This window comes from Scomber scombrus, chromosome 1, assembly GCF_963691925.1.
Source record: "Scomber scombrus chromosome 1, fScoSco1.1, whole genome shotgun sequence".
Taxonomy (NCBI): domain Eukaryota; kingdom Metazoa; phylum Chordata; class Actinopteri; order Scombriformes; family Scombridae; genus Scomber; species Scomber scombrus.
In genome coordinates, this window is record NC_084970.1 from 23,052,832 (window position 1) to 23,197,010 (window position 144,179).

At 38.8% G+C, this 144,179-nt stretch overlaps 9 protein-coding genes across 11 annotated transcripts; 7 read left to right on the forward strand and 2 right to left on the reverse strand.

The window, feature by feature from the left end:
• The first annotated feature begins 28,507 nt into the window (after positions 1–28,507).
• On the forward strand, positions 28,508–29,332 carry bdnf (brain-derived neurotrophic factor). 2 transcript variants are annotated; one of them, XM_062417260.1, is made up of 2 exons: positions 28,508–28,753; positions 28,796–29,332. In XM_062417260.1, the coding sequence occupies exons 1-2, from the start codon at positions 28,523–28,525 to the stop codon at positions 29,330–29,332; spliced, it is 768 nt and encodes a 255-aa protein (XP_062273244.1). In that variant the 5' UTR covers positions 28,508–28,522. The 2 variants fall into 2 exon arrangements, with proteins under 2 accessions (XP_062273244.1, XP_062273236.1); XM_062417252.1 differs by having other exon boundaries at positions 28,508–29,332.
• Positions 29,333–33,314: 3,982 nt separating this feature from the next.
• lin7c (lin-7 homolog C (C. elegans)) lies at positions 33,315–40,699 on the forward strand. Its single transcript, XM_062423579.1, has 5 exons — positions 33,315–33,472; positions 35,159–35,277; positions 35,426–35,497; positions 35,674–35,883; positions 36,380–40,699. Exons 1-5 carry the CDS (start codon positions 33,436–33,438, stop codon positions 36,545–36,547), a joined length of 606 nt encoding a protein of 201 aa, XP_062279563.1. The 5' UTR covers positions 33,315–33,435; the 3' UTR covers positions 36,548–40,699.
• Positions 40,700–44,093: 3,394 nt separating this feature from the next.
• Positions 44,094–46,874, forward strand: rplp2l (ribosomal protein, large P2, like). Its single transcript, XM_062415749.1, has 5 exons — positions 44,094–44,158; positions 45,232–45,355; positions 45,463–45,511; positions 46,216–46,311; positions 46,765–46,874. The coding sequence occupies exons 2-5, from the start codon at positions 45,233–45,235 to the stop codon at positions 46,839–46,841; spliced, it is 345 nt and encodes a 114-aa protein (XP_062271733.1). The 5' UTR covers positions 44,094–44,158; position 45,232; the 3' UTR covers positions 46,842–46,874.
• A 4,856-nt stretch (positions 46,875–51,730) lies between these two features.
• On the forward strand, positions 51,731–56,032 carry LOC133984340 (ferritin, heavy subunit). Of its 2 annotated transcripts, XM_062423605.1 has the most exons (5): positions 51,731–52,024; positions 52,903–53,008; positions 54,004–54,150; positions 54,454–54,579; positions 55,638–56,032. In XM_062423605.1, the coding sequence occupies exons 2-5, from the start codon at positions 52,907–52,909 to the stop codon at positions 55,794–55,796; spliced, it is 534 nt and encodes a 177-aa protein (XP_062279589.1). In that variant the 5' UTR covers positions 51,731–52,024; positions 52,903–52,906; the 3' UTR covers positions 55,797–56,032. The 2 variants fall into 2 exon arrangements, with proteins under 2 accessions (XP_062279589.1, XP_062279579.1); XM_062423595.1 differs by lacking the exon at positions 51,731–52,024 and having other exon boundaries at positions 52,881–53,008.
• A 1,316-nt stretch (positions 56,033–57,348) lies between these two features.
• On the reverse strand, positions 57,349–61,798 carry mcee (methylmalonyl CoA epimerase). The gene is made up of 3 exons (XM_062416087.1): positions 61,760–61,798; positions 59,941–60,281; positions 57,349–57,760 (listed from the first exon to the last, which is right to left on the reverse strand). Exons 1-3 carry the CDS (start codon positions 61,785–61,787, stop codon positions 57,608–57,610), a joined length of 522 nt encoding a protein of 173 aa, XP_062272071.1. The 5' UTR covers positions 61,788–61,798; the 3' UTR covers positions 57,349–57,607.
• A 76-nt stretch (positions 61,799–61,874) lies between these two features.
• mphosph10 (M-phase phosphoprotein 10 (U3 small nucleolar ribonucleoprotein)) lies at positions 61,875–68,072 on the forward strand. The gene is made up of 11 exons (XM_062415760.1): positions 61,875–61,969; positions 63,793–64,456; positions 64,574–64,752; positions 64,896–65,055; positions 65,467–65,608; positions 65,751–65,818; positions 65,928–66,065; positions 66,163–66,270; positions 66,717–66,824; positions 66,919–67,149; positions 67,409–68,072. The coding sequence occupies exons 1-11, from the start codon at positions 61,881–61,883 to the stop codon at positions 67,556–67,558; spliced, it is 2,037 nt and encodes a 678-aa protein (XP_062271744.1). The 5' UTR covers positions 61,875–61,880; the 3' UTR covers positions 67,559–68,072.
• Positions 68,073–68,927: 855 nt separating this feature from the next.
• Positions 68,928–74,957, forward strand: ist1 (IST1 factor associated with ESCRT-III). The gene is made up of 10 exons (XM_062423447.1): positions 68,928–69,000; positions 69,574–69,673; positions 69,810–69,990; positions 70,276–70,363; positions 70,464–70,547; positions 70,626–70,736; positions 70,834–71,010; positions 71,703–71,804; positions 72,307–72,352; positions 73,065–74,957. Exons 2-10 carry the CDS (start codon positions 69,586–69,588, stop codon positions 73,229–73,231), a joined length of 1,044 nt encoding a protein of 347 aa, XP_062279431.1. The 5' UTR covers positions 68,928–69,000; positions 69,574–69,585; the 3' UTR covers positions 73,232–74,957.
• Positions 74,958–93,862: 18,905 nt separating this feature from the next.
• dhodh (dihydroorotate dehydrogenase) lies at positions 93,863–105,765 on the forward strand. The gene is made up of 9 exons (XM_062415772.1): positions 93,863–93,927; positions 95,497–95,709; positions 95,813–96,012; positions 98,600–98,682; positions 99,051–99,238; positions 101,307–101,420; positions 103,373–103,526; positions 103,620–103,779; positions 103,936–105,765. Exons 1-9 carry the CDS (start codon positions 93,910–93,912, stop codon positions 104,084–104,086), a joined length of 1,281 nt encoding a protein of 426 aa, XP_062271756.1. The 5' UTR covers positions 93,863–93,909; the 3' UTR covers positions 104,087–105,765.
• Positions 105,766–136,697: 30,932 nt separating this feature from the next.
• On the reverse strand, positions 136,698–138,250 carry LOC133981929 (trace amine-associated receptor 13c-like). The gene is made up of 2 exons (XM_062420809.1): positions 137,968–138,250; positions 136,698–137,602 (listed from the first exon to the last, which is right to left on the reverse strand). Exons 1-2 carry the CDS (start codon positions 138,248–138,250, stop codon positions 136,698–136,700), a joined length of 1,188 nt encoding a protein of 395 aa, XP_062276793.1.
• Positions 138,251–144,179: the final 5,929 nt, after the last annotated feature.

Genomic DNA, 144,179 nt, shown 5'->3' on the forward strand with positions numbered 1-144,179 from the left:
CTCATGTTGATGTGAACATACTGGAAAAATTAAGTTTAATATTTCAGATTCAAATAATGCTTTTAATACTGGTAAAGAGCAGCCTGTTTGTTTTGTTTTTTTCATTGTGCATTTGTGGATATGTCAGTTAAACGAAACAAAATGAAGATTAAAAACAAAAAGATTAAAAGAGGAATTCTGTGGCCATTTAATGTGCTGTAGTGGGAAAAATTTCAATTTATTTCACTTTTTCTGTTGAAAATATGGCATCATAAGTGAGGCACAAAACAATCGCTTTTGCTCATTCCCCTGTCCCGTGATGCTTAATGCAAATATTTAAATGGGGTTTATGGAAATTCCTGGGATCCACACTGGATTTGGCATGTAAAGCAGGTCCATGAAGATTGTTTTTTACACCATGTCCCTCTCTGCCCAGTACAACCAACTGTGGAAAGCAAAGAAATAGACATAAAACCATAAAATCTGCGTTGTCTGACTGAGCACATTTGGCGGTCCACCATTCAAGATAAGGTAAGCCTTGTCACCTTTACAGATATCTAAACCTGCAAAAATCAAGTGCGTGACATTAGGATGTCATTTGTTGGGTCATGGATTGAGCTGTGCTACATTCGAGGGTTGTTGTTTTTTGTAAACAAGAATCAGCTTTTGTATAAACACTTGTAGAATTGGATGATTTTTTTGACATAAAAAAGAATTTCTTTCTGTTTAGATAAAGAAAAAGGAGAGATAAATACAACAAAGTTGTTTGGCTGACTTTGGAGAGATAAGGCCCCGTCCATCTGTGGTAACTACAAACATCCACCTTCAAGGACATCATACGTCCACTCTCTGCCACATACAGAAAACAAGACGGCACAAAATTATTCTTAGTTTGAGTTGAATATTACAAGGCATTTGATTAATTATTTTGTTTTGCATGATATCAAGCTAAACAGATATATTTAGTCACATTTGTGTATTTGGCATCCTAATTTTTTGCCCAGCGGATTATTTTAAGATAATTTCAGGTTACAGTCTTCCTCTACATTTTACTCAGCAAACACATTTTGAGAGGAAACAATGTGGTTGCAAACACCTGAGTCCCTTTATCAATACTCTCTCGACTGTTGACAGGACCTTGTGCGGTGGTTATAGCGGGGGATGGGTGAGATTTACAGTTTCCTTTACCAGGTAATGTCTCCTGTTGTGAAACAATGTGACAGAAAATCAGTACAGCTGTGATGGCTCAGCAGTGTTCAGTGCCCCTCTACATTCTCCTCCAGGAGCTTATCCAAAGCCCACCTCAAATGTACTGTATGTAGCCTGTGGATGACTCATCCTCAGGAGAATGGGCTGTATGGTGCAGGTAGCCTTGCAAATAAACATTTCACGATTTGCAGAGTCTACTGAGGTACTTTGCTGACTTAAAAGTCTGAACCCACAGACTCCAAATACCAACTGACAAAGCGATGCTGTTTTATTCTGTCTGCGTGTAAAATGTCCTCCTGTGTTAATGTGTCCCCTCTGCGTTACACATGTAATGACTATATTACTAAAACACATAACAATGAGGCATCAGTTAAGGCTCCAAATTTTTAGTCATTTTGTTTATTGAGAAACAGCAAATTTGTCATCATTGCTGCAATTGCCATGGAGACAGGGTTAAATCCCAAACCTACTGGTATGATACAGTGCATGAGTGTATGCTCATTACCCTTTACTGCAACTTCCAAGAAACACTGAGTGGATGGGTGACTCCACCTCTTTAAGATGGTTAGAGGATATGCGTACATTCAAATTATCTTGTTTCCCAGTAGCTTTTCAAACCCATTCGCTTTAAATGCCCTGCAAGTCCTTTCTTGTTCCCTAGTCAGTTAGAGATATCCTGTTATACTGTTATTTGCACCTGAGCCGTTTCTACTGAAAAAGTTTGTGACTTATGGGGAAATTCTCAACTCCATGGTGATTTGGCTTACGTTAAAGATATGTCTAAGCTTTATCAAGACTTTATTAATCCCTGTGGCAAAATTAGTCTTTTGCCTTTCCCCCAGCTCTACACATCTAGGGGCAGTAGGCAGACACAGTCCAGGGCTCAGATGACCCTGCTTTGTTTAAAGCCAGTGGTCGCCCAGCATGCATGTCTTCAGGGGGAAATGATACGAGTAGACCAGTGTTTTCTAATATTTTTGCTTTGTGACCCATTTAAATGAAGCTAGGTCCCTTCGTCACAGTTTTTAGTCTACATTTTATAACCATGGAAAACCAAAAGGTGATTAAACATTCTCAGATTGTTTCATTTGAATACTTTTACAGGTTTAAAGAGGTGGCATGTCCAGTAATTTAAAGGAAAAGCAAAGATTAAAAGAAACACATTTTGTGTCACAGCAAAAATATTTTGTCTGCTTTTACTATACTGTTTAAAGATTAGGTTGTTGATTTTCTATATTTTTCCTACTGTGAACAAAATGTGCAGAGACAAATCATCGATGAACTCTTCCTACATACAAGTATTGTGTGTTTATCCAAAGCCTGACATATCTTATTCCTCTGTGCTGTACACCTCTGTTGTTGTCCAAAAACTATTAAAACATGTAAATGAACCACACTGTTGCACTGGGCAACATGTTCCTGAAGACAGTGATTACCATAGCTTGTTTAGAAATGCAGAACCTTTTGACTTTGTACTACATTATACATTTCCCAGAGAAGTTCAGTACAAGGTCAAGAGGTTGTGTGAGGTAGCACAGCAAGCTAGTGAAGCTCTGTAAATGGAAGTGCGTAATGTCCAGAGGCGATATACTATCTTATCACTATTTTTACTCTTTGGAGGCGTTTCTAAACAAGCTATGGCAATCAGCGTGTTCAGGGATAAAAGAACATGTCACCCAGTGCAATGGTATGGCTCATTGATGTGTCAGTTCATTATTGGTGTGGCTCTGCACATCAGATTTTTTGACAATAAGAAAAATACAGATTACAGATACGATTACCCTTTAAGGAAAATCAGATCACTCCTATTTATTTTGTGAGCCCTCTGCAGGTCCCAACCCTCAGGTTGGGAACCTCTGTTGTAGAGAATGCAAACATCACACAAGAACTGCAGTTTTTATTTTAAACTAAGGACTTTCTTACGGGGGTGACGGTGACCATGCTGCCCAGTTGTAAAAAGGTGACTTTTTCGTACCTCTGTGATGACAATTGTAGGGTTGCTCGCTTATGTTGCCAATGTAAATGAAATCCAAGCAAACAGTCCTGATGAATCCCAATGGAAAATTGCATGCGATACAGCAGAAACTTCCCATTTTTTATTGAAGTCTTAATAAATAATACCTAAAGATGTTTTGTTAAAACTTTCACTTTGATCATTGCTTAGTTAGTTATAAATATTAAATGTTGTTTCAGATTTGGAACCAGATTTACAGACGCTGTAGTTCTTTATTTGTGCAGTCTGTTCTGTTCCAAATCCAGTTAGAGCCTCTACACACCCATGTTACACCCACACAGGTGTTTTCACTTACTTTGCCTGATTAGACCTTCTCTCAGGACTGTGTGGGTTTGTACAGGCTTGATTCACATCTGCATCACTTTACTGTTAGTATAGTTAATGTTCACATTACATGCTGAAGTGACCCAAATTAGATTTTTTTTTGCCTCTAGGCTATGTGATTCAGATCAAATTTCCTCTATGTGACTCTGTGTGAACAGCCCAGAGCCAGATACATGTCACTTACAAACATGAAAGTGAAACATCAACACATAAAGATCAGATATTCAAACATCTTAGATTTTTTGGTTAGATCTGAGCCAGAAGTGACCATATTTGGATGAGAGGGTGGAGTTAACCTTAACGCTAGCTGCAACCTTGGTTAGCACAGTTCCTTTTAAGTCTATGGTTAACTCTGATAATGCTAATTTTCGCTAGCAAAACACATGCTTAAAACCATTTTAAAAAATGTACTTACCAGAAGAAACTGAACATCCGACTGCTTAGAGGGTTTTTCAGTACAACCAAACGCTGAACAAGACTTTTTTAGGCAACCAAAATGTTACAATTAACTTTCATGAACTGAAAACACATTGAAATAGTGACAGCTATATCTGTACTCTGAGAATCTGGGGTTATGCTGTGGTTACATTACCTAACCAATGTTGTCACCTCGGTGGCAATTTGCCTGTGACGTAACCCACCTGTTACTCAAAGCAGCCATACCCTTAATTATGCATAACTTTAAGCCTAAATAAAAAATTAAACAGGTGAGTACAGTCAGTAACGGGGAAATTAGCTATCGTGAGCAAAACCATCATTCAATTTCCACTCAGATTGAAAGTTGGTGGGGCTATCATGAGGTCACCAGACTCCATGTACCAATAAAAATGTTAAAGGTGTCATTTGTTTCACTCTGGCAGGTACAGTAAAGCTGAAGGGGTCGAGACTCCAGCAACACGTTGGTAGTATAATGAAAAACTTCACTATAAGACCAACGCGCCAGAACAAAGGAGAGAGATGTCAATCAAATAGTCCTGAGAGGAAGTCTAATCAGACAAAAGAAGTGAAAATAATTAACACATCATAATGACCTCCTGAATAATTTCACAATACAATAAGTTAATGTTGTGTTTCTGTTGTTGTCTTTGTTTCTGAGAAGTCATGTTTGTTTTGGGTCAGTTTGGCATGTGGACGGCTTTAAATACTCCAATACCCATGAGCCTCAGTGACTGTCGCTATGGAGAAGAAGTCAGTCACAGCTGCCAATCAGAGCTGAAGCAAATTCAAAACACTTTTCTGTTGCAGTTGGGGACACAACTCAGCATAATGTGAAATTCATCCAACATTGACACAGAATCAGAAAGTGAATTGATTTAAACAGCTGAAACTTGTATCTGGTCTCTACAAAGGGTCATCTTTTAGGCTTCTGTGTACAAAGCCTTGCACCTTTGAATGAATACAGTTGCTCATCTTTTGTACCGAGTCAACCAGGAGAGCTTCACACCCATTTGAGCTTTGATGTTCTTTGTCTATGCAGAACATGTATGGGACCTTTAACATATGAAATAACACCTCCAACTACACCACTCTATTCTTCAGCCAACTTCAATCAGCCAGAATTTAACTAAAAACACCTGTGTGAGTGTGCAGAGTCTTTAATAATGATTTTTGTGTGTGTTGCATTTTAAGATCAATAAATCATTGCAACATTGATTTAAAGATATTAGCATAAAAGTATTGACAGCAAGGGGGTCTCCCTTGATAACTGTCCGCCTGTCTTGGTCTCCAGTCTGCACAATGTACTGGATCACTCGTGTAAACTGTGAAACATGGAGCAAGCTCGCTCCTTTTCCAGTTAAAACAGAGCTGAAGATGGTAGATTTTCTTGGTTTGCAGTCAGTTACAATACATAATTGTGTAGATGGTGTATTCATGTCTTCTTGTGGTGGCATTAAGCTTGTGGCACATTTTTTATGCCACAAGCTTTTCTTTATGTGTGACCTGCTTTATCAAATTGATGAATGTTGTTCTTTCTTTTCTTGCTTCTTTTTAAAAAAGTGATATTTTGTCAAGTTTTAAAGAAGTTTTCCTCATTCATGTTTTTTTTTGTTTTCTTAGTTAACGTGCATTGTGCTCTCTTGACAAACTGACGTTAGTTCAGGTTTAAAATTATATTGTTGTATTACACTTTATATTGTCACAGAAGTTTTGTAAATAATTTCCTCTGTGGCAGAGTTCAGTTTAAAAAGATATATAAAAAATGATATTACATTGTCACAAATAAACAGTTAATGAAAAAAGTCATAATTCATGAAGTTTAAGTCATGTTCATGTGACGTTAGTGTAATGCCAGGCTCACACACACCCCTTCAAATAGTGTTACCATGGAATTTATAGTAGCTGTATGTGGGCTGGATTTCTGTAGATAGAGCTTAATTAAATTTTCTCCTGCCTACCTTAGCCTTAATTTAGAGACTTGCAAAAATCTGCAACTGCTTTAAAATTTACACTTAAAACCAACCCTCACAAAGTGTGTGAACTTCACCATCACTTCAATTCATCAGAATGCACAATCAACCGCCCTCATCATACCTCCTCCCACATTTCGCGTGGTCCTCCCTCAAATGCATGTGGAAGCAGACAGGCGTACTTCACTGCTGACACACAGAGGGCTCCTCTGTCAGATGACAGGAAACTGTACTTCCAGGCCGGAGTGCCTGTTTGATAAATAACACACGTTGCTCCGGGCACACAATGTGTCTGAAACAAAATGCAAAAGGCTGACAATGTGGCCCTCAGTCTTTGTCTCTCTCTAACACACATACTGTATTCCGCCACACACACACACACACACACATACACACACACACACACACACACACACACACACACACACACACACACACACTCTTTCATCCATACTGTACACACAAACAAAAAAATGAGGTCTCTCACTCTTTCCGTCTTTCTCTCTCTCCAATGATTAAAAACAATATCCAGCTTATAACTGCAAGTTAGTCAGACACCCACACTCATTTGCAGTGAAAGGCAAATGACCCTGGTGATGAGTCATTGCATTTACTCAGAGACTTGCTTTATTCAACACACTGAAATCTCTTAAGGCAGAATGAAGCAGTGGTTCTCGCCATTGTGCCTCTGATTGAGCTCAGGTGTGTCTTGACGTTTTTCTCAAATGAAAAGGGGGGGAGAAAGTCAAGCAAAAATAGGATATAACGTCATTAAACTCCAGTGAAATCAGACTACGATTCCCGAGATACTCACATACACACAACTCATAATTAGTAAGGGCTCTCTTCTCCTGTGATCATACTGGGTTTTATAAAGTATAATATTTCCATCCAATCAATAATTAGGGGTTCCTCAGAAATTAGATTCTTGCGCAAACGTGTCTTTATAATGAAAAGATTGACAGAATGAATAACTGTGCTCCGGTAGGCAGCTAAAAACTGCTGTGATAATAATTACGTGATAACATAGCAACTGTGTTTTATTCATTATGCATTTCATTTCGTTTACAGGGAGTGCAACAGCTTCAGCTTAAAATGTCCTGCTTTTCCTCCTTTCCTGAACCAAGAATCCATCAATAAAACTAATATATTGTTGTTCTATGTAAATAAATTACAAATCTTCTCACACTTCAGTTAATATCTGATAAATACCTGCGATAATTTAAGCCAGTAGTTACCAAACTTTTTCCTTATGACTCCTTAAAATGTACATATGTACATAAATGTAACATACTTACAATCCCTTGTTGCATGTTACAACATTTCAAACTTCTGATTTATTTCCCATTCTCAGTTTGACCCTTTTATTTGAATTATTGAAAAAGTATTAAAAATGTCAAACTACCCATTTAATACTTCAACTAATTATTTTCATTATCAATAGATTTTCTGATTATAAAATGTCTGAACATAGTAAAAAAATGCCAACATCTAACAGTTTAAAACCAAAATATTGTTTCTTCTTCAGTTTACTCAGTTTATCATAATATATTTTAGAGAAAAGCATCTAATCCTCACATTTGAGGAGCTAGAATCAGGAAAGTTTTGCTTGAAAAATAACTGAAATGACTGTATAAATACAACAAGATAAACAAGATTGAACACCGGAAAATTAACACGTCATACACATGATTTTGATGTCTGTTGAGCATGTTTGAGTTTGTTCTTTAATGGACATTGGATGACAAGAGCCGAGTGAACAAGCAGCAGAGGTTTATGTGATTCAGGTGAGTGTGTGTGTTCGTGCGTGTGTGTATGAGTTTGCCTGTCTGGATAATTGTGAGTCGTGTCAGAGTGTGTGCGGGCGGCAAGATATCTCAGTTGTTTTTTTATCTCAACGAGTGAAAAAACTTTCTAATTGAAGGTGATTTATTCTACTGGAACGCAAAAGATGGCATGTGACAGATGTGTTTTTAAGAAATGGAAAACCAAATGATTTCCTGAGGCAATAATGAGATGTGTCCAGTCTGTCTGACCACAGTTTCAGTTTCACACTCACACACAAAAAAAAAAAAACACCTGAATGAACCTGAGACTCATTTTTGGGCATTAGGCCTGAGGGCTGCAAGTGTTATCTGGCTGCATCAAGTTTACTTTGTTTAAGAAAAGAAAGAATAGTGGAGTGTATGGGGGAGGGAGTGTAACGGGAGTCTTTAACAGGGAGTAAAAGGGATTGAAAGGATTTTGATCCAGTGATATTATATATCTGTCCTGGTCAGGGCAGACAAAAGCACACAGCAAACCACCAGAGAGCAAAGCATGTCATCTGAATAGTATTTTCTTCTTTGCAGTGTTGTACATCCAAAGGCTTTGTGTGCCTGAATTTGGCTGGTAGAAGGCACAAAGGAGGCAGTTTGTTCGCCCCTGACAAGTGTGCTTTTATTTGCGGCGGCCCTTTGATGTATAGAGAAACTTTGGCTGGGATATCCCTCGCAGACAAATGCACGAGAAATCCCACTCCTTTGTATTATCCTTAACAATTCCCTCACCATTCACTGCAAAGCTTTTATTCCCTTTAAGACCTTTATTTTAAACTTTGTGCCTACTGTCTGTCTGTCAACTGTAATGGGGAATCTTGTTTGACTTTATTGTATAAAGGAGGGGGGTTGGGGGCATGCAGTTCAGATATGAAACAACATCACCATGTGACATTGTTTATGAAGATAGTGTGGTGTTTATAACATTTTGATAACACCTACAAAATAAGAAAATAAATATAAAGTAGTTGACAAGACAAACTCACTGCTGGGTCTGTTTAGTAGCTTTTCTGGGGCTTTTGAACAATTCACACAATCTTCTTCAGAAGATGGAGTTTTCTCAATCATTATGGAATTATAGATAAAAATTGAGTAGTTCAACATTTTGGGAAATACATTAATGCATTTTCTTGGTGGGAGTTATTGAGAAGATTGATACGAGCCTCATGAGAATAATATTGATCTTCTCATCCAACTCCAGTTAATAAAGTTAGTTACCATATTTCCCAAAATGTTTAACTATTCCTCTTTCTCGTTCCTGTTAAAAGTTAAACGTTTTAAGCCCGCATGTATGAGAACTCCTGAAACTCTTGAACATCCATAGTTTGATGACAACTGGTCAAACTTTGTCCACTCATTAAGATTGTGTGTTGCAATCGAAGGCCCCATCTACTAACTGTAGCTACTAATTGTTAACAGTGTAATCATTTGTCATTGGGAGTAAGAATTTACTCCCAATCTCAAAGATGAAAATATAACATGCTAACAGTTGAATCAGAGTGCGCAAAACTGCTTTTCCAATAGCCGAGAAGTTCAGCTTCCATCAGATTTAACGGTCAACTGTGTGTTAAGATATGAGCTCTTTTTCACAAAGCAAGAGCTGCAACAAATGATTATTTTTCATTTTTAATATTTCCGTAATCAATCGACTGATTGATTGATTGGTCTAGAAATGGGACAAATAGTAAAAAAATGCCTGTCACACTTTCCTGATGTCTTCATATGCTTGGTTTGTCCGACAAACAGTCTAAAGCCAAAAGTTATTTAGGCTTACTATCACATATGACAAAGAAAAGTAGTAAGTCTTATATGAGTAACTGATTATCAAAATGGTTGATACGTTTCTGTTCTGACTAATCGAATAATTGAAAAATGACTAATCGATTAATTGTTTACTTTGGTTGGTAAAGAGTTGTGACCATGATGCTGTGTTCATTTTGTCAATGAGAATTTTGACGATAGCTAGTGTTGAGGAAATGTTATTTTACAACTAAATTGTAACAACAACGTGATTAATTTACAGTTAGCAATAAAAATTTGGCGTTTTTGCTTTAAAAAATGTCTTAAATCATGTTTTGATTATAAGAATAGTTGAAAGTTGCCATTTGATTAATTGACTGATGGTTTCAGCTTTAAGATCTTCTTATAAACAGCCACACACTGATTCATATTTGAACAGCAAACTGCCAGCTTCAATTTTGAGTGTAACTCCAAACATACATTATCATAATCAGTAATTTGACCAGACAAGGTTAGGGGGAGGTCCGCACGCTCACACCTGGGAGCTGCTCAATACTGCCACATTGTCACTGAATAGTTGGGACGTCAGTACAAAAGCTCTTTGACAGTTGCTGCTGAGGCAGAGGACAGTGTTACTTCCCTACACAGCTTTTGTCACTCGGTTCAGGGATTTGAACTGCCGGCTTCCAAGTCACGAGCCTCCACATCCGCTGCAGGTGGCAGCTCCTGTCTTTTATATCGGATGACCAGTAAAAAAGCTAAAACTCTTGACCCGTCCATTCCTGGGCACCCACAAGTGCTTAAGCAGATAAAGATTATATTCATCACATAGGCATTTCAGTGTGGGGTCAGAAAATAGGGCTTTTACATAAAAACACTGAAAAAAAACTGTTTTGTTATGTATAAAGCCTAAGTAATGGTGGTGTGAGTGTTGCAGGGTTGCTGAACCTGTCTGACTCCAGATTTTACATGAAGGTATTTACAATGGTTGGTAGTCTAAGAAAGCCCATGTTTTCTTGTAGAAGATGTTTGCAGGCTCAGTGTCTAGCTCTGAAATCCATTGCAAGGTCACCAGCTTGTGCTGCTACGGTCCACCTTACTGGTGTCAGACTGAATCACACTAAGTGACTATTTGCAGAATCGCTGTGGAATGACTTATCTACATCTAAAAACTATAAAAATCACCACCCATTATTGTTTTGATCATCTCTTCAGTCATGTTTTAATACATTCTAATATCTCTGACTTCTAAGTTGCTTAGAAACAGTGTCACATGCAAATATGGCTGAATAATAATAACCAAAGTCACCAAATCAGTATTAAACCATCACACTCTAAATGCAGGTTGTTAAGATAGATGTAAAAGCATTTTATTGCTTCTCCTTTCCTCGTAGAATCCAGCAGGAAAACTGAGAAGGAGAGACAGTCATGAAATGTGAACATCTTGGCCGACGTGTGTTACTTATATGTGCCGCATTGAAGGTCAGTTCTTCATACTTGTACTGTGCAATATTTGGCTGATCATAAAGGGGGTTACCATTTGCAGAGTTGCCATGCATGCAAAATTTCAGGTCACTACCACTGGGAACCAATAATGCCTTTGGCTAAGCAACAAGATGCAAATACATCTATTCAAATTCGTACACCACTCCATACACATTCAAGCTTACACAAACACTCACATACAATCTCTTCTGAGCACACCATGCTGCAGAATTACAATACAATGCATTCATTTCGATCATTAATAAGTCACAGTCCTGGGACGATTTCTGAATCTAGATCATTTAAATCTTTGCGTTAACCCTTCTTGTTGCTCACTTTGGCAGCCTCCCAGTCCAGTGACAGGCCCAGATTACAGGTCTCTCACCCAGGCAGTCATAAAGCTAATGGCAGACAGGCAGCATCCTCCACTCCAGGCTGTCGAGCAGACGGAGGTTAGTCAGAGTAAGGAGATCAATGCACTTATATGTCACACCCAGAGCTCCAGATTTCTCCCCTCAGGCACTAAAGACAGGAGTTTACATAGTCACCTGGTGTTCAACTGGTGAAAAGATGGTCGGGGGAGAAGATGGATGATAACGATAGGAACCCTCAATATCACACAAGCACATTTGGTTCAATTCCAGCCTGCGAAGCCACTGGGGCAACCCAAATACCATCAATCTTGACATTGTCCGTCACACTATACATAGAACAGCAAAATTAGCACAAATGCAGCACTCACCATCAGTGTGAAGTATGGTGGCAGCAGGGCGATTATTTACGGGCTATATTACTTTCTGAAGAGCCGAGCTCTGAGTCACTGACCGAGCCTGATAATTAATTCCACACTCTACAGAAATATTATGAAATTGCACAACAGAGTGACAGATGTACAGTATGAAGGGTGACAGAGTGAAGCTATTTTGACTAGTTCATTATGAAGAATTTTATTTTAAAAATGTTATGTTATTATGTCAGTCAATCAAGACTCTATATATGTTTTTTGTTTTTTTTACAAGCTACATTTGTTTGACTGGCCAAGGATACATACAAGAGGCATGAGGTGCAGTAGTTTGATTTACTGGTCTGTAATCAGAGTATTTGTTATTTTCTATCTGCTCTTTGTTTGTCCCAGAGCTCAACTTCCTGTAGATACATGAGGTGGGGGGGGGGGGTTCAGAGGGATCTGACAGTAAGAGATAACCTGCCATCAGCAGGCCTGCTATTTTTAACAGCAGGTACTAGTAACACATGACGTGGGGCTCTTGTTATCAATATTTATGGAACAAAGATTAAGACAGAGTAATGATACACACAGCCCAGACTGGATCCATCATCGCTTAATAGTTGTCATTACGGGGAGAGCGAGGAAAGTGCTGATAGACTCAAAATTTTAGGCTGGCACTCGGCATTTTAGTAATGATTCCAGAGACCAGACAGGGTCCAAATGTAATTAGTAGATGTAAACAGGGATGTATGATGACTGCGGTGTCAAAATGGCCTTAACAATACTTTTTTTTTTCTTTTGGTGAATTATTTTGTAGAGTTGTCATTTGAGAAGGTGGAGCCAGGTTTTGTTTTCAAGATTTTATAGGCATATTGTTGCCAGTTGTCAGGAAAGGTTGGATGTAATGGCCCAGGATCACATCTTAAAGGAAGTTTCACAAAACATAAAATAATAATAACAAGTGGTAATGAGCTGAGTGGTGTTTCTGCCATTATTCTCACCCTGTAAAAATCATACATCATCCTCTTTGTGTTTACTGTACCTCATGAATATCAATATCTATACCAATCTCAGTCTTTCTTTACAGACCACAAAAAATCTGTAATTGTGCACATTCATCTCCATATTTATCCCACGGTGCTGCCCGCTGGCTACAGATTTTAATAACACTCCCTCTGCCAAAACATATTCCACTCAAACACTTAAAAGTTCCAAGAGTAACCTCAAAAGAGGTGAAGTATCTTGGCAGACCATGGAGCAAAATGCCATGCAGTCATATGCAGCCCAGGGGATGAAGTGATTGATCTGTGACCTCGGACTCAGCCATAAGATATTGTGGTGAAGAGTGCGGGGGAGGGCATGGATCGTGGAAAAGGGACGAGCATGAGTCAGTAACAGAGTCTGCAAAAAAGCTGTGGGAGCAGAGGAAGTGTTAACAACATCACAAGTAGGAGCAAGTCAAGATACCACGTCAGGAAGCAGAAAGGACTGAGAGTAGGATGATGGTAGGAGCGCAAGAGGTGATGGGACACATACATCCTGATCATTTCATCATGTGCGGCGAATGAAAGTGAATTGTTCATCCTCAGCATGCTGTCCACGCGGAGCTGATATGTGTTACCTCTTTCTCTCCCTCCCTCTTTCTCTCTCTCTCTCTCTCTCTCTCTGTACGTCACTCCCTTTTATTAGTAACCTGTAATGAGTAGCCACTGTGTGAAAAGCCTACATTTAGAAAAGGAGTGAGTTCAAGGATAATAAGCCATGTGTGACTCTCTCTAGTCCAGCACTTGTTGCCTGCATGGTGCGTGAACATCTTTCCTGGCAAATAATACTCTTTTTTTTTTCTTTTTTTTTTTTTAAATGATTCTAATTTTATCAGATTATGCCATCTTGTGTCTTTGAGAAAGAAATGTACTGAAACAAACTGCAAAGAAATTAAGTTTTTGGCCACTGCTTCAACAGGCAAAGATGACAGAGTACATGCGTAGTTAGACCAAATTAGAATCATATATTTTGCCAAGAAAGACTTTTGAATGTGTCAGAAGTTTGCTGGTACAATATTGTCAAGTGACACTGGCAACAGAAACTTAAATCTGTTTTGTGTGTATAAATATACTGTCATAAACAAACCTGCAGATTAAATATTCAGATCAGTGCAGCAACATGTATGTTTGATAGTTTGAGGCTTTTTGAACCTCATGATTCACTTGAGGCACAAACTGTAGCTGAGTAGCAGGTCTGAATGGTATCCAGTTACCTAAAAACACTTTGATGAGCAACCTTTGTGTGTGCGTGTATGTGTTAGTGAAAGAAGGATTTGTCTAATTGGTGCTATAGTGTCTTGCAGACGCACGCCTACAGGTTTCCAATGACTCGCCACCCATGCAGTGTGATGTCCACAAACTATGACAAAAAAAGTAATTTATACCACAAGAATGACACTTTCCTTATAAGCACTCTAGAAAGTTTTGGATGCTGGCAAAGATTCAGGCAAATATCACCTATTACTCATGTTACTTAGTACATTTGGGGCTTCACTTGCAAGCACAGCGCTTCGTCACTGCATAACAATCAGATGGCTGAGTGTTGGCAGTGCAACTGATGGAATTTTACTGAAAACAGATTTCGCCTTTGAACTTCCAGATATTCCTGATCGAAAAGTATCAAAACGCCCTGATCGCTTCTCTCAGTGTAATTACGCCTCTGGAGGACGTGGATTAACTTTTTTCTGATTTTCTGTGGTGCACTTTAACAGAATTGCCAATGTAAGTATATTCATGTGGAGTGTTTTGGTCCAACAAAAAAGCGAAGGGGGGTTTCTTTTTAAAGCAGCAACAAGTTCCTCAAGAACTTGACAGGCAGACACAGGGGCGCTATTAATGTGATATTTGTTTTCTAAACCGACCTGGCTGCGCATCGGTGCGTCTTATAAAAATCTAAATGACCAGTTGTGCGTATGCGTAATAGGCATATGGCCCTTCGCCAAAGAGGGAGTTAACAGTCTATAACACAAACACGTGAAAATGGATATGTCTCAGAAGTTTTAGATCTCTATTATTGTTGCTCGATGCGGATGTAAAGATTTGAGGCTGTGAAAGAGCGATCAAGTCAGGAACTAGTATCCCCATAAACTTGGATTGCCGTCGCTTATTTCAATCACGTAAGACCCCTAATGGCGTTGTCCGGGCGAGGGTGTTACGTATAGCCTATCTGTACAAGCTTTTTTCTGACAAGCCAGGCTTGTTGATATTTGTTTTTACTGTAGAGCCACCAAGGTGTTGCCTAAGAGAGTTTAAGCACGCCGATATTGCAAAGGGTTATTAGATTCATAAGTCAGCGAAGTGGTGGGCGATCTACTGAGCACAGCAGAAGTTCTCATATGATGACTTCAAACAAGACACATTACCTACCAGCATCTGTTGGAGTGAGTGGATATTAAGACACTTCTATCTCCAGGACAGCGTAGGGGAAAAATGGTAAGTAGCAATGAAAACACACAGCATATAAGGGATGATTAGCAGTAAATAGTCGTGCTTGATGTTTAGTCTGGCAACGCATTGCTGGAAGGGTTGGACTCAGTGGCTACTTGAGAAACTCAGTATCGAGACCCACGTCTGATGAGGCTGATGTTGACAAAGCTTGTGTAAAAAAAAGAGATTGTGTGGCAATTTCTCGGCTCAGGATATGCCGGTACAGTGAGAGAGGTAAGGAAATATTACATTGTGTCTGCGCGCAATGTGTGGATATGATGTAGGCTATAGAGGATATATGTGCTGGCAGTGAGGGCTTTATATTTTATGCATGTATGTATGTTCTTTTGGAGTGCGATTTTTTTTTTTAAACAAAAGCAACATGTGCCACTTACCTGTGACTCTTGCCACAAGCATGACATTAAGAACAACGAGGCTCAGTTATCAGCAGTACCAGTTGTAATTTGGCGTGAGAGTGGAGCCTTTTTTGAGGCGACTAAAAGGATGTGGGGGGATCGAACCGGCGTTTGTGATATAGGTGCTGTTATCTGGAAGGAAATGTCCGACCAACATGTGATCAAATATTAACAAGACTGGTTTGGCAAGAAGGGGGGAAAATAAACATGACAAGACGCGGGGGACGCAGCAGAGTAGAAAAAAAGCAGTTTAAAGTGGGCACTCAACAAAAGTATATAGATATTTTCGTGGCCCCTCATAGTTACCCTGGCTGTGTTATGCTTTCAGCACGTTGGACAGAGGCACCGGAGTCGTGCATGGACTAAAACGCCGAGTGGACGCCAACTCTCTTTCTCTCTTTTCCCAACCCCCCTTTGCCAAACCTGGGATTGTTTTTTCAACTTTTGGTAAGCCTATTTCTGAGGGAGCCTGTGGTCTATAAACGGAAAAAAACGGGATTTAAAAAAGGCATTTCCACACACACACAAAAATAAAAAAATAAAAAACAGAAATAGGAAAGCGCTTGCCGTTAAAAGAGCTTGTGCTTTTTTAAGATGTGTTTTTGCAGAGCATGGTGAAAGTTGAATTGTTAGGGCGTCTTGGTATTTTGCACACCACATTCTCGGTACCTATAAGCCCCCCCACACTGCGTTAAACTTTGGGACATGCAAGTCTTGGTCGCGGAGATCTAACCACGCACATAGTGGTTGTCAGCCCCTGTAAAGGTAAGAGCATAATCCATTGTTTTTCATGTCACTCTTTTGTTCCTGTCGTCTTTACGGGCTTTCCTCTGGCTTATTTCTGAAAATGAACTTCGGCTTAAAACTACAGCATGCAGCCCTTCGTCTGACAGTGTGTTAATTGTGGGCATCAGTGACCGAAATAACTATGGAATGAAATCCGATCCAATCCAGGTGACCAACATCTACTAGATCTTTTTTTACCCTTTCCTTTTCTTTTTTAAAAGATGAAGTTATATTTATTAAATGTTAGTGCGTGTACATTCACGTATAGGCTTCGAGTCATGTGAAACGTGACAAATTGGGACTCGGTTTATCGTGCTTGGGATTTTTTTTTATTTTTTATTTTTAAATAGAGCTTTTTGGAGTTTCCTGAACACTGCCTGCTGCAACACAATTTGCGTAATCGTTGCGTTGTGCCTAATCATGCTCCCAATATGGGACTTAAGACGCTGCAGCAGTGATCCTTCTAGCCTGCACGAACTGGAGTATTCTGATGCTGGTGCATATCATAAAATGTCTGGGAAAAAGAAATGATGCCTTTCATCTACCTACCTATCTATCTATCTATCTATCTATCTATCTATCTATCTATCTATCTATCTATCTATCTATCTATCTATCTATCTATGCTTATTTTTCTTGTTTGGTCTGCTGCATTCATGTTTTGTCTTGATGTCAAACCCTCTGGATTTTGTTATCGACCAAAAATAGCCCTACTCTTTACCCCCCCTCCCCTCCTTCCCCCCCATCCCTCTCCCTCCCTCCCTCACCCCCCCCCCCCCCCCCCCTCTCCCGTCATCGCCATCAAATCACTTGTGTTTTTACTACGACCGCTCCACGGTTTCATTCATAAGGTGCTTTTCACTTCACCTGCTACCCTACCCCCTCTTTTGTCCATACGCGACTCTGTGTCGGCCTGTCAAACACAGCCTACCGATGAATAATGAAAAATATATATAGAAATATGAATTAATTGTTCATCGTCTTGACTCGTGTCATTTGCGGGTTTTGCCGAAGCGAGGCTCCTTTTTTACAGCGCACAAATTGTTCTATTAGTACTCTGTGTAACAAATAATTACAATAAATATGGGCGTGGTCAAAGTGCATCCACTGACAGATGTTATGGCTGAATGTGATGGAGAGAGATAAGATGTCTTAATATGCAATTGTTCTGGAGGCATCGATTTTTTTTCTTCCTGTCGTCTTTTTTGTTTAAAAATAACGCACGCATCACATCTATCACGTGAGGCTGTTAAGATTGAGATGATCATCACACACACATACACACACACACAAAAACTGCGCTGGGATTTTTATCGCTCTGCTGTTCCTGAAGGACTTGTAGCCTAAAAAAATTCGTCTCGCACCGATGCAGAAGCAGTGGATATTGTCTGTTTCCCCCCCCCCCTCTCTCTCTCTCTCTCTCTCTCTCTCTCTCCTTCTCTCTCTCTCCTTCTCTTTTTTCCCCTTCTCTGGTCAAAGATTTAAGATTTTCTGATCCAAGACGAAGCAATTGCATGGCAAAACAACTGCAAGAAGAAGAGAAAAGCCCCCAACGCCCACCGGCAGTCCTGTTTTAATCAAGACTCCTCTCGCAAGCTGCATTTTCAAATAAACACTCCAAGAAACTGAATCTATCCAACAAATCTTCTAATTGTATTTGAATTATGTGTTCTCCGCTGCTGGCGTTGTCGGTAAATTTCTTTAACCCAGCAATGCAACGTGCACAGATCAGTTACTGCATATTATTGTTTATTATTCCCTCATTTTATATGACAGTGAAACCAAAATATATCATATTACTTCTATTGGGCTGCCCGACATTCATAAAAATGCTGCTTTAATAAAGGCTGCGTCGCAACTATAACAGTCACGTTTCAGGTTTATTAAAATGACAAAACGGTTCATTGCACAAATTATGATCAATCAATAATTTATCTAACGAAGCGATCCGAGTTTTAGTTGATATTAAGATCGGAAAAATTTGACACTTTAAAGAAATATTTGGCCTTTTGTCCACAACAAAATAATTTATTTTTATTGCAGCATCTTTTCCGGCTCCATTTGGTTTATAAATATAATCTTTTCCTTGCAGAATACCTCTTTTCTGACCATGTAGCAGTATTTTTTATTATTTTGTTCTCTACTGAGACGTGGGATTATGGTGTGGGCGTGGGCGTGCAGGGTGGAGGAGGAGGGATGAGCGGAGGCGGGTTAGGAGGGGTCTGTGGGGTGGCACGACACACTTTGTATGTATGAAGGTTTTTTTATAGCACTTTTCTGCAATGTACGTCAGCGGATCAGTCCATAAATGGGGCTGCGTGTGTTTGTGTGCGGGCGTGCGCCTGCGTGCGCTCGAGCCTGTGTGCGTGCGTTTCCGCGTGTGTTATCTTTACCGAGAATCTCCCCTCTCTCTCTCTCTCTCTCTCTCTCTCTCTCTCTCGCTCTCTCTCTCTCTCTCTCTCTCTCTCTCTCTCTCTCTCTCTGCACTCTCAGCTCTGCAGAGTTGGGGTGGGCGTCAATAACAAACCTGATGGTAGGTTTAATTGCAGAATCAAATGATTCTTTCGGTAGGCCTGTTTATTTAACGAAAAAAAGAAGAAATAAAGATAACATTAATAATTTACTTGATTGCTTCATGCAGTTTGCGTGTTTGCTGCTTTTGTTTTCATAGTGTAAATGCCTTTGTGTGCTGTTGCGATCAATTCATGCACTTTGGGGACTAAAAGGATTTGGCGAAATCTGGTTTTCAATTAAGCTGTTTTTTTTCTTCTTTTAATTTAAATAATAGATAGGCTATAGCCTAACTCGATTTCCGATCGTGCAGTCGCACAGTTGCCACAACGCCTTTCATTCATGAAATGTACTAACTTGTCTATGTGTCCAAGCTGATGTCTAATATCAATTAAAGGCTATTGATTATTTTGGGCGTGGTGGGTTTAGATGGAGGAAATTTTTCGACTCACAATTAGGCAGACGTCACGATATATTTAGAGCTAAAATGAATCATCTTAATCATTATGGAAATGTAGGCTACATCGCCCGCTGCTGCCGCCGCCGCCGCCGCCGGTGCTGCTGCTGCTTTAGTCACCATCATCTTCATCACCAACACCTTCATCCAATTAACAGGCTTGTTTAAACAAGTTTTGGCAGGAGGCGAGGCTTTGAAGCTCATTCCGAACCTTTCATTATCAGTTATTCTTCACGCCACTGTGGCTTTTATTATTTATTTATTTAGTTATTCATTTATTTAGTCGCTGGCGAGATTGTATGTTGTTGTTTTTTTAGTGTTGCTCAATCCCACAGCAAGTTATCAATACACTGTGGGTATAGTTATTCTGACTGTTAAGACATCAAATATCGGACCACTGCGGGACAACAAGGATGCTGTGCGTGCGTGCGTGCACGTGTGTGCGTGAGTGTGTGTGTGATCAAACCATTCAAGTGTGTTTCTCGGCAAGTGAGCACGCACCGAATTCAAGCAACTTCCCGAAATAATAAAATATATATATTTGTATTTTCTGAATATGAGCTAGTGATTCATGTTTGGACCAACTTCTAGATTGATTTTTTTCATTCCTGTTCTTTATTTGGTAAAAGATGTGTCTGTAGTTGCACATGGTAGCAGGATATGTCATTTCAAACAGAGCAGGAGGGAGATTCAAACCCTTGATTTAGTTGTCTACAGTCTCATTTTTTTGGTGAATGAAGGAGAGGGGGAAAAGGAAAATAACAAATATTTCAGCATTTCCAAGTAATTTTGTGGCATGATTAGTGTGTTTTCATTCAGCAGTGAACCATGCAAAGGTTATTGATGCTGTGGTGATATTGGATTGTGGGGGGAGGAGAGGAGGAAGAGGAGGAAGAGGAGGGAGGGAGGGAGGGAGGGAGGAGGCATAAGCCAAGAAAAGAGACAGACAGACAGAGACAGAGAGAGGCTTAATAGGCTGTGGAGTGATTTGCAGTCTGTGCCACTATAGAAATAATGTATCAGCTGTATGAGGGTATGGAGGGAGGGTGTATATATGAAGCTTAGAGAGGACTGCTGTGTCTGCCTGATGATTACAGTAAAGGTTATTGTCATCACAGGAGGGATGACATTAACTCACTCCATCCTCTGATTATGAGGCCTTGTTCTCAGTTTACCTGTTTACCAGTCTGGAGTTTTTTCTCAACTGGTTCTCCCAGCCCGCCCCATGCTGCTTGACGTCACCCAACCTCTCTCACACACACACACACACACACACACACACACACACACACACACACACACACACACACACACACACACACACTCACACACACACACACACACACACAAAATGTTTTCTCAGTTTGACGTGTTTTCTCTTCGAGGAGGGGATGCAATTTCACTTTGATCAAAACACCCTCGTCGCCTGCCTTTATCCCACAGTGAAAATGACATTTCACAAAATGTCATTTCACGCATGTAACACGGCTCCTCTCTGGCACAAGGAGGCATAATTCTACTTGTTAAGTGAAGCTTTCGGCAGTGCGGACCTGTCAGCGTTGTGTTACATTTTTGGCAAGAGAAGCATTGAAAGGTTATACATACAAGTGTGTCGTGTTGTCAGCTTCTGTCTGCTGCACAAACAGGCGAAACAGATGTTAGGAGAGACAGCTGTTTTAGCCATCAATGGGGGCGTTCAAAACCTATAAAAATTTACCCCTACAGACAGTTTAAAGTCATGATAACTGTTACAGAGAAACCTCAAACCTGCAGAAATCTTTCCCCTCACTTCTGATGAGATAGTGCTTTTAGCAGTTCCCAGAAAGGCTGCTGGTTGCATTATAATGGGGCCACTGCTGCCATGCTTCTGTGTGGTCCCCAAAAAGAACCACAAGCCTTTTCATTTTTTGCTCCCAGTTATCAGAAATGATTTTAAATTTCATTCAGAAAGTTCAGCCCCAAACACATGCGAGCCAAAAGAGTTCTTCACTTGAAACGCCACCTTCACTTGTGCTGTATTTGCAGAAATGAGAGAGACCATGTTGTTGTTTTTGCTCTTCTAATGAGATGCCAAGTGATTTATTTATGAATTACTTGTTTGGAACAGCCCCCTTGTGCAGTGTGCATTTTTTTTTGTATCCTCTTTGGAGTCATGTCGCTCAGTGATTGCTGATGCAACTCTTTGTCATCCAGAGTTTGCCCTCACCTCCTGTGAGCCTTCAGGGAGGGCTATATCTATCTTGGCATGTCCCCGGGTGTGTTGGAGGTGGGAGTGACTCATTAAGCAGGTGTGAGCATCCACTCCCATACTGCTTCATGCCAAACAAGAGCTCTCCAGCTCATAAGCTCGTGCAGGGGAAGAATCATGATGGCAATATAGCAAACACATCACAATAAATCTTTGCACTGGACCAGGGCCAAGTCACAAGGATAATGAGCTGCTATTTCCCCATTATGCTCACTCTTGTATTCATCAGATGTGGAGTTTCCAAACGTTCATCAACCCATTCAAAGGTTGTGGCTCTCACTGACATCTTTATTTGAGTTCCTCATTATAAAGGGGAGATAATTGTTGCCCAGTTTGTTCCCGGTGAGGGGGAACAGAGTTTCAATTTTTTAATTCTCTGTGTATATCATTTAAACACGTTTGTTTAGCTGACATTTGGTAATAATAACCTGAGAAAGCTGGTTACTACACTGCAGAGCACATGCAGGGGAGTCATCCATCTGTTGTGGAGATGGCTCACTTTAAAAGCGAAGGAGAAGCAGAGCTGTTTTCAATAAGTTCATATCTTTGTTAGCCTCGGGTGCCTGTTGGCATCCAAACGTTTTAGCACCACTTAGATTTTACTGGAGCAAAATAAGAAGCCCTCCTCTAAGCTGATATTTAAAGGCTTGGCCTATATATGATAGAGGATGACTCATAAATTGACATTATATTCAGTCCATCATATAGCGTTTTAGATTGTATATAGGATATATATATATATATATAAAAATATATATACTGCCTAAAATTGATTACATGTTGGGGTAAATAATAATTAAAAAGCTTACTATTATATATATTATAGCTACCCCACTATCTGCACACCAGAGCAAGAAACGCATATTTCTACTTTTGCTCGGAGTGTCTTATTTTACATAAATAGGCAATCTCTTAATGACACGCAGTGTATCAGGACTTGGTGGAGACGCGCTGTTACGCAAATTTTTTTAAAGCAATTTCTTTGGCCTCTGTGAGCAAGACACGAAAGAGGAGATACTTCGCTTGTGCTTTAATATTATTGTCAGATATTGTAGTGTGGATGCGGGCTGCACGATATGCGAACAAACAAAAGCAGACGGCGCACATTGAAAGCGCTAAATAGTTCCGCCTCGGGGTTGTTTAAACAGGAGTTGGTGGCGACCAGTCAGCCAGCGGCAAGTCACATGTTGCAGCGTCATTGTGTAGTAAAGTTACTGTAGTTGCAAAGGCTCCTCATTTCAGCTCCAGAGGTCTCTCATCCCGTGGTGCTACTGCTGCTGCTGCTGCTGCGTTTTCAGCATGCGACAACTTCAGTTTCAGACGATATCACCAAAGGAGCCGCGCAACCATGGGAGTGCATTACCTCATCCATGCAATTTCCACCATCAATAATTTAATCTATTTGCTCCAAAGCTGAAGAGATATCCTGAAGCTTGTCGGGAGAGCTCAGAGTGGAAAATATCGCTTAAGTAAATTACCCAGGGAGTTGTCCAAAACATCCCAGATGACACTGTCCTGTTGAATGGTCTGTTTTACGACTGGGCAGTAAAAGGTATGTGCGTCTATTTGTTTCTTCGATAAATTGTTTGAAGCACTTTTGCTTTGTTTGATGCTAATTTCGGGGGGGGGGGGGGGGGGGGTAGACATAAGTGTGTGTGTGTGTGTGGTATTGGGGGGGTGGAGGTGGAGGTGGAGGTGGGAGGGAGAGAGGGAGGGGGGTCTAAAAGTAGCTCGATCAAGTCCGGTTATCCTGCGAACAGACAGCGCCGCAGCCCGAGAGGGGATATGTGTAACCTTATCCTCCTGTTCATTAATAAAAAACGGAGTTATTATGTTGATTGGGTTTCCAGAGGAAAGCAAGGGGCTCAGCAGATGTAATCTCAAGAAAGAAAGAAAACGACTGTTGTTTCATTATGATTAGAGTAGCCCGAGCAATGTGACCGCTTATTATTTCTTTTAGATAACAAAGTGGAAACAATCCAACGTGTGTGTGCGTGAAATGAGCCACGTCTGAACGTCTAATGGCAACTTTACGCACATAAATAGCTCAGTAAACCCTCTGTTCAAAGTCTTAATTTGCGCATCTAACCTCCACTGTGAACAAACAAACAAAAATTTAAAACCGTTTTTGCATTGCTGTTTTGAAAGGAAGGAAAAAAGAAAAAAACTTTGAACTCATTAAGACTTTATAGGAAACCCGAGACCTAAACGTCCAGCTACGCCGGCCAACATACACGGTTGGGTCTCCTTGTGTGTGCTTGCACTAAACTTCACATTACTAGCCAGAATAGATTAAAATAAAATCCCGTTTACAGTGTGGTTGAAAACTGCTCCATGTGAAAATATATTGTCCAAGAGTTTATGTGAAGATCACAGCAGTACATAAGAGGTAGAGATGATGGTTTAATGATGATTTAATGATGTACTTTCCAAAAAATGCAAACGAAGGCCAAATGTCTTGTTAGAGTTATGACTAAATTGCACATAAGTGAACTTTATAGCCTGTTTACAATTAGGCAAAACAAAAACAGGAAACAAGGAACTCTTTTCGGCCTATCTATCTATCTATCTATCTATCTATCTATCTATCTATCTATCTATCTATCTATCTATCTATCTATCTATCTATCTATCTATCTATCGTGTTTCACAGACGGGGAGAGGTACGGATTGGAGGGAGGGAGAAAAAGAAAAAGCTCCCATCGTTTCACGGTCTCACACGCCATCTAGTGCAATAATTTGGGAACTGCAGCGGCCTTCATTTGAAGCTGTAGGTGCATTGGTGTAATTTCAGTGGTTAGGTTTCAGGTTTGGTTATTCATGGCTTAAAATGAACTCAGGATACCTGAGATCTTTTTCAACAAACTCCAGGTAGCTGTGGAAATGTTGAGGACATTCATTCTGAGAAGTAACCTTCGTTGCACAATTAAGAACAACCACGTAGCCCCAGATGAGAGTCGATATGTTGTGTTCTTTCAGTCGTCCACTGTTGCACTCAGTGTGGGAGGGAAGCAGCAGCTCATTAGGATAGCATGGATCACTCAGCAGCTATTTGAATGCCTGGTTCTATGTGGCAGTGGCCAGGGTTGTCCTGGAGGCCAGGTATAATCCCTTAGTGATGCTCATCTATTACTAAACAGGCCCTGAAACTGTGTCAGATTGAAAACAGATCTCAAGGAAGCAATTAAGCATCCACATGTGTCAGCCATTACTGCAGACAACTCTAATTGCTTTTTTTTTTTTTTTTTAAGTGCTGCATTGTGGCGCACAAGAGGTCTAATATCGTGCCTGCATGTTTCTTTTTTTCTTCTATTTTGAAAGCTGAACATTTGGCATGGTGTGCAATACATATTGAACGTGACAAAACATGTTGCTGTGTAAATAGCTCCTTAACGCGGTTCTTGAGGAATTGAACAAAGAGGGATGCCCACAAGGGAGCGGCGGTAGACACAGAATAAATGTTGCTACAGGTCATGCATTCCCATTGAAAATTTAACAGCCACATTTCCCTCTTTCATCTCTCCTGATTGATGTTTATTTTCCCTTCTAACGTTTCCTAAGATATTATGTGGTCTTCAAGTGAAGATGAAGCCATAAAGTGTGCTGGGGAACGCATGATAATAACTAGTCCTTTCATGCTTTGGAGAAACTTTTCAGCATCTGTCAAAGGAGGCATTTATCACTTTAATCCCCACCTGGCGGGCAGAATAAACGCGAGGGTAAGTTACATATCCCCACCATACAGCCGTGCTCTCAAAGCAGACAAACAGGTGGTCATCTATCAGAGTCCACACACTCACCTGCTCCTATTGTTCTGGGTGTTTCATGCTCTGGGTGCACTGTTGTGAATAAAAAAAAATGCGTTTGAGCAGCAGTTATTGCAGGCTTTGTTTTCTTCCACTCCATGTTATTAGCTCAGTGCTCAGCTTTGAAGTGATTTACCTTGTGGTCAAAAGCAAAGACACCCCGGCTGCCGCTCACTTTTTCTCCTGAGTTTATTATATGATAGACTGATGCACCCAAGATTGGTTTTAATTGTATTTTAAACAGCACCTCCTCTGTCTGACAAATATTTTAATTTGGGAGCATCTAACCAAGCTCAAAAAGCTGATCCAGAGGCTCCCATAATTTCATTTAAACATTCCAGCACTTCTCCTTTGCTTTATTATTCATGCCCATTGTGTTAAGTCGCAAGCCGCCTTTTTTATTAACTGTGAAATCCAGCAGTCCACATAAAATCTTCCATCACTGGATGTATAAACCAATCAGTTGTCACATTTAGCCTCTAGTAGATATAAGCCAGAGATCCACAGCCAGTCCCACAGCAATTAAATGATTCATTGGCTTTATCGCATTTTAACAGGATGTTGATTGAGAACATAAGCCATATTGATTGTCCTGATGGAAACAGGAAATCACAGAGATAGAAATAAAAATCATTTGTTGTTCCCGGTGTGAGGATACCCGGGGGAACGGCATGCTGTTGAGTGGCATTACCCCCAGCAACCTCCTCCCCTCCATCCTCTTTCCCCCCTATGGAGACCTGGAAGAGACGTCATCTGTGGTTGTTATGCTGCGAAATGACGCTGGCACTCTCTCCACCCCCTGCTACTGCAATATTACCCCTGTGGTCTGTTACGGAAGATGCAGCACTTCGTCTGCACCATTTCCAGCATGAAGTTTGACGCCTAACAGTAATCGGCCCCTCTCCCTTCATTTCCCTTCATGTGGAAGTGGAACCACTTGTGCGTGATGCTGATAATAATATCAGCCTAAATGCATCCTACACATAAAGCTCGTGACTATTGGCCTCAGTCCCGTAAAACCTACATGGTATTCTGTGCTCGGAAGGCTCACAGACAAATGTTATTATTAGAATCAGATCCTTAGCAATATTGAGGGCTTAATCTGCTTGGTTTTTGCATGTAATTAATAATATTTAATGAAAACTGGATTATCAGCTCCTTATTCCTGGCTTTGTCCTCATTGTTGTTTTAGTTAGTGAGAGGAAAAATAATACCCCCCCCCCCCCCCCCCCCCCCCCCAACACACAAACACACACACACACACACAACCCCCCCCCCCCCAAAAAAAAAAAATCTACCTGCAAACACATACAAGCCAGCCCCTCCCCATGCCCTCCCCCTAACACACACTCACACACTCTGGAGGAGCGCGTCACTGAGCTCTGGGAATGAGTGGCTCATTAAGAAGAAGGATGTGATATTCTGAATAGAGACTGTGAGACTCCCAGCACATCTATTTTTAGATGAGATATTTCTATGGCAGTCACCGCGGTGTCGGTTAATTGCAGCCACGGCCCCAGATACCAATTAAGAATGAAACAAATGCTTTTAAGGTGGGGTTCGCTCCTCCCTATATTGTAAAGGTCCTCCTGTCCATTATGAGTGGAGGCAGGGAGAGTGTTTGCGGGGCTGTGTTTTCTTGCATCAGGTTGGGACATGCAGAGTGCAGTCAAAGCATCGGCCAGGGTATTTTTAAATGAGCCCCTGTGGAAAGCAAGATCTAGATTTTCTTTTCATTATGGTTGCTTTTATATCTCTGGCTGCCGGATGTCCACCAACTCATTGATTTGCTGTGAATCTTAGAGCTCCTCAAAGGTAAGGGATGCATATGTGCTCAGGCGTTACGCTGGTTAAGGATGTATGTACAGTATTTCGGCTACACCTGACTCGCTGTGGGTCTTTCTTTCTTTCTTTTTTCTCCTTCCCCCTGGCATGCTTGCTTATCTTGTGAGCAGCTCTCCGGAGCCTCGAGATTGTTGCTTTAAAGTGTGGGAAGGATGACACATCTTTCTGTCATTCAGTTTCCTCGTGACATTGTGTTAGTTCATCCTGCAGTGCTCTCCTCTCCATCCACCTGCCAAAAACAAACAGTGTCCCTCAACAAACTCCTGCCTCCCATTCATGAAGGTTTAGTATCTGACCTTTCTTACAACACAGACCGGTTATTTTTTTAAGATAATACTGCAGCACGGGTGTGTTTGTCAGAGCTGACACAAACACCACGTTTCCACTCAGTCAGTATATAAGTGCTGTCCACGTCAGAGTTTCCCCTCAGTGACTTTGTTGGGGAGGGGGGAAAATGCCAAACTCAAAAGATAATATATGAGCTTTATGAAAGCTTTTTGCTTAGTCAAACATACAAAACAAACAAAACCATATCCTTTTGTCAACACACACATGGCCTTTAGATCCCAAAATACGTCTGTAATTTGCTGCCTGGCAACTGTATATGAATATATTACAGAAATCAAACAATATAGGCACGTACTCGCTCCAATAAACACGATGTTTAAGAATATAAAAATCAACCATGACGCTCAAGTTTTTAAAAGACAGGGAAAGCATGAGCTTTAAAAACCGACCAGACAATGAATGGCAGGGCCAATATAAAACTATAAATCCTTGCGTGTTCTTGGAATAAACTGTACATTACAACACAACATTTGAACAGCTCATGAATAATAGCTAGCCTGTAAGGATGTAGTGACATCTATTTTTGTAATCTTATCTTTTGTAATAAATGATCTCTCTGATGCTCAGCAGCACAGCTTTTGTGTATCGTTGCCAACAAATAAAAATCTAAGCCAGACCTCACATAGGAACAGGATGATTACAGTTTGCAAACAATTTGAAAACACTGATGACATGGCGCCAGTATCAGTTTAATAAAAAACATTTTGTCATTATTCCAAAGCTACAGCACTGGCTCCCTTTTTGGCTCACAAAGAAAGATAGTAGGGTGTAAATAACAGGAGAGGCATGAGATGGTGTATTATGGATCAAAAATAAGCCAACCTCATTGAAAATGCTCTTTGACTAACTGTCTTGTTCTCTCTCTCCCTCTCCCTTCCCTCTTGTTTTCTGTCTTTCTTTGCCCCCTCCAGTTCCACCAGGTTAGAAGAGTGATGACCATCCTGTTCCTTACTATGGTTATTTCATACTTCAGTTGCATGAGAGCTGCGCCCCTGAGAGACGCCCCGGGTATGCGGGGCCATCGGACGGAAGGCTACTTGGGCGCCGCTGCGACGGCCGCACGAGGCCATGGGACTCCACAGAGTGGTGGTGGGCCAGGCCAGCGCGGGGAACTGCCCTCACTCACAGACACGTTTGAGCAGGTGATAGAGGAGCTGCTGGAGGTGGAGGGAGATGCGGCACAGCTGGGACAGGGGGCTGATAAGACCCAGGAAGGTGGGGGCCCATCCTCTGTGGTCACCACGGAGACCAAGGATGTCGACCTGTACGACTCGCGGGTGATGATCAGCAACCAAGTGCCTTTGGAGCCGCCGTTGCTCTTTCTTCTGGAGGAATACAAAAACTATCTGGATGCCGCTAATATGTCCATGAGGGTGCGGCGACACTCCGATCCCTCACGGCGTGGAGAGCTCAGTGTGTGTGACAGTATTAGCCAGTGGGTGACAGCTGTGGATAAAAAGACGGCAATAGACATGTCTGGGCTGACAGTTACCGTCATGGAAAAGGTCCCTGTCCCCAATGGCCAACTGAAGCAATACTTTTATGAGACCAAATGCAACCCCATGGGGTACACAAAGGAGGGCTGCAGAGGAATAGACAAGCGGCATTATAATTCCCAATGCAGGACAACCCAGTCCTATGTGCGAGCGCTCACCATGGATAGCAAAAAGAAGATTGGCTGGCGGTTTATAAGGATAGACACTTCATGTGTATGCACATTGACCATTAAAAGAGGGAGATAGTGTATAAAATGTATAGATTTTATTGAAGAGTTTAAAAAAGAGAATAAAGAGAAAATATCTATTTGTATATATACATAACAGGGTAAATTATTCCGTCAAATGAAAATTTTATGGACTGCATGTAAAAAAAGATGAAGTTTATACAGTAAAAGTGATACTACAGTCTATTTATTGAACATATACATGACCTTGTAAACAATTAAAAAAAATCTGATCAGTCATTTGCGCCCAGTTTAAATTACTATATCACATTCCTCAAGACATTGTGATTTGTTTACATTGCCAAGAATTAGAAAATGAAGGGAAAAAAACAGGCAAGGAATGAGAGAGGACAGTTCCATCTTCAAAAGCTTGCATGCTGCTTCAATTGTGAATCGAGAAATTCTCCACTTACAAAAAAGGATATGATGCTGACCAAAAAACATTCCGTTTACATATTCAGCAGAAAACAATTTTCCTCTCAAGTAATTTATCTGTTTACTGTTCTAAACTTCTCAAGGTAATGTTGGAATTACATACTATGTCAAGGTGCTGTTGTCAAAGCTTTGCTGTTTATTTTTTTATCCCCACCAGAGGACAAGATATATATAAAAAAAATTATATATATATACATATATATATATATAAAATTTATTCATTGACATGTTTCTGGGTTAATATTATTCATTTTGTATGTTGTGAAGTTGTTTGCAATATTAAACTGAAATATTTGAAGAAATAAAAATGACTATAGGCAACTGAAAAACAAAATCAATGTCGATAAAGTTTCAACAGTGCATTTTTAGGCAGGACAAACTTTATTGTGCGGAAGGGCAGGAAGGCAGGCACACACACAAACACAACACATGTGCACAAACTCTGCCACATTTCTGAAGCATAAAACTACAAAATTAACCAGGAAGATCCAAATAATAACCAGTGGAAGCATTCACATATTTACAGCCTGTAAGATAATATCACAGAGTTTGCTATAGCAGAGGAGTCAGTGCATCGGGAAAGGCACGCCAAATTCAAGCAGCTATGTGATATTGGTGGCAAAGACGTGTCATTTGCAGCTCTGGGTGTTATTCAGTGTTATTTTTAGTAGGGAAAAGGTGGGGGGAAAAAAGCTTTAACTACTTCCTGTACCCCGCCAGCTCATTACTGGAACACAAATGCATGTCCTTTGATACTTTGGTGTTCATACACAAGTATTCAAGAGATTTACATAATTATTATTCCAGCTGCACATGTGACATTTCACAATTACAAAAACATAATATGACAAGAAAAGCGCCCACATATACAAGTGCAGACTAGTATAAGTAGGCTACGAGTGCATTTGAGGCATGCCCGACTTTGACAATGATGGATTCACCCACCCATGCATTTGTGTACATTAAAACTATACACCCACCATTTTCCTATTAGCAGATGTTAATCTCATATTTAAATCTTTTACAAAAGGACAGTCATCAGGGCTTTTATGCAGCTGTCACTCTAATCTGAAGGAAAAGCCTCTCAAGGAAACTAGTTTGGTTTCTGAGTTTGCAGACAGCTGCAGTTTCATATCAACGTTCCCTCTTAACTCAATAGAAAGTGAGAATGTGCAAAGTCTGGACGCATAGTTTAAGGTCGTAGTAGGATAACAATACAGTTTTTTCTTTCTTTTTACCTCAACATCATACAAACACTTTCAAATTAATCCATCCTACAACACTTCAGACAAAGGGAACGCTCCTATATCACAAAAGAAAAATATACAAAAATGAATCAAGAACTTCAGTTAAGTCTGAAATTTGTACTACATGTGATCCCAGCCTCCTCATTTAATTTCTTCTTCATCAACGTGAAGGTAAGTGTGACCTCTGAAGAGAAGATCTGGGATTTGGGAAACATCTGCTGAAGAGAGAAGACTTTTCTTTCCTGAACAAAAAGATGCTCCACTTTCTTCACTATTTCTCTGAGATCTTCCAGAGGAACCTGATGAAGGTGCCGTGAGTTACTTTTATTATACGGCAGCCATGAGGACAGTAGAGAGTCTCTATGCTGCATGATCCGTTATCTAACAAGAGATTCGAAGATTTCTTGTCATGCCTGGTAGAAAAAAAGTAAGAATTAACATTACCTTTAAGTCATCCAAGCAGTTGCTCTTAACTCTTAAAATGAAATCCACCTTAAGATAGAATTAGAGGGACTTAGTGAAATTCACTCAACATGTCTGAGCACTAACACATACTCAGCATGCAAATCAATTAATCAAACTTTCTCCAATGCAGTTTCACGATTATCTAAGCTTGCCTAAAGCAGTTTTTGTTGAGCATAATTTAAGTGATAGATAACTGCAATCATCAATCACACACTTAATAAATGGGCAAAGTGACTATTTGTCTTTGAGCAGTGCCAGGGTGAAACCCCCTGTCTTTTTGTGACTTCAAACCATGCATGTGAATAAACCTTAGAAATAAATGTAGTATTTATTTGACCTTAAGCTATGACTGAAGCTTAAAGACAAAAGCAAGAAGAAAACTAAATTCAATATTTCAACCCTAATGATGTGCTCATCACATATTGTGTCAAAAAAAAAAGACAATAGTTGGTGTTCCTTCACTCTTCCTGTGTCCCATCTTCAAGTGTGTCCTACTTCTGGCCACTCCTCAGTCACTGATGTCACAACAGGCCTGCTGTCAAAAGGGTTAGGGTTAGGGTTACAGCACCTTGTGTGGTGTCACAGATTGGGGTGTGGTAAGACCCGGCATGCTTGAAGGTTTTAACCCTCAGGGAGTGGTGAAGCAGCAGAGTGTAATTTCTGCAGAGTCTCAAGATGTCCTGCAGCCAACCAGTGGGGGGCAGTAGGGAGACTGCTCCTCCCAGGTGTCAGCAAAAGCCAAGGAAGCTTCTAGTCCCTTGTCACTAATACTAAGAGATGTAATGCAACATTCCCTTGAGCCATGAACATCCATGCAGAGGCTTAATACAGCCGTTGAATGAATGATGCTCTAAGCTTGTTGACTGTGTGATCATTATACACAGATGTGGGAAAGGGGTCACAAAGTGGAAAAACTTTCATCACCTTATCCCTGGATTTTGTTGAATTGTGGACCTCAGTGGGCTGAGCACAACGTTCTGACACCTGAAGGACACCTCGCCACAACCCAGTACCTAAGATCCCCTCCAGACATGTTTTAAGATATGTCAAAATACTTTGCTTTGAATAATCATTTTGTCTGTTTTTTCCACAAAAGTTCCACAAAAGTTCAATTTCAAAAAATTCTTAAGATTACGTCTACTCCTTCTCTCTTCCAGATCCAGAGTCTATTAAGATGCAAATATTTTCATTTTCAGAAATGTAACTGCTGAACAAAAGATGTTGTCTATTTCACTGAAAAGACCATTCTCTGTGTATGTGCACTGGAGGCTTCAAGTTTCCACATCAAACTTGTGTAAGTTGAATATTGAACCAGGATCAAGGTCACAAATCATGCTTGAAGGCAGAACCACTTTAACAGAGATAATTTACCACGTTCAGCAGATGAATGTGACAACAGCCTTCTTGTATCAAGCTGCACAACATACATCATTCTGCACAGTAAAGCTCAAACATCCAACTGAAGGAACATAAAGGAAAAAAAACATATTTCTGAGTAGAGTTACACCTGAGTCGCAGTATTATCCAGTCTTTGGAGTGGAAATTATCTCCAGAAATGAAATATGCAGAAGCCACAAAAAAGCTACATTTTGATGTACACTTATATTAAATAGTCATATATATACACAACACGGATTACATAAATACATTGATACATAATTATTTGTTTTGAGAAAAAAAAGTAAAACACTGACTGATGATACACAATGGTTAAAGGAGACGCCTTCAATGTTTGCTCAGGCACACCCAAAAAGTACTGAGAAGAACAAGGTGAGTTCGGTGGTTTCTCCACTTTTTGAGGATTCACTGAACGCACCATGACACTGGCAGCTAGCCTAGCTGGCTAACTTGGCTAAGCTGATTTATCGTCTTGCTTAAGCACACGTAACGTTAGCTAGGATTACCAACTTTAGTTTTCCATATCTAGCGTTTAACACAATATTGATTTGACACCAAATAAACTGTCATATCAAGGATGGCATCGCTCGGGGAACCTGTGCGGTTGGAGAGAGGTAAAGTTAATCGGCTAGCTAGGCGTTAGCTTAGAAATATTTGTTGTGATACAATAACCTAGCTTAACGTTAGCTAATAAAGCTGATTGTTGTCTTTGACTGCTTGTATTTCATTCGTTTACCAAATGTTGCGCCAAAAATAACTCACAGCCAATGTGTACAGCTTTCATTAATTTTAGTTATTGTCAGTAGTGAGGATGGTAGTAATAGTTTGTAAAATAACGATGTTTTACTTTGAGCTAACTCAAGCTACTAGTGCTCAGCTCTGTTAGCTTGTTTGCCTAAGGTTCAATCTACATTACCATTAAGAAATGTGGCCTCAGAGTATCATTTTATATTTTCATCTTGACTAGTAGCAAGGGTGGGTAGGTGGGATTCAAATATATTGTAACATATGACTTATTTAAAACCTCAAGTGTCGCAAGTAACTAAACCCGCTGACATTAACGTGAACAGCTAACATAGCTGCTGGGTATTAAACAGAAGTCATGTTACTTTCTGCTATGAATTATAATCTAATGTATCTGGAGAGGATTTACCACCATGCTATATAAACAATGAAATGCTGAACTGATGTTCAGTAGTCGAGTTTGAATTAATTCACTAAATCGTTAGCAAGTATTAGCCAGAGATCGAGAGATCAATAATAATAAATTTTGTCCCAACCATGTTATTGATAATAATAATATCAAAATGCGAACATATTTACTCATTTACAGACAGAATATTGGAGCAAAAACGTCTCACACTTGTTGTGCTTGTAAACGCAATTCTGTACAATTATGTTATTATGTTACATTAGAGCTGCAACGATTTATCAATTAGTTGTCAACTATTAAGTTAATTGCCAACCATTTTGATAATCGATTAGTCGCTCAGAGTCATTTTTGTAATAAGAAAATGTCCAATATCTATGATTCCAGCTTCTCCAATGTGAATATTTTCTGATTTATTAAGTCCTGAGTAATAAAAAAGTAAATTGAATACTTTTAGGTTGGGGGAAAAACAAGACCTCTTAAGATGTCACCTTGGGCTTTGGGAAGCAGTGTCAAACCTTTTTCACCATCTTCTTACCTTTTTTATTTTATTTTTTAGACTAAACAACTAAGATGAATCGAGAAAATATCTTTATTTTAATTTAGACATAGTAAATGATAATGTTTGTTCCAGACAGTAAGTAGAGTGAAAGTTATTGAATCAAGGTGCTGTTTAAGACATGGCACTATATTTTCAGGTATACAGCGACATGTATTTTTGCATTTATAAGAATATCAACGAGGCTGTAAAACAGGACAAATTTCAAAAAATGTCTAGTGCATTTTGTTGCAAATCCAATTTCATAAATGAAGAAATACGCCTGCACTCAGGTTTTCTCATGGCTGAACAACCCATGGATATATTTATTATATTTATCATGTCTTTCGATTTTTTTCATACCTTTTTAATAAGAATAAATGGGCAATTTGTAGACCTTAATTTGCACTTGACAGATTGAAAGATTTAATGGATAATAACTAGACTTTTTTAACTTTTGTCACTCTGTTTTTCATTTAAAAGCAATTGTGTCCCTGTGTCTTTACATTTGTGTGGTTTGAACTGGACCTCCAGATACCTTTTGTGAATGCCCCTGTTTGCAGATACCAGTTTTAACCTTGATGTTGGTGCACATGTTCTTGTGTTTGACAGATATTAACCGTGCGATTGAACTGCTGGATAAGCTCCAGAGGACAGGGGAGGTTCCTCCTCAGAAGCTGCAGGCCCTTCAGAGGGTCCTACAGAGTGAATTCTGTAATGCTGTCAGAGAAGTAAGACACTTTGTGTTTATTACTCTTAAAACATTAAATTGTAAAATGTCATTACGCCAAGTTTTTTCTTCTAGTAGTACACACAGTCTTTGGTTTGAATATTTGAAGCTGAGATGTGACAAAATATTGACCAAAATTGTTTCTTCAGGTGTATGAGCATGTGTATGAAACGGTGGACATCAACAGCAGTCCTGAGGTCAGGGCCAACGCCACAGCCAAGGTAGACCCAAATCAAATCCAATCTAGAGCACAAGCATGTGATTCACACACTTGTTTTTCTGTTTTATTTCAGACAATTTTTTCCTTAAAACTCTGAACACTTCACATTTTAGCATCGTAAATTCAGTGTATTCACAAAGCTTTAACAATATTAACACAACACTGTTTAATTTATAGGCTACTGTGGCAGCTTTTGCGGCAAGCGAGGGACACTCGCATCCTCGGGTCGTGGAACTGCCCAAGACAGAAGAAGGCCTGGGTTTCAATATAATGGGTGGAAAAGAGCAAAACTCACCTATTTACATCTCACGGATCATCCCAGGAGGCATCGCTGACCGACACGGGGGCCTGAAGAGAGGCGATCAGCTGCTCTCCGTTAATGGGGTGGTATGTTCGTCACTTACTAGAGTAATTTTACATTTGATGCTTTACCCTGGAATACAACTCAGTCAGTAATGACATTCATTTGAATATCTGAGTAATACATGAAACAAAAAAACCAACAGACACTTTAGCGGCACTGAAGGAGGTTAGATTTTCCTGCTAAATAACATTTGATGTAGAAATATATTTTTCTGTTGAGACTACTAAATATATATGCATTTAAATTTGATTAACTTAAATATTTTTATCCTATTCAAGGGAATAGTTGCCTTTTTTCCCAGGCTGCCAAATCTTGTGGCTTGGCTGTAGCTCTGATCACTTTACCTCTAAGATAATGAGATCATTGTTTCTGCCAGCACTTGTTGATCTTGTACTTACGAATTGCTAACAGTATATTACTCTCTAATTATGACCCTGTAAAAACTGCAGACTGTACTACAGTGCTGGTGCCTGTTTGTGATAAAATCTTGATGTACATTTTGTTTTTCCGTGTTTGCAGAGTGTGGAAGGTGAGCACCATGAGAAAGCTGTGGAACTCCTCAAAGCAGCTCAGGGCACAGTGAAGCTGGTAGTAAGGTACACCCCCAAAGTCCTAGAGGAAATGGAGTCGCGCTTTGAGAAAATGAGGTCGGCGAAGCGCCGGCAACAGAACAACTATCCCCAGTAGGATTTTTCCATGTTGATACCGAGCTCCCATGTCTCTCCTCTTCTAGCCTTCTGGCCATCTGTTCTGGTCTCTTTCTTATCCTCCTGCCCGAAAAGCATAACAAATATACCTGAGTTTAGTTTTAGTTTTTACCCACACATGCTGTATATTGTGCTTCTACAGTTTCCTGTAGCATTTTTAATCTTCACTACTGTACTGGACACTACAACTCTAGGAGAATGCTAGCATATTCATGATTGTCAATTTAGGTGGTCACTCACACCTTGTGCATTATTTTTGAATTGGAAAATTTGAATGCAACTTTTGAGATCAACTTCACAACTCCTTTGACTGGAAAGGTAGTGTTTTTAATTCTTTGATCACAGCCACTACCAAGTGCCTCAGGGCAAACATGTTTATCTTCTGTACTGTGTTCACAGCTCTCCTTTCTCTCTCTCTCTTTCTCTCTCTCGCTCTCTTTGGTGGTTTAAAGTCAAAAGTAAGATTGGTTATTAAATGCTTGTGGCAGGAATCACTACACACTTTGCAGCTGTTATTCTCAAAGATCATCTGATTTGATGGATGCATGTTAAACATCTGTAAAACGTGATTGTGCAAACTTTTAAAAAAAGAATATACAGTTTTATATTAATTGCCACTCTGCAGGCTTTGGGGGAGTTGATGACAGTTTGACTTATAAAGAAACAGTTGTATATTCGATTTTTTTTAAAAGGGAAGAACTGGAAGGACATTTCAAAACAAAAGGGATGGATCATCTTTTAGGTTTTTGTTGGGCTTACCCTTGTTAGTTTTCTAACATTATAAGAAGCTCAGCACACACTGTGGGGTTTGTGAAGTCTAGCATGTTCTGTAAATGACGTAATGGGGGCTCAGCAACGCATGAACTACATTCCTGCTGCTACAGAGACTCCGGTTTTCACTTTCATCACGAACCTTTACAAACAAACCCAGCAGTCGGCGTGACAAGAGATGAAATCTGTCCAACTACTGATTAATTTGTCTTGATGTAACGCCAGCTCTAAAACTTGATGAGAAATCAGTTGCACAACACGTCTTTTCATCTTTGATAATATCTTCTAGTTAGCATTCTTTGCGTCATTTAGTGACAGAAAAATAAGACGTTAATTATATCAATGGTTTTCAGTCACGTAATGCCTAATGTGAGCGCAGGTGTTGATCTCACTCATGCTGTACATGGTCACTGCTTATTCATCCAGGCTTTACAGTGTTTAGTGGCTTATGCTGTAAATCTATTGCATTGTCATATCTTTTGTATTTTCTGTGCATTTTTAACATTTTGTTACAGTCTTGCAGAACAAAAAGTGCGTGATAAATGAAGCATTAACTTTATTTGGATTTTTCTATCCTGGCACCATTGACATCTTTAACAGACTTGAGGTGAATCATACAGATGAAACGGGTGATGCACTGAAAAATATCTTTATTATAATTACCATTTAACCACTTTTATTATATTATGGTTATATTCCATTTAAAGACAAGGTAAAGCCCACAGATTTCAATAGTTTAGAGCAGGGTTTTTTTTTAATAATTGGCATTTTTCCTTTAGAATTTCAAGCAGTCATCTTTACTCCATTAAAGCCAGCTGTTTAGTGGCACCCATGTACTCTTTACTTAATATAACAAACTGCAGATCATGTTCAAAGGAGAGACATGTTATCACTGAATACGGCCACACTGCTATGTTGGTTCTGATCTGCGGTTTGAAGCATCAAAACAGTGTCAATAACTCCAGCACACAGAAATATACATGTAGGCTTTATTCCTACTGTCATAATGATATTTCTTACATCATGAGAAAACGGTTCTGAAGTATTAATGGCTAAAAGAAGGACAATTCTGGTCTTTTTTCATTGAGACGTCCCAATGCGACGGTTATGCCTACACGCAATGTGTCATTCAAACAAGTTCACAAGTCATGGTTATCTGTAAATTACTTTATTTTCAACATAAAACGACAAAAGAGTATTTAGAAACCTTGCTTTGCTTTCCCAGTGAAGAGGAAAAATAGGTCTCCGCTACAGAATATCCATATTTACATTAGAATATGTACCCATGGTTTTAGCTGTGTAGGCCATACTATCGTCCAGTCTCAGGAGTGGTACATCACATTGTTGAGACAAGAGTTAAGTAGTGATTCAGTAACTGATGTAGAAATTCAGTGGACGGTGGATAAAATAACAAACGCACAACAGTGTACGAACAAGTCCTGAACTGTTTGTCCTCTTATGTTGAACCGTTGTTTGCAGTTTGTGGATATCCGGTCAAGTGTGTCAGTCTGCAGGTGTTTAACACACAACTGTCATTATTAGATGATGCTCCATAATTAACTAATACAATAGTTGTGCAGTAGGTCACTCATTACATGCTGTCCTTGGGCCTCTGTGGCTGATTTTGTGATGCAGGTTATTCTTTATCTCTGTTGGGGTTTTGGCCATTTTATCCACCACTTCTAAGACGCTCCAGCTAATTCAAGTATCAGTGCTTAGCTGAAAAATGTGATATTGTCTGTGTCTAAATGTATCCTTACAGAGACACTTTAACCATTTGGTCACCACTAAATGCATCACTCAAACATGTTTTGTAAAGTACTGAATTATCACTAGATATTGGAAAATATCAGATCGGAGTTAGGAAAGGATTGTCTTTTTCATGTTAAGAAAATAACTATCAATTGATGATAAAATTGCCATTTTCTGAATTCAAAATTGGAGCAAACAAATCCCTCCTTGGCATGTTGTTCATAATAGTCTCTACATCTGTCCATGATCACCTTCTGTTTCAACTCGAAACTTAATTGTAACAGCAGCTGAATTATCTGTATTCAAGCCAGTGGAAGATGGTTTGTATATTACTTTAATATCGCATTAAATATTGCAAGAAAATTATGATACATGATGATGCTTGATGCTCCACGTTTATCCATTACTTCTTATGAAAAATGCTGAATTTTAGGACAAAACTATGATAATAAAACACACACACGGTACTGCAAAAACTGAATGCAAATCGATGAATCTATGCAAAGTCGTTTAAAAAGTTTGGAAATTTCCTAATATGGTGCAAAATCATTTTACTGTAGAATGTCAGTCGAGGCTGTGTGGAGAAATGTGAATGTAACACGACAACTTTGGAAAAGTCGCACTTAAACACACATGGCAGTTACGTATAGTTGCGAGACACTTACAATGTTTGATATTTCAACATTCACATATTGATCACCATCAGGTAGCTGCATTGATAACAGCCTTGCTATCTAATTAATGATTGTCAGAATGCATGTGGAAGAGGCTTATGTGAGATGTGGTTAGTAATAGACCATTCCAAAGGCTACTTGGAGCATTGTTTTCTCTTTTTTTCTTTCTTTTTGAGACAGAAGATTTAGCAGAAGTGTCAGAGTGTACATAAAAGTCGAAATGTCTTAATATAATGTATAGATTGTCCCTTAATTGTGTTTTATCTCCATATTAGCTAGTTGAATTCACTGCTCACACACACACACACACACACACGTACGTGTATTGTTAATCAGGAAAAAACATGGAATGAGACTTGTAAGTGATATTGCACACTCTCCACTGAATGTCACTGACCATCGTTTGACTTAGTTTGCAGAATTTTGTGAAGTACCCGTCAACTTTTTACCCGTTTTTCCTTGTCTATATATTGGAATGGTCAATAGAGTATTTTTTATAATAGTTTTCTTTTGATATTTTTCGCAATTTTTATAAGTGATTTTCCTAAAAAAGAAATTCCAGGAATGATTGGTACTTCCATTTTGGCTGTGTACCAGGGCCATATCAGCAAAGTGTCTCAGAAAAGCAGCACTGACATAGAAAGGCGACGTATTGATCTTATATCTGGATCAGCGCTCTTTTCTGACATCTGAACTGATTTTTCTTTTCTTTCTAGTACCAAGACCAAACTTTCAACCTCTGTGAAAATTTTTGATAATGTTTTGAAATGTTTTAGTTGGTGCTTGTTTAGGATTATTACCTTGTAGATTGTGTTGTGTTATTTTGTGTTTGTTATCTAATTTACTGTGTTACATTGATGTGGAATGTAAAATGTTGTGATGTAGAACTTAATAATTGGACTGGAGGCTAAATAAACAGTGCATAAAATAACGACCTTTGAGTGTCTGTCACACATTTATTTCAACTGTCCACCAGAAGAACCAAAGTTTGATCCCTACGTGTTTAAAACAATTTTATGAGCATCTCTCCTGTTATTTAGTTCAGGTTTTATACCAGACATGTATGCTTAGTCTGTTTTTTGTAGCTGACTTACTGCAGATAGGCTGTATAATAGAGCCTGTAAATACTGTCTGTAAATTCAACATCTACAGCATGCAGACAGCACACAGTCAGCTTTTTTTGGATGATCTGACACTCCATGTGGGCTGCAGAAACTTCATTAAGTGTTTTCAGAGATTGGAGTCGAAAGTTTCTGAGAACATCTTGGCAGCTGTAACATAATGGATGGACTTAAAATGAACTATTCTATAACATTAAGTAACACAATTAGAAACCGTATTATCAGGAATATGTGGAGACATTAAAAAAGAGGGAATGACAAACACCTGACCTGCAGTGATTCCCAAACTTTTTCAAGCAGCTCCTCATTTAACGACTTAGGAGAAAATAGATATTCAGAAGTAACAACTTGATTTGAAATGAAAAAACACTGCACATACATATATTTTTGAACATATTTCTCATTGGTATATACTGCTGCACAATGAAAAATGAAAAGTTTTTACACACAAAGCACTGCTGTATTAACAGAAAAATCGGAAGCAAAAGATGCTCGCTCATATTTTGGATTTGACTGATGTGTTTGCAGCTTCTTTACATGTTTTGTTTGGCTGCTAAACATCAGAGTACTTTTTATTTTATTTTTGTCCCCAAATGAATCACTTTCATAATTTTTTTCACAGCAGGTATTTTCACTTGTCATATGACAAGACTTGATCAGTTACACCTGTGTTTGAAAAGTAGAAATGTCTGCTGGGGAAAAAAAGGTCTTTTCAACTGTAGTTTTTGCCCTTTGTCTCTGTTTGTGAGTCATGTAAACTGGTGAGAGAAGGTAAGGCTTTGGTGTCATCTCTAAACGTCTAGTTATTTATCAAACTCGGATGTAACGTTGCTTTTTTTAAAGGAGTTTTCACCCAGATGCATGCACACAATACTGTGGATGCTTGAGAAGAGCCCTGTAAGAGGAGCTCAGGGCTGGTTGCCTGGAATCAAACGGTGCACGTGACAGCGATTCATTAGAGCTGGTTGTTCACACTACAGCTTGAGACCAGAGCACAGCTGCTGGTCCGTCATTCTGTGGATGCAATCCGTTGCAGAGTTTGGTTCACAAAATCAATCACACCCAGGAGCAAGCACAGCAGCATCAGCAGGAGCTGAAGATGAAGCAGGAGACCAAACTGGATCAGGAGCCAAATCAACAGCAGGAGCAGACAAGGAAGGAGCATTGATTCATATTAATAAACAGAATAACACACATACACACATTTGATTGGAGAACATTTATAGAGTTTGTTGTAAGGCAGTAGTCTGAAAAAGCTGTCAGCACCTGCTGAGATCAAAAGATACAGGCAGCTGAAAGGTGTATTCATTGTTTTTTGCAGTCACAAAAGTCTTTAATTGCAAAAAACCCCAACAATCTGGTGTTGAGACATCACATCAACACAAACTAGTTTGACACAGTGAAGATGCTCCGTCTAGCTGTTCAAATAAACCTTCCTTTTCATATTAGCTGCAGCTGAATGACAGTGTGGGAGGAGTTCAACATATAAGACAACACACACACAGCCTGCAGCTATTGTGACTGTAGGAGCCATTTCTATGTCAATGTGTGGAAAGTACCAAATTGGGCCAGTGGGTGTCCTCATGGTGTTGGGTGTACATTTCTGTATAGGTGGGAACTTTCTGACAGGTGTCAGGTGTTGCTAGACGGAGGAGCACACAGTTTTTCGACCGCTCCGGTCTCCGTCACGTTTGTCTTGTTGTCTGTGGCACAGCTGAATGAACTTTATATGCACTGGCAATGGATACTTGCATGTCATTGAATATCCTGGAAACTGTGCGAAAATAAAATACGCATCAAATAAAGAAGGAAATCAGGAAGCTGTTTGTTTCACTAGACACAAGTTATAGTCGTGCAGTAGCCAGCGCGTCGACTACTCTTAGCCTGTCTATGCAGCCCCTCAGTGGCTTTAAGTTTTAGGTTTAGCCGCTACAATGACATTGATACAATTAAATGTTATTCTTTATGCAAATGTTTTTTATGTATCAAGAACAAATTCACACATCAAATATATATAGAACACGTAGCAATACACAGAAAAAAACAATCCCTTTAACCATGTAGCATTATTATATATACAAAAACATTACATTAAAAATAAGAAATAAATGAAGGACAAAATGAGGTTTCCTGTTTTGCATCTTAGAAGCTAAATCATCCCCACATTAAAATACAAACATGTATTTACATACCAACACATTGGTGGACGAAGTACCCAATTGCTTTATTTAACTAAAAGTAGCAACACCACAATGTAGAAATAATCCATGAAAAGTAAAAAGTAAAAAAGCCCAACCACTTCATTGGGGACCACTGGACTGAACTCAACAGCTGTTTATAAAGTAGTTAAACCTAGCTCCACCTCCAGAAGCTACAACAGTACCATGCTGCTTACACTTATTATTATTAGTTATAGTTTTGACATTTTCATTAGTTTTTATTTTTATTTATTTATTTTTTTTTAATTTCAGTTTAGTTTTAGTTATTTTAACATGTGATGAGTGAGTAGCCTAGTTTTAATTGTATTTTTATTTTGAGGAACTGACTACTTTTAGTTCAGTTTTTATTCAGTTTTAGTTTTTCAGGTATTAGGAGGAAAGCCTTGATTTGTAGAAGCTGAAAAGGATGAAATAATGCATTTCACCACATATGGTTTACCGAGTCATTGTTTATTAAAGGTGCCATATTGTGCAAAGCTATTTTATTATTTTCATTCTTTAACCATTAACAATGCTCAACCCACAGCACAGCTCAGTAATTATCACCTGGAGCTAAGTCAAAAGCAAAAAAATCTGATTTTATCTGCAATTCTGTTTAATTTCAATTCTGTTTTCTGTTTGTTAACGAAATTATTTTTTCACTGCTAGTTTTAGTTTTAGTCTTAGTTTTCATTAACTATAATAACCCTGTCACACACTGATGCTTCTGTATAAACAATCTACTGGTGTCACATATAATACTATATTAGCCAGAGGGACCACACCACTCACTTTACTGCAATCCTTTAACTACATTTGATTTATGTACTTTAATGAACTTTTTAATGAGGTATTTTAAGATTGCTGTATTGGTACTTTATGGATGCGAGTACTTCTTCCAGCACGGTGCGCTGTGCAGCTTTACACCGGTGCAGCAGGTGGCGGCCGACTTGCTTTCTGTCTTTATTTAAAACCGAAGAAGAAGTCCGGTTTTTTCCGCGTTGACTCTGTGACGTAACTTCCTTTCTGTCCGTGCTAACCTCGAAGTGAACACGCTCCCGCCCGTGTAGCTCAAGTGAGTGGCTTTTTATGATGTTTTAAATGGCACAATCAGTGGTGAAAATACGCATGGTATCTCAGGAAAGAGATGATCAACTAATCTTTATAGATTTGAATCCTTAAAAAAACGTTATTTCAACAAAATTAGGTTGTTTTAAGCATGGTAACGTATCCAGTGGCTAAGCTAGCTAATGGCAGCGGCACCAAAGATACCTGCCACATGGTGAAGATGTAAAGTAGCTGTAATTTTCTAATTTTAAACTAAAATTTCCCACAAATGTGACTGGACTTAAAAAAAACCTTAAGCTCAACATGTGCTGATGTGCAACTATCTGTACCGTAACTGTTACACGAGATGCTTACATTTAGTGCTGGACCATCTATTCATGTTATACGACAACTAAAAAATGATAATCGTTTGAAGTTGTATAGACGTAAAACCCTCAGAGTAGAATTATAAGACGTAAGTCCTTTTTGTAACTTATATTAAAATAAGAAATTAAAACGATCTGTGGCGGACCTTGACTTTAATCGGTATATTGTACAAAGTGTTTACTGTTAATTCTACCAATTAATTAATTATTCTGCCACAATGAAGCAAAACCCATTCACCAACTCATGTGCCTCAAAGTCAGCTGAGATCAACCAAGATCTTAAAAGACGAAGCTTTTTGACACTTACTCACAGTCCCTTGAAATTATAATTTGTACATTTGAGTACATTTAACTCAGGACATTTATGTAAAAATCTCTAAGAATATTGTTTGACCTAGGATTGTCCTGCAAGGAAGAGAAAAGTACTGAAGAGCTGTAAGCAAGAAATGTTAAGAGACTGATTTTTGCTAAATGAGGTGCAAAGTAATGTTATAACCCCATTATGCACATTTTCAGTGCTTTAAACCCTTTAATATAAGCAAATGAAGTCTTAATCTTAAGGAAATAGGATGTTGGATTTTTCCCTGTAGTGTTTGTAGATTTTCATTTAAGAATATATTTGAAAAGTGACCAGAGTTATTTTATTGCCACTTTGTTACTGGTCAATGATGTCCATTAAACATTCATTTTCAACCTCTGAACTTGTTTTTTGCAGAATGCGTTACGTTGCTGCTTACCTGCTCGCTGCCCTTGGTGGCAATGAGACCCCTGCATCCAGCGACATCAAGAAGATCCTGGAAAGCGTTGGCATCGAGGCTGATGACACACGCATGGAGAAGGTACCGACTGCCCTTTCTTGAGCTTTATAGTGCTGTTGTGACAGCATGTCTTTACCAGTGTCTTATTACTTTTTTGATATTCACAAAGTTGATCTCCTGCTCAACAGGTCATCTCTGAACTCAAGGGCAAGAACGTGGATGAGGTGATCGCCTCAGGTGAGTGTGCAAGGATTTCAAGGTTTTGATTGTCATTTACTCTGGACATATGAATAAACAAAGAATTACTCTCCTCCCGGTGCAGTAAGATATAGTAAACAAAAAAAACACATCTCGTCACGTAAAATATGCAAATAAAATACTGAAAATACCAGAATAAAAATGAATAGTATAATTAAAAAGTTTAAATCTTAAAGTATTGAAGTATGAACGTATGTTGTTTGTGTGGAGTGTAAGGTATAAAATAGGAATGTCTGTGAAACCTTTTTGATCTTAAGCATCACCAAGTAGGGTTTTGATATTGAAATACACCTGCTGAATGTATCAAATTTGGTCTTAACCTGGAGAAACAGAAGTGTGTCCCATGACCTACAAAGGAAATTGTAGAATTGACATGAATTGACTTCCTGAAGTTTTAAATTGTGACTGGTGGTAGATTCTTGTGCCACTCGGAAGTAGCAAAAGGAAAATTGGCAAGAGGATAATAAATCATACTGAAAACTGAGTTAAGATGGTTTCACTGAGAACAAATACAAAATATTATTACTTTGAGTCCAGGAGGAGAATGTAAGCCTTCAAAGTATCATAATTAAATTACAAGATTGTATTTAATTATGCTGTTTGCTGACCTCTATCCTGTTTATTGCTGCCAAGTGTCTGTGTAACAACTGGTGCTTTATGTCTGCCAACTTGTGTGTCCTCAGGTTACGGTAAGCTGGCCAGCATGCCAGCAGGCGGTGCCGTAGCTGTTGCCAGCTCTGCGGCTACTGGCTCAGCCGGAGCCGCAGCACCTGCTGCAGGTGAGCATCACAACTTAGCACCTAGTTTGTCAGCATCTTTGACACGTGGCTCACAGTTCCTTTGCCTTCACCTTGGATGTTAGGATGATTACAAGTCAAGCCAAATCTGTTAATTATCATAAATGTTTTATAGAATTAAATGTTACAAACCTGCACAATTTAATCCTGATTGAGATATACTTGGCCAGTTCAAATCATAGGGAATTAAATGAAAGCTATTGGTTTAGAGAAGAAAAAAATCACGGGTTAATTTAAATGTGGAAACATTCTAGAGAATAGGGTGTAGTAAGAACATTTTAATGAGAAAAGTACTGTGACTACTTAATACAATTTCCTTTAAACATTTGAAGAAATATTTGCTAATGAATGGTTTCAGTAACCTCATAAGCAAAGCTGGTAAATGTTATTGTGTTTATAGCAAGAACTCGTTTATTGTATTATACTGTTTTCCAGCTGAGGAGAAGAAGGAGGAGAAGAAAGAAGAGTCTGAGGAGTCTGATGACGACATGGGATTCGGCCTGTTCGACTAAACTTCTCCAAATGAATAAAGTTTATAAAAAATCGCCAAACTGTTTCAGTTGTTTTCACTGCAAAATGTTCATCCAGAAAACCAAACTTCATCATAGCTAGTTCTCAGTGGGATATGAATTTGACCATTATTCCTATTGAGTGGGTATAATGTGAACTGGAATTGGTATGGTGCCACAGTTTCCTGAATACTTAAAGTTAATGGGGGTTTCATAACCTGATTAATTGTTGCTCTTTTTCCACGGCTTAAAAATGAATATAGCTGTATTGTGACTGCAGGGCAGCCACCAAATTCTTCACCATTATGTAATTGAGTCTAGTGAGCAGCAGATGGCACTATAGGGTTATACACAGTACAGGAGGGGTTAAACTGAGACAAAGTTGCTCCATGTTGTGCACAGTTTTGTTTGCTTTGAATTATCCATAATCTAGACATTGATACTTAGACCAGATTGTGTCCTTGCCAATTCCGGCATTTTTCTTTGCTATGGTTTAAAACACTGACTTAAAGGTCAAAGTCAGCTTTATTGTCAATTTCTTCACATGTTAAGGCATACAAAGGAATCGAGAAGACGTTTCTCACTATCCCATGGGGGAACAGATAAAGAGCACAGGCACAACAGATAAGACATGTTTCCTAACACTAAAGAGTTGAAGTGCACAACAGATGAGACATTTACTAATAATATAAAAATAAAACAATGGATAGGTAGTAAGTTAAAATAAGATTCTGGAGTCTACTTTTTTATATGTAGGAAGTAGCAGCATACGTTTCTGTATAGTTAGGTTGTGCTAGTGCAAAAAGGCAGTAATAGCAGCAAAAAGTTCTATGAGATGTATATTTTTAACAGATATAGTGCAAAAAGAAAAGTCATTTAATAGCAGCAATTTCAGTCTCTGTGTGTGTGTGTGGGGGGGGTTTAGGTTTCTGACAGCCTGGTGTATGAAACTGTTTCTGAGTCTTTCTGTGCGGCTACGGAGGCTCCTATACCTCCTTCCAGAGGGTGATCTTACCAGCTGTGTTCACTAGCAGTGCTTTCCTGCAAAGGTGCAGGTGACTTGTAATGTGCAAACTCATTGAACTGAAGTGCACAGCGAAGGGTCACAGATAAGATAAGAAATGTGCTTTACCACAAAGACCAGGGATCAAAATCACGACATTCAATTGAACTTTTCTTAAAAGCTCAATGAATGCTCCACAACTCTGTCTTAAAATAAGATTGAGATCACTGTTGCGATGGCAATTCTCAGTAATCCAACAAATCAATAAAATCTGAAGGCTTATGGTGTCACTGGCAGCAATTATAGATGTACAACATCATCATAATAAATAAGGAAAAAGTAATGAAGAGCAACCAACCTTTATTCATTGCCAATACCCTGCATGTCAATTATTTACACCAGAGTCATAAATGAATTAACACAAGCAGTCAATTCCAGCGCGGCATGACAGCTGGACCAAAACCAAGCTTCATGTGCATGTTGGTATGATCAACATATCCAGAATTTAAATTGTTGATCCATGTGCACTGTGTGTTATGAATGACTGAATATAGCTTCAACTCCACTGAAACTGAATATTTGTGTGATAGCTGTGCAGCTGGGTGTAATGAGATTTGTCGCCAGCCACATCCTTTAAATCATTAAGCACCAAGCCAACAACCAGCCCCTTAGCTGATTCCCATTAACTTACACAGGACCTTCTAATTCAACTTCTTCAGTACCTAGGTGGTTCAGCATGAGACTGAGACCAGAACTAAAGAAACAAGAAGGACCTAAAAGTCTCAACATGTATAAAGTCTTGAAAGTGTTTGAATATACTTACGTATAGTTTTAAGTTTGCTGAGAAAAAAAGTTTACGCTTGACTTTTTCAAACTTGCGATATTTAATGTCATCCCCATGGACCCAAAATGGCAAATAATTTGTTTATTGGTGCATCAACATACTAGATGATTTCACTTTCAATCAAGTGTCTTTCTCTAAATATATGAGAACTGGTGCAAAAAGGAAAGCTGAATATAATGTAGTAGTTGACAATATAATATTTTGACAGTCAGTATATGAGATGTTAAATGTTACTATTGGAGCTAAGGTGCAAATATGGAAGATTCATCTTTAAAACTCTTTATTACCCTGTTTTTTTCCAACAGACATTGCATCACCAACATTTCAACATTTTCAATTAGTTACTGTTGACACATACACAGACAACAATCACGCTCACATTCACGCGTAGAGTTACACCAGAGTCGGCCAGTCAGCAAAGCTGCATGATGGCCTTTAAAGAATCTTCAGGGTGCAGTAGATGCTGGCCCACAAAAACTTGGTTTCCCTCTCGGGTGAAGTGTGTGCTCCATCTGGCAGAAATATTCCCTTCATAATAAGTCATAATATGTTCAATTACTTCAAGGTTGCCAATATCTTTCCTTATGCACTTGTTGATGTTCTTCATGTCATTGTTGACTTTCACTCGCCTTCCACTTCTCCACACTTGCCACTCATTGATTACGCAATGCGATCGTCATTGAGGGAAACTGCATGGAGCTGCATCTAATCCGTCTGCATTGCAGATGCAAGTTCTTCGCTTGGCATCAGTTTTAACTGGTCATAACTGATTCCCTCCGGCATGGGTGACCAAAATGTCTGGTGGAATCTGTGTGGCCATCCCGACATAAAGAATGGGAGGAACTGAATCTAAAGTATTCCTCCTTTGCCCAAACCACCAAAATTTGGCTTTAGGTCTGAAATTCTTGCTGAACTTCCCATGTGCAGCTTCCTCCCCTGGTCGAACATAACTATCCCCAGTGATCTATATCTTTGCCATTGTTTCTGTCAACATCTGGTCCTACTTCCTCTTTTCTTCTCGTCTTTTTTTGTGTGTGTATATGACGTCTGAGTTTCCTGTAACTTGTTTCCTCGTTATGAGTCCAGTGACAAGTGTGTGCCCTGGTAACTGACCCTTAGTCTATGTCATATTTCTGAGCAGCTCAAATACAGCACCCACAGTAACCTGCACAGCCAAGGTACTAAGTCCAGGGACCTCATGTCCATTGTCCTGGCCTGTAACACCTGGGCTGAATATATGTACCTCGTTCTGCTTTTGAGGCATCACAGCCAAAGCTGTATGAGTCAAATTTAATTAATTTTCTATATCTTTAGGTTTTAAAAAAAAAAAGTCTTTTTATTTTTTATTTTATTTTATTTTGTACAGCATTTACACTGTAGTAGACACCAGTGCAATTTTGATGTGGAAACAGTCAAACTTGACGTTATAAAATGTAAATGAAATTTAATATAATATTTAAATTAATAAATATCCAAATATGTAAATATATAAATATACTTCCCACAAATAAATACACAAATGTGTAAAAACAGAAATGTATAAAAAATTAATAGATAAATAAATATGCAAATATATTTAACATTTATATATTTAATGTTTCATTTAATTTGTGATTTATTTATGTATGGTGACAATAAGCATAAATGACATAATTACATATGTATTCATGTACTATTTATACATTTAGGTTTGGCCCTTAAAAACTTCCATATTGGTAGACCCATCTTTCAGCTCTTACTATACCAGTGTTATTGTGTATTTTGTGTATTTTGAGTATTTGCTTTTTTCCCAAACAGAATTAACCCCTTTGCCTAGTTGGTAATGTAAGCCTGACAAGGCACTTTTATCAAGACAGCTGACACTCTATGTCTCAATAAGACAATTAGTCATGTCCTCTTGAGTGACTGTAACTATTTCTTAATCCCCAAGTTTTTGTTTCCTAATGTTGTTTCCGAAGAAATTACAGGACTGAGTCATGTCATGTGTTTAATGCTGAGAAGTAGAGGGCATGAATAGGAGCACAGCAATATCCTCTATAAACTGTGTGAAACCACTGCCCTTTAGTCATTAACTTTTAGTCCAATTCTGACTTATATTTCACTCCAATTGTTCATGAAATGAAAAAAAGATCAGTCTTTTTGTTGTTTTTCTTCATTGTGTAGTTTGATATAAGGTTAAACCAACACAGTGATCAGGGCTGTTGAGGGCCATTGAGGGAACTGAGGTCATGTATCTGTCTTTCTTCTGGGAAGTTGGGGATTTCAGGGGGGAGGGTTGTCTATAAAACATGTGAGTGTTACGCAACAATGATAACACTACAAATGAAGAATGAGTTAAGGTTCACTGTTCAATATTTTAATAGATCAACAATGTAAGGATAGTAGCAGATAAAAAGGCTATACAGAGAGAAACTTTCAGTTTTAGTCATTTTAAAGCATGGCAAACTTCACCTGGAAAAGGTGCTTTATGTTGCATATGAAAGACAGTACACTTAATAAAAATAATAGGCACTAATACAACCTAAAAAAAACAATCAATCCAACATGGATGTTTAAAGACAAAAATATAACACACTATAAAACACAAAGTATTATGCATACAATTGAAACATGACACAGGATAAAAACATAGTTATATTAACACAAGTAAATATAATTTTATTTCCATAGTGGTCTGTGAAACCATGTTGGTTTTAAACTTGTTGTTTAAACTTAAAATGGACCAAAACCATAAAAACCACACCTAAATCTATACCTTAAAAGGCCTGGATATTTTTTAATTTAGGTGAAAATTCAGGTGTTGCTTAATTGTAAAATAAGGAATAATTAGTGGGATTTTCAAGGCTAATTTCTAAATGTTTCTTAGTTCAACAAATTTCATGTGCAGAGGAAAATAAGCATTGAACTCATTCCCCTCCATGTGCCTCTCCTGCTCCTGCATGTACACACGGGGATTACGTGAGGGGTGGAGCCCGTCATGCCCCGCCCTCCAGACATAGAGTGACGTCAGGACGTCGCCAGACCGTTATGTGCCGCCGCTCGGGCCGTGTTGCGCAGTTGATTTTCTCGTTAGCGGACGGTGAAGGTTACCTGCTTCAACAGTGCTTGAACGGCAACCTCTCTACTGTCACAGACCACCACAGGACGAGAACATAATTCTTTTTGATCAGCCTGACCATCGACAAATCAACTTTTAATTATCTGAAACAAAGCAAGACGTTAGCTAAGTTATCCTAAACGCAAATTAGCCTGCGAGCTAACTGTTTGTTTTGCTAACAACGCGAGCCACTTGGGACAGCTTTTCCACCTCCTCACAAGAAGACCTTCCACTGATATCAGGTAAGAACACAGCTTTCACATGAAATCATCCACATGTACACGTTGCTGGCGAGCCTATATCGACGGAAACGTTTATGCTTGTCCGTGTTTGTGTTTATCTCTCCGCGCCGCCTCTTTGGCCTTGGCGCAGTTGGCACCACTTTGAGCCTCTGCGCAGTCCTCCAGCGCCAAAGATGCCAAACCTGCAGCCTCGCATCTGCCAAAAAAAAAACTTAAGTCATTTGCGCAACGGTTTTTTTATGTATACGGTATGTTGTTTACTGTCCCCCACTCCCATAATCCCTACTGTGTACTTTCAGGCGATGTTGACCTAACTGTAACATTAGAGAAGGAACAAGCTGTAAATCGTATATTATTTTGTCTTGCATAACAAGACATGTCATTGCCAAACCAGCTGATCACCAGCTGTAGTTTTGATGCCTAAATTAAATCTACAGAACACATCCTGGGTCTGAAAAACAACCAAGTTATTATTTTAAGTTATTTCTTAGACCAGGGCCACGATATCTTGTATAAATGTGTATATACAACAGATTACCATCACAATAATATATTGCAGTTAATTTATTTTAATTTCTGATTAGTATAGCTTATGTTATTATTATTATTATTATAAATATTATTATCATTATTATTATTATCATCGGTTTAGGTTGTAAGATATAAAAAAACAGTAAAAACTGACCGTCACAGTTGAGCCCTTTGTGTTTTTTGTCAGACCAACAAACAAAACCTCACATTTGAGAAGCTTGAGCAACAGAATATCTTGCACTGTTTCTTGATACTCGCATGATTAACAGATGCTGATTCATTCCCTGTTGATTGACAAATGAATTAATGAACAGTCTAATTGCCTCGGGTGTATCTGTGTGTTTCAGAACCATGAGTTCCCAGGTAAGACAGAACTTCCACCAGGACTGCGAGGCTGCAATCAACAGGCAGATCAACCTGGAGCTGTACGCCTCCTACGTCTACATGTCCATGGTAAGAGTTAACTGGTGTGTAGAGAGGTCAGACAATAGAAAGGCTGCTGAGTGAGCAAAAACCCCCGGATGATACTACAGGGAGAAGTAGTTAATGTAAGGGGAACTGTGTGTACTAATTAAGCTGGAAGCAGTTACTCTCGGGAAGTTGTTCTAATTCCTTTTAACTAGACCGTATTGTACTTATGTAACTGTAAGACCGTAGGTTGAGTGTGTGTGTGTGTCCGTCTTCACGCACCCTCCAAGTGTGGCGTGCGTGCCAACATCTTTCAGATGGATAAGAAAGCACAAGGAAGGTTTGGACGAAGCCAGCAGCAGAGCAGCCTTTTCATCTAACAACAGTGTTAGTTTGATTCACTGAAGTGAAATGTTTTCTTTGGGGGTCGAGTACTAAAACAAAGGTTGAAGTTCCTTTTTGAGATTAGGTTATTTACAGAGGGTCAGAGTACATCATCTGGCCTTAACTTAACTCTAATGCAGCTTTAACCTATTGATCCTACACACAGGTGTGTACATATATTCTACCTTCATGTATGTTAAGTTTAAATCATGTTTTTAGTTTATGTTAATTTTCATAAAAGATTTGCCAGGTTTTTATTTTAAAAATAATATATTTAATCTTATATTTTTAGCCATGCCTCTTACCCTTATAGTATTTTTATATTACAGCAAAGTTTCATTACATACACTGCAATGAACATTTGTATTTTACTTTAAGTATTGTGACCTCTTTCATGGAAGCAACAGTACTTGATTGTTATTGTAGAACAGAGAAGTGGCTTTAAATTATTAATAATTTTCTAATTTTCCCTGCTGTATCAGATGGGTGCTATATTTTTAGTATATCACTGAATTTCAGCACATTAATTGTAATACACATGGCTGATTTTAGCTGTGTGTAATCCTGGCAGCTAACATTTCCACATTTCAGCACCATTTTATGCTTCACCTGAAGTAACTGGATAGCTAAAACATTCTCCTTTTTCTCATTTACAGGCATACTACTTTGACCGCGATGACCAGGCATTGAACAACTTTGCCAAATTCTTCCGTCATCAGTCATCAGAGGAGCGTGAGCACGCTGAGAAGCTCATGAAAGTTCAGAACCAGAGGGGAGGGAGGATCTTCCTTCAAGACATCAGGGTATGAGCTCGTATTTCCCCTAAAGGCTGTTATTGATAATTAACTTGTGTTTTAACGTAAGCACTGGGTGTGAGATTTTCTCTCTTCTTATCGTATGGGCTACTTTGGGAGGGTAGCATAAGGCAAAGGAGATACAAAGGGTGTGAGTGTGTTCTGCTGCTTATCTTTCTCGTACGGTCACACACAACCCTGATGGCTCCAGTAAAACGTTAAACCCACTATGCCGTCTGGGTCAGGTCATTGGCCTCTACCTCTCATTAATAAGTATCTCACCGTTTTTTTCTAACTTGCTTTGTGTTGCAGAAGCCAGAGAGGGATGAGTGGGGCAGTGGTGTCGAGGCCCTTGAATGTGCCCTGCAGCTTGAGAAGAGCGTCAACCAGTCACTGCTGGACATGCACAAGCTCTGCTCTGACCACAATGACCCACATGTGAGTGTTAAAATGTGGCTTTGAAATCAAGCAGCCAAGCAGCATAAACCACTTTTACTCATGTCACATTTTAGTTTCAGAGTGGAACACCAATCTCTCAAAGTGTGAAGTATCTTAGTCTGTCAGAGATTTTTTTTTAAAACCCAGATCTGAGTACAAACACCTGAGACTGGCACATTGGTTGTACACCTGCACTTTAGAAGTAGCAGATTTGTGGTTCACAGATGTTTGCTGCAAATTTAGCAGGTTTCCTTTTCATGTTTGCAAGGAAGAAAGAAATGTCAGTCAGACTTTGATGTGGGTTATTATGACACCTCTGGCTCACAGCTGAGTTATTTTGCCTTAAAATAAACGTTTGTTTTTTTATCAATATTCAGTTTAATTTACATCCAGTGAGTCTGACAGTGCTAAAACTCACTTTTTATTCGTTTTTGATTTGTTTTACAATGGTCACACAGAACAGGACAAATATATTACATACAACTGATTGACAGATCACCACAAAAGAAAAATGAAAAAAAAAATCCAAGACAATGAAAGGAAAGAAAATTATAAACAAGACAGGCAGAACACAATTCATTCACCCACACAGTCCAACTCCCCCTTCTTGCTGCATTGAAATTAATAAAAACATGACAGTTGACAACCTGTACCCAAACTATAGTAGTCACTATTTCAAATACACTTTAAATATAGATTTCAATGAAATCATCTTACATGTAGGATTTAATTAAATCGGCAGCTTCTGGTAGCAGTACTTGCCTCGTCCTCAAGAGTCTTTATAGATGGAGCTGACATTTCTAACACTGAAAGATTATGAAAACAGGGAGACCACTGTTTTTGTATATAAACCATTGCAATTGTTACAAAAATAATTTCCTCAGCTGCTGTCAAAATGAGCATCTGTTAAAAATTCAGTGAATAGTTTAACAGCAACAGTATTCGATGAAACCATCAGGATAAAATTATCACAAGAGAAAATGATTTTTTTCCTGTTAAATTTAGTGTGATTGTATGATTTAGTTATTTGATTTAATACTCTGTTTGTCTTTTTCCAGCTGTGCGATTTCATCGAGACACACTACCTGGACGAGCAGGTCAAGTCTATCAAAGAGCTCGCAGACTGGGTGACCAACCTGCGCCGCATGGGTGCCCCCCAGAATGGCATGGCCGAGTACCTGTTCGACAAACATACTCTGGGCAAAGAAAGCAGCTAAATCCCTCCAGAAGACACAATAAATGCATTCTATATCTGTATATTTGTATCTCGCTTCCATGTTCAAATTAAGAAGCCATCTGCATGCTACTGGCTAGTTGTTTGAACCTCTTATATTATTCATGTCATTGCCATTTCCTCCTGCTATCAGCTGTGACCATGTCATTACTATATAATTGCTGTTTTATGCCAGGAGCTGTTTATCAAACCTAATAAAACAAACCCTCTGGATTCTGATTAGTTGTTTTTTTTAATGTTTTCCCCAGATTCAAAACATTGGAAGTTATTTGAGTGGTCTAGTTAGAGCTTTGTATCTGAAAGACAGCAAAACCCATCTGCTGACAAAAACAGGTAATAATAGAACTGTTCACTTTCTGTTACAAGAGAAAACAGAAGTAGACAGTGGGTTGAAACTTTCAGTCAAATGTCACTCAGACTGATGGGGGCGAGAGAGCATTTTATATCTTTAAAGAAGTGGTTATTTTCGTCAAACAAATTTTAAAAGTCAAAGCTGAGTCCAAAAACTGGTAATAAAGAAAATAATTGCTCTGGTAATCTGAATGTGATGAACATGACTGGACTCTAGGAGTCTGTTGTTTCTAGAAAATATACACCAGCAATGCTAAATAAGCAGCTTGTGAAACTAATGAAGTGCCATTGGCACAATGTATTATAAAGACAGCTATGACCTTTCAGTGAACCTTACCAGATTGTTTTTTTAATGTGATAGTACGTCTGATGAAATTTTGGATTTTACATTTTGAGGTTTTATTACAAGTGAATTCCCCTCATTTAGTAATCAGACTCCTGTTTTCTTTCAGTGGTTCAGACTCTAGGCACAAGTATCACCCTCTGGTGGTGAATAGGAGTTCACAACATTACAAACATGAGTTATCAGTTATATGAATTTAACAAATTGCTTAACTCTAATGATGGAAAAACTCTTTGTGACCTGCGTATACTGCTTGTCAAGTAAATGTGTCTAAACACTGAGTAACTTTAACATGTTCGTCACAGGTCTTTGGTCAGTTTCACTGGTCAATAGTAAAATGTGGATGGAATCGGATGCATTTCTACAACACTTTTATCCAAAGCACGTTATAATTTGCCACTGATTCACACATTTACTCACACTGTCACACGCTACTGACAGGAAGCTACCATTAGACACACAGGCCAAACCATCAGGAGCAAGTTGGTGATCAATGTCTTGCTCAAGAACACTTCGCCATGCAGACAAGTGATCGAACAACCACCCTCTTACCCTCTGATTAAGGGCTGCAACTAGCATTTATTTTCATGATTTTCATGATTAATCTGCCCATTATTTTCTCAATTTATCGATTAGCTATTTGGTTTATAAAATGTAAGAAAATGGTGAAACATGTTGATCACTGTTTCCAAAAAGCCGACATGACGTCCTAATATGTCCCAAAGATAATCAGTTCACTGTCATATAAGACTAAAGAACCCAGAAAATACTCATATTTGAGAAGCTGGAGATGTCTTACTTAAAAATTGACTCCATCATTATCAAACTAGTTGCAGATTAATTTAATTATTTTGTGAAATTACACCATATGGAAACTGTCAGAGTACACACCACATCATAATTTATTGATGTCAAGGCAGGAGAGTCAAGAACACAACAGACCCAGAAGATTGAGGCACCTTTCTCAAATGAAATAAAAAATCTAAGTGCTATAAGTAACAATATTAACAAAAACAACATTTTTTTATAATGCGTATTATTAAATAGGTTTTTGCAATTTAGAAATGTTAATGACAAAAATCGCTGTCAGACTGAGGTGTTCACGCTTCTTCGAGCTCCACCAGCACGCCGTCACAGTCTTTAGGGTGAAGAAACATCACTGGTTTCCCATGAGCGCCTATCCGGGGCTCCGCAGACAGAGTTCTGATGTTCTTTGCTTTCAGGTCTACTATCGCAGCATTGATGTCGTCTACCTGCAACCAAGCAGCAAATTTTGCGCATTATTCATCTTCGACTTCAGTTACTCTAATGTACAAAAAGATGATGATGAAATGCAGAAAATGTGTTTTGTTTATTGTATTGAATTCATCATAACAACCCATTTTGGATATTTCTGTAAGAATTGCATTTTTTGGCGATTGAATAGCAAGCTCTTCTATTCTGATGTAAAAATACCTATGAAAGCCATATATCCCCTGAATGCCCTCAGTGTCTAGTTGGTGGTTGTAAAGTTTCATGAGGCTCTGATTATGCCAGATCTGACAATAGGTAATTTTATACAGTCCTTCCAGAAAAATGAGTTTTTTTGTGATTGTTGTGGGCAAAAATCCTTGATTATGCGGCACGTTTTCTTAAAAAATGCGATGGAATATGCGGAATATTTATGCATTTTATGCTATGAAATTGCGGGGAACTTGCAAAAATTGCGGGAACTTACAAAAATTGCGGGAACTTACAAAAATTGCGGGAACTTGCACAAATTGCGGGAAATTGCAAAAACTGCAGTTTGATGATAAAACTGAAAAAAAGTGATTCCCCTGTTCTCACTAGGCTACTGCCTTAATGTAAAGAGTAATTTCTGATTACTTCCCAAGATAAGCAAGCATACTACATCACAGAAAGTGCTGGGAATATTTAAGTTCTCATCTTGTTTTATTTCAGACCTTAATAAACACATGGCTCAAACTTACAAAACATTGATGAGTCAAACAAGTTCTGTAGCTTTACAAAAGGAATATGCTACAACTTCTGTAAAAATGAATAAATAAAATATTAAAAAATAAAATGTGTGCTTCCGATTTATGCCCCCGCATAAATATGCGGACTTCGGCTGATTATGCGTTGAATTATGCGATCGCATAATCGCGTTTTTCTGGAGGGACTGTTTATACAGTGAGGTCAAGTTTTCAAAAATGCTCAAAGTCAATGAGAATTGCTATGAAATGGCTATTATGGGGACCAACATCATAACACATGAATGCATATGGGCTCACTGAACCCACAAGAGTCTAAGCTTTCCCATTTATGCAATGCCAAGACTGTTTAGGGACTCTAGTATGCAAAAATATTCAAATACACCATTTTTAGAATTGGCGAAAATGCATGGGATTAGAATAAATTGGGCAAGTCTGTAAAGGGGAGACTTGTGGGTACCCATAGAACCTATTTTCATTCAGATATCCCAGAGTGAGAGGTGAAGGAGCCCCTTTGAAAATGGCCATGCCACTTTTTCACTCACCAAAATGTAACCTAACGTTGTTGTTATTTAGCCCCTTTCCTAACAAACCAGCATAATATGGTTGGTAGCAATGGATGACTTAAGTTGTCTACTTTCATATGATACCAATATATTCACTATACCTTTAAAACTGAGGCCACTAGAGCCTCTTATACAGACCTGCGGGTCTCAGAGGGTTTATGGTTGTGAATGTGCAGGTCATCCGCCATCCACCAGGTGGGGCTGCAGCACCCTCCACACCCCTACATATCTCCCGCAGCCTTATAAGCCATCAATACAGTAAATAAAGCAGTATTTTAGAGTTGTAAAATACACTTGTCACTGCTCTCCGGTTGACAAACTATAAAATGGCAGCCCAGTTTCCAAATATCAGTCAACATAATATCAATATATCTGTGGCAAGCTAAAATAATACAGATTTTTTACTTTCACAGAGGAACCCTGATAAGGACTGCACCAAACATGCTAGATGTGAAAGCATCGTAAGTCCTCTACTAATGATAAACGCTTAAATTCTGCTCGGTCAGTATTTGAAACATGAATATATAAAAACATTTGTTTGCAAATTATTTAACAACTGACAAGCTCTCACAGCAGACATTTTGCAGCCCTGCTTTGCAACATCTTTACACCAGAAAAAGAAAAAGAAATACTCCAAATTCTCCTCTTACAAAAACTATGAATTTTCTTTTGATTAACTAGTGATAATTCATTACAGCTCTACATGGCTCACTTAAACACAACCATTGTTAATGTTATTAGATATACCTGCATTTTGACAAGTCAAATGTCGGCTGTGAGAATATTATTTAAGCTGATCTGTGAGTAAAAGCAGGTCCTACCCAGTACCAGATGTGTGTACCTAATAAAGTGGTCATTAGTGTATTTAGCTGAATAATGTCAGAGCTGTCTCACCTCAATACAGATGTGGTGCATCCCTCCAGCCTTGTTCTTCTGTAAGAAGCCAGCGATCGGGCTCTTCTCTCCCAGAGGATGCAGCAGTTCCAGCTTAGTGTTGCCCAGCTCCACAAATACTGTGTAGACGCCGTGCTCAGGCAGAGGTACCTTGTCGCTCACTGTGGCCCCCAGCACATCCCGATACAGAGATGTGGCCTTCTCCATGTCAGGGACAGCAATGGCGATGTGGTTCAGCCTGCCAACCTTCCACACGGGCCCAGGGACGCCCTGACGGAGGGCTGCTGTGGTTGAATGTGCTCTCAGGCATGTGTGACGAGAACATCTGGAAAGACTTGACACTAAAAGCAGAATATAGTGAGATGATTTGTAACTATTGAGTCAGAACATTATACCTAAACTAGAGTATCCTAATTAACCCCCATACATACAGTACCCGCTTTTTTCTCCTTAAGTAGCTTTAAAGAATTTTAAATTGATCAAGTCTGTCTTAAAACATCAGTCAGGTGCCCATATGAACAATAAAATATATTTTTTTCACTGTAACAATTCGTCCTCCTAATACCGGCAATTAAAGGATCACTTTCAAATGTGTTTACAATGTGGTGGGGGTCAAAATCCACAGTCCTCATTTTGTTGAAAAATGTATTTAAAAGCTTATCTAAAGCTAATATAATGTATCAGCAGTCCAAGTTAGTTAAATCAGGTGGATATCTTCCTAATTTTTTATTTTTTATTTAAGAGTAAAGTTTCCTCTTTTTGTTTCCCTGTTGACCTGTGGTGGAAGTATCGTAACAAAAGTGGAGAATGTGCCACTAAAAAGGAAACACATAAGGAAAGGATTTCTTAATGTTCAGTATTAAAAGGAGGAACGATTACAAGAAGAAAACCTAGTTATAACTCTTAATTCTTTATTAAGAACCCCATTAGCTTTCACTAAGTGGTCGCTTTTCTTTTTGGTGTCACTTATATAATGTTCATTTGGGCAACTGTTGGTTGTTTTAAGACATGTAAAAATGTGAACCCATCCTTTAACGTAGGAAAAAATAATCGTCTTCCACTCTGTGACAGTTGTATCATATAAACTCTTTATCAGCTTGTGAATTACAGCTCAATATTGATTTGGAGTCACTGGTTGACTTCCATGACATAGAAGCTACTGAACAAACATGAATTTTCCATTAAAATATTCATATAAGAAGCAGCAGACGCACTAAAATCCAATACATTTATATGTGTCACTGGGTCAGAAGCTTTATAATGTTTCCACTGATATATACACACATTTCACATGTCAAATTAGAAAATGCCACTAGCTTTTAAGTCAACTTTTAGTACCGTGGATTTGAACAATGTTTGGATAAACAGCATGAGTTTGATGAACAGATAGTCCAGTGGTTCGGCGACATTTAAAACATGTCTGTAATATTGTGTAAGTGGGTTTGATCCTCATTAAATCTGATGAAAACATCTGGTCATTAGAAAATATAAGGGCTACAAGACTGGGCTCATTTTCACACTAGACGTCAATCAAGGCAGCAATGAATTTAATGAATTCAGTATTATATTTTAATTTCTTCAGACAAAAGAAGTCCCGTAACTTTATATAGCTACAGTTATCGCACCATAACACGGCAAACCCAGCAACAAGAAAAACCCGCTGTAACTTCACGTTTAACTTGTACGTTCATAACGCTGCAAACCTGCTTGAGGTTATACAATAAATCAAAGAATGACCATCCTGTCATCTGCAATTACAAAATGCATGACTGAAGAGCAGACGTTTTGTTGTTAGAAACATTTTTTTTGACAAACTAACCTGCAACCTTCAACACGATGGACGCCATGTTTATGCCCGGGAACCAAAGAGCAGCGGAAGAGTTTCTCGGAGAGCCTGTTTACCTGCGACACACAGAGCCAGCACACATGTGAGGGTAACGATGGCTGCCGGCGGAGATGCGTGCAGCGTGCTTGAAGAGTGTTTAAAGACAATAAACATCAACACAGCGCATCCAGAGACGTTTTTGAGGCAAGTGTTACCTGAGCCGAGTTGTGTTGTTGAGAAACGAGCTGTAGCGGCGCCTGTTTGAAGAGAAAATGTTCATTTATCTGAGTGTTAGCTTCAGCTAATTGTGCAGAGAGTTAGCACTGCTGTCACTATCACCATCCTGGACATTACAGTGATATAATAATGAGGTTTGAGGTGACTGTGTATTATTTATGAAACGCCAGGTTTAATGTAACTACAGTTAGATGAATGGGACACAACAAAAACACGACTCAATATGTCTCCTATAGGAGACTAAAGCTGGCCCTTCTGGGTCCAACTAGTTGTGTGTAGAATAGGGGAATCACTCATCAAACAATCACACTTTATCTATATAGCACCTTGCATACAGGTTCATGTAGTTCAGAGTTTTTCACAGTTGATTGACAAGCTGATAACAAATGTAGACCAAGGACAACAAAAACGGTGAAGGAACAGAAACAAAGAACCCTTTACAAAGAAAAAAGAAGAGATAATACGTTTAAGGACAGTTTCACAACTTTTCAAGTCTGTCTGAAAACAGTCAGGCATTTAAATGGACATTGACATAGGTTTTTTGCTGTAATCATTCCTCTTGTTCATACTAATTATTAAGTGAGCGTCTCAGCCCATAATGCACTTACAGTGTAAGTGATGGGGGCCAAAATCCAAAAGCCTCCTTCTGTGCTAAAATGTTTTTAAAAGTTTATCTAAAGGTAACAGCTGTCCAAATGAGTCAAATCAATTAGATCTTTTTAACTTTAAAGTTCCTCTAGTGCCAAAGTCCCTTTTTTGTTACTATGTTTCCACGGAAGCTCAACAAGGACACTGTCCAAGGAAACTAACAGAGGAAGTTTGATGCTAAAAATACTGTACATGTGGCAGATATACATTTGATATGACTAACTCAGACTGCTGAAGCCTCATATCCATTTTTAAATGACTATGTGGACACACTGTTGATTTCGACCCCCATCACTTTCATTAAAAGCACATTTTAAGGGGATCTTTTAATAGCCAGTATGAACAGGATGAATGATTACAGTAAATACAACATCTTTCAGTGTTCATATGGGCACCTGACTGATGTTTTAAGACAGAATTGAACAATTGCAAACCTATCCTTTAACTAGCAGTACAATACTATCAAACCATAACTTTGCGCTGATACTGATGATGTGATTGTGATACCTGATATATTGCAAGGCAAACAACTCCTATTGTACACCGAAGTGTTTATGTAACTAAAGAGGAACAAAATTTGAATTGAGGTCTGCCATCTCACCTAAAAAATGTCCAAGGTGTAACCCTGAGTAGACTAAACTATCAAAACAAAGAACAGGAAAGCAAAATAATAGTTTTAGTGCATAAAAATATTCAGAGTAAAGTGAGGATGGACTAATACTACCTCAAATCTCACCATTATGTACTAACAGTTAATGCTAAGCCACCCAGATAACATTTAGCCTCATATTTGATGTGGTTAGTAGGTGTTAGCCTGAAGGATAAATACACTCATCAGATATATTGAATTAGCTGTGTAACTTCTCTGCTCCATTTTACAAACGTATTGTTTTATACGTGTATCAATTTATACGATGCTGGCAGAGCTCTTTATTTCAGGTGATATTGACATACTGTTGGAGTCAAAACCTTGAAAGTGTGTCTAAAATTAACTGTTGTACAAAATGCGTATTATGTAACAGTACTTTACGGAATAATCACACCGCAGACCTGCAAACAGTCTGTTGGCAAAATACAAAACAAAAAACACCTCTTGCTATTCATAAACTCACTGTATTGGTTATGTGTTTCCATTTTTGCAGCCTTCAAGATGAAGTGGCAACAGACTTCACCTCTCTCACTAAGACCCTGTATGACCTCCACAAGGCTGCAGAGCCTGCAGATTATAAAGGCAGCCCGCTGTCACAGCTGGTGGTGGAACATTTTGATGAAGAGCAGATCTGGCAGGAGCTGGAGCTTCAGAACACTGCTGTACTAAAACACTTTAGAGATGCCATTGATGAGGTTTTGTCCGATGAGACGCTAACAGTGCTGGAAGAAGAGATGGAGGAACAGAAGGGTGATGAGGAAGCAGGAGAGAGTAATGATCAAAATGTTGAGGAAGAAGAAGAAGAAGAAGAAGAAGAAGCGGAAGCACCCAGGCACTCAAAGAAAATGTCACAGGGTGGAGCAGAGGATTACACAGACGAGGACTCTGATTTAGATTTTGACGTGGACGCCCTGGAGAAACGGGAGAAACAGAAGAGGGGGATTGGAGGGAAGGGCTCCAAAGTGAAGGGGGTTCCCTCTGAAGTTGATGATAAGTTCTTCAAGATGTCAGAGATGGAGTCATTTCTTGATGATATGGACAAGCGAGAGGGGAAGGAGGACAAAAATGACATAGACTTTTTCCAGGACCTGCCGTCTGATGAGGAGGAGGATCTTGATTTGGAAACACTTTCTACCAAAAAACAAAAGAAAACCACTGTATGTATTGTATCACTGATATTTCTTTCTACATTTATTTCTTTCATATTACACTACATTTTGAACCTGATGAGACAAAAATACAGAAACTATATTGGTTATGGTTTATATTTACAGTCAAAGAGCTCCAGGAATGTCAAGTACAAGGACTACTTTGACGCTGTGGAGGGTGAAGCAGCCAAAGCAGACAACCAGTCAGATGCTGAGGATGACAGCATGGATGAGAGCCAGGGAGATGGCGAAGAAGAATTTGATGACGAAGATGATGATCATGATGGTGAAGAGGAGGGTGACGAGTAAGTGTGATTCAAATTAAATAACATGCATAATTAATTATTTAATGTTGTGTTAATCTATGTAACAGGGCTGGGTGATGGGTGAGAAGCACAAGCATAATATAAAGTAAATCCCAGCATATTTTGTGTGCAACTTTTTTCAGGGATGAAGACTTGAGCCAATCCAAAGCAGCTCTTAAAAAAGTGTCTTTTAACCTCTCTGGGGATGAGGACAGTGAGGGGGAGGAGATTGAAGACATTTTTGGAGGAAAAAACAAAGCAAAGTCTGAATCAATGTCGTCTTTTGAGAAACGGCAAGAAAAGGTAAGCAGATTTAAAATGTTGCCAGTTTGGTATGATTTGATATTAGTGAGTTTTGTATTTAGGGTAGTCAATAAGTGCATGAATCCAGCAGTGTTGCATGCTGGGTGTTGTTTCATATTTTTTTATACAGGTTGTTAATATGATGCCTGCGTTTCAATACAATACCAAATCAATACTGTTGAGGATACCTCGCATAGGGGAATATGAAACTGTTTCTCTATAAAACCATCACTTCTGTTTTAAAATGAGGCAAACTGCTGCAATGCTTCAGCATTAAATTTCATCTTAACACAAAGCAGCTACACACAACAACTTGGAATGAAATAAAATTCAGTCAAACATTGGCTGATATATTAACATAATTGAGGAAATATCAATGAATATATCAATGACTTCCTATTGCTGTTGCAGATGTCAAAGAAGATCGATGAGTTGGAAAAAGCCGCTCTAGCAGAGAAGTCCTGGCAACTGTCTGGAGAAGTGACGGCACAAACACGTCCAGAGAACAGCATGCTGGAAGAACATGTGGAGTTTGAGCAGACGTCGAGGTCGGGTGTGTAACTCTTCTGCATTTGTTGTATCTGCATGTTGGAAAATTAGTGGATGTGATTTATACAATAGAGTGTCATGCTTGTACTCGTTAATCACAGTTCCTATTATAAACGGTGAGGATTTCTTTCTCTGTGCTCTTCTAGCCCCTGCTATCACAGAAGAAACCACACTACAGCTTGAAGACATCATCAAACAGAGAATTAAAGACCAGGTCAGCATACGGGTCACAATAACTTCGGTTTTATACTGTCTAAAATAATATACGCTGCTTTTTTTGTTGCCTGATTATAACCCAGTACCTTTTGACTTGCGTTTCTTAGGCATTTGATGATGTAGTCCGCAAAGAGAAACCCAAAGAGGAAGTGTTTGAGTACAAGAAGAGGCTAACGTTGGACCATGAGAAGAGCAAGCAGAGTCTAGCAGAAATCTATGAGCAAGAGTACCTCAAGCAGAACCAGGTTTGACTCTTATCTTGTTTTCGCAGTTTGTTGAACACACATGAATGTTTGTTGTATCCAGTTTCTCGTGAAAAAAATAAATACATTATTATTTCAGCAAAAGGAGGAGAAGGAGAATCCATCCCATGTTGAAATTCAGAAGCTCATGGATACACTCTTCCTAAAGTTGGATGCTCTCTCCAACTTCCACTTCACACCTAAGCCGGTAAGTTTTGCCCGACAGCATCAACAAAAAGGACACATTTTATTAGGTAGTAACAGAGCTGCGACTTTGAATTTGAATTTGACACACATTATTCAGTAATGCTAAAACAGTCAGACTAAAGATTAGAACATGCCTAAAATAATTAAAATGATCGTTTGTACAATTCTGAAAGACGGAGAATTGGTGTCAGATGTTGCTATAAATCACAGACGTATTTATCAAAACAACTTTTTGTGTTGGATGGAAGTGCATTTAAAAGCTTAAAACATGGTTTCATCTAACAAAACATAAATGGCACAATTCAATACATTTTAGAAAAATTATTTTAAATGGTGACACTTTTGTACATATATCAAAAAATATTGTCTGTAAAAGGGGGCTTGGCAAACAGTTGCCAAACCACTGCAGCAATTGAAAAGACTCATACGATGCCTCTCTGTCCCCAGCCTGTGCCTGAGGTGAAGGTGGTGTCTAACTTGCCGTCCATCACAATGGAGGAGGTGGCTCCAGTCAGTGTGAGTGATGGTACACTGCTCGCTCCAGAAGAAATCAAGGTTAGTCATTCATCACATTTAACCTTATATTTTGATGTTGGTGTATTTAGAAACATGTTGTGTCTAATAATACTCTCGGTCTCTCTAACTGAAGGAGAAGAACAAAGCAGGCGATATACTGGGTGATTCTGAGAAGACGTCAACAGATAAGAAGCGTGAGAGACGACACAAGAAGAAGGTGAAGAGTCTCAAGATCAAGGAGAAAGAAAAGAGACAGAAACTTAAAGAGGCCAGCAAAGTTGGAGAGAACAAGAAACCGTCAAAGGCTGAAGTCACAGAAAACCTAAAGAAACTCACAAAAGGAGGCAAAGCCACAATACTCAAGGTGGGTGTTTTCTATCATGTTCTTCCTCATATTGTTCAGATCTGGAGCAGTACTCATAGAAGATAGTCAGAGCAGTCAAGTGAGTTAATGCTGTGTCCTGGATCTGCTAATGTGTTGGCTGCATATCGTCCTTGCAAAGTGGGCAAGATAAAAACCTAATTGCTCAATCTCTGCTTTCACTCCGCTACCGAGGCACGTCACACACCTATGAATGCTAAAATAAACATGACTCATCTAACCTTGTGTTTGTCTGTTTCAGGACGAGGGGAAGGACAAGGCTCTGCGGTCTTCTCAGGCCTTCTTCTCTCAGCTGCAGGACCAGGTCAAAAGTCAGATCAAAAGTGCAAAGGACCAGACTTCAAAGAAGAAGAAACACAAAGAGGTTTCTGTCAGCAAACTCAAGTTATAATAACTGTGATGTTTTGTTGTGGAAGATCATCGTTTTATTGTACAGATTCTTTTTTAGGAGAGAGCTTCAATATATTAGATTTGAAAGTCCTTGTAAAATGTTTCCATTTCCATTCAAATTAATCAAATTCTCAAATGTGTTTGTATTTGTTTGGCAATTAGTATTTTCAACTGCAGTAATAAATGTTAATTCACATGAATATTTCAGAGCATCCTCTTTTGTCAGATGAATGTACAGAATCACAGTAATGTATAACACCAGTATTGTCTTGTTTTCTCATTCAAAAATTATAAAAGAAAGAAAAAAATCCGAGAGATATACATATCTGTAATCTATGGGCACATAATTAGAGAAAACTTAACTCAGCTCATTATCACAAACATGTCACTGCAAGAGTCTAGCTAAGATTCAAGGGTGAGAGAGAAATTACAAAAACTGAACAGACTGGTGTGTCCAAACTTTGTTTTTTCTTCTTTCTTCTCCCATTAATCATCTCTCAACCCCTCAGATTTATCTGATGTTGTGAATTTACTATGGTATTGTATGTACTTGTTTACTTCAAACACTGCTAATTTATGCACAGGGTTGGGAAGGTTACTTTGGAAATGTAAAAGGTTACAGATTACTATTTACCCTATTTAAAATGTAATAAGTAATATAACTATTTCAATTACTAAATCATAGTAATGTAACATTACTTTTTTCAAATTACTTTTCTAATTTTATAACCAATGTTTTCAATTGTTAGGGTAAGTGTACCCATTAAGCCCACCAAAATCTAAGTTCAGGTTTTTTTCATTGAGACTGACATGATTTATAAGGGGGATCATTTCTTATAAAGCAAGATGTATCTCTCATTTGAAAATGTATTCATTAGCTTACATAGATTTTGGAATATAAAGATATTTGATGAAAAAAGTCAAAAGTTACGCATGGGCTTAAGTTGGTACTGTGACACCATTTAAGCCACACCACGATTTACTTCCAAAATATTTTCAAAGAATTAAAAACAGCAATATATGTATGTATTCAGTAATATGTTAAGTATTAAGAAATGAGCAAAATCGTAAAGGTCTGACTAAAGATGTAACGCCCTCAGTAATCATCATTTTCAGTAACTGTAACGGATTACAGTTTCATTTATTTTGTGATTAAATTACGTAACACCGTTACATGTAACTAGTTGCTCACCAACATTGTTTTTGCCCTTAATTTTACTAGTTGCCTCATGTTTTGCATGTCACCTGTTGTAAGTAGTAAAGTAAAAAAAAACAGTAGCAGTAAAAAAAAAAAACGGTACCACGTGACGGTACATGAGCCCCGCCCCCTCGTAGGGAAATGCCCATGACGTCACTGAAGATCAACGCGGAAGTGAATCAGGCGACGAAACAGCAGACAGAAACCCATATAAGTTAGTGTGTACTCTTGACTGCTATTTACAGGTAAGTCACTTGTCACTTTGTTGTCGATCAGTTGAACTGTTGCTCATTTTGAATGATCTCCCGCTCGTCAAACTACTCCAGTATGTTGGACGAGTTTGTTTTTTGGTATTTTGTGCTTAGCGTTGAGAGCTAGTTAGCTTAGCTGGCGTCAACAGAAGACTGCTAACAAAGCAGAGGCTGGATAAACAGCCAGTGTTGGCAGCACACACACATAGTTTGGGGCTTAATCGTCCATTTTATAGTATGTTTCAGTAAATGAATTGTGAAGCAAACTAGAAAGGACATCATAATAGAGACAGCTAACATCTCTGTTATGACTGAGGCAGCCTCGTCATGCTCAAGCTAACTGTTTTTAGCTGTTCAGCTTTTCTCAGGAAGCTGAATCTTTAACTTTCTGTGTGTGCTTGTTTACGTGTTGTTATTGTTTGGAGTGGCTCTTTTTCGATGGGCTGGGTGGGTCATGCTCACATGATTAAAGTGACTCACTGGAGCAGAGGTGGGGGCGGTGAGGGTGACGGTTTCTATGCTGTGAGCTTATATCCAGTTCCTCTCATTGATCTCATGTCCACACAGACTCTTAACACCATGCTAGGAGGAGGCTTCAAAGCAGAGAGGCTCAGAGTGAACCTCCGCCTGGTAATCAACCGACTCAAACTCCTTGAGAAAAAGAAAAGTAAGTCCTGGGTTGAATAAATGAAAAACTCTCCCACTGTTGATTTCATAGCTCTCCTGTGGAGTCAGTATAGAGATTAGTGTCTGTCCTCCTTATAACCACACTTTCCCTTTCCCATTTGTTAATTAAAATGAAGCTGAGCTTGCTCAAAAGGCCAGGAAGGAGATTGCAGATTACCTGTCATCAGGCAAAGATGAGCGGGCACGGATCCGCGTGGAGCACATAATCAGAGAGGACTATCTGGTGGAAGCCATGGAGATTCTGGAGCTTTACTGTGACCTGCTGCTGGCTCGCTTTGGCCTCATTCAGTCTATGAAGTGAGTAGCTGACCAGGTGCACCAAAAACACCACTTTTACCACGAGGGCCAAGCCCCCAACAATCTGAGGGCAGCTGAGACCCTAGACTCAAAACAAGATTAAAAAATCTATCTATTTAGGACAGCTTTTCAGAATCTATTACTTTTTTTTTTATTCTTTATGTTTATGTGTTTAACAGTGTAGTGTTTTAAATTTACTGCAAATTAATTATTACAGTATACAGGAATTATTGACAAGCAAACATGGGTCATCCTTGTTAACCTGTTTTCTGTTGCTTTAATTAGGGAGCTGGATCCAGGCTTACAGGAAGCAGTGTCCACCCTTATCTGGGCAGCTCCTCGCCTCCAGTCAGAGGTGTCTGAACTAAAAATAGTAAGTACTGTTTAAATATAGCACCATATATTATTGAGCAACTTCTGTCATTTTATTTCTAGTAAGTCTTGACAACATTATCTCTAAATGCTTCTTTCAGGTATCTGAACAGCTGTGTGCAAAATACAGCAAGGAGTATGGCAAGCTGTGCAGGACAAACCAGATTGGGACAGTCAACGACAGGGTAAGCATTTTTTTCCACTGATTGCCCTTAACTTTGTTCAACAATGCATGAGCATAATCATATATCTTATGTTTACAGCTGATGCACAAACTGAGTGTGGAGGCCCCTCCCAAGATCTTGGTGGAGCGCTACCTGATAGAGATAGCTAAGAACTACAATGTGCCATATGAACCTGACGCCATGGTCCGGGTGAGCATAACAGAGTCTGATAATCAGTCAGTATTAAAGATGAAGCCATACATTGTTTTTTTTTACTTACTCATCCCCCACTTTCTCTGCCGGACAGCCTGAGGTGTGTCCTGGAGAGGAGGCAGACCTGATTGACGTTGACACTGACAAGAAGTCTGGAGGAGGAGGTGGTGGAGGTTTCACTGCTGGTGCTATGCCCATGCCTATGCCCATGCCAATGCCCATGGGCATGCCTATGCCAACAGCTTTCAACTATCCACCTTCCAAAGGAGCCGTAAGATATTTATTTCAAAGATCTTCTTCATTCTGGTTTTGATGTGACTTATGAATGAGCTGATAGAAATCTTCACTCATGTTATGCCGTACGTAAGTTTTTATCATGACATCAATACATGTCATCATATAATGCACTTTTTGGAAACTAAATAGAGAAACCAGACAAAGTCTTTGGCTAACCCAGTGAATTAAAAACCTGACAAATCAAGATATTTAAATGCTGCAAGTATCCTGTAGATGCATATTTTCTCACTCAGCCCCGTATACCTAGTCATGCTGGTAAACATAATTTATTCCTGCCACCGCCCTAGTGCAGCAGAGGTGAGTGGAATTTTGTTTGTGGTGATAAGAAGCATTCAAAACTCCCGTTTGAAAAACTAAATAGCAACATGACTTTCCATGAACACTGTCCAAGTAACTTATAATAATCTCCCACATCACTTCTACCGAAACCTTTTCTAATGAAACTAGTTAGCAGCACAGTCTGTGGATTATCCTCTGATTGATCTGCCATTGTTGCTGCTTAACAAATTACTTTTATTACATTCTGAAGTAAATTAAACATTTTGATCATCCTATTCATTCTTTTTTGTGATTTAAGTCTTCAAACAATTGTACAATATCACTTTTACTTTACATGGCTCAAAACTGATGGTCTCAGGCTTGTACCTGACTGTTTTGTTCCTCCAGGAACCATTTAATGCACCAGTTGGAACCTACAACAGCTTCCAGCCCCCCATGGGAGGAGGGCAGCCCCCTCAGCTGCCCACTTGTCCCCCCACATACGAGTCTGTAAGTGACCGAACCCCTCCCATCCATGCCCCCTTCCCGTCCCCACAGATGGACAGACGGACAGGGCAGGGCACCTCTCAGGGAAGAGCAGTTCCTTCAGCATGCGTGTCGTTTTGTCTGTTCTCTACACTTCTTCACTATTTTTCAGAGTAGACCTAGAATTTGCTTTATGTGTGAGGATATAGGTAGCATTAAGTGCTAATATTGTAACCACTAACTGTTTCTCGATTAACTGCTCTGAGTGGGATTATATAGACCAGAACAGAGTGCATTATAGAGAGGACTCAGGCCAGCTGAGTTTGGTGTTGTGTCACCCATACTAACGGTGATGGTTTATGGAGATTCACAGCGGTTTCCCTTCCCACTGTTTGTTTTTACATCTACATCATTCAACACGTATGTTTTTCTTTGTCATTACTAACACATACTATATTATATTATATATTATTTTATTTCACGATGAAGATGACATGATCCCTAACACACTTTCTTTGTGTTTCAGATTGATGATCTAAATGACAAATCCTTTGTTCCTTCCCAGATCACAGGTGAGCAGTGCCAACAACCACCAACTGTTAAAGGATCAGGCTGGTCATATTCAGTATTTAAATCCAATGAAAAGGCCAAAACCAACAATGTGTTGGTCCATCTCTCAACACTTTTCGGCTTCTCTACCCTGTCTATGGCTCTTAGCCCCAAACCCATTTGCTCCTTCCGAAGACATTAAGTCTTTCAAAATGTGTCACAGATATATACTTAAATTTATTATTTCCTAAAACAGCTTTGCACTGTAGTTTTTTACCAAACATCACTGAAACTGGAATACATTGTGCATCTGTTTTTGCATTTGCAGACCATTTTCAGCTGTGAGTACTTTAGTGCATTGCTGAATATTTCAGAGCAGCAGGATGATGTATGTTGGGTCAGCTCAAACTAAACTACAGTTACCATGCTCATAGAAAGAACATGTCACCCAGTCACAGTGTGAAATATTGATGTCTTTTAAATAGGTTTTTGACAACAATGCAGGGCTAAGGCACAGAAGAATAAGGAATACATTGGCTACATAGACAAGACAAAAACATTTATTCATGTTTTACTGAAATATTCAGTGGTTATATTTTACACCTTCCAGTTCCTGTGATTGAGAAAGTGTGTCCAAACGTTTATTTGGTACTGTAGGCTACATAAAATACCAGCTGTATATAGCTGTGTTTATGTACATATGTGCCGTATTGAATTCCACATATCACTCTCCAGGTCCCGGCCCCTCATCTCAACCATTTGACAGCAACGCACTCCCAGAGCTCCCCTCTGTTCCCGACACACTCCCCACATCATCCTTCGGTGGGAACACCACCACCTCGGACGACATCGACTTTGACGATCTAACGCGGCGCTTTGAGGAGCTGAAGAAGAAAACCTAATTGTTACGCCCCTGGTCTATACACACATATATAGACACACACACAGGCCTGTGTCGTCACCGCTGCAGCTCAGAACAGGAAAAAGAAATTGTTCAAGGCTCTCAATCAGATTTGGATAGTTCTCCCCCTTTCTACATTTATTCTTACCTCATGTAGATAAATATTACCATATTACTGATGGTGCGGTTGCTCACTCAAGCTTTAAATAACAGAAACCTTTCTTTTGGTAAAGCAGTACCAGTGTCTACCACGTTTTAATTTCTTTACTGTACTGCACATCATATACATTATTACATACAATCATGTGGGTGGTGATGCCTGTTCTCTCATTGAAGGACTTTTAACTTTTCCCATTTGTCTACGTGACATACTGTTGTAATAATCAAATTTAGATTTTAAGTGTTGCTTTTTTTTGAGGGTTTGGGGTCTGACTTATATCTACAGTACATGCCTTGATTCTGCTTTGCACATGTTGTACGACACTGTGTCACTCACTTGTCTCAGACTAGTCAAACAAGTCTGACTGCCCACCCCAGTTTGGTATTCATGCCAACAATGTTTCTAGATTGTTTTTCCAAAGCGAGGCTTCAGTACTCAACAGTTGATTTCATGAAGCTTTGGGACAGATGGAAGCCATATTTTCAGTGTCTTGTGCAGTCGTGAGGTGTTATCACTGTGGAAAAGACATTTTGAAACACTCATTACTCAATCGGCCCTCAAAGTTTAAGGTTTATATATAGCAGAAATACCTTGTGTGGAGCCTCTCTGGAAAAGCTTACAGTTACATGTCAAACCTGTTCTGGTCATCTGTTACAGGGGTGGTAGGGCACAGGTGTAAAATGTAGTGAAAACTGTAATATATATTTACAGGGACTATAGCTAGACCTATTTACACAGATGATTTAACTGTACAGAAAATTAGTTTAGGGAGGTGTCCAACAATTGACAAATCTGTTTTATATACAGTATCTCCAAATAAAGGTTGTTTGCCCTTTTGAATGTCAGTTTTACCAAAATACCTGCACTTTTCTGAGTATTGATCGGTTTAATTTGCTAGCAAAATATGGACAAATAGCAGTCCTAATGCAACTGTACAACAACCTGATTTGATGTAAATATTGACCTCAGAGGTTTTAGGTTATCTGTGATCGTGTGTGCATGTCTCTCCTACTGTGGTGCACCACTGCATTTGCCTTAGTTAACATCTCTCATCAGAGGCCTTGCCAGTCTGTACTAGGATCATGCATTATGCATGAAGACTGGATACATGTTATCTGCATTTTGTTTCACTTTATGTATGTGTAGCTTTATTTGCCGTACCCATAAACAGTCCTTTTAAAAAATACTTCTGAGTTGAATTTTCTGCATTGGATAAAAAAAATTATGGCAATAGAGGTGGTTGTTTCAAATTCCCAGAGAGGAACAGGGGTGAAAGATTTGTTGTGCTGACGTGATGGGCCGCACCCAGCTTGCATGGCAAATGGATGGCGGCCTTGAAGTAAAATGACTCAGCAGTTTCGGGAAAGCACATCTAAAAGCTTTTCCGGCTAGGTGATAGACATGGTTCATTAATGGGTTTTACGCGTGTTAGAGGGATGATTAACACTACAGAACTGTGATCTGCTCAATGTTTTTTTCTATGTTGGACTGTTGTTTCATGCTAAATCTCTAGTTTTTTTTCCCACTGTATACTAAAATAACAATTTAATAAAATACTATTTGGAAGTGGAAACTGGTTTGGTCTTCACAGCATTTGTACCTATTGCTATTCCTGCTATGCAACACTGCTATTAACCAGTAGGGGTCCTCAGTGTAAAGGGAAAATTACTGTTCCTGAGCAGAAATGAATACAACAGTACCATTGACAGGGCCCCAAACAAGGCTGTCTTTATACATCACATAAACTGTTTTGTTGAGGGGATGTTCTCCTCGTTTCAGATGAATCACATTTTTGAATTTTTACAATATTGTATAGATACTTCTGCATCATCTGTTTACATCTGGATTGTATGTAGTCTTTATGAATTTGTATGAATTCAGTCTTCAACTTGCAGCCATTTAGAGATAATCACTAATAGCATAAGGGTTCAGACAACTCTGTGGTTTGTTGAGTTTTTAAAGCACATTGTTTAATGTAAAATGTTCTAGATGGAGCATTTTAATAATGATAATGTTAGATAATAAAGACTAGTATGAGATGTAGTGGCATTGCGGAGTTGCTGGATGTAATTAAAAATCAGTATTAAAATTGTCTGTGAAGATTCATCCAGTTCGTGGTTATCTAAGGAGGGTTGAATCGAGGGCAACTGGACTTGGTTGAAGACCTTTCACCTCTCATCCAAGGGGCTTCTTCGATTCCAAATGAGGGTCCCAAAATGGAGCTAATGCGGCCTCTGTGGGGTTGTTATCGAGGTCATTGATACTACTCAGTTCGTTAGTGCTCCTGGCTGTTGTAACGATAGTCATTAAGAGTCGGAGTCACATGTCTCAGCACAGGAGGGTGAACTCCTGGTGTGACAAGTCCAACAACTGTCATTACTACAGCCAGGAGCACTAATGAATAAGTGGTATCAATGACCCTGATAATGAACCCACAGAGTTTAGACACCTGGAACTCCTCACCAGTCAGTTAGAACCGAAGAAGCCCCTTGGATGAGAGATGAGACGTCTTTAAGTATCTACAGCCGAGTTCAGTTGCCCTAGATTCAACCCTCCTTGGACAGTATTCAACTTTCCTTTTAAAAAACGAGCAGACTGTGGCTGATAAGAGCATACACAAGCAAGTCCCTCAGTGATGGAGTTTGATCTTATCGCCTCCATTTGACATAATACACCATAGATTTGTGGTTGTAATGGGCAAGTCCAGTGTTTGAGGAAAAATACTTCCTGTGTGACTGAGTAGGTTTATTTAAACTTTGATGTGTTGAATAAACTAGCCATATGTGTTTACTTGACATGCATTAGGCAGACACTTCAGTATAAAATGCACTCAACCTACTCAGGAACAAATGATAGATGTTCAGAGATACTTAAAATAATGAATGTTTGTAACTTTAATCAGTAGTTTAAGTCTGCATAACATGACACGTATGTTCATGACCTGCTTTGCTGAAGTTGTGGTTCACAGTTCTCAGATTCATGTCCCTATAAACATTCCTAAAATTTAAAAAGGTACTGAAGAAGTGTTTATTCTTACTTTGGAAACGTCATCTCCTCCATTGACGCAGTTAAAGAATTCATCAGTCAATTACCGTGGCATCAATGTGGGTCAAGGTACACTGTGGAAGTGCTGCAAAGAAAATGAGGGCTGCTGATACAATATGAAGTGGGAGCTGTTGATAAAAGGCAAAGCTAGAGTAAATTAAAAAGTTTTCTTCAGCATTTTGAAAGATTATTCTCCTGAAGGACGCATTCTCCAAAGGGAATAGTCACAAACTAGTTTTGCTGTTGCTGTATTGCACCAGAGAGGAGAAGCTATGTGATTGTTGTGCTGGCTTTCTGGGATGTCAAAGGCTTGTTCATGAATAACTATCGAATTACAATGTTATCATTTTGATTAGAAGGCAACACATTTTATTTCCTTTTTTTGTTTGTTTGTTTTTTCCCCCCATTTCCCTAGTTTTCTTATAATTTGTACCAAATTACACCATCTTTTCTGTACTATGTAAACAAACAAAAACAACAACAAAAACTATTAAAGGTGCAGTATGTAGGATTTAATGGCATCTAATGGTAAGGTTGACAATTGCAACCAACCGAATAACCCCCCAATAACATCTCCAAGCATGTTGGAAAAATGGTAACTTATACTCTTATATTATATTGCCTTTATAACCAAAAGCACATTGTGAGACTTTATCTCTCTGCTTCCTGTGTAAAAAAGTTCCCAACAGGTAACATCAAAGGTGAGCTGTGGGACTGTGGGTCACCGTAACTTTTACTTCTGACTAGACAGAGGCAGAGAGGGAAAATCTTTAGGGAGTAAACGCAGATAAGGATTCGACTTTCAACTCTTAATTCTCTGAAGACCAAAAGAAACTCCACAGAGAGATAGTGAATTAATTAAAAGAAACCTATTAGGGTGCAGAATATGGGATGATTGTGATGCACGTTGCTGTATGTATACATACTGACACTGAACTTTTACAGCCTAGCAAATTGGGAGAGCTGCATTTGTAATGTGAACTTTATTTATTGCAATAAAACTCTGAAGGACAGTTTGCTCTCTGTGAATTAATCTTTAACCATTATCCTATTAGCTGGGGTATTTTTTGTCATATCTCATAAATGCTTTATTCTATCATTCCAAATTTTTTTATGACTTTTTCAATTTTTTTCAAATGACTTCATATAATTGTTTTGTGTTTCTGTTTTAATTAGTGTTTTTTTTTAAATACCAATGTATTGGGGTCCTGGGGTAAATTCCGCCTGTGCAGTTAATACATTAAACTATTTATTGAGTTTATGTTTGCCATGGGTCCTAATCTAAAGTATCACACAATTTTAGTGGGTTGTAGGGGCAATCTGTAATTTTGTATTAAAAGTATTTTCATTTCACACAATGTGTAAATTAACTGTTACTTTCTTAAAATAACAAGTTAACATCCCCAGGGATCCCAGTTGATAGTCCTGTTAACTATGTTGGTAGGATGAGGGTGAAATTTCCATGCGAACCTACAGTAGTTGTGAAAATCGTGAAAAATATGAAAGGCCGTTCTGGGCTACTGTAGCGGTGCAACATGGCAGGCTCCATGGAAGAGGACCTGCTCCCTATGTAGATATAAAGGGCTCATTCTGAGGTAACAAAAACACAAGGGACCTGTAAAATAAAGTGTTACCGAGTTGTTAAAATTTAGCTGAAGTGAGTATGAAAATCACTTTCAGTAAATTGTTTGACAATATTGTACTGCTTAACTTTTATTGAGATCTTTCCTCCTACAAGTCATAATGATGGTTGGTGTCTGATGAGAACTTCCAATTCTGCATGTGGTTGTGGTGGAAAGGTGTCAGTCTTTATTGTTGATAGCCATGAGTTTATGGGAATCTACTATATATATATATTTAAAAAAAAAATCTTAAACATATCTTGGTTTATGCTTTTGATAATCAGGTTTTAAGACTTATCAGCCACTGTATGTCTGCAGGTATTTCAGTCAAAAGTCACTGACAGATGAATACATTATTAAGATTTTAATAGAGATCTACATAGTTTAATGAAGTGCACACATACAATACATACAGTATCCATAAATGAAAGCAATAAATAGACTTGACTGTTAATGATTAAATAACGTACAGAAGGTCAAGTGTCAGTAGACTGACTTCTCCAAATAAAAGCACAAACTTGAATGTAGTTCTGCAGCATAAATCATTCAAAAGGAGGACAAACTGAATAACACAGAAAGAGACACGTATGATGAGAAGTCGTGACATGCACATTCAGCATGTTTTATCACGAGGTGAAAAAAAAAGTGATCAATTAATAATCAGTCCCCCATATGTGCAATTACATAAATGCACCCCACACCCCACTTAATGCTGAATCGATGTTTGGCCTTCATATACTGTCAAGACTTGTCATGTTGTTCCCTGTGGGTTTGGTCTCTGAGGATTTACCGTATCACTATTTTTAGACTATACTGAATCATTTGTGCCAACAATGAATATCTTCAGGCTATTATTATTTTCATGCTTAAACAACAATAATTAATTATTATCTCCTTTTGTTATGGTGTTAGAAAACCCTGAATTAGCATTTATACTAACAATGGAACACCAAAATACTCCATTAAAACCAGTGTTAACTTAGGTAAACATAAGTCAAATAGCAGATTTTACAGAGATAGTATATCTATAATGACAATCAGCAAAAGTCCAGCAGTTCTACTATTCCATTACAAGTGGGATAATGTTTACTTTACAAAGAGATAATGAGCAATGATGAATTCTACCAATTTAGTATGTTGGCATGAAAAGAACAATATATGCCCTACCGTTTAAAGTAAACAACCATACATTTCTGTAATAAACACATACATAATCATGTATATAACTCTGAATCACCATTGCACAAAACTTTGCCAGCCATTGGAAAGTCTGAACACATAGAAAAACACCAGAATGTGTTATGCAATTTTATATTCAGAAAGTGAAACTTACAATAATTGCAAAAGAATGTCTAAGAAACAAGAATGTCCTGGATCGCAGCTGTGCCCATCAGAGACGACAGCTCACTCCGCTAAATGCATCTTCCTCACAGCGTGTCCCTGCCACAGTAGCGTCTACACTTGTCTTGTTGCTCTGTTAAATGGAGAGGACAGTGTTGTAAGACTGACAGTTCTTTAGCCCTCCATAACTGAAGGACGGATGCACCAATACACTCAGGAATAAGAAGTCACTTGGGAGGAAGAGAAAAACTTTAAAGGATCACAAGTTTATAGTTGTCAAAGCAAATATTTTTACTGTTCGCATGATAACATAAGAGCTTTCTGTAGCCAAGCTGAAAGAAAATGCAATGGATCCTTCTGTCTATTTTATGAATTATAAATAAGTATTTTGGACTGAGCGATTGATGTGATAAAATAAATTGAACGGCAGATTTTTTTTTTCCTTGCTTCAAACATCTCAAGCTTATCTTAAAAGACTCATCTTTGTACTTCAATGTTTTTTCGGGTTTTTAGAATTTCACAAGGAAGTTAAAAAATATTGAATCCAGTAAATGATACCTCTTAGTGTTATGGTGTATTTTAAATTCACAAAATGTCTTTATAATCTGCATGTACTGATTTTTTGGGGGCAAACATGCTTACACTGACATATTGTCACCTTATTAAGGTAAGCAGTGAAAAGATGTGTATTTTCTCCTCCAGCAGATACGGAGCAATATAAGCATTCATTTGCATTTCTGGTCACTTGCCATACATTCTCCCTTTAGCTCTGTTTTGGTCTCAACCGCTCTTGAGAAAAATATGTGTATCTGCAGCTGAGCAGAACTGCAGAGTCAGATGATAATTATCTGTGGGTTTTTCCCTACAAGCATGGTTCATATACACAGTTATTTGACCCAAATGCTCTTGAAAAGGTATGAAAATATCGATTTTAGTAGCTTTAAGGATGATGAAAATATATTAAAACAATAGTGATCAACAAATATACTCCTGTATACTTCTGTTATACTGTATGTACAGCCCACCTGTTCAGCAACAGATGGGCTACATAATGGTTTTGTACCTTCTTACCTAACAGCACTTGCTCAATTTCTCCAGTGTCCTCCACAGCTACAGGTTTCAGCAAAAGGGCAAAAATGACAGCAACTCCTATCACCTTTTAACAAAAACATAGCATGGAATATTGTTTAAGACACATAAACAAATTATTTTAAACTAATTGTATTATTTTGCAGGATGAAATTTATTTTATTCTGCAAAAAGCACAGTTTTTTAGACCGAACACTAAATTAAATGACTTTTTTTTAGGAAGAATGTTGATACAGTAGTGGTTTTTCCATCTTGACCCACCTTGAGAGGCTGCAGTATAAAGATGCTCTGGAAGAGAGAGAGGCCCAGAGACATGACCCACTGGATGGACTTTGCTCTGCCGTACTGAAAGCCGTACAGCAAGGTGAAGAAAGTGGACACTCCGCTGATGGACAGCAACAGGAACCAGCCCAGAAAAACACACCACCAGGGCAGCCAGCAGCCTGCCGACCTCCTCTTCTTCTTCTTCACAGGAAGCGGGCTAAGTCAAGAGATGGGAGGAATGAGAGGAAAAGCCGAAAAGAGGACGACACATGAGATGTTTTGGTTAAATAAAACTAGTGATATTTCTTCCCTGTACATGTAATTTGTGTGATAGTCAGAATGCTTACCAGTAGGTCAAGTGGCAGCTAAAGACCATCTCAGCTTTGCGAACCAACAGATTGGTGATATTGAGGGTCTGCTGGTACTCATGTGGACTCTGGAAGTTCCTCTCATCCATTTTCTCCAGATACATCAGGAGGTGACAGAGACCAGCTAGGAGGAACTTGCTGCAGTACACCCAGTGGGAGTCACTCTCAGTCTCACCTTTTACAGGAACACATATACAGAGCAGCATGAAATTACATTTCTCTGCACTGGTGCAAAGGTGGTCTTAAAAGAATAAGCCTGCTGATATTCTAATAGAGCTGCAATGATTAGTCAATCTACAAAAAACTAATCAGCAACTATTTTATAATCAGTTATTCACTTAAGTCTTTTATCAAGCAAAAATTAACTGGTTCCAGGTTCTAAAATGTGTGAAATTGCTGTGTTTACTTGATCTTACATCATAGTAAATTGGACATCTTTGTGTTTTGGACTGCTGGACAAACTGAGAATATGATCGTCAGATTATTCAATAATGAAAACAATCGTTAGTTGCATCCATACATTTGATATATTTTTCTTATTATCAACAAATCTCAAGACAAGATAAAAATTAACAATGAATTAATCCTAATAAAGGGCTTGCCTGTGTATTGAATTGATTATTCCTCTGTGCCATATACCTGCACTGTTGTCCAAAAACGATTAAAAACACATAAATCAGCCACACCATTTCACTACTTGACATGTTGCCTCATAAGATGATCACAGGCTCTTTTATGAAGATCTCACATAAATCGTGCTGCTGTCCTCACCAGGACACCAAATCTGCAGTTGAAAATAGTCTTTTTTGTCCATCGGCCAAATGATTTGTGGATGTTCAAATTTTACCAGCCACTCAATAGATTACCATTTTTTTTGGGCTGGTGAGTGAAGCAAATCTATGGCTTATTTTACGAGTATGTGGCTGGTGCCTAGTGCTAATTTTGTACGCTTTTTTGTGTTTGTTTGTTTTTAAATCAATGGGTATGTTCTAATCTATTTTTGCAGATACAGTATATATTTGAGCTTGGGAATGAGCACAACAGACAAGCTGGGAAAGTTTTACTGAGAGACTTCTGCTTTTGTTGACAAAAACGGAAGTATACAATATGACCAGCCGTATGCTAATTTATTTTGGTTATATTTAATTTGTTTTTAATTGTTTAAATTAAAACAGAAAACCTGCTGTAAAAACTTTTTTTTTTTATTCCAAAAGGCTAAAAGGAGGATTGATTCTCAGGCTGAAATCAATGACCTACTTAAAGTCTATGGAAATGTTTGACTGGGTTACATAATGTTCAAAACAACCTTGTATGAGCTGGATGAATTCATGCACTCTGTCCAAGGCAGGGTAGAGATCAGCGGTGGACTCCAGCCTGTGCATCTCTGACATCTTGTTCCTCTGACTTCTGCTAACCCAAGAAATCACCTCCTCTGTATCCTAGAAAGAATGACAACATATAGCAAATGATTTGATGGACTGTACACTACTTGAACAAATACACACAAAAAAGTAGGTGTACACATTATACAGTTAATGGTCACCAGGAGTCAAAGCCACAAAGAGCACTTAACTGAAACATGAACTAATTGCGAAAGTGTACATGTGGGCTTACAAGGCCAATTCAATTCAATTCAAATCACTTTATTTGTCCCCGAGGGGCAATTTAAAAGGGGTATGACAGTAGCTAAAAAAGAAACACAATCAACAAACACAAGCAACACACACACACACACTGCACAATCAAGCAGCACACACATGCTGCAACAGAAAACATACAACACACAAATAATAAATTAAAAAGTGCTTTGATTATAAAGTGCATTCAGGTCAGTGATGAGGCAAGTAGAATTCATCACAGCATCGCACAAAAGGAGTCATACAAAAAAGTGCTGAATACACACTTTCACACTCATTGAGATCAGATATTATAAAACACACCTTTAGAATGGTTGGTATGGTAACTGCTTGGGGTCTCAAGTTATCGTCAGAGTCGCCTTTTCGAGATTTTGAAGTCATGCGTGGTCTGATGCTTCTGAAGATGGTGATGATGAGGATGTTGATAGGGAACATGAGGAGACCACTCTCCACCCCCACTATGACCTCCTGCCAGGTGATTTTCAATGAACCTGAATAGATATGAAAACAAGGACACAGTGATGGTGAGACGAAAGCAACAGCATGTTAGTTAACAACTGCGTATTTAAACACATGAGTGAGCATCATCTATTAGAGGCAAGAAGGGTAATTACTCCTACAATGTTGTCACCTCCACCACCCACCTGCATGAAAGGAACTTTACAGGTACAGATTGTTTTTATATAGCTGCTTGTGTGTGAGACACATTATAAGCTGCATGCTGGCCATTAAAGACAATAATGAATGTTATTTAAAGGATAAGTTCACATTTTTTCAAAGTCGGTCTTGATACAATGGTCAGGTTTTCCTTGCTGTAATTGTTCCTCCTGTTCATACTATTAATTGCCTAAGTGATACAAGCTAGTCACAGTGTGTCCACACAAATATTTTTTGCAAAAATGCATTTAAAATTTGATCTGAAACTTATATAAGGCTTCAGCAGTCCTAGTTAGTCATCTGAAGTGCATATTGGCCACATTTACAGTCTTTTTGGCATCAAATTCCCTCTTTGTGTTTCCTTGGACAGTGTTTCCCTTTTGAGCAGCAGTTGAAGTATAGTAACAAAAAGAGAGACTTTGGCACTAAAAAAAACTGTAACTTTGAAACAGATCTACTTGATTTGACTAATTTGGACAGCTCAAGCTTCATATTAGCTTCAGATACATGTTTAAACACATTTAAACACAGAAATAGGACTGTGGATTTTGTTCTTCATCAAGTGCAATATAAAGGGATCTTCTAATGGTCAGTATGGACAGGAGGAATGATTATGGCAATAAAAGCCTATTTCAGTGTTCATTTGGACACCTGGCTGTGTTTTTAAGACAGACCCCTCCCTTTATTCTGTACTCTGCTAGGTTTTATTGGCCATTTCATATTTAGTGAAGATTTTTAAAGGATTTAGTACTGCTCTGAAAATTACTTTAGACATGGGAAGGTCCTGGGCAAATTTTATTTGTCCAAAGGTAAAAAGAAGTGGATGTGGACTTGCAATAACCGTTTTCTGTCTCTCTCCACTTTCAGCAATTGAATAAAGGCACAAAATACACCAAAAGTGATCTTTAAAAATGTAAAAAGAATATAATTAATTCATAATATCTTAATTAATAAAAGATAATTTTCAGACATATGCTGAATTGTATTCCTATTTTAGTAAGACTTTATTCATTTGCATTTTCTTTATTGTAGCTAACACGTCATACAAATGCAAAATGTAAAATCTCAAACACACCAACACATAAAGAATAGTGCAACTGAAACACTCGCTGCCTGATGTTTGGGTTTTAAACATAGCTACTGCAACTAGTACTATATTTTTGCTTAGCTTGGTTATCATGTGCAGATCTGGTTTGAGAATGAATGAACAACTCCCTCTTGTGGAGAATCTGCTAAATGTGAATGGGTGAATTTTTTAGATGAAACCCAGCTGAATGAGGTGCTTCTCATTCAATACAATCCACACAGTTACCCACACTGTGGACAACTGTGAAATTTAGCTTACACTACAGAGTTGCTTGTCTCACCCACACACACATTTACACATACACTGTAAGAACAATATTATAAAAGTATAAGTGATGCGACTAGTGTGGCTTTTCAACACTTGTGACCTCAGAGAAGCAACAAAGCAGCTTAGTCTCAAGGTTAAAACCTTGTAAAGTTGGCTGTAATCTTTCATCCTACATGTTCTATTCATTTATTACTGTTAGGCTGTGTTTACACCTCCATAGGTATTATCTCCGTCATGAGTAAGCCTGAAGGAGATTGTGCATTTGGCTGTGTGTGTGTGTCAGTGTATGTGTGTATCAGTCTGCAGGTAATCTTGCATACTACTAGACCCATCAGCCTAATATTTATGGGCACATTTATGACTGTATGCTTAAGCATGTCTCATGGTCGCGGTGACTCATAGTTTTTGAAAAACCTGTTTTATAACGCCATTCACTGCTGACTCCTCAGTACTCTGGAATACTGTATCCACTAGAGATAACCAATCATGGCACATTGAGAGTGGGTTGTGTTCTGAATTCAAATAAATATTGATAAGATTCCTCATGAATCTGTCATAAAGCGTAGACTTTCATCTTTTCAGCAGTCCTCATTATTTACTTGAACCAGAGCATGTATAGATTAATTCCATACCCAATATGTGATGATCTACAAGTTAGGCATGATACGAGATGAATAAATCTCATTTTAGTTATGTTCGCCACCATCTTGACAGTATACACCTGGCAGATATCTGAGTGTGCTCTTCTAGTTCAAAATGTTTCAGTTGTGTTGGAGATAATACAACATGCCAAGAGACAAGACAGCCAATTAACTTGTTTTTCAAATTATATTTTTCACATATTGGCTCCAACCATTTGATCTTTCATCCAAAACTTTTAGACCCCAACTGCACTGAAGTCATTGGAACTCTCAAATCACAATTTATATATTTTTTTTGAGTTTTTCTTCCTTCAAAAGTGTTTTTTTCACCTGTTTTATCTGTAGGCTTCATATTTATCATGACCTACAATCTACAACAACATTGATTAGATTAAAATAAACATACGTTTTCCTTCTATTATGAAATGTAGCACTTCAGCATAAAGCTAAGTAACAGTCAAAATAATATTGAAAAAAAAGATTCACCAAAGGAAAAGAGTACTGGCGAATTCTCATCTGTGGGAATGTTCCAAAAGGCGATATTTATGGCCATGGTACAGAGGAGCAGGCTCATGCAGCAAGAGACCCTCTGGGCACGTGTGAACGGACTCCTTGAGGGGGGATCGACTATGGACACCCAGATATGTTCATCCCTGAAGCCAGTCGATGTTCTGCTCTGGAAAATATTCCTGACAGAAAGAGGCAAAAACAACATAATGACACTAACCACTACATGTGACTTTCACTTTCAGAGCCGAGCTGGTTTACTTCAGCCTGTGTAAATTGGTCCACTTCTGACCTGAAACTGGCAATCTCGTTGTTCTTTGCAGCGTTGAAAGTTTTCTTGGTAATGCCATCTCCACGCTCAGCACTCAGCCAGCATTCACAGAGGAAGTGAAAAACATGTCGTGTTTGGAGGTCCTGTACGGTCACCTTGTTTATATACCTTTATAGAGAGAAATTCATAATTTACATTAACCAAATGGATACTTCTATATGGAAAATATACACATAAAATATCAACAGATTTTTGGGAGATCCAACACATTACAAATGTTGTGTATTTTTCTGTCTAATCAGTTTCTAGTCAACACTTTTACACAGAGATTTCTTTCCTGTGGCCAAAGGCACAGGAATGTGGAAAGTGTTGTGTAACTAACCATGATATAAATTATATCACGAGTAGAGATAGCATCAAACTAATGCTGCATTGGTCAAAGTATCTTATTGGAAATTCTGAATTTTGCTCAAAGTATTTTGTGTGCATCTTTATGACTGCCCTCCTCTCCATCAAAGCATGTGTGTATAGACCTGAACAGTATGCTTAAAATGGTATTTAAAGAGAAGTGATAACAAGGTAGTGCTAACCTATGATGCAGCCCTGACATTTTGATGTGTGACTGTGAAGAAGCCAACAAGGGGTCCAGCAGAGATTTAATAAATGGTACCTGCACACATTTCTAATAACCATGTTCATAGGTTTGACACTGACACCCACCAATTATCCACATGCTCAGTGTTTTAAAACTAATTTAAGCATAAAACAACACTCCACTAGTCTATGATTTGGCATAGCATTAAGTGTTGAGGATTGCTCTGACTGTAGTACCACGAGGGATGACCTCCGGTGTTGTCGTGCTGCAGCCTGAGGTTTCGCACTTCGCCTAGGGGGAAGGGCGTGGCCAACAGGAACATATCGACAGCTCCTCTCTCAAACACAGGCTTGTCGGGGTCTGTGAGGTTGTGTATGTCACTCTCGCCCTCGGAGCCAATCAGCTTCACGGTAACCTATAGGAGAGCACATTGGTGTCACTGACATTTCCAAAATATAGCAAGTGTTTTACATTAATCTGCATTTTTCATACTTTCTAAGCTGGTTTGAGTTCATTTCAGAAACCCTCTAGAAAGGATAAGTGGTTTGGAAAATGAATGAATGAATATCTCAATGAAAGACTCTTACATTGGCACTGGTTCCGGCATTCTTGCGATGGCCAGTTTGGACACTGATCAGATAGTTGTACTGAGCACCTGGGTGGTTGTCCTTTAGCAGAGTCATCTTCCACTGTCAACATAAAACATTGTGGTGCATAAATAAGAACGTGTGGGCAGTAATGGATTTATTTGTGCATTGGAATGAACGTGAATAGGTATGTTTCTAAATTATATATACATGATTTAAAAAATAGCAGGTGTAGTATGCATGTTTTAAAAAAATATGATGTGATGATTTTCAGGCAGCCTAATTGTTCCAACATGGTTACATTTCATTCTGGATGTAAACTCACATAACATTAAAGACTTGTTTTATTACTGTTAATCTGCAGTGACTCACCTTAGAGCGTGACCTGCGGTCAGCATAGCAGGCCCACAACAGAGTGACCAGGTAGAGGCCAAAGAAAGCACATAGCAGTGCCAGCACCACATAATTACGAGACACAGTTGCAAACAACTCTGCTGTGCGACTTATGTCCACATGGTTAGGCATCACAAAGAAGGAGCTCCCAAAGAGAGTGAGGTGGTTACACAGACACTGTGTTAGCTCTGGAGTGCTTTTCTCACCCACCTGAGACAAAATGATATGCATATACTGGCATTAATGGGAAAAAAGCACAGTATAAGATTGGCTTTGTTCAAGTGGAAATTCACCTGACAGCCATCAGTGCTCCACATCTCCCTCTTTTTGTGCCAGTAGAAGCACTGGCTTATAAAAGATGTTGTTTTTAGTGTCAGGCCTGGCTCCCATGTGGAATTGAAGAGTCTAGTTTCAACATACCAGATCCCAGGAGTCTGTTGCAGTATGTCTGGGGTTATCATCCAACGATAGCCTCCTGTTTCAAAAAGCAGTTAAAATAATTGCTGATAATCCAGTAACCAATTTAAATTAAAAAAAAATATAACATGTTCTGTTTGAATAATTGATACACAAGGGGCACATAGGTACATGTAAAACAAACCATTTTAATAGAGTGTGTCTGTACCTGTTTTAAGGATATATCATGTTGCTATTAGTGCCTATCTGGACCAGGGTGGTGCATAAGTATATATCATAAATAAATAAATATAATAATAAATGACAAAACTTGGAGTACAGATTAGGGTATGCGGGGATAGATGAATACCTGTTTGACTCAGGATGGTTGTGTTTCTAAAAAAGGTAGAATTAGGAGGTGACCCTTGAGACAATGTAAGAACCAATGACACATCTGCACTGGGTTCCACGCTGTAGAAGACTGTCACGTTAGGGTTCGAGACATTGAACGTTGTCAGCATATTTGTGTTTTCCTCCAACACAATGGTGCTATTTGTCAGAGACACATTTGGATGGGGCATGTAGATCTGGGAAAACCAGAGAAAGCTAATTACTTAAAGACACATATGTAGCAGAAATATAGCCCCAAAGTATATGTTACGTCATGCCAGACATCTTGCATTGTAGATTAAGCTAATTAAATTGGAAGATTAGAGAAATATCCAGAAAGGAAACATATTGTGGGAGCTCTGCAGATTCTGTATTGTGAATATTTTATGCAATTTTCATTTTATGGCTAAAAAAAACAAGCCTGAAATATTTGGTTGTATGGATCAAAATCTGAATACATGTTTAATTTTGATTTATTAAGGGTACTTAAAAACAGCAAAAACATTGCTCTTACAAGTGTAGAAAGGAAGGCAAACAGATTCTTTCTCTTATTTATCTAGTAGATCACGATTACATTCAGAACAGTAATCTCCTCCACCTCCTTTTATGTGTGTTGGTTCTCTACTTTGATGCTCCATGTGAATTGTTCATATTTGTATACAAATAATGAAAAACTGTATTCTTCTCTGTGTTCTTCTTCTCTTATTGATATATTGATCACCCTTTCTCTCCCAATTTGCAGTAGCCAATTCTTGTGTTTTATGTTCATTGTCACTACTAACTCCACTGTGATGATCTAGGGAGCTCATGATAAACACGGTGTCATTAGCTGCTCCTTTGCACATGCCACTGAGGGGTTTCACCCTCTAGTATTGAATTGTTTGCCTATAATGCACAAAGATTTTGTCACCTGCACTTTCCCTTTGCTTGTCACAAACACTCAAAAGGTCACATGTTTTTACCAGTATCACTCTAATGCTACAAAACCCAGTGCACACATGTTCATGAGTAGTAAGTCTCATTACTGCTGTACCTCTATCATCTCTGTCAGGTTCTCCAACTTAATGTCTGAGACTCCATCACTGAGTAAAAGGCTGCAAACAGTTCCTGAGATATTGTCATCAGACGGGTGGGGATTTCTTGAGAATGTGACCAACTAAGAAGTAGAAAAACACGAATGTAAAAAGGCTATTGATGACAACAAAGACAAAAATGTAAAGATAGAAATGATAATGACACACACAGACCTGAGCAGTGATTTTGCTGAACTTTCCAAGCTGAGATTCCAGTGCTGCAAATGAGGGGAGTTTGATATACTCACCGTCTTTCTCTGAACCCAGCACTGCATTGCTAAGGTCAGCAGGTGTGTGACTGAGAAAAAATAAATGTGAACATATGCCGTTTTGACATGTATTTTCTGCTACACATAAGGTTAGAAAAATTATTTGAAAAAATGTCAAGTGACACCCTAAAAGGAAATACCTACCTGCTCTGATAAATATAGCCTGTTGGGTGCCTAATGACAATTCTCTGAGCTGTCTCTGAACCTAACAGCAAAGAAATCCTCCGAAAGATCTCAAAGACATTCTCAAATAAAGACTAGAGGGGAAGAAAATGCAACATTGCCTTATTTAAACAGCCATTATAGTGATGTGTCATTAATGTGTATCACTTCTTAAAGCTCACATAAGGTGTGTGCCCACTGGGCACACACCTTATTGAACTTACCGTGGGGTTTGGGTTTGTCAAGATATCACATTTTTTCATTGAGAGGAGGAGGATGGCACTGCTACAGTTGATGATGTGATTGACAGCGTCTCTGTTTTGCAATGCAAATTCCTCTGTCACTCCTTCAGTAGCCTTCAACAAATACTGAATGAATTTGTCCTGTAGGAGAGATATGAGAAGACAGAATTTAATTTGTCATGATAAACTTTTTAACATGAAAGAGGCAAGTAGTGTAATATCCATGGCCTTTCCAAAGTACCCACCCTGTTGTCACTTGTCAGCTCCCCTGCTTCTGTTTCCATTCGGAGAATTTCTTTATCTGCTTCCTGTCTCAGAAAAGCAGCACTTGTAAACTCTGACGTGTAAATTAACAAAAGGCTAGCCACCATTCAATGACTTTTTACAATTTGTGAATCAAAAATTGATGATGCATCTCTCACCGGGAGAAACCTGTTAATGTCTGTGACATAGAAAGCCATGTCGTCTACACTTCTTTTGTACCCTGAAATCAAATAGTGTTTGAAAAATAGAGATAGACAGCATCACTGTTTCTGGTTCTTCCCCTTCACTGATACTGTTGATTTGACACATTATGTGTGATCTTACTTACGGGATCTGGTTGCATGACTGGACACTGTCTTATTCTGTGAAGAAACATGAAGAAACATGAAAATTGAGTCTGAATGTTTATGTAGCTTGTTACTAACTGAAAGATATACTTCCTACCTTTGTGTTGGATGAAAGCTGCAAATCTTCAAAACAAGAGTGGCACTTTTAAAAGCATCCTAATGAATGTTCAATATTAGCGTAAAAAAAGGAAACTACAACATAGTTGTCATAAATGCTCATAAAGAGAAGAATGAGGAAAAGAAGGAATGAAGGAGGGAAAGAAGGGGTTAAAACAGGGATGAAGTGCCTACTGTGGGTGCAGAGAAAGCCATGTTTCTGGTTGCAGTCAGATGATATAATGAGCTGAAGAGGATTCAGCTTCAAGTATGTGCAGTCGTCATTGGAAATGCTGTCGTTTTCTGTCATAAACACACAGACAAATCATTAGGAAGGCTTCCCTTTTGGGACATTACTGTAATTTATGCTATAATTGTGTGACTGTGACAGTATCCTAAAGCGAACAAAAACTATTCAGGAAGCAATTAGCAATTAGCTTGATTTATACGTATATTATTTTTAAGATTAATCAATAAATCATTTGATCTAAAGTGATGTCTTTGTATCGTTCTGCTGTTTAAACAGTCCAGAACCTAAAGATATTTAATTTTCAATGTAATTAAACACATTTGAGAGGCTAAAAAATAGGCTATTTAGAAACTGGATATTACATATAACTCATATAGACTGCTTTAAAAGCATGAACGCTATGGTGACATAAATTATAACTAAACACTGACAAGATCAAGCAGGCTGTGTGATGCTAAGTCATGATTATTAAAATTTGCCACACATTTGCCATCATCAAAAGTGTCATCCAACAATAAAAAAAGGAACTAAAACATTTAGTTCCACCTGCTTTGTGATTTCATTATGGTGTAATGATGCTTTCATTTAGTGTGATAAACAGCATTTGTTATTCATGAACCAACAACAAATCAGCATCTCATTTCCATTTAAAGGTTGGAAGATATTTCAACGTCACTGTGTTGACTCAGCGGTGGTTTTGATCCTTTTTATTTTTGGAAAACTTCATGTGCTGCAGTGTGAAAAACAAAAATTAAATACTGATGCATTTGCAATTTTATATTCAGTCAATTCAAAATATAAAATTTAGTATTCAAAATATATATCTTTTTATTTTTTTCCCATAATTAAATTCATGTGCTTTTATTCGAACATTTTGCAAGACACCCAGCCTATGTTAGTGCATGAATGAGTTTATTTAATATCATATACTTGTACTTTATTTACATATTGGCCTAATTTTCTATTGTTACATCTGCCTACTCTCTCTACTCTCTATTTGTTTAACTGTCCACCACTATATGACGCCTGTGACTGGAGGTTTCAAATATTGCTCAAAGATAATGAGCTAAAAACACAACACGCTATGAAAATGGAAAAACAGAAAAATGAACCAGCAATAAAATATTGATATATTTGACTCACCTATAGTGCCTTCCTGGTACTTTTCTTGAACCCCCTCCCCCAGCCACCAGGTGAAGTTGCTGGTGTTTCTCTCTCTGGTGATGTTCTTCAGGTATATTTTGATGGGTCCATTAATCACCCTCAGTAGCTCTCCTCCTCGCTTTTCACAGCTGCTTCTGGCTTGGGACCAGGTTTTCCATTCCCGAACAAACTCAAAACAGACATTTCTGAAAACAAATTTGCACAGTGAAGGGTTTTCATTGCCCAGATAGGATTCAGACGTCTCAGGTAACGATAGAAATCCAACAACAATCCACAAAAACACAGACGTTCGTAGTAACTGGTCCATAGCTAAAATGTTCAGAGCTCAAGAACATAGTGCTGCAGAAACTGTGGCAGAAACAGCAACTGAGCAAGGTGACTTCTGTCTGTCACATGGAATTTTTGAGAGCTTTCTCCAGAAAAAACTCTGCATCTGTTTAGGAAAATCACTGCAGACACCCAAACAAGATGCAAAGTGAAGGAGTTATGTGGTATCACCGAAGATCAGAGAAGATGCAAGTCTTGGAAGATGTACTCTTAACTTAAGTAGAAATATCAATGCCACAGTGTAAAAAAACTACATTTAAAATCCTACTTAAGTAAAAGTACAGAAGTATTACAAGCCAAATTTACTTAAAATACTATGGTAAAAGTAGCTGTTTTGCAGATTTTCAGGCTGTGTCTGATATATTGAGTCAATGCAGAAGCAGGGGTTTCTTGTTGTAGCTTCTCAAGGCTCACAAGATAAATCTGAGAGGATTTCAGATAATACATTGGTTGGAAAGAAGAAAAAAACTAAGGTTCTGCTACATAAATTTGGATGAACGTTTCAGGACTTTTCTTTGATCTTTGTATTTTTGGGCTTCACTTGTTTATTTGAAACCATGTGAGAGGAAATGTCTCCTTGGTGGAACTGCAAACAACTCACTGATGTGAAAAATGACAAATAGACACAACTACACACTGATTTTTTGTAAAGGACCACAAGCTGACCACTGATTTAATCTTCAACCTTGCAGTGTGATTTACAACCTCATCATTGTTATTTTATGTACAATTGTAATCTGAAAAGTAAGTAACTGCAGCTGTCAAATAAATGTAGTGAAGTAAAAAATACCATATTTCCCTCTTAAATGTAATATAGTATTACATAGCATAAAATGAAAATAATCAAGTAATGCACCTTCCATCTATTACTTACCAGGGCAGATTTCAACTTTTTGCAGGCTGTTAAGCACACTGTAGTTACTTGTGTATGTTTCTAATTATACTTTATCAAAATGTATAATATTGTTTTGTCAAATTCAGTCACTTTACTCTTTCATTTCACTCTTTTCACTCTTTACCCCTGGACTGAACAGACCATCTCCATCCTCCATACACTGCTGACGGAAATATCGCGAGAGTACAGTGAGGAAGCGAAGACCGCGTGTGTTTGTGTAACATGTTAGCAAACGCTTTCAGTGCCCTTTAATGTAATGACAGAACCGGGGCCATGGCGGGACATCTGAAGGTAAACTGAAGAGACAATCTTTCCTGCTTGTATTTGTGTCTCATGATGTAAAATATCGCTGCAGAAAGTAACGTTTAAACCCGGAAACACTGGAGGTAGCGTCTGTTTCTGCACATCAGAAACAGACACAGGCATGCTGAGTTTGCTGTAAGATATAAAACAATGATCTGTTGGTACTGTACACTGAGATTACAGAGTCACTAGCTGAATTAACTCCTACAAAGAGATGAATAGCTAATATATAAGGTTAACTCATCACATATACAGTGGTGGAAAGTTACTAAGTAAATTTACTGAAGTACTGTTTTTAAGAATTACCATTTGATGCTACTTTATACTTCCATTCCACTACATCTCAGAGGGCCATACTGTACTTTCTACTCCACTACATTTATTTGACAGCTTTAGTTTCTGAAGATTTGACACAATGTATAATATAACAAGCTTTATAAAATACATTATATTGTTAAAGATGAAACCAGTGGCTTTCATCCTTTCTGACTTTTGACGTCTTACTAAAAAGCAGTGTTTTGTCAGGCTCACATTTCAGATGTCAATGAGTTGTTAACAGCTCCACCAAATAGTGATTGTTACCTTTGAACTTCTCACGTGGTTTCAGTTCAATACATTTAAAAAAAAAAAAAGATCCAATATTTCACTATAAAGTCCAAAAACTGAAAACAGATTTGTGTATCAGAACTTTATTTTCTTTCCACTCCCATTAATCATCTAACGACCCCTCAGATTTATCTGGTGACTTTTTGGAGGGACCTGACCCCTAGGTTGGGAACCACTGCACTAAACTGGCTATAAACTAAAACTGTATATTAAGTAGTTCAAACTAGCTCCACCTACAGCTACAACATTAACATGTTGCTCTAACACTGATGGGACCAAACCACTACTTAAAAACTTGAACTAACTGGCTACTTTAACTTCTGCTGATACTTATGTACTTTTAATGAAGTAGGATTATTCATGCAGGACCTTTACTTGTAATGGAGTCATTTTTTATTGCTGTATTGGTACTTTTACTTAACCAAGTGATCTGAGTATTTCTCCCAGCACTGATGACTCAGTACTAACGGAGGTAGTTAATATGTTAAGTTAACTCATCACACATCAGACTGCCAACTGATACTGTTAAGACAGAAAAGAAGATGGAAGAAGTGGTTTTCTCAGTAGACATATATGGACATTATATACACAAAAAGCAAACTTGTATTCAAAACAAGCTACCTTGTAGTCGGTTTTCTTTGACTTGTCTTTTGTACATAACTCACTATATTCACATTGGTCGACCTTTGAATAGGATTAAGATTAGAGCTGCAATAATATATTGACTGCCAGAACATTTGCAGACATTTTTACTTGTCCTTCATGGAAAGGCACAGGTGTAGCTAATATTTTTCTCTATATATTTTGTGATGACCGTGACATATTTTCCTATATGCTTCAGCACATTTTATTTATTAGCCTGATTGTTAGTAAATGAACTCAAGAGTGAATGCATGACGTCCTTTAAAGATGCAGTTTTATGTGTTTTTATTCTTTCTGGTTTGTCAACAGAAGCAGTTAAAAGACGCAGTGAAGGTCATCAGCTCAGGTAGCCTTCTGTTTGCTTCTTACCTCACTGTGATTGGAGATGAGCGTTTCTATGCCAACCAACTCATGCCCCTGCTGCAGAAGATTGTGGGGGCAGAAACAGCGCATGTGTTGGCTGTGAAGATGATAGGACTGGGTTTGGTTCCTATGAACCGTTACCAGGACCCTGCGTCATTGGTAAGAATGTCACTGTACTGTCTGCTCGGTGACGTTTGACACTGACATCAGGGGGATCGAAGACACTGTAACACTGTGTTATGTTTTGTTTGTGTATCTACAGGAAGTGAAAGCTTTGGGGTTAAAGTTCAAAAACCCCATTGGGATTGCTGCAGGCTTTGATAAGCATGGAGAGGCTGTAGACGGCTTGTACAAAGTGGGTTTTGGCTTTGTTGAAGTTGGGACGATCACCCCCAAACCACAGGAGGGGAATCCCAAACCACGCGTGTTTCGACTCACTGCAGATCATGCAGTTATTAACAGGTTTGTTTTAATTATGCTGCATTAATGTCACTCAAACTGAAAAGCACAGACAATGCTCAACTGAATAGACAGTAACATGTAGGGAAGGGAAATACTGCTAAAATAATATCAAAGTTTTTTCTCATATCAAGATGCACCCAAATAAACTTCATTTTTTAAAACTGTTTTAGAAAAGTGTTGATTTGTACTGCAGTGCTTAGACATGAAAATGATGAAAATGGGAAAAGATAACCTTAACTTGATTCTTTCAACGTGTTTTAATTAGGGATGCACCGAAAATTCGGCCACCGAAAATATTCGGCGGAAAATGGCCCAAAAAGCGCATTTTCGGTTTTCGGCCGAAATACTTTTATCACCGAAACAGCTAACTAAAGAGATCAGCTCCTCTGATGCATCTGTAGCAGACTTTTATTCCTTTAATTGCAGTACTAAAGTGTAGTACACTCTTAGAGTCTGTGAGCACACGTTTCACTGAGATCTATTTGGATCCTCTGCACTTCATCACGACTGTACTTGATCCGTGTTATAAAGATCATTACCTGGATCATGTGGGATTAAAGCAGCGCGCACGAGAAATGATCCGGGCCGCGATGGATGCAGAGAACCCGCTTAGAGACGGAGAAGCGCACAGCACAGGAGAAGGTGTGTGTGTGTGTGTGTGTGTGTGTGTGTGTGTGTGTGTGTGACTATAAATGCAGCACGTGTGAGAGTAAAGCGTGCTTATAGCTCTGTGTTGCTGCTTATTAGACCAATACCGATCGCAACCCTCCACCAAGTGTAACACTAAGTGTTATTTTTAACTTAATTTAATTTTATATTGTGCATTGTTGTAATGTCATTGCTAAATAAATATTTTCATACTTTTGTAATTGATTTATTCTTTGAATTGCAATGCCTTGATTTTAGTGAGGTTAGTACACAGTCATAGCCATAAATGCAATGGTACTAATAATGGCATAATAATTTCTTTCAGTGTTTCGGTTTTCGGTTTTCGGCCTTGGTTTCCTCATTTTCGGTCTTCGGTTTCGGCCAAGAATTTTCATTTCGGTGCATCCCTAGTTTTAATACATGTCTAATATATTACATTTGATATTTTTTAATTAATATTTTGAAATGTATTATTTTTAAACTACTAATCTCACATAATCTTACTATTAAAGTTTCATATCTGCACATGGCTAATTGCTTCTTTGGCATCTCATGTTGCATTTATGTTGACAAAGTACTTCGTAATGAATCAATAATAAATGGGTCATAGAGGATGAAAACATTTTAATTTAACTATTACTTGGTGGGTCATATAGATACTGAATATACTACTGAATCACTGGCTTTAGAGAAGCAATTAATGACATCTTTCATATTCTTCATGTAATGTTCTGTAGCTAAAGCTGTCCTTTATGTAACACCCCACAGAGGTTTTTGAATTTCATATAACAGTGAATGGATCACATTAGTTTTAATTTATGTTGAAGACCTTAAGATGTAACACAAGAGCAAGATACGGTAAAATCATAATGTTCTTTTTCACATGGCTCAGAGAGATTATGACGCCTACTGTGGGTTTCAGATTTACATTGAGTTCATACATTTATTTCATGTCCTTTGATTCATTTTACTCAGATTTAAATGACCTAAATGAAGGAAATAAATCTTTTCTTGCTGTTATATGAGTCTAATTAATGCATGCACATCTATATTCAGTGGAGAATTGAGTGAGACGTTTTGCCAGTGCTTTTGAAAAGAATAAGATTAGAATGAATCCATATTCTCTTGAAAATATTTATGTCTTAAATTTCCATATATTGTAATTTCTATGTAGAGCAGCACAGTATTTCCACAATGTACTCTTGAGACAGGGACATATATGTAAAATTAGTATGCAGTACTACAACAAAAATATCAGTCACAATAATTGTAATGTATGATTTTCATACAGTATCAAACATATATACAGATGAGATTCTGCTTGTACATCAATGGACAAAATAAATAGGTTTAATTTGATAAATTCTAACGTTATATACTATGTATATGTAGAGAACATATGGTGTTTAATTAAAATATAGCCGTAGTGGTGAAAAAAGTATTTCACTGTGTCTTATTATGAGCCCCAAAGTTTCTAATTTTTATTAGAAAGTCTGTTTTTGTTTTGTACGATTTTCTTTTTCTCCTACGCACCTGTCAGTTTACAGATTTGCAAAGACTATTCCTCATTTTGTATGTTCATACCAGATATGTCTCATTAAAATTACGTTATTGTAACATGAGAATTGATCATGGTTATAATAGTAACTTGGAAAATGCTCTGATGGCTGAAGATCAGCCAGTTCACATGTTCGCATCATTAATTGATGCGAACATGTGAACAGTGTAGTCAGTAACTCTCCAAACAATGTGTAGAAGCTTCATTTAGAAAATAATAAAAGATTAATGTGTATTTTATAGTATTTTGTTATAGTAGTATGTTGTTAGAGTTGTTTTTTTTCCCTCAGTTGGTCTTTTAATTGAGTAATTAAGTTGTAATTAAGTTGTAATACTGAGTGTGTGTGTATATGTATGTACATACGCGCTCTTTCTTGTCTAGATATGGATTCAACAGCTGTGGTCTGGTAGAAGCACAGCAGAGGCTGAAGGCCAGAGAAGCAGCGCAGCAAGAGCACAGTAAAGGTTAGGAGGCACTTGACATGTTCTGTAACTGATGGTGTGAAATGAATGATAAGTGATCCAGCTGGGGGGAAAAAATCAGTAAATCAGCTGAAAATCGTTTGTGCATTTATTATTTTCTGGTCAATTACTTTATTTTGAGAAAGCCAATTACTAAATTATATATATTGTTATTGTTGTTTTGTTTTGTTATAATGATCTTGACCTGCCCTTGTTTCTCATCCGATCCATACCTGCTTACAGCTCATTTTTCACATCAGCGGCTTCTGCCCCAGTTGAGTCATGAGTCTGATGATGCAGCTTGTGTTTTTCTGAACTTTCCCATTTGTGTTTGTGTGTGTGTGCATACGTGTGTGTGTCTGTGTTTATAGCTGGCCTTCCCCTGGGCATCAACCTGGGGAAGAACAAGCTGTCCCAGGACGCAGGGGCAGATTACTTGGAGGGGGTGAAAGCCCTGGGCCCGCTGGCTGACTACTTGGTGGTCAACGTCAGCAGTCCTAATACACCAGGTCTGCGGGATCTACAGGGGAAAGCTGAGCTCCGCCAGCTCCTGCTTACGGTATGATTGTCCAAATGGGACTTTAACCAATCAGTGTGAAAAATTTAAACACAACAAAATTTCATCTCCTGGCCTCATTGAACAGCCTGTGCCCCTGAAAAATCTTTATTTTAAAATCTTTTTTATTTTTTATCTGGGTTCTCTGCCTTTTGGCTAAGATCAAGGGCCTGATTTACTAAGATCCCAAATAGTGGGTACTAAATTGCGTGCACAGTGCAATAGATTGCGCGTGCCGTTTGCGTGCGTTTTGCGGGTGATCTAATAAGAATAATTGCATAAATGAAAACAGGTGCAACGGGGTGGAGACAGCATTATTTAAATGAGGGTTTTGCGTGTCTTTATGGAGAGTTTGGATGAGCAGGAAGCCCGCAAGCGCAAAATGAAATGTGATCAGGTTCTAGTGGAAGAGGTTAACAAATATATTGAGTTATAACAAAAACAAATATTACCAGAAAAACTGACATGGAGAGTATTTGTGACAAAGTCAATGCTGTTAGTAAAACCACTAAATATTCCACTCCAAAATTGGAAAAAATCCGTCCTATGTGTATTCTGTCATTGTGCCTCCGTCTCCTCTTCTCTACAGTGACAAAAGTCATCTGTGCCCAGTGCGCAGCCGGTTAATACCTGCCCTTCAAAGGTATTATTTATAGACGCAGTTAGCGTCAGAAATAATACCTTCAGGTTTGGTAAATCACAATGCGCGTGCTAAATAACTTATTTGCATTTTCTCCTCCCTATATTTTGCACACTGGGGTTGAAACGCCCCATATTACATATTCATTATGGCAAACGTACTAAATGGACAGCGCGTACTATCTTGCACAGTTGAATGACGCAAACCTCATTACGCTGCGTTAGTAGATCAGCTTGCACATTTTTTGCGGGTGATGTCAAGTTTGCAAACGTTTCGACACCATAGACTGTATTTAAAATGGACGTAACATCCGTGATGTCACCTAATTGGTTTGTGGACTGCTGCTTGGAAGGGAATAGTTTCAGATCTGGGTAGCGCCATCTTGAAAATTTCAGGTGCATGCCGCGAAAAATAAAAACACAGATTCTACTTATATGGGCATCAAGAGGGGCATGAGTCGCCCTCCTGAACCTGTGAACCAATCAACCTGTCAATCACGACGTAGCCACGCCCTAATGCATACCCTGCTTTATCGTCAAATATAAAATCAGGGAGGCCAAAATTTCACAAATGAACATCATACTGCATTGAAGAAGGCTTTAAACTAGCGATTGAAACCATAAACACATTTTGAAAACGTTAACTGAGGTTAGAAATCAAGTGAGAAGTTGGTGAATTCTCCATTGACTTGTATAGAGACGGAAGTCCTTTTGACACCAAAACGGTCGCCCCCTGGTGGCCTTTTGATAGAATGCAGTTTTAAGTTACTTCTGCGTTGGGATCATTTCAGAGGACTGGAACTCCCCGCCTGTTTTACACACGCAAACCTTTAGTAAATCAGGCCCTAAGTGTTTTATCCGTTTGTGTCAGTTAAAAATCCAAAATGTCCTCTATAATGGTACAACATTTGAGTTTGATTTTATCATATACTATCTTAAAACTGTGTGAAAGGACTTCACAGAGAAAATAGTCTGCCTTGTTCTAACTGGTGAACAACAATTACACAACAAAATGAATGTATACAGTGTGTAGTGTAAGATTTAAAATAGTATCTAAAGGAACATTAGTTTCCTCAAATTATGGAACCTGATCTGCCTTTTCTCACTATGGAATAATTTAGAAAAAGGTTAAAAAAAATCTTAGGCAGGCGCAGCTGGCTGACAGACTTCCTCTGAATCATCAGTGCACACATAATTCATTTTTCCATTTTTTGATCAGCTTGTACCACATCATCGGTCAGAGTGTAATGATTGTCTATTTTTGACAAGTCCATTAACCTTCAGCTCAGAAGCTATATTTTAATCCTATCCAATACTAAGATTCTACATTTGAAATCCTATATAGGTACCGTTTTGTTTCATTTATGTTTTTTTAACGGTTGTGTTTCTCTCTGCCGCTTCATACACTCATATACTCGTATGATCTGCTCAGGTGCTGAAGGAGCGTGATGCCCTGCAGGGAGAACACAAACCTCCCGTCTTGGTGAAGATTGCCCCTGACCTCACAGCACAGGACAAACAAGACATTGCTGATGTTGTCACCGAGGTTGGAAGTCATTTCTTGTAATCATTCAATTCAATTCCTAATCGTACCTTTGATTTGATTTTCCATTTTGTACGTAATTTAAATTGATTGTAATGAAATTCCTGTTTAGTTCATGAGATTTATTTAATTCCCTCTGATATTGACATTTAAAAAAAAACCATTTCATTCCTTCCTATGTTTTGCATTTCCAGCAAGCAGCAGGTTATGTGCTGGTTTCATTCATGTTCCTTATTCGTTCCAGAGACTAGTTGTTCCTTTTCAGGGATCAAAATATAGTATATAAATACATATGATTCGTACTTCATTATCATAACCTCAACATGGAATAAAATGCCTTGCATTTATGTTTAGACATTATTTAAAGACTCTGCTTAAAACGACCTGCATAGCTGCTCATTAACTCATTAACATTTGAATAACTCTGCATATTTGCTTGAATTATGTGAAGAGTGAGACACCACTATAATGTTTGATGAAGTAAAATGGGTCTGTAATGGTTTAAATAGTCATTATTAAACCCCTTCACAAGAAAGCTGCACAGTAAAAAAAACAAAAAAAACAAACAACAAAAAACAACTCCAAGTCCAGATCCTTTCTGCTCAGAAATGCCAACTTGATCCACCCTGTCATCCATGTCACATTGTCACATGCAAAACACATGCACGCTTTCCAAAGCTGTAGTCGCCTTCTTGTTTGAACGACAGTTGGGTTGTTGGCCAAATCAGTACAACTGCACAAAAACAGCAGCATCGATTAAAATGTAAATTTTCGTCATCAAAACCAAGAGATTTGCGTTCATGCTTCTTGAAAGAGAGAACAGTGAATACGTTTCTAGTGTTTGAAATGTGCTGTGGGTTTGAGAGTGGATGATCGGCTTTGCCACCAGCTCTGCACTGTTGCCTGTGGTGCAACTGGTTTAGATGTTATGATCTTTGAAACCTGTGTAGGTTCCTACTCATTCCTATTCTTCTCTTTGTCATTGTGTGATCTCCCTCAGCATTAAAGAGCACACAAAGTTTTTTTGCACATTTACAGGTCTATATTTATATTTGTGTGCTCTACTGGAATGTTTTTGCATGATTTATACCACCTCGCTCATCATTCATCTTACACTGTCACTTTATGCAGCCCCTCAGTTCCGCTTCTGTCAGCTTACTCTTTTTTCTACGGTACTCCCTATTATAAGTAGCTCATTTTCAGCAGATTGTTTAAGGAAACAGATGTATTTGGGTCCTCTCCTCCTCTCTGCTCTGGTAACCTCTTCACTACTTTAGTGGGTTGATTTTAGAAAATACACAGCAGTATTTTTGTGCTCATGGGAGCAAGCAGGAGACAAACTTTAATGGAAGAGACATTAGGGAGGTACAAGAGAAAATATTTAAACTGCACTCATCCTCTCTCTTTAGCCTCTTTCACGCATAGTTTCCATGTAATTACTGGGATAACCTCTAAGGCACTGCTATTAATTTTCACAATTTACACATGTAGCCCCATTCAGGAACACTTTTCACACATACCGTGGCAATGCCGGAATAAAGGGGGCAAGTTACAGTCCAGCAGATGGTGGTAATGCAACTAAACATGAGAAGAAGAAGAAGAAGAAGAAGATCGGGCAAGGCTGGATGTATATTTAAGCGGCAGACGATGTCTTGTATTATTTTCAGGAACTTGGCGAGTGAGGAGCTTTTTTTGTCCGGTTTTAATTTTCTAATGCATTTAAAATTCAACAATTTTGCAAGACAAATTAACCGCGAAAGCATTGAACAGACATCCGTAAACAAGTCGCATGCAGGACATGTTCCTGAATTTCAGGGATAGATTGCATGTGTGAAACAGGCTTTTGTCACAGTAAATTTCACATTAGAGGTCCATAAAAGTCAGATGGCTTACAGAGGCAGACACATACTGTATGGCACTCACTTCCTCTCCCTTTGTATGTGTATGTTCTGCAGCTTGGAGTAGATGGTTTGATGGTGACAAACACCACTGTGTCCAGGCCAGAGACGCTACAAGATCCTGAAAAGTCTGAGGTTGGTGGGCTAAGTGGGCAGCCTCTCAAAGACCTCTCCACCAGAACCGTAAGAGAGATGTACAACCTCACCCAAGGTATTTATTTACTCAGCAACATTTTCTGTCCATTCCCAATCACCTGAGAATCAATACAATAGATTAAAAAAATGTTTCTTAATGATATTAAAGGTAAAGTAACGATTGTTGGAGTTGGTGGTGTGGCCAGTGGACAAGATGCTATGGATAAAATCCGTGCTGGTGCATCATTGGTTCAGCTTTACACAGCTTTGACCTACCAGGGTCCACCTGTTGTAACAAAGATCAAGCGGGAGCTGGAACAACTTCTAAAGTGAGTATTGTGTGAATAGGAAATTTGGTTGGCTATGAAGTATTTGTTAACATATCTGAGACTTACAGCAATAGTTTCTGTAATTTCCTTTTTAACTGTAGAAAAATAATTCCCACACAAATATTTTCTCAGTTACTACCATCTCTTTTTTCACAGAGAGCAAGGTTTCAAGAGTGTATCTGAGGCAGTTGGAGCAGATCACAGGGGAGCAGATGGGTTGACTCAAAAGCACAGCCTCCTGAAAGAGATGGTAAACACAGACTTTCCGGGCTTAGCATCACCTGTAGCTGCCATCTCCTCCAACTAGACAACATGATCGTCAGCACTCCACAACTATGATAAATGCTATGTGTACGTGAAATTCCGTCCGTCCCTGATGAGACGAGGTCTGAACTGATATTTATCGAAACCATATTTTTGATATCAGTGTTGAGGAGCGTAGATGTTGATAAAATGGGGTGGTGACTGGGAAGCTGGAAGCACCACATCTCCGCTACCTTTACTTGATAACGATGGGGATTTACACAATAATCAGTCTTAGATTCATGTTGTGTTGCATCGGTTTGAAAGCTGAGAGTCTGTTTGTAACTTTATTTCAGAAGTGCATCATTTGTTACAGTGTAACAGCAGTTAGTGTTTGTCAAATGCATCCTGACACCAAAGTGCTTAAAGTCTTCAGACACTAACCTCACAAACTAGTTTTTACAAATATACAGTACCAGTCAAAAGTTTGGACACACTTTCTCATTCGAATGTGTCCAAACTGTTGATTGGTGCTGTATTCAGACTATTTTGTATATATAGAAAATAATATACTGTACTGTATGGTGTTGTACTGACAAAGCAGCAACATTATTGTTTTAGGAACTGTATAATACAGAAGTTGAAACATAGATTCAAGCGTTAAAGTGTTTCATTGTCTGCCCATCTGAAGATGTCATAACCCAACAATCATGCTGCATCATTGTAAGTCACTCAAGGGATCAGTGTATGTATTTTGCTGTAAGCGCATGGCCTGTAGTTCTGTAAGGCACTCTTGTTAAATGCACCAGTAGGATTGTAATGTAAAAATACGGAGTTATCAGCCTAAATTATAATGCACACACCTTCCCTCTAACTGAGATGTTTTTCTTTCTTTCCCAAATAATATTCTGGCCTTTGTTTTATTCTCTTTTCTGCTCCAAGAATGCTATTATTTCAAAATAAAAACGACCTCCTAAACAGTATTTATGGAGCTCTTTGCTCAGAAAACGGGTCTGAAAAATATTAAGCTGCTTGGTATCTTTGCTCTAAAGCGACTGCAGAGTGTTGAATATGAGAGAGCCATTTGCTGATGAAAAAATAAAACTGCAGTGGATCTTTGGAGTCCTTATCCAACAAATTGAAGTGTTTGTTTTTTAATGGCATTGAAGTATGAGTGTAGTAGTAGTTAAGTGTTTTGACCACAAATTAAAGAATGAAGTGCTATCAAATCTGTAGTTTCTGTTTATAGATTATCTCTGCCTTTGACCTTTTCTCTATTGCCAACATCAGACCAAAATGTTCACATGTATATTAAGTACAAGTGTAAAAAATCAAATAGGTAATAAATGATAAATAATTATGAACACTTTCATGGTCCCCAATGGAGAAATCCCTTTGACTTTGGTCATTCCAAAAACTGTGGAATCCCAAGTTATGTGGTTTCAATGATCCTATGAATTTTATTGTAAATCATGATCATAAACATAACAAGTGCATCCTTCAAATTAGCATTTGTCAGATCAGCTTTCCTGTTTGTTTTGACACATCCGCATTCCTGCACCGGAGGACCTTGTAGCAATAATGAGAGAAATGTGTACCTTTTGTAGATTTTTCTTTGCCATTTTTTTCATTGTAATACAATTATAAAAACTCACAGGGTTGGAATAATGTGCTTGTTTTGAATGTGAATGTACTTGTACAGTATATTGTCTCTACATTTCAGCAAACAAACAAACAGTTTTGTTTTTTTGTGCATGTGAAGAACGGCCCTTGTGAGGGCAAGTGATTCACACAGACTGGACAAAATGCTTTAAGGTACAAATAATAAAATAACAAACATTACTCAGTGGGAAGAGCTGCTGTAGTTCTGTTTTAACATTACAAATATTATTTTCCACAATCCTCTGCTTGAACAGAGTTTTGTTAACTGATCCCTCCTAATCATCTGAAGTTGGAGTTAAAATTATTTTTAAGAGATTTTGGGGCTTGAAAGAACTAGATAATTATGCTGTGTTTCCGGCAGCAGTAGATGAAGCCCTTCAAGTCCTCTTCCCCTCAGTTGAACTCCCTCTCCGCTCTGTTATTAGCTGTGGGTACTGTGGTATCATAGCCTCACGTTGGTGTAGGCTGCTGCTTTTATTATTTATTCTTGGATTTTTCTCACTCATTGACACATTGAGATGCCCTCATAGCCTATCATAATGCCGCCCGCTAATCCCAGAATAGACAGCGGTCATTAGACATAGCCAGTAAAGGCAGCGGTACTGTGAGGATCAGCTGTGAGCTGCTGAGCGCCTCCTTCTCCTTCTCCCTCTCCTGAGGCCAAGTCCAGACTGGCTTGTATCCCATATGTGGTGTCACGGGGGGAGGAGAGGCGAAATCTGGCTCACAGACAGACAAAACTTTAAAAGTGATGGCTACTTAAATGTACAGTTTCCTCATATAACTTCAATCATAGCTAGGAGGCAGCACTTATCTGTCCTGGAGATGATATTTGTGCTTGTTGTGATACAATCTTAAATCTAACAGAAAAAAGGAAGGTTGTATATCATCTTGAAAAAGCATTACCCAAATATTTAGTATTTTTTTACGGCTCAAGTGTTATTTTTTCTCACTCAGTGTGTCTAACCAATGCACTAATAATCTAATCCGTGAAGAGCAGATGTCTTGGTTAATACATATACAGTCAGTGAAGAGGAGGGAATTAGACTTTGCTTGACTGCAAAGGGAGAGAAACAAGCAGGAGGAAGAAATTGCAGTGAATGAACATAAAACACACATACTGCCTTTGTATGCAAAACATGTACCCAAAACAGTGCTGACGCAGAAGACTAGACGAGGAGAAGGAAATGGACTGGGGTTGGATAGTCTACACATGGCTTGACTTTTTTACTCTTTGAGTACAACTTCAGTACCCTGCTTAATTATTGATTCATCTGGAGCTCCAACAGTTACTGCGTATTCAACATAACTGTAATGTTCCTGGTTCAGTTCCAGCCAGGGGCCTTTGTTGCATGTTATAACCATCTCTGTCCTCTTATTTCCTGTCTGTTTCTGCACTTTCGACTGTCCATTGGAAATTTTACATTTAAATTATCATTTAATCAGATAACCAATTAGTTGTTTAGTCTATTAAAAAATAAGAAACTATGTTAAAATTAGTAAAACAAAAACATGGTCATGTTTTCAAATTGCATGTTTTGTTTGACCAACAGTTTCTATTTTTCTGCTGCCTTTTAAAATGCTTTGCGCTACATGATGTGCATATCGTTACACCTCAGTTCAGAATTTAAATTGATATCAGAGAAAAACAGCAACTCTGGAAATAATTTATAGATAACTGAAAGGATAGGTTCACACATTTTCAAGTTTGTCTTAAAACAGTTTGCTACATGAACACTGAAACCGTTGAAAGTGTTGCTTATTGTAATCATTCCTCATGTTCATGCTGACCATTAGAAGATCCCCTTCAAATGCCCTTACAATGTAAGTATTATTACTGAGCTTTCCTTTTCCAGGAAATCTAACTGAGATTAAGATCTCTTTTGACAGAGAGATATGAGAACAGGTTACATATACACAGGATCACAATAAGATGCTTAATTAACATCACAATAAATCAATCAATCGTACACACCCAGACACAATAAAAACAATCACAAACATTCTGAAGAAAGTGATGAGGGACAGAATCCACAATCCCAGTTTTGAACAAAAATTGTTTTTAATTTTAGTTTGGGGTTTTTTGTGAGCCAAAGTATATTTAAAATGAAGTGGGTATCTTCCACAGTTACAGCCTTTTTAGTATTAAATATTGCTCTGTGTCTTGACAGAGTGTTTCCCTGTTGAGCTGTGGTGGAAGGATCCTCCAATTAGGCATTAAAAGGCATATATTGACTAATTTGACTAATTTAAAATGAACTGTTGGGGGGCTGTGGATTTTTTCCCCCATCTCTTACATTGTAAGTGGATTATGAAGGAACAAGATCTTTCAATGGTCAGTATGAACAGGAGGAATGATTACAGCAAAAAAAAAAAAGATATTCATTTGAACACATGACTGTTGTTTATGGCAGACTTAAAAAAAAATCTGAACCTATCTTTTAAACGATTGACTAATTATGAAAACTATTTGTTGAAAATTGAGTAATCTTCTGTCGATAATCAACTAAATGTTTGAGCTTTACACTCTGCATAGCCCTCTGTATACTTAGTTTTTTTCATTTTGCCTTTATTATATAGTGACAGCACAGACAGGTAGGAAACACAGGCTAAGAGACGGAGATTTATGACATAAGTCCCAGGCTTAAACTGGACAAACTGGACTCAAACGACATTATGGGAAACAGCATAAACACAAGGCCCCAACACCACCCCCTGTTGCTTTTTCTCTTAAACACTCAATCCACTGTTCTGGTTTGGTGAACCCAAGTATTGGTTTTTGGCATTTAGACTGGTGATGGAGTTGCTTTTGTACTGTGTTATATATAGATGACATTTACAAACGTAAGTTTCTAGTGTGATATTTGTGTGTTTTTTTCTGGAACATGGGATGGCAAAAGCTAATGAACCATTGTTTTCGATCAAAGAAACTCCATTGGGAGACTTTACAGGCTTGAGAATAATGCATGATGACTAAAAGATCTAATGTCTTCTGGGTCAACGGTCTCAAAACCAATCAACCCTGAATGTTACAAGGTAAAGCAAGATGGGTTCTGGGTCAATTGTCAACTTCAAGACCATAATTTAAAACTCTCCTTCAAAATGAGAAAAAGTGTTCAAAAACACTTTTTAGATTTTTTAAGAGTTTTTAATGAAAGGTAATAAGAATTCATGACGAGCCTTGTGAATACACTTCAGAAATGTATTCTTACTAAAGTTTCATCTCAATTCTTATGGTTTGACCTTTATATATTTTGTCCTTGTGACTGCAATCTTGAGTGCTTTTCAAACATGGGTTATGTAACATTGCCTGATTTATTCATCTTTTAAAGATTTCCTAACCCTAACCCAAATTATACTTTCTGAGTATGCAAGGGTCTACTAGGATGCTGTGATACACATTTTGTCATCAGAGGGTGTATGTGTAGGGTCTGTGTGTAAAACTACGTGCTTTTCCTGCGAATCTGCGCAATTACAATGCTGTCTTCTTGTAGACCCTGATCTACTGTGCACGTATGAAACACTTTCTCCAAGCAGACTCCAGATAATAGTATTAAAAAGAGTTACTACGCATTTGTGGTGTCCACAGTTGACCGTGTACGTGTCCGCTTGGGAATATGTTCAGGCCTTAATCCAGACATGATATTTGACATCTGATGTGTGAGCTGAAAGGTAACCTCATGATATAAAGACACTCTCTGTGTTCTCACAGTGTGCATCCGTGATGGATTTTAAAACTTATTTTGCAGTTGTAGTATAAAGTAATGACCTTGAAGTACTCAAATGAATCCCTCAATATCTTTCCCATAAATTACATAATTTACTTAAGAGCAAATTCTGCTCCCTACCTTATGTATTCCGCTTCTTCACACTGTGAGGGGGAAAAAACAACATTTTTATAGGCTGTTCTGACATGAGAAGAATCTCCTCAACAACTAAATGCTGGCTGATTAACAATGTTTATGAAACTAATTCAATTTTCTTTGTACATATGAGATGACAATTAAGTGATTAATTTATAACAGTAATGCTACAAGGCAGAACATAATTTGTATTTGATCTGTGTGTGTGTAGTTTGTACTGAAGTAGCTTTGATGATAATCTGACATCATTCAAGTCCCACTAGTGTCATGTAAATAAAATGTAACTAGGTCTGACCTAGTAAAACTACTGCTGTGATGTTGAGGGGTGACTCAGATACTTATTCAAGAGACCAACATGAAAAATTGTAAACACTTCTGTCAAACAAGTATTATGTGTTTTCTTGTCAAACTTAATACAGATTAAAGATATTTGCACATTTTCACACAGTTTGCACACAGTAGGCGTATTCAAGAATGGACTTTTTTTCACTGAGAACTCACAGAAAAATCTTAATGAACTGAAACGAGTTGCATCATCACAATTTCACCACTTTTTTGTTGTAGTCTGTAGTTGCAGTCTGTTGGTGTAGATCTGAGAAAGTGTATGCACCAATTTTGGTGTTTGGAATTCAGCAAATCTCATTATTTAAATATGAATAAAACATAAGATGGCAAAACCTTTATACGTGGAGAGAGGGAAGCCACCTCTGACAAAAAAATGCATATTTATAGCAAGTAGGAGTTTGAAGAAAGCCAAGCACAACTCATCCCCGATTTAACAACATTTCTCCTGTGAAGCATGTCAATGGCAGCATCATGCTGTGGAGGAGGATCAACTCCACAAATGCAGGCAAATTCTTGAAGAGAAACCTGTATCCAAGTGTTCAAATCGGTATACCATTCAAACAGGACCATGACTGCAAACACAAAAGAGATGGAATAACATCAGAGCAGGAGCATGAAAGCCTTTCAGAGTCCCATGCCAAGACTCACTGAAAACCATGCAACAGTTGACAGTCGATCCTAGCCAACCTGACTGTTAAACCAAATCTGTAAGGCAGAGAAAACCACCACATCTGCACTAATCAACCATAACATTAAAACCACCTGCCTAATATTGTGGAGGTCCCCCTCATGCAACTGAAACAGCTCTGACCCGTCGTTGCATGGACTCCAAAAGACCTCTGAAGGTGTCCCCTGGTATCTGACACCAAGATGTTAGCGACAGATCCTTTCCTGTAAATTGCAATGTGGGGTCTCCATGGATTGGACTTATATTTCCAGCTCATCCAACAGATGTTCAATCGGATTTGGTCTGTTGGAGATCTGGGGAATTTGGAGGCCAAGGCAATACCTTGAAATCTCTCATATTTCTCAAACCAGTCCTGAACAATTTTTGCAGTGTGGCAAGGTGCATTATCCCGTAAAAGAGGCGACTGTTGTCAAGGAATACCATCGCCAAGAAGAGGTTTCTGCAGCACTGTTTAGGTAGGTGGTACCTGTCAAAGTAATGTCCACTGGAATGCCAGGACCCAAGATCTAAACCAGTGCGTTACACTGCACTGGCTTGGCTTCTTCCCATAGTGCATCTTGTTGCCATCTCTTCTCTATGTAAACGATGCACCAGCACCTGACCGCCCAAATGATCTAAAAGAAAATGTGAATTCATCAGACCACCTTCTTCCATTCCTCCAGTTCAGTGTGATGCACTGTGTTCTGACACCTGGCTATCATAGCCAGCATGAACGTTTTCAGCAATTTGTGCTAGAGTAGCTCACTTGAGGTACCAGACCAGATGGGCTATGTTCTCTTCCCACGTGCATCAATAAGCCTTGGATGCCCATGACCCTGTTGAAGGTTCATCAGTTGTCCTTCCTTGGACCACTTTTGGTACGTACTGACCACTGCAAACCGTTAAGACCCCACAATACCTACTGTTTTGGAGATGCTGTAATCCAGTCATCTATTCATAACAATTTTGCCTTTGTCAGAGTTGCTCAGATCCTTATGCTTGACAATTTCCCCTGCTTTCAACACATCAACTTCAAGAACTAGCTGTTTACTTGCAGCCTAATATATCCCACAGGTGCCATTTTGTCGAGATAATCAATGTTATTCATTTCACCTGTCAGTGGTTTTAATGTTTTGACTGATCAGTGTATGTGCTCATATGTGCCTGGGGATAGAGTCCTACTCTGTGCTTTTTCAATCCTGTAGCCACCTCATTTCTGACCTTTTCTGCCTGTGCCTCCAGGGGTGTCATGATCCCACCCACAGAGGTGCAGCAGGTCTGTACCGAAAAGCTGCCTGCCTTGTCCTGCAGGAAAGAAACATGTAGCTTTCAGGATTTTTGTGTAGGATAGAAAGTAAAGCTACATATCTGTTTGATAAACCACCTTTATACGGCATAAACTGAAAACAAGCTTTTGTCAATTCCTTTCAAACAGATTGGGGTGTTGGAAGTTGTGTCTCTTAAATGGTAAATGGTATAAATTAGTTTTATAGGAAGACTTATCCATGTGCGGTTTAAAGCTGCATTTTATAAAACATTCTAATAACATTTTAGAAAATGAATGTCTACTTGTGCATCCGGTGGAAACAAAGAAATATCATTAAAGTGTGTTTCTTCGAATCCAAGTTCAATTTCACTTCTGTTTACCCCTTTAGTGAATCAAACATTTTAAACATCCAGTTTTTGTGTGCTGAGTGTAGTTTCTCAACTCCTCTAGGCGAGAGGCACATCCAGATGCAACAGCTGATGCCACGATGCACATTGCTGCTGCACAGCGCTTCATTGCGGCAGAGCAAAGGATAACCTCATTATTTGATTCCTCATCATTAGTGGCAGCTAATTTTCTACTGCATTTAGACTAAACTATCAAATTGCCCCATCATTTAAATGTCACATTCTTGAATGAAGGCTGGCCTTCACTCACCATGTCAAACTCTGAAAACCAGAAGAAACAGATCAATGGACAGTAAGGCGGATGTCAGGCAGACGTGATTATGCAACACAAAGTGCTGCAGGTGCTGTTTGAGGTGTTTGTTTGCCATAAGGAGTTGGAGGAGGAATGACAGCTGTGAGCCTGTCAGGTCAGGTCAACCAAACAGGCATAAATGTTCTTCCTGAATCCTGATAGTGATGTACTGCTATTTGGATGTTACTATTCAGTTTTTCAGATAGAGCATAAACATATAAGGTTAGCATTAGTGGAAATACTGCATATACTGTAAATGTGAAAAATGTGAACTGTGAATTATAAGGGAGCAACATTGTCACTTTGTAAAACCTGATGCATTATTGCATTGACACCCTGGACAACATTGAACCCCACAGATTTCCTCACTGGCCGACCACAGTAGGTCAGAATTGAAAATCGAATCTCAAACACTGTAAAGATGAACACTGGCACCCCACACATTGTGTTGTCAGCCCCATGCTTTACACAGTATCCACCTACGACTGTGTTGCCTCACCATCCTTAATTTTGCCTCTACAGTTGCATCATAGACTCTATCTTAACCAGCTGCATCAATATGGGAACAGCACCACCGTGGACCACAAATGCCTGCAGAGAGTTTCATCTCCGCAGGGCATTTACCACCAGAGAGTCCCTAGAAGAGTCTGCAGCATCTAGACTCCGCCCACCCCCCAACACAGGTTTTTCACACTTATGACCTCAGGCAGGAGGTAGAGAAGTGTGAAATGTAGGACCTCTATGCTAAGGGACAGCTTTTATCTTCAGGCCATCAGACTGATCAACAGATCCAATCCACTGCCCCCAACCCAACCCTAACCTACCTCATCATACAGGAACCTTCAGTCTGTCGCGCCCCACACCCCTTCCACCCATCCACCAATCTTCTCCACACACACACATACACACACACTCCACACTCAAACTCACACATTCTACCTCAATATATCTCTGAGTCTAAGTAAAGGTTGAAATGAAATGAAAAATGTACTTACATACACATACTGTCTATATATAGAAATTTTGCAGATGTTTTGTTTACTACTCTGTATATTCTACATAGTGTTCTTTGGAGATTGTATTTACTTCCTTTTTATCCCTCCTGACATTTTATTTATTGTATTTATTTTTATATTCTTCATTTCTATACTTTCTATACTTATTACTATACTATGCTATGTGTTTCTTTAATAGACAGCATTCAGAGTGGAGGCACATAGAACATGTCATTCTATAGGGAAAGTTGTTTTAACTCTTCATATGACAATAAACACCTTGACTTTACTTAGCATGAGGGTAAATGTTACTCTGTGATACAATATTATCTGAAATATCCAACTTTGAAGAGCATCCTTAAGGGTCTAAGGCTTTTATACTAAAACAAAAGACAAAAAAACCCCATCCATCCTGGTCCTTTGCCCCCACACCTACTTTTCATGCTGCCTTGGGGAAAGGCTTTAAAAATGCATCTCCTTCTGCAGCTCCACTAGCAGTTAGTTCTTCTTTGTATTTTTACAATCTATCTAACCACCCATTTAATATGGCAGAGCACAATAATAACTGCTATATCTAAATTCCCATTTTTCTTACATGTGCAGTAGTTAATTTATGGCTTGTATATATTTAAAATAGTTCTCCTTCTGTACACTTAGTCAAATTATAAACAAGTTATCCTTCAAATACAAATTCAGCCAAAAGCGCAATTTTCAACACTACTATCCCAGTCAAATGTCAGTTATAATATTTGTGGTGGAGGCACTGGCATTACTAGAGGTGACTGTTTGACTGTATGTTGCTGCATGTGGTTTGCTGATCCTGTTGAAGATGAAAATGTTTTTCACCACAGCAGCCACCAGTACTTCAACAGTGGGTATCAGCATTACCAGGCCATTGTTGTTCATACATCACTGCACTTCATACAAATAAGAGCTGAGTAGCTCCAAGATGAAGAGCAGATTTGGACAATGCACCTTACACCATCCTTTGCACTGGAGACAGGCTTTTCCTGTAACATCAAGATATTTCTCTATTAACAGAACTCTTAGATAACCTTGCAGCAGTGTAACAGACTTAAGGAAACTGCAGGTTCATGAAATATGGTGAACCCTTTAGAAGTCCAAAAGTCTGAAAATTAAATGAAGGAAACCCAGTTAAACAAATGAGACAAAAACATTAAACATATTGATTGAGGAAAATGATCCAATTTTCCTCTTTTGCAGCAATAACTAAATTGCACCAGTAATGGTTTATCAGCCCTGCACTTTGGCTTGGAGACATTTTAGCCCATTCCTCCTTACAGAACAGTCTCAACTCACAATGTCAGTGGGCTTCTTTATATGAACTGTGCGCTTTGCGTCCTTCCACATAATTTCTATAGGATCAAGGTCAGGACTTTGACTCACTCCAAAACAGGAACTTTTTTCTGCTTTAACTGTTCTTTAGTTTAATGACTTGTATGTTTAGGGTTGTTTATGCTTGCTGCATGACCCACTTTCTGTTGAGTTTAGGTTCATGAACGGGCCCCATGACATTTTCCATTAGAATTTGCTGGTACAATTCAGAACTCATAGTTCCATCAAATATTGCAAGCTGTCTTAGCTCAGAGGCAGCAAAGCTGGGCCAAACCACCACCACATTTCACAGATGGAATAAGTTTCTTATGCTGGAATGCAGTGTTTGCTTGTTGCCAAACACTTCTCATCCACGCCAAAAAGTTAGATATTGGTCTCATTCATAAACAGAACATTTTCCCGATAGCTCCCTGGATTATCCAAATGGTTTTTCAGCAAAACGTAAATGTGCAGCAATGTTCTTTTCTGCCATGCACACCATTAATGTTCAATGCTGTCCTGATGGTGGACTAGCGGAGAGTAACAATAATGATTGTGATGTGATTGTGAAAATGATGTTGAATGTCCTCCATTTATACACTATTTGCCTGACAGTCGACCGCTGGAGTCCAATTTTAGAAATGGTTTTGAGATCCTTTTCAGCCTTGTGTGCATCAACAACTCTTCTTCGGAGGTCTTTAGAAATCTGCTTTGGACTCCTTTGGACTCTGATAGTGAAGACCCAGATTTACTTCTTTTAATAATAAGGCAGGGCCTCCCAGACTCACACTTAATTGTCATTCCATTGATTGAAATACAGGAGTCTAATATCCCCTTCAAATTAATTAATAATCCTAGCGTATCTCATACTATAGCTGTGCACAATTATGTAACATTGGATCATTTTCTTCAACAAATAAATTAACAAGTGTCAGGTATTTGTGTTATTGATGTCGCTACTTCTAGTGTCAGGACTTGCATAGTAATCTGATCATGTTTTAGGTCATATTTATGCAGAAATTTATGCAAAGAATATAAAAGCCCCAAAGAAAATGAGTCTAATTTTGTGTAATTTGGTGCAAACTACATCTGGCCTCCTGTGAATGGGGGAAAAAAACACTACAGTGGTGTGGTTGTGAAAAAGCCTTTAATGCATCTTTAGATATGAACTCGCTTGAGTGCTGCTTGTTTGCAGTGCAGTGTGACTGAAGTTTACAGCCCAGTGTCCTTCTGCAGATGGTTGTTATGAAAGCTGGTGAAGCCTCTGGCTATGGGAAGTCACAGGTGTGATGGAGGCAGACAGAGCCATAAACGACACACCACGCTGCCCAAACCAATTACTGCTGATGGAATACATGTGTATACATACAAAACACACAGAGGGCAGAGGAAAGATACATCAGTATAAATCTTGACAGATGTTCCATTTTTTCCACAAAAAGTATACATTTTAAATTGATTTCAGATATCTTTGACAAAGACTTTTAAACAGTAAAAAAATGGCAGTAATGCCAATATAAAATGACAATAAAGAAAGACAATGAATAATTGATCGTACAGAGATAAAAGAAGAAACCAAATGCAATATTGATTGTATTATTCCCTATGCAGCATAAAATGGATTCCCCAGATGTAGCACATGTTATGTCCCACCAATGGCTAAAATCTTAAAGGTAGCCATGACTTCAGATTAAGAAGGTCTTATCTCTACCATTAAAGTCACTGTATTTCTTGATAACATTAAGTATTTTTGAATAAATAAATGACAAATATAAAATTTGAAAAATAAAATCAACTTAGCTAATCTGCTTCATCATGGCTTTGTTGGTGTGATTTAATTTACAGGGCTGGTGGCAACACAAGCAAACAACCTCACATCTGTCATCATTTCTGATTCAAATATTGCTAAATTCATGTTGCTAAAACAAAAAGTGTTATGGTGAAGACCCACTTGAAGCAAAGAGACTTTGTGTCGTATTGCTATGCTTTCAGTGGGTCTTCACCATCATGATTAGGGTTTTGCAGTTACTCATTGCCCACTTCAAACCAGTGAGAAAAGCAAGGACAAAAACACAAATACAGAAATCGCCAGTGAAATAAGCAAACAGTTCTAACAGAGAAGTTTGTGCTCATGTTGGAATTAATATTATGTTGAAATTAATATAAAATATTTGTAAATGATATGTGGTTCCACTCTCTGCTTTGAAAAGAAAAATTAAATGAATCAGTCTTATATCTTAAAGTTGTAAATTCTGAATACAGGGACCTCCATCCGGAATACACAAGTACAATGACTGGGCGATAAATCAAGATATTTATTAAACTAACAGGGAATTAGGATTGATGGCAACACTAAGCAGTATGCTGCATATATACAACTAGAAATAATTAATGAATGTATGACTGAATGGATAAATTAAATGAACAAGCTGTTGCTGACAGAATTAATGAATTAATGAATGTTATCAAAAACAATAGCACAATAAGGGGCAATTAACTCTGAGCAAAGCCCAATAAAAATTCGATTTTGGATAGCTCTTTGCATCAACTCTTAGACAGAAGCATGGCAGATATTTTACCTACTGATTATGTTGTGATGACGGGCTGACTTCTTAGAAAGCAACAAGCAAGGTGAAGCAAACTCAGTGACCCTTGGGTGGCCAGGGTGACAGCCACATGAGAACCACAGTAGCGGGTTCAGTGAAGCACTTTGGTTCACTGCTTCCCAGGAGGGTGAATCCAGTCTCAGATTTAGTTGAGGCCACACAGCAGGCACACAGCAGGCACACAGCAGGCGTGTATGTTCCAGTGTTGTTGTGTTCAGTGGTAGACTGCACAGTATGGATGCTGGAGCTCTAAATCACTAAATGAGTCCTTGGAGAAGTCTTTAAAAGTTTACATGATAAGAATAGGAGATTATGAAAATAATGTATATTCAAATGACAAACAGTATGTAATGGCTAATCGTACTTGTCTTTCAGTCTTTCTTCTAAGTTGAGTCTCTTTTCTTGAGCGAAAAGGGAAAAATAACAAAGAAAATTTAAAAACGCAACATGGGCCCTAATGGCTGGCTCAGCTGGAAAAAACAAAACACATAAGACACTGCAGCAGCATTCATCACACAAACAAACAAAAAAAGAAGCCAAGCCAGACAAAGATTTGTCAAATGTTATAATTTATGAGGCATGTTTTGGAAGAAATAGGATCCTTGGTGCTCTTTTGAATAGATGGCTTGTTTACTAATCATTTTTTTGTGATGAGAAAACTGACCTTAAAATGAAAGTGAGATAATTCTATTCCTATTGGCTATCTGAAAAATATGCAATTGAAAATTGGATGCTCACTCATTTCTGATGTCTATGCCAATGTCATCAACACATCATGAAAACCAGTGAGAAAACACTTAGAAATTGTAAAATTGATTAACCAAATAAAATACAGAATAAAATCAATAAACCTTCATTTCCTAATCTGTAATCAAATCTATTAAGAAAACATTGTCCAAGTAATTGTACCGTAGCTAAATAACACACTTACACTTGTTAATATCAGATAAATTAAATGCAATGCTATAGAAAACAAAGCACATCACAACTGAACACAACACAGATTAACATTGATTAGAAAGCCAAGATATGTATTTTTACAACTATTTTAAACAATCATCGTAGGTAGGAAGAGAGAGGCACACACTTAGAGAGGAATATGGACTTCCCAAAGTTTGTGAGTCTAGAGCAGGGAGGATATTTCCAGGTTGATGCAATCTGTATCTGAAAAGAAAAACAAAGTAGTTAACTCCCAAAATGGTCTAATTCCTCTCCGTGACTGGTGGAGAAAGGCTGGGTTTTCAGTTCTGTCAAGTGTCAAGTCTTTCCTGACATCCTTCATTGTTTGAGGTCAGGGGTCACTGTGTGTGTGCTCCTGTATCTAGACACAGACTGTTAGACCAAAAAGAATCATAATATTTTTGAAAGAATTTTAGCTTCCTTTTATATACCTGGGGTTGTCTCTTATAGTAATAAGCTGACTGGGAAATTTGATTTTCAGGGCCTGTAGCTGTTTAGGTAACTCAAACGTTTGTTGTCCTTACATATATACCACATATTGTTTTAGGCCACACCTCTTTAAAGTCAAAACTGGAGTGGATGAACTTGCAAACACACTGCTCCACACTTAGCATAGCCCCATTTATCATTTTCTTGCTGTTGACACACTGCTTCAGTTTAAGAAGATTATTGATGCTCTAATATCATTTTACTGACTGGTGCACAGCAAGCTTCACAGAAGGTAGCAAGGCAAAAGTGCAATCGTTACATTTCAGACATTTGCTTCTATTTTTAGCATTGTCCTACACTTGTTTCTGGTTTTACATAACTTCTACTTCCCATAAAGTAAGCAAACACCCACTCAATCTCAGCCATGCAGTCAAGCCATATGGGACTTCAGCTCTCATTAGCCCAAGACAGCGTGAAACAAGTGAGCTGAAAGGCATCAGAGGAACTATCATTCAGCCCTGGCAGTATTTACACTACAGACCTTTACATGTTAACTCAGCAACACACATTTAAAGCAATATTTAATGGACTCTTAAACACAACATTCAACTACTTTTTTCTCTATTTTCTTTTGTACATGCATTATCTACTAATGTACATGTATATTGTACATACACACACACACACACACACACACACACACACACACACACACACACACGCACACACACACACACACACAAACACACACACACACACACACACACATACATATACATATATATAGATAAACTAGTTTTAAATGTTAGCTGTTTTTTTGTTTTTTTTGGTGTGATGTATTCATAAGACTGTTTGTTTACTTTTTTTTTTACTCCTATAATGTTACATTATATAATTATGTTTCATTAGAAAGGTCTTTATTGAGGTTTACTTTTCTGGTTTAAACCTTTGTTAATAATTTTTTGGTCATTTAGAGGCAATGCAGCAACCTGTAAACACAATGTTAACATGCTGTATCAACTTATATAATAATCTCGCAAACAATTGACTGTTTATATGTCCAGAAGATGCAGAGCAACATTAGCATTCTTTTGATGGAACAACTAATATTCACAAATGTTTTAGCTGTTTTGGTTTCCACCAACTCCGTAGAGAAACATCTGTCTTTTTATCTGGACGGCTATATGGGGCAGCTGTGGCTCAGGAGGTAGAGTGGTTGTCCACCAATCGGAAGATTGGCAGTTTGATTCCCAGCTCCCCTGTCCACATGTTGATGTGTCCTTGGGCAAGATACCCAAATTGCTGCCAATGGTGAGTGAATGTTGGCCCCCCTTCCTTTTTCTAGAGCTTTTTGCTGAATACAGTTGTCTGCTTTGGCTTGAAACAATGCTAGGAGAGCAGTGAAAGAAAACCAAAAAAAAAGAGACACTTGAGGGGAACTTGCAGAGTTAGATAATAGTTCTCTGGGTTTTCGTAACTATGAGTGAGTTCTTTCATCACATACAACTCATTTGATCCATTGTTAATATAAAATATTGCTTTTAACATATTTAGGGATGATTATACAGAGAAAACTAAATGCTAATTAGTAAGAAAGTGCTCAATATTTCATTGTAGTGTTTCTTTTTTGTTTGTTGCTTTTTTGGTTCATCAACAACACATTTAATATTTGTTTTGGTCGCTAGATGGATTTCTAACACATTTTTAAAGCTTTAAAAGTATTCAAGCTTCTTTCTGGAATCACTGGTGATGATAATATCAAGAGCAATAACCTTTGTGGTATTATACTACCTTCTTCAAACACAGTAAAACCTCTTTGATAAATATTACAGCACTGCCTCTCTGCTTCAAGACAGGTTGCAGTGACAGGATCAAAGTTTATTGAGGAGACTTTGGATGAACAGTGCAAGTGGGTGTATTTATAGAGGAAAATGTCAGCAGGGACTCCAGGTAGACCTGACACCAGACCAACAGTCTACTTGATTGAACCTCAGGCTGCTGGGCAGATGGCAACGCTGGTACCAAACTGCGATTATGGGTGAATAATTTAGTTGACATATCTGCAAGGTGGACGCAGGTTGATGGAGCTTCTGCTCTTCTTCTCTCGAGGTTAGAAGCATCCTATGTGAACAGGGAGAGATAACCTACACGGGCAATCAGTTACAATATTTAATCACTAAAACACCAATTCTCCCTCCACTCAAGGCACAGCATGTCAGCAGTGAAATAATGGACATGTACAATATTTATGAGTGAGACATTTTAAAATAGGAATTGAGAGAAGTACGTCATTTTGCAGAGGTTTGGAAAGCAAATTACATTTTAGAGGCAGGCGGTCAGCTGATTTCAAGGACTGATTATCCCTCTAGTGGTTGAGTGAATAGTATAACTATAACCTCAACATAGCAATTCATGTGATAACTGTAGAAGAAACTCAACACCTGTCCTCTCAATGACAAAACATAGAGCAGGGACAGTGATGCAGAGACAGATGATGGCGAAATGCAACAGCAGTGCCCTGTAATGTAAAGTTAGTTAGCTAGGTTGTTCGTTTTTATTTTATAATGCAAAACTCATATGGCTCATTCCACATTGGACTACAGGACACTACTATAAATATATAACATCAGAAATATAACTGACATCTTAATACACAAAAACAAATTATATGTACTTCGGTATACTTGTAAAAAGTAAATCTGTGCATAACATTTTAAATAAACTGAACATCAAATAGCAGGAGGATTAAAAAAAATGCTACATGCCTAAAGTTTATCCTGATACAGAGCTTTATTTTTTATATCCCTGACTTCATCCAGTTAGCCTAATGTTACTATAGTTATGTTTTTTGCCGCTTGTCTACGGACATAGGTCTACAGAGCTTTGTAGCATCTTTAAGCACATAGTTTTGGTTTTACAACCTGCAACTTTACTGTTTTGTTTCACTCTCACTGCCCTGCACCAAACGGCAGACATCTCCTTCAAGAGTTGGTGGATACCAAAAACAGAGCCAAAAGGAGAGTACATTTGGGGCTTTTGTTCATCAGATGACCTAAGACAACAGCAAAATGAATGATGATATTGCTCCATATGAATGGACAACTTAACCTTAAAACATCTATTTCTCATCTAACATCTAATACCAGATCTTGCCTTAAAGCCCTTTGCTTCTTAGACAGATTATATAGACTCATTAGCTTCCTATATTTTTACTGTCAGCAAAAGTAGATTATCTTGAGGTTAATTGTCAGCGGAACTTAATTTTTTGGCAGCAGAGCTGGGATTGATTAAGGTATCCCCAGTTGTTCAGTATCACTTTACAGATTATTTTGACTCCTGCAGACCAGGAGTAGACTCGGCTTGTTGTTTCCCCTGTGCAAGGAACACAGCATCGCTCCCAAACCCACCACTCCCTATCACCCCTCTCAGCCATCTCTGCCTTTGCCCTTTCCTTTGTCGAGCCAAAAACAGACACCAGCCACAGGTGGTCTCTGTGCTTTATTGGTTCTGACACACATCTCTTGCCTTAAGAGCTTAGGGAGACAATTAAAAATTCATTAGGACAATGAGATGTGAGAGGATAAAAAATAAATAGGACAGACAACAATACATAACCTTGCTGAGGCTCCAAAGTGCTCTGACCTATCGTCTACAATGTCTCTTGCTGGCGGCATGATTGTGCATGTGTGTCTGTGAGGTTGTGTTGTAGTGCAACTATAGGGATACAGGGTATGTTTAATATAGAAAACAAGGCTGCCCTGCTATTACCATAAAAATTACAAGGCAGAGGGGAAATTATTTATGCAACACTTTTGTTAAGAGCCCAGAAATTCACAGCTGCTGCTGAATTCAACCCTATTCAGTTGTACATTTGTATGCTCCTCAAAGCAGCTGGTGCAATACACTTACCTTGTGATCCAAGACATTTAAACACATTCAAATGATTCTGACTAGCAAATAACCACCATCCCTGGTTTTTGTTTGCTTGCAAATCAGTGTGTCTATGACTCACTTTTAAAGGACTGTATTTGTGTTTTATCTTTCCTACACTACACCACATATTTAATCACATTCCCACTAATGTTTTCAGTCACAAACGGTCACATGTGACATTAAATTAACCACAATTTAAACACATTGATACACATTGAAACAGTAAAATGAAAAATTGTTTTCTAATGCCTTTGAATTCCCTGTGTGATTGGTTGGGTAGTCTCATGTTTTTTGCCCTGCATAGAATTAGTTTTATTTTCACTATGAAAGTGCACTGCCATATTATCCCTGGAATACGTTTTCAACTCACCTTAAAACTTCATGGCTTAGGTGCAGCTCCTTAGACAAAGGCTAATTGATTCTTCCTTAAATCCCTCAATTGAAATTCTAGTCTGGATTAATTGTTCTGTTCTCTGAGCTGTGGAATATCTTGATTTTAAAGCTGGTAGATTATGTAATAGTGGCATTTTTGTCTTGGCAAGAAAACACATCGCTGAAAGTGGGTCTGGTTGTGACAACTGTCTGGTTGTGTTTGGTGATCTTTCATAACACAATCTAGTGAGATGCTTGAGCTCTTTTTTGATGTCTGCAGTGTTCACAAATCTTCAGTTCGATGAAAGAAACTGTGTCACCTAGAGTTTATGTTTACTAATTTGTTTTTGAAAATATGTTAACATAATTGCTGCATTTTTGTACTAATGAACACACAAGTCATAAGGAGTTGCTCAGAGCGGATGGAGACAGTTAGGTTTAGGAAACAAAAGCACATAAGGTTTGTGAAAAATTGTGGTTTCATTACATGTTAATAAATTAAACATGTCTTGTGCTTACAATCAATGTAGACTTTTACAATATTTAAACAAGTAATCCTTTCCTAACCTTAACTTCTACTGTGAGTTGTCTAAACATATTAATGTATGATTTTAGTTATGTTTTAGTTGCTGCAAAGAGATACTTTATTTTAACAGCAGCTAGAAAAAAAGTCAGTTTATGTTTATGCAACTTGGAAAATGTGTTCATTAAAATGTTTCCTCATCATATTGATAGACAATATAAAAAAATGGATAAGGGCTGGCAGTTTTTTATATTGTCAACAAATATTGTTGTAAGTAGGATCAATTCATTGTTGGTTTGGCTTTGCACGTGAGATTAGTGACATGTTGCTCTCTGCAGAATTTATGTACTACTAATTTGCTATTAGGATATAAAAGTAGTTTGTATAGGAAACAGGGTAAGTGTAAGAGCGTTGCACAGTCAGATTGCAGCAATCACCTTTCATTTGAGCCTGGAGAGATAAATTCAACAATCCCTGTTCAGAAGACTTAAGTGACCCTCTGACCATTCAGAGCTCAGGATATGATAACAAGGACTTTGAAGTGAATTCTGTATTTGCCAGTGTTAAAACTTCAAAAAGAGTTTAATGAGGGACATTTTAGAGGACCCAGCATGGCAGATGAATGATGCATGAAGTAGAATCAGATGATAAAATTTTAACGTCAATCAAAATGCAACTTCACAAACCCAACGGTAAATCCTCCATCATCTATGATGCAACTAAAATAAATTTCTTTTTCAGCTTAGAACATGCTGTTCAGCCTGTCAAGCTGTGTCTAGACAGTAACAAAAGTCAACATAAAAAGCAACAACAGCCACAAAGAGACTGATGCTTTAACACAAATCCCTCTGCATGCGTGGGGGAAGTTTATAACATGATATATCTTGGAAAGATGCCACCTCCCTGCAGCAAAATTCACAGTGGCACTGCATGAAAGGCTTTGGAGAGTAAAAGATGTAATATCAGATACAAAGATCCGTGGGATTCATCAAAGCATATAATCTTTTGGTTCATGAGTCTGTGCTGCAAATAAAAATCAGGCTGTTTGGATAAATATGCAATAATTAATAATACAGTGTATAAGTGACACATAAGGTTATTCGTCACATAAATCATATATCCATATATGGCACTGTACTCCTCTCTCTCTCTTCTCTGCTCTCTCTCTGAACATCCCATGTTTCTCAGTGTTGGACTCGGTCACTCAGATCATTTATTTCATGGTGGGACTGGAGGTGGAGTACGCTTTTATCACATCCCTGCTGACATTAGCCGGCAGCCTCTCGCCCCTTCCATCTCTCAGCTCTTTAATGTCCTCTTAAATTGCAAGATCACTCTTGAAAAGGAGCGATTGTGAAATTCAAACTAATTTCTCATTTCTGAAAACACACACGCTACTCAAATTATAATGTGGGTCACTAGGTTTCAAGATCCTCTCGTCTACATCTGTAGGCTTGAGCTTTGCTATTTTTTATTCATTTCAGTGTAGCGATAAGATAGCACACCAGACCTTGCTCTGGATTCTTACCTGCACAATATCACAGATCCCCTGAAGATCCAGGTACCCATTGGTGTTTCTGTGGCTCCTTCCCCGTCTTAGATTACATAACATCACAGATTTGATCCTAGTGGTACCAAGACAGTGATGCTAAAATACTGAATGTAAAAATGCTGAAGTGGTTTTCTAGCAGCTTCTGTAGCTGCTGAGGCTGTGAATATTACAGCAGAGAGCTGAGTGCATTTAAGTCAAACATTAAACTCACAAATGAAAAGTTCCCAAACACATTTATTATTACCATATCTGATGCAATCACCATTGATGAATAATGCATTACTGATACAACTCTGTACAGTGATTCAATTTCAGCACAATAATAGTCACGTATTTTCTTACACAGAACCAACGATGATTAAGATGCTGTAGATTACAAACTTTTCCATGACTATGACAGCTTTTTAAAACTAGAAAAATAATGAGCTTTGCTGTAAAATGCAAAATGGCTGTTTGTTTGTACATGTAAGATATTCATTCATTCAGTGAAAGTTTGCACGTAACATGCTAACGTATTAGATTTGTTTTCTTTTCTTTTTTTAATTCCCTGATGTTGTTATTTGGTCAACCTGCAGTACATAACAGCACCCTTAACATCAACAGATACCTTCATGTCTATAAGATTGTCAGTCAGTTGTCTTTAAAGGACCAGTGTGGGGATCTATTGGCAGAAATCTTTTCAGAAATAGAATATAATATTCATGAGTATCTTTTAATATGTGTATAATCACACGAAAATAAGAATCATTGTATTTTCGTTACCGTACAATGAGCCCTTTATATCTACATAGGGAGTGGGTCCCCTTTCACCGAGGCTGCCATGTTGCACCAACATGTTTTTACAGCAGCTCAGAATAGACAAGCCAAACACTGGCGCTAGAGAAAGACTTACACCTTGACACACACTGTGTCTTTCTCAGTCACTGTGGGATCTCCTATATGCTTAGAAGGGGAGGAGAATAAGTATTCAGTGAGTTGCAATCTGCAACCACAACTGAATCTTACACACTGGTCCTTTAAAGGAATAGTTTTTGGGAAATAGGTTTATTCACTTTCTTGCCAAGAGTTAGGTGAGACGATTAATCCCTGTCATATCAGCCTATTAAATACTGTATTGGCCCATATATGAGACCAAATAGTGGGGGTTGTATTCCAGTACTTAAGAATTCAATACATTAGATTTTCTTTTTGAGTGGAGAATATCAGAGTAATAGAAACTCTGAAAGAGTGTTGAATTTTGGGGGGCTTGTGGCCTCAGTGTTGACAGGCTAGCAAGTTACTTGTTTTCTTAGCAAGTCTCACAGACTTAGTGAGCTCTAAAAGAAACCCCGGTTTGACCTACTGTTTCTGACAGCATGTCATGTGTTTTTCCACCACTTATTAAATAAACTCTCGACAAGTGTCTAAAAGTGTCCGACATCTTTACTGTATCTACTCCGGTTAAGAACCACGCTTCTTACTGATGTCCACAATCACTTTTATTCACCTTCAGTGATGAAACACCGTGAAAACTAGAAACAAACAAAAAACATTTCAGCAATCACATACATCAATCTCAGTCATACATTTCTTTGACACAAATGCCCAACAAAATTAACCAAAATAATTATTCTACCGTGTGCGCCTTGCAAATCAGCAGTAGATAAGTTGAACATCGAAAAAAGGTCCGCCGCACCATCATCCTCTCTCGTCTTTCTTTCTAACTCTCACAACCGCTCACAACATTCATCACACGTAACCCCGACAGGAAGTGGTTGCGCACAAAACATTCCCTACAAAACAAAGGTTTGGCAGAAACCATGACCATAAAGTATATAAGCATATATATATTTATATATACACATATAAAATAATAATAAAAAGAAATCAGATATCAACATATAAATGACACACTGACTTCCTGTGTTGTCATGGCAACCCATAGAACATTATTATGAGCGTCAGCTACACTCCCACCAAATTACCCTTTGATTAACACAATTGTAGATGTCAAATACATTTACACTCTTCCAAATAATCAATGGTAATTTCAAGGCATTGTTCTGTTGTGTCCTTATAGAAAATGAACAAATTAACAATAGAATTTACATTTCTACACAAATATTACCCAATTATGGATGAACTACTGTGTAATGACCACCTTTAGCTACCTTTAACTAGAACCACTAACTTCTGAATGGATCTTTGAACGATGGAAGGCTGGTTGAGGCGTTCCCCCCTTTTTCCTAACTTCCTCTCCCCCATCTGCACTGTCACTTTTCGTACTAGTCCGTCGTCATCCTCATGTGCTTCAACAACCCTGGCAAGTTTCCAGTCATTGCGAGGGACGTCCTCCTCTTTAATGATCACGATATCATCCACTTCCACGTTGCGCCTTGGTGCAAGCCATCGCTGTCTGAGAGTAAGGTTTGATAGATATTCTTTTCTCCATCTGTGCCAAAATTGCTCGGACAGATATTGAACCCTTCTCCACCGTTTTTTAGCATACAGATCTTCCCTGATGAACTTGCCTGGTGGGGGAAGTGGTACAGAGGATTTCATTGTGATCAAATTTGGTGTGAGCGGCTCTAAACTTGTGGGATCGCTGATGTTATCGACAGTGAGCGGACGGTTATTTACAATGGACATAGCTTCATAAAAGAAAGTCCTTAAGGAAGTATCGTCCAACCTTCCAGCACTGTCAGCCAGGACTGTGCACAGTACGCTTCTCACTGTCCTGATTTGACGCTCCCATACACCCCCAGTGTGACTTGAGTACGGTGTATTCATCTGGAAGTCGCACTGCCTGTCTGCCAGGTATGAAGCTACTCTTTCCTTATTGAGTTCTTTTAGAGCCTTTGCCATTTCATTTTTTGCTCCCACAAAGTTAGTGCCCTGATCAGATCTGATGTGTCTAACAGCTCCACGGATAGCGATGAAGCATCTTAAGGCACTGATGAATGCATCGGTCGTCATGTCCTCTAGCATTTCTATGTGCACTGCCCTGGAGCAAAGACATGTGAAGAGGAGGCCATACCGTTTTTGTTCTTTACGACCTTGTTTGGTGTGGAAGGGACCGAAGCAGTCCATACCGCAGTAAGTGAACGGTGGTGTAGGATCAACGCGGTCGCTAGGTAAATCTGCCATCCGTTGTTCCTCTGGTGGTGCGCGAGCTCTCTTACACTGTACACACTGCCTGATGTGTTGAGCCACAGCTTTACTTCCACCAACAATCCAATAACCATTGGTTCGTAGTTCATTCAGAGTTTGTCCTCTGCCTTGGTGTTGTATTTTGTCATGATGGTGTGCGATGATGAGGTTTGTGACAGCACCATTTCTAGGGAGTATTACTGGATGCCTCAATTCAAGAGTCACAGGTGCCTTTCTCAGTCTTCCTCCCACTCTCATTATACCATCTTGGAGGAATGGGTCGAGCTGATAGAGTTGGTGGTTACAAGGAAGTTTTCCTGATTCCTGGCTAAGCATGTTCAACTCTCTTTGAAAAGCATCTTGTTGTGCAAGCTTGACGAGAGTCAGTGCAGCTTGCCTTCTTTCTTCCACATTTAAAGGTTCTGTGGTTTTGATCCTCTTAGCCAACCGCCGGATGCGAGCGATGACCTTGACCGCTGTGATCCATCTGGAGATCCGTGACAGATGCCCTTGGATGTCAAATTGCCTTGCAGCCTCAGTTTTCAGCACCAGTGTACTCCTCACCTCCGGATCTCCCATCAGAAGCTCCGATGTAACCTGATTTGTGGCTATTTTTCTCTCCCATAAAAACTTGGGACCGTAGAGCCAATTCGAGTTGATAAGGTCAGCCACCTTGAGGCCTCTGGAGGCATGGTCGGCAGGGTTTTCTCCTGTGTCGACATAGTACCATTGTCTTGTGTCAGTGGTTTCTCTAATTCTCTGGACCCGGTTTGCAACAAAGACATGAAACCGTCTGGCTTCATTGTTGATGTAACCTAGAACCACTCGAGAATCTGTCCAAAAATATTCCTCATCTATCTTGAGCTCTAGCTCCTCCCTTAACATGTTGCTCACAGCTGCTGAGGTTACTGCAGCGCTTAGCTCCAATCTGGGTATGGTGAGTATTTTGGTTGGAGCAACTCTCGCTTTGCCCATGACCAAGGAGCAGTGCACATTCTCTTTGCTCACCACTCTAATGTAAGAGCACTGGCCATATCCTTGGCTGCTCGCATCAGAAAAGTGATGAAGCTCAACTCTCTGAACCTCACCAAACCTGTCAGGTATGAAGCATCTTGGAATCTCAATTTTCTCAAGGTTCTCCAAATCCTTCATCCAAGTCTCCCACCTTAACTTCAAACCCAAGGGTAGTGGTTCATCCCACCCTGTACCTTTCTGACACATCTCTTGTAGCACCCTTTTTCCTTCAAGGATGAATGGAGCTAGAAACCCTAGAGGGTCATATAAAGAGGCTACAATTGAGAGAATCCCTCGTCGTGTCGCTGGTTTCTCGTCAAGTGACACCTTGAAGGAGAAGCAGTCGCTTTCAACCTTCCATCTTATCCCTAGCACTCTTTGCACTGGTAAGTCGTCATGGTTGAGATCAACATTTTTCACCTCCACAGCACGTTCTGCAACATCGATAGACTCTAGCACCTCTCGGCTGTTGGAAAGGAACTTGTGGAGGTGCAGCTTTCCTTTGGCACACAGAGCTTGGGCTTCCCTCACTAGCTCAATCGCCTCACCAACCGACTCCACACTTATGAGCCCATCATCAACATAGAAATGCTTCCTGATGAAGCTAGCTGCAGAGGGGAACTCTTTCTCATTTTGACTGGCAAGGTGTTTCATGCCATAATTGGCGCAGCCAGGGGAAGATGATGCTCCAAATAGGTGCACCTTCATGCGGTATTCTGTGGGTTCGGAGTTGGTGTCCCCGTTTTCCCACCAGAGAAACCGCAAATAATCTCTGTGTTCTTTGTTGACATGAAACCTGTGGAACATTTTCTCCACATCACACATGATTGCAACAGGATGTTTACGGAAACGGCACAGTACAGCTGTGAGACCATTTGTAAGGTCGGGTCCTGTTAACAGATGGTCATTTAATGAGGTGCCTTCGTACTTTGCAGAGCAGTCAAAAACCACCCTGATTTTGTCTGGTTTCCTGGGGTGATACACCCCTTGATGAGGGATATACCAGAATTTCCCCCGCTCTGGTTGGGTGTCTACTTTCTCTGCATCACCATCTTTGAAAACGCCTTCCATGAACCTTACATAGTCATTTTTGAACTTGGGATCTCTGTCCAGCTTCCTTTTAAGTTGCTTCAACCGGGCCAAAGCCAGCGTCTTATTGTCTGGGAGGTGAGGACGTGCTTTGAAAGGAAGAGGCATCTCAAGGTGACCATGCTCATTTTGCTGGACTCCTCCTTTTAAGATCTGCAGGAAGCAAATGTCTTCTTGAGATATGCTTTTGTCACCTGGTTTTGTGTCTGCAAAATCGGACTCAAGGGCCTTAATGACAGCTGATGGTGTTATAGGTGGTAACTCTCTGACAGATACCCGATGACAAAGCCCAGTCACGTTTTTAGCATTCAAACGTTGTGATGCGCTTCCCACAATGCTCCAACCAAGGTCTGTTTTAACAGCATAAGGCTCATGGTCGCCTCCAGTGATGACCTTTCTTGGAATTAGAGCTCTGGAGCAGTCATAGCCAATCAATAATCCGACACCACAGTCCATCAGTGGGTGTATCTCCTGGGTTATGTCGACAAGGTGCTTCCATGTATTGGCTGTGTGACAGGTGGGAATATGTGCGCGGTCAAGAGGAATGAAGTCCCTCGTATAGGCTGGAGGCAAGTCAATGGAAATGTTTGAGGAGAATCCTCTGACTTTAAGACCACATACTCTTTGACTTTTCACCACTGAGTCTTTCCCCATCATCGTGGAGAGCTTGAGCTTAACTGGTTCCATTGCTGCCTGGAGCTTTTCACACACCTGCTGATCGACAAATGTGTGGCTGCTTTGTGTGTCCAGTAGGGCATATGCTAGGGTCTCTGTATCAGGAGCGTTAGGTGCTGAGATCCACACTGGCACAATCATTGATGTACTTCCACCTTCACTTCCATTCACACAGCAGGATAGTGAGGATGTATTTTCATCAACTGTACTTTGTGTTAATGGTGTCTCTGTTGGAGAACGATCTTCATGTAATGCAGTTGGATGACTCTTTCTGCATATGCCACACATGGCTCTGTTTCTACAGTCCCTAGAGTTGTGACCCCTTCTCAGACATGCAAAACACAGCTTATTTTCATGTATGCATTTTTTCTTTTCCTCTGCAGACATTTCCATTAGCCTCTTGCATTTATGTATGGAATGGTTTTCTCCACAGCAGATACACTTGCCTGTGTTTGAGTTTTGTAATGGTGTGCTCCATTTCTTTGTTTTCTCAACATCTCTTGACTTGATTTCATCAAGGTCAAATTTGGCTGTGGAGCTCGATGGAACTGGGGCTTTCAAATTTGTGGCAAATGTGTTTGCTTTTGAGCGCTTCATCTCTCTCACTGGTATCTCAGTAGAGTGCCTTAAAGCATGTAAGGATGACACTGGATTGCATGCTATGCGTGCCTCTTTAGAGATGAATGACGCAAAGTTATGAAAGCTTGGATAGTCATTACCTCGATCCAGCTGTTCTGTGACGTGACGGTTCCACCTGGATGTCACCCATTCAGGAAGTTTAACAAGCATTTTCTGGTTCTCCTCACAGTCATTCAGAACCTGTAGACCCTTTATATGAGGCATAGCATTACTACATGTTTGGAGGAAATCACTGAATTCTCTCAGCTTGACGTACTCTTTTCCACCAATCTTTGGCCAACTATTGAGCTTCTCTCTGAATGCCCGTTGCACTACAAAGGAATGACCATATCTGGCATTCAATCTTTCCCATGCCTGTTGATAGGCTTCTTCATCCTTCCTATAGAAACTGCCTTCAAGAGAAGATTTTGCCTATGTACTTTTGTAAGTAGAACAGTCTATCTGCAGGGTTAGAGCACCGCCTCTCTATAAGAGCTTTAAAGCTTGTGCTCCATTCTGTAAACTTCAAAGGATCACCTGAGAATACAGTGGGTTCTGGAGTTGGAAGGCGAGTAAGAGCTAATGACTCTTGTAATGTCTGGACCAAGGTTGTCTCATTTTGCACAGTTTGCAGTTCTTGATCTGGGATGTAGTGAGTGGGTGGGTTTGCATCATTCACTTTGCTGCGTACAGAACTGCATGTCCCATCCCTTTCTTTTATTTCTTCTTCTGTGTAAACATTTAACCTTGCCTTAATGACTTCAATGTCTCTCTGATTTTCGAGTTTTTTCAACTGCTGACGTTGAGCTTCAATGGCCCCTTCCATATCAATTTCAGCTTTCTTTGCAGCCAACAGAGCAGTCATCTCAGCCCTCTTAGCTGTAATGCTAGGTGACTCTGAGAGGTGGCCAGAATGGTGACAACTGGGTGCAGTAATTCTGGAGGCTGCAGATCCATATATGGATCTAGCATATTCATTATCGAGTAGCATGCGTAACCTTGATCTTTCTGCCACAGCATCAAATTCACCTCCATCTTCCGTTAGACGCACTCTCATCAATTGCAGTAAGTCTGCTGTCACAGCTGAGCATGCATCTACTTTTCTCCGAATTTCTTGACTTGGTGCTGTTTGGAGTCGAATACTGTCATATATCTCCTTTAACTCGGACTCTAGCTTCTCAGCTTCATCCATCATGTTATACATGTCACCCTCAGAGCACACTTGCTTTAACCTTGTACGAATGTCTCTTACATTGTTTTTCCACTTCTCATATGTTGCTTTAAACTTCTTCTCCTTTTGAATTAACTCTTGCTCTTTCAGTTCCTGCATTTTAGGTGTTAATATTCTTTCACGAGAGGATTTTCTCATTTTTGTCTCAGATTTCTCAGATGCTTCACTCTTTCCTTCATCTTGCACTTGCAGCATATCATCAGACTGTCTATCACCACTTTGAGACATTTTTAAAGTTGTAGCCTGAAAAGGCTCCAGGTAATGCACGCTGAAACCTGTAGCTCGCTGCAGGATGAGAAGCAACGTTGCACGCTGAAGCCTGTAGCTCTTTACAGGATGAGAAGCAACGTTGCACGCCGAAGCCTGTAGCTCGCTGCAGGATGAGAAGCAACGTTGCACGCTGAAGCCTGTAGCTCTTTAAAGGATGAGAAGCAACGTTGCACGCCGAAGCCTGTAGCTCGCTGCAGGATGAGAAGCAACGTTGCGCGCCGAAGCCTGTAGCTCGCTGCAGGATGAAAGCACCGTTGCACGCTGAAACCTCCGGATGGATTAGGACACGTTTTCACTGTATCTACTCCGGTTAAGAACCACGCTTCTTACTGATGTCCACAATCACTTTTATTCACCTTCAGTGATGAAACACCGTGAAAACTAGAAACAAACAAAAAACATTTCAGCAATCACATACATCAATCTCAGTCATACATTTCTTTGACACAAATGCCCAACAAAATTAACCAAAATAATTATTCTACCGTGTGCGCCTTGCAAACCAGCAGTAGATAAGTTGAACATCGAAAAAAGGTCCGCCGCACCATCATCCTCTCTCGTCTTTCTTTCTAACTCTCACAACCGCTCACAACATTCATCACACGTAACCCCGACAGGAAGTGGTTGCGCACAAAACATTCCCTACAAAACAAAGGTTTGGCAGAAACCATGACCATAAAGTATATAAGCATATATATATTTATATATACACATATAAAATAATAATAAAAAGAAATCAGATATCAACATATAAATGACACACTGACTTCCTGTGTTGTCATGGCAACCCATAGAACATTATTATGAGCGTCAGCTACATTTACTGTAGAATCAGACAGAGGACCAAATATTCTTTCAAACTGCCAAAACTTACGTCACAGAACATGGTGATAAAAAACAAAGTGCTAACAACGAGAGAAAATCATAATAATTTTTTTAAGAGCCTGACAGGGGAGAATATAAGTATTTGACTGAAATGTAAACTAAACAAAATTACAGTAGCTACCAGTCAAAAGTTTGCATACACTTTCCTTTAAGGGAATGCAAAGGTGTGTGCAGACTTTTGACTGGTACCGTATGTTCTGCTTTGACAGGCATTGCAAACTAGCTCAGGCTATAAATGCTGTGGCATGTGGTGTAAGTTCATGTCCTATACGAATAAACATTAAATAAAAAAATATTTCATATTTCACTTTTACAAGAGAAATTACTTACTGTATATAGACTATCTTATCCTTGGACAAATATTCTCAGGGCAAACTTTTCCAAACGGACTACTACTGTTTTGTATCTTCAAAAGAGATTCTCCAAAAGCAGGTTTTGGAAAAGGGGGGTTATATTATAAACAAGGTCATATTATATTTGATCCAGTACAGTATGAAGTTACAACCAGGAAATGTAAAGAGACAGAACTGACTGCACTACACTTTGGTTTGTGTGCAGATGAAACAAATTAGATATAACATGTTAATTAGTGAGGTTTAGAGGTGTTGATAGGTGAACTTTATTATCTTTGGTCAGAACTGGGCTAGCTTTTCCCCCCTGTTTCCACGCTTTATTCTAAGCTAAGTGTCTCCTGATTGTAACTCAGTATTTAGTGGCCAAGGAAGCAAGCCTATTTCCCAAAATATCAAACTATTCCTTCAATGGGCACTTCATGGTAAAGAGAACAAAACTGTTTTTTAATTGTCTTTCACTATCACATCGATTAAACGATGAGAATAATGTTTGTAGATTCAGGTAATAAATCTGGAAACATTTCAGAGCTTTAACGGAAAGAAAAGCATCGTCTATATTGAGTTCAATAATTTTGTCGCTGGATTGTTACCATATCATATGCCCATAATTTATGACAGAAATACATGAATAAATATTGATCATTGATCATGAATGAAAATCTAGCCATTTGATGTAGTAAAATGCTCTTCAACCTAATTTATAGATATGTTATATTGTCAAATTGTACAATACAGAATTCCAAACAATACACAAGACTTATAGCTGACACACTGATGAAACCATTATGTTACATATACATTATACCCTGAAAAGGTAGGCCAGCACAGTATGAGGGTCTGCTATTATTATAATGCTTTTTTATACTAAATATTTGTGGATGTCATCCCATTCACTTAGTCTACAATGATTTCTGTTTTTGTAAATATACAGATCATTCTTTCAGTCACATTTGCTTGAAAAAAAAACCAACATAAAAAATAAAGGTTGTACAAATTTAACATTGTTTGACACATGCCACGATGCAAATGACCCACATAGGACCCACACATGTATAATAACTAATAAAGTGCATTCCAGATACTTGAGGCAGATTGAAATTAGATGCTGAGTAAAATTAATATAACACCACAGAATCAAATCCATGGTGTGAACCCTTTACCTAAACATTTGTAATGCACAGTATTTCAAAGAGGAGGCAGTAGTTTGATTTTCTTAACATACTAAATCAATATTTCAAAACCCACAAACTGAAATTTAAAAAAAACATTTACTGAGTGGTTATTGTGGGTGTCAGTGCAGCTTCTGGAGATGGGTTTAGTTCCTGAAGTTATTGAAAGGCCCACAAAAGCTTTTGATGTAAAGCTTCAGGAAAGAGGTTTGACGATGGAGCAAGGCAAGACAAGGAGACCAGAGGAGAGGATGTGTCCTGTTGTGGCAGTGGAGTAGCTCCAAGACCTGCAGTTTGTTTCCTCAAGACCTACAGTATGTCTGCTTGGCCAAGCTTAAACAAAGTTATCATGCCATGCATAGATATAGGTTTGCTTGTCCAGAGACAATTGTGGATGGAGGTCAAGTGTTAAAGTTTGGGATGGACTTTGATTTAATAAATATGGGGAAAGAGCCAGGAACAGGTTACCTTAGCCTACCTTAATGAATGGAAACAGATGAACAAAGCTAGTCAAGGCCTGTCTGAAGACAGTAAAACCCACCATCCAGCATCTCTAAAGCTCACTAATTAACACATTACTTTTTTATTAATTTAATCCATAGAAATATTGAAGTGTAAAAATAACAATTTTAAGTTTTTACGGGGGTTAGATGCCGTACCATTTGTTGACCATGTGCAGTAACTTCCTGTAAAATCCACTGTTTACCTGGCAGCTACCCTCTGCCACAACCTCAGCTCATCTCCTTTTTAGATTTAGTTGGGGTTTAACTACATATAAGAATAATTAATTAGTGAGCTTTAGAGGTTCTGGTGGGAGGATTGTACAGGGTGCAGCAAGCTATTTCTCTGCGTTTCCTTTCTTTCTGCTAGGCTAAGCTAACTGCTTCCATCTAAAATGTACCATACATGATGTGAGAATGGCACCAATCTTCTTGTCTAAAGTAAGTCTCTGCAAGAAAGCGAAAGAGCGCATTTTCCCCAAATATCAAACTACTCTATTTAAGATGCTTGTAGGTTTTTAGTTCATGTGTTCCTCAGGTCTTCTCACCATGTGGAGGGGAGTGGTCTCGCAGAAAGAGCAGGGTGACACCCTTCCTGAAGCGGTGGTCCCTGACACTGTAGATGATCACGTTACAGCAACTGTTTCCTGTTAGGATCCAGAAGGCAATGAAGGAAAAGTTACACCAGGTGTATCCCACCACATTCCCAAGCACAAACACTGCAATGGGAGAGAAGGATGCTGTGAAGGCGAATGTTAATATGCCAATTGTCTTAGCAGCTTTGATATCTGAAAAAGAGGGTCTGTGGGAGCATCCTCCCCCTCCTCCGCCTCCTCCTCCCCCTCCATCACTCAGACTGCCCTCAGATAGGAGTTTGCGTTTTCGGGAGTACTGTCTGATGCTAGTGAAAGACACAATGTTAACTGCTAATGTGCCACCAAGAAGTGTGAAGTCAAATGCTGGGAATAACAGCAAAATGTTGGCATCAGGTGGCAGCTGGCTTCCAAACAATAATGGGGTGTAGTTACACATACGACTGCATTCATTGTACTCCAACGTGAAGTTTCTGCTAAAAATTAGGGGTGCAAGAGCCAGCAGAAAGCTGGCTGCCCAGGAGAGCAGGATGAGGAGAAGAGTTCGTCTCCGTGTCACCAAGGCATCCTTGTGGAGTGGCCGTAGGATGGCCACACTTCGCTCCACTGTCATGAGAAAGATGGTGCTAATGGAGACAAATGTGCATCCAGCAAACACAGGGCCAATCAACATGCAGGGCTGCCAAGGGCTCACTAGTCCACCCAGAGAATTAGAGGACGCTGGTGAGGTGGAACTACCCTGGTACCAAATGGGAGGCGCACTGGTTACCATCAGAGAGATCTCAGTGTAGACAGAGAAAGGGACCACAAGGACACCCACCATCATGTCTGCTATGGCCAGAGACACTGTGAAGGAGAGAGAAATATGCTGTTTTCATATAGATATACTTTTAAACTCTTTTAGAAAAAAAAGTGCAGTATAGTAGATATTTTTAAAACAGTTAAAAAAAAGGAGCTTTCAGTTTTCAGTTTTTTGATAAACTTTCGAATAAGACTTTAGACTTTTGAAGGTCTGTGGTGTGGACATATTGATAAAGTATTGCTCCTTTTCACAATATTGGCTGAATTCCCACAGGAAAGAAAACTTGGTGGTTATCACTGTGTAATACTTCAACATATCAGCTCGTGGATAGTTCAAATAATTTTCTCAAATGAAAAAACTGAAATGAAACACTTGCTGCTACCAACAGGCACTGGGTTGTAACATTTACCTTTCAGATATCCCTGTGGTGTTCTGGACTGCCTCGTCTGCACAAAGACGGTAAGAGTGACCACATTCCCAACCACGATGGCAAAAGCCAGGCTGACCATGAACACCACTGTCAAGGTGCGATTGATAAACCCACAGCAACAGACGGTACAGAGAGGGGCCAGAGACTGGCCTGACCCAAACTCTGCCTGAGCAGCTGCAGTCCAGTTGAACGGGTAGTCTGTAGTCGCCAGCAGAACTGCTGTACTCCCAGGAACACTGGTGTTGGAAAGCAGGGCAGTCATGGCCCAGGATTGACTGGTTTTTCCTTGATTGTGGTAGGGCTGCTTATGAAACCATATTCTGGGCTGAGAAACTATCCTGTTGAAAAATAAAAAGACACAGTGTCAAATATCTGTGTTTTTAATCAGTGTTAAATCATGTGTCCTGACCAATACAAACCTGGGTCCTCAACTATAGAAGTAAAACACAAACAACTAAATGAAACTCAGACAGTCAGAAGTAAAGCCACTCTTGTCACACAGTAATGTCCACACTCTGGCCATCACCCATTTCAGCTAGTATATTTGCAGTTATAAAGTCCCCTGAACAAAACAACTTCTTCAAATATCCATCACTCTAGTATCTTAATTAGTTCTAAAATAATTTTAAAAAACTGAGGGGAACAATGCAAGTTTAAAAATTCCACATTTGAAAGCATTTCCATTATCTCTGGGGTTTTCTAATTTCTGCGAAATTAAATCATTGATTTTTTTCTGTAATGGTTGAATTCTGCAAATACTTCCCACTAATGAAGCTTTAAACAGTCACTGTGGAAAGACACAAAAATCCTTGATTACCTCAACATCATTAACTCAAGCAAACATTTGGAGCTGAAATGATCAGCAAACCTTGAGTCAAAGTTCAACTGTCTCTGACTTTCATTTTAAACATAGCATGATTTTGTTTCAGGATGAGCTGTGATTGGCTAGACGAGTCACTGCATTGCAACACAGAAAAAAAAGAACATGGTTAAACTAGCTTCTTGATTTTTTTTTTTCTAGCCAGATAACTGTCTCTTCTCATATGTTTAATAGCAGTCAGTCATGTGGTGTGGCTAGTTAGTAAATATCCATCCTTGTATCTGAAATATTAAGCTGTGCCATCTGCATAACAATGATAAAAAGATTTCAATATATTGACGATTGGCTTTTAACTTTTGAAAGCCACCAATATTGGCCCACAATGAAGAAATTATCTTTTCTTTGTATTGCCAACTATATAGCATACATCTAGCTACCAATCAGAATGTTGTTATATGTACATTTCATTACTGTACATTAATGATCTTCCAGACGTTGAGTCAATTAACAAAAAATTAATCTGCAACTATTTTGATCAAATTGTTTTAACCATTTTTCAAGCAATGCCACATTTTTGCTGGTTGCAGCTTATCAACTGTGCAGAGATGATTTTCTGTGTCAAATGTGATAGTAAATCAAGCAACACAAATGGCAATGTCACCATAGTCAAAAGCTTTTCTAAAAACTTTTTTCTGACATTTTTACAGAACAATGATTATTGATCAAGAAAATTGTGCAGTTTAACTGTAATAGTGTTCCACATGTCAGGCCAAGCACATAATTTAATAATGTGGAGAAGGTGTGGAGTGCAAAAAGCATGTAAAGAGCTGAACACAGTAAAGTATATGCAGTGTTTAAATGCAGACATGTAATATGTTAAAGGGGCTGTTTATACTAATGTTTTGGATAAAAGACTGGGTTCTCTTGGATTGTGCAATCTTTGGTGCAAAAAGGTAAAGTAGCCCTTTAAACTAAATTTCTAGGCAGAGTACAGACTGTGATTTTGTGTGTGTGTGTGTGTGTGTGTGTGTGTGTGTGTGTGTGTGTGTGTGTGTGTGTGTGTGTGTGTGTGTGTCCTGGCTACATGCTGTTCTTGCGCCCTAACACTGTTGGAAGCACCTCGATGCTGTCAGTACCCATGCAGAAAGTCTAAGTTCAGTACCAAATGTCTCTCTCAGCTGACAACTAAATACACGGGTCCTTCAATCATTTATGCTGTTCACTGGGCTGGAGAGCAGGAAGGTACACACATCCAAGAAAACAAAGGGTAACAGGAATGGACACATTCAGACCACAGCAAAATCCCATGTTCTTACTTTGGCTTTAGGCACAGAGACAGTCAACAAAACGTCACAGCTGTGTGACTTTAACTACTATCAGCAGTGAATTAACCTCAGAATAATGAAAGGGTTTGAGAGGAGGAGGAATTAAAAAACACTTGTGGGTGTGCTTTCTGTTACCAGCGTATTGTTCAGGAATTAATGAAGACACAGAAGAATTACATATTAAAGGACTGTAAAGCTGGTCTGCCATCACAAATTGCTTACATATGATTGATTAATTTGAATTTTATCAAATGTTTTCCCTCCACAAGCTAAACGCAATGATGACGATGGTAAAACCTCATGGAAATTATCTGTAGGGGTGAGATAAAGTACATAACCTGACAAACTTTCCCTGTTTCCATATTATATTCATATGTGGAGAAGAGAATGAAATAGTTGAAATCTTTCATATTTTTAATTTAATATTATTTTGCAGTGCCTATAAAAGTCTATATTCATGTTCCTCACACATGTAGATATGTCATTGTTTTATAACATTGAATCAAGATATACTGTATATAATATGTTTTATTTTAATGAAGATCAACATAAAAAGACCATTTAAAGGCATCACCTCCTCCAAGTCAGTAATTAATGGATGCACCTTTGGCAGCAATTGTAGCTTTGAATCTATGTGAATAAGTGTCCATCATCTTTGTATGTCTGAGAATATCTACAGTAGTGTGGTGCAAAATTAAAAATGGTGCATTACTCTGGACATAAAAAAATGAATGATTGAGGCAAAAAAAACAAAACAAAACCCAATTATACATGTCAGACACATTAAATCAGATACAAACATAACAAACTAAACATGCAATTCTTTTATATGTTGATGAATAGCATCCAACAAAAAGTGAGCCATCTCAAACACCTTGTATATTCCCATGTACTGTAACCTACATTAATGTCTCCTGTCAAATAGACTGGGATGTCCAGCAGATATTTTCAGGAGAAGCTTAATGAAAAGCTCATAATAAAGTGGACTACAGGACATAAAATGCATTTATTTCTCAAGCTCTTCCAAATCATGCAGGTTGTGCTAATGTTCAGTAGTATAAATTAGTCAATTTACAAAAATAATATATAAAAATAATATGTTTACCTTCCTCTTACAGTATCTAATTTTGTACATTCTTTGTCATCCGGTCAGTGAACACAATGAAAGTTACAGATATGTATTTTAAGTTACGCTTAAGTTTGAGCTATCTTACAGCTGAGTATGTTACATTTTATATTTATCTCTTTCAGATATTGCCCCCAAACAGACCATTATATTGTAAAATGTATCATACATGTAAGACCACTTTCAAACGTATCCATCACTCTTCTTCTAGTAAAACCATTATCCACCAGGATGCATCTCATTGTTTTTGCTATTAAAACCTCAATATACCAGCATTGGATTCAGTTTTTGTCAAATCATCTTACAGAATCACACCTAAGTCTGTCTTTTTTGTAAAAGTTCTGTACTGTCACTAATGAGTTCCTGGGAGTCCATTCTGGGGTCTAGGTTTCTCATAAATGAAGTGATCAGTCTTAGTCTCTGTCGTTTCTAAATGCTACAGTACCAGATTCCTCAGTTTCCCAAAGGACACATCTGGTCCCAGTTTCTCTGCGTTCAACATGCCCACTCTCATCAGTCCATGGTCTTGAAGTGAACACATGCACAGAATGAATCCCAGTTGGCTGTATTTCTGCCTAACATATGAATGCAGCTCAGGCAGAGAGACTATGTTGCATGACTGATTACCTGATTCGTACTATTGTCTGTGTGCTCTGTGTTATGCTATACTCTTGGCGTGTTATTTACTTCGTCATCATGCTAGTATTCAGAAATGACAGTGTGGGAAATTATGCACCTTTCTGAAAGCCTCTGTGTTTTGTTGTCCAATAGGCAGGGAAAACCATACAGCATCTTTTATCAAGCATTATACTGAAGCATGCTTCACAGAGCCCAGCCTTTCTAGGAATGAGGAAAATAGTCAGCTATTAATATATTAAGGAGATAATGTGTTTGACTTTGGTATATCCAATGATCAAGGCCAACAATTTTTCAACAACTTGTCAACGTTCTTTCCCTAAAAGAAAGAGCATTAATTGCCCAATCTTTACCATAGAGACTGGCCTGTCTCCGTCAGCAAATGTGTTTACCTTCAAGTTACAAAGCTGTAGTAATTCTTAGTCTTAGGGCCCTACTTTGCTGAAATAGAGCGCATGGGCCCATGTGAGTGTGACCCACAATTTTTTGTAATTTTCCTGACCACCAGCATTAGCATAACCCAGGCTCAGCCAGGCGCAGTGTGGAGGAGAGAGACTGATACATTGTTAGTGGTAAAAAACAGCTGCAAATTGTCCTGTGTCTGCATTTGCCAAGAGAAATGGTGTGAGCAGGTTTTATAGCAAACACAATTTCATGTCAAAATGAGTGGTAAATGGACTGCAGTTACTGTATATAGAGCGCCTTTCTAGTTTTCTGATCAATCAAAGCACTTTTACACTACAAGCCACATTCGCACAAACATTCATACCCTGCTGGCAGGGGCTGCTATGCAAGGTGCCAACCTGCTCAGGATTTTATCATTCATGCATACATTCACACATTAATGGCACAGCCATCGGGAGCAATTTCAGTATATTGCCCAAGGGAACTTCAACAGTGCTGGAGGAGCCAGGAATCCTCCGATTAGTGGATGACCCACTTTATCTCTCCTGAGCCACAGCCACCCCAAAATGAGCAACAAATTTGCACTGCGCCACCTAATCTGCATAAACACAGCCTCAGCTGCGCCTCTTCTTTCTCATCAGTGCAAGTGCACTCCTTTTGTACCAGGATATCACCAAACAGGCACAGAGGTAAAAAAAAAAAAAAAAAAAAAACTTGCGCCTGAGGATAACTGCATTAAGATGCTGATACTTCGTCAGATCGTCCGTTTACCCATGTGGTACACAGCTTGGCTAACCTAGATATACTTACCTTAGTTTAACTGTTGTTTGGAAGACCTCTGTTTAACTCCTGTTTTGTCTCCGTCTCAGATCCACCTACCTGCCCGTTCGCTCTCCTGTTACGCCCAGCCAGCCGTTGAATCCTGTTCCTAGTCCCAGGTCCCACTCTCCCACATCCACTCCATCTACGCTCTAACCCCAAATAAACTCTGTTTGCACTGAGTTGGCATCCGTGGCTGTGTCCTGCTTATTTGGTCCTAAGAGCGAAACCTAACAGTACGATCTGGCCAAAGATGGACCAAGCAGACTCAGACCTGGATGCGGGAAACATCCAGAAAGCTCTCTCAAGTCAAGGAAGACTTCTTGACCAACATGAGCAATTCCTACGTTCCCTCTCAGATGATAACCGGTCTATGATAACTCAAATTGCTCAGCTAACCAATCAAATTTCTGCATTAACATCTTTACTTACCCCTTCAGCGACCCAGTCAGCCGTGCCATCTCCTCAGCAGCCTCCACCTGGTCCGTCATACCCACCTGCCCAGAGGGATTCCTACATTACGGACCCGCAACCTTTTTCTGGAGATCTGGATATTTGTCGGGGATTCCTTCTGCAGTGCTCCATGGTTTTCCAACAGCGGCCATCAACCTTCCCCTCCGATCAATCGAAGGTACATTACATTTTGGGGTTGTTGAGGGGCAGAGCGCTGGCATGGGCTGAGGCAATCAATTCTAGTCAACCTGTAAGCATTCTGACCTATGACGATTTTGTGTCCCGGTTTAAAGCTGTCTTCGATCACCCTGACCACTTAGGAAATGCCTCTAACCGCCTGCTTAATATCCGCCAAGGCATTAGAAGTGTGGCTGATTATTCTGTGGAGTTCTGGATTCTCGCTGCAGATTCGGGCTGGAATGATGAGGCCCTACGTGGAGTGTTTCGTAAAGGGTTAAGTGAGCAAGTAAAGGATGAATTGGCCTCCCGAGATGATCCCCCTAACCTGTCTTCTCTTGTTTCCCTTGCTATCAGACTAGACAATCGTCTGCGTGAATGCCGCCGAGAAAGAGGCAGCCGTAACCCATTGCCTCCAGTGCCCCATATC

Bases quoted from the DNA above. Each gene is read 5' to 3' on its own strand.
- bdnf (XM_062417252.1), top strand. From the start codon at position 28,523: ATGACCATCCTGTTCCTTACTATGGTTATTTCATACTTCAGTTGCATG.
- lin7c (XM_062423579.1), top strand. From the start codon at position 33,436: ATGGCATCGCTCGGGGAACCTGTGCGGTTGGAGAGAG. The intron at 33,473-35,158 runs GTAAAGTTAATC...TGTGTTTGACAG, and splicing joins ACCTGTGCGGTTGGAGAGAG to ATATTAACCGTGCGATTGAA. The intron at 35,498-35,673 runs GTAGACCCAAAT...TTTAATTTATAG, and splicing joins GGGCCAACGCCACAGCCAAG to GCTACTGTGGCAGCTTTTGC.
- rplp2l (XM_062415749.1), top strand. From the start codon at position 45,233: ATGCGTTACGTTGCTGCTTACCTGCTCGCTGCCCTTGGTGGCAATGAG. The intron at 45,356-45,462 runs GTACCGACTGCC...CCTGCTCAACAG, and splicing joins ATGACACACGCATGGAGAAG to GTCATCTCTGAACTCAAGGG. The intron at 46,312-46,764 runs GTGAGCATCACA...ACTGTTTTCCAG, and splicing joins AGCCGCAGCACCTGCTGCAG to CTGAGGAGAAGAAGGAGGAG.
- LOC133984340 (XM_062423605.1), top strand. From the start codon at position 52,907: ATGAGTTCCCAGGTAAGACAGAACTTCCACCAGGACTGCGAGGCTGCA. The intron at 54,151-54,453 runs GTATGAGCTCGT...TTTGTGTTGCAG, and splicing joins TCTTCCTTCAAGACATCAGG to AAGCCAGAGAGGGATGAGTG. The intron at 54,580-55,637 runs GTGAGTGTTAAA...GTCTTTTTCCAG, and splicing joins CTGACCACAATGACCCACAT to CTGTGCGATTTCATCGAGAC.
- mcee (XM_062416087.1), bottom strand. From the start codon at position 61,787: ATGGCGTCCATCGTGTTGAAGGTTGCAG. The intron at 60,282-61,759 runs GTTAGTTTGTCA...TTCTGCTTTTAG, and splicing joins CATCGTGTTGAAGGTTGCAG to TGTCAAGTCTTTCCAGATGT. The intron at 57,761-59,940 runs GTGAGACAGCTC...GCTTGGTTGCAG, and splicing joins TGCACCACATCTGTATTGAG to GTAGACGACATCAATGCTGC.
- mphosph10 (XM_062415760.1), top strand. From the start codon at position 61,881: ATGGCTGCCGGCGGAGATGCGTGCAGCGTGCTTGAAGAGTGTTTAAAG. The intron at 65,056-65,466 runs GTAAGCAGATTT...TTGCTGTTGCAG, and splicing joins TTGAGAAACGGCAAGAAAAG to ATGTCAAAGAAGATCGATGA. The intron at 65,609-65,750 runs GTGTGTAACTCT...GTGCTCTTCTAG, and splicing joins TGAGCAGACGTCGAGGTCGG to CCCCTGCTATCACAGAAGAA.
- ist1 (XM_062423447.1), top strand. From the start codon at position 69,586: ATGCTAGGAGGAGGCTTCAAAGCAGAGAGGCTCAGAGTGAACCTCCGC. The intron at 70,364-70,463 runs GTAAGTACTGTT...TGCTTCTTTCAG, and splicing joins AGGTGTCTGAACTAAAAATA to GTATCTGAACAGCTGTGTGC. The intron at 72,353-73,064 runs GTGAGCAGTGCC...ATCACTCTCCAG, and splicing joins TGTTCCTTCCCAGATCACAG to GTCCCGGCCCCTCATCTCAA.
- dhodh (XM_062415772.1), top strand. The intron at 96,013-98,599 runs GTTTGTTTTAAT...TTTCTTGTCTAG, and splicing joins GATCATGCAGTTATTAACAG to ATATGGATTCAACAGCTGTG. The intron at 103,527-103,619 runs GTATTTATTTAC...ATGATATTAAAG, and splicing joins GATGTACAACCTCACCCAAG to GTAAAGTAACGATTGTTGGA.
- LOC133981929 (XM_062420809.1), bottom strand. From the start codon at position 138,250: ATGACTGCCCTGCTTTCCAACACCAGTGTTCCTGGGAGTACAGCAGTT. The intron at 137,603-137,967 runs GTAAATGTTACA...TCTCCTTCACAG, and splicing joins ACCACAGGGATATCTGAAAG to TGTCTCTGGCCATAGCAGAC.